Genomic DNA, 102,050 nt, shown 5'->3' with positions numbered 1-102,050 from the left:
TATTGACATAAACTTTATTGAATCTTGACATGTAGATTGGCTTTGTTTCCGTATAAACTTAATATATCTGATTTTCTAGAAATCCCATATTGACCGGTTCTTTTCAAATGATGAAACTCGAGTTTATATTTAGTGCAATCGACCAATACTTCAATCTGTTTTCTCTAATTTTTTTTCTTTTCCCTTTCCCTAATGCAATTGCCAACTTGTAGTTTTCATTTCAATGGCCTATGAGTTCGATCAATCATGATTAGTGCGGAAATGGCCAATATGTTTTTGCCCAAACCTACTCTGTGGCAACGAGGGTGGGTGCCCGCGGGCGTAGAAATGGGACAGAACGGGGGTGAAAAATCTCCCTCCTCCTTAAAACGGAGCGGGGGTGGAGCAATATACATCAGTCCCTTTCTCTTCTCCGTCCCCCTCATACAAAAAAAATTATATATATTTAAATTTATAGATGTATATATCACACATATATATACACAATATAATAAATTAGTTATAATTCAATTCCTTATATTTAATAACATAATTGTATATCTCTAATGACTAATAAGTAATAATCTATTATTTAATAAGGTAACTAAACTAATAGTACTATATTATCCTATTACATCTCAGTCGGATGTTTTAATGTCATTTTTATAGTATTGACTTGTTGCTAATCTTTTTTAGTTATTAGTATTTGCAACTCATTGAATGGTTTAAGATTAAGTACTTGAACATATTTTTATTAAATATTTTAACAGATTGTTAAATATGATAGGTTAATTTCTTTTCCTCACGATTTTTTTCCCTGTGGGAGATTGGCGAGGAAAACAAGAGAAGGGGTAAAGGGTGGGGATGGGATCAAGTACAATATTCCTTCCATCCCATATATTTAGTTATGTTCGGAGATATGTGCTTTTTATGTATAGTACACTCCGCTGAAAACTTTTTCTTTTTTTAGTACTTTTATCCTTAATCATGTATTGATCAAAGTAAAAAGTAGAGATCAATACCATCATATACTGTCTTTATACATCATTAATGAAAGGTACAAGGAAAATTTCAGATTATAAAGTAGTTAGAAATGTTAAATATGATAAATATTTTGAAATAATTAAGAGAGGAAAGTATAACATTTTTAATGGAACGAAAGGGGAGTAATAGAAATCAATTTTTGTTAGAAGTAGTTGTCTTTAATTTTTTGGGTAGAAAAAAGTTTGTATGGTTTCGGTCAAACTCCAATCTATTGCGGCCAAGATCAGATCGAGTTTGCCGGCGGACCAATGCCGTCCCATTCTTGAGTGAGCTGGAGCGCAGCCATCTTATCCACCAAACTAGCTAGAAGCCTAGAAGCTGTCGAAGCAAAACACAGCGGCATAGGAACCGCGGGACCTCCCAATAATAATAAAGGGAAAACGGAAGAAACTGAACTATCGCTCAGGGTCGAAACACTAAAAGAAAAGCAATAGGAACCATGGGACCTCATAATAATATAGGGAAAATGGAAGTGCGCTCGTGCTCATCAGAAGAAAATGAAAAAGTCATTTTCCTTTTTAAAATGCCCTTTGTCTTTGTAAAGGTTGAGTACATACGATCTTTTTGTGATGAAATGGCCGTCCTTGTCAATGGCCGTCAAAAGTTGTCGTTGGAATCTTTGTAACCATTTCGAGGTACAGTTTACGAAATTTTATGCCAAAATAAAGGTTGCATTATTGCAGAACTGCAGCCCCCCTTGCCGCCTGCATAATTGCTGCCACAAATTTCAGGACCCACGTTCAAGCTAAGTCGCCAGAAGTGGTAAATGGTCACATCGTCTCGATACTTTGCCTCCAGTCACTTGCAATAGTTTTTGTTAAGCATTTAATTCCTTTGACTATTCTCCACATCTGGTTATACTAGAATACGTGTACGTGTACGTGTCCATTGCGCACTCCAAAACGGCAATAGATTGATAATTTTATGTGTATCATAAGTTTTTGGGATAATTTCAGAAACCTCCCCTGAGGTTTCTGACATTTACACTCACCTCCCCTGTGGTTTGAACAATTACACTGACCTTCCCTGAGGTTACTAATCCTTTACAAATTCAGTCCAAATGATTAAAATATTGTTTTAGAGAGTGAAATTAGAATTTTGTACCTGATTTGCCATTTATGCTACATGTCCAATGAATGACAAAGTATTACAAATTAATTAATAATTAATAAACTTAAGGAGCGTAGTTTATAGGCAAATACGTATTACTTATTTAAAGTACCAGCTCTTTACGGATATTTTACTTTCAAACATTTACTTTATTACAAATATTTATTCTCAAATACAGATTTGTATTTACTCTCAAATATTTAATTTTCGTTAAATAAAAAACCTACCAGTTTTTCTTCCGTAGAAATATTAATATAACACTTTTTCAATTTAAAGTACCGACTCTTTACAGATATTTTATTTTCAAATATTTAATTTATGATAAATATATTAACGTTTGTAATTAAAAATTAAAAAGTGTTACAGTAATATTCTCGCAAAAAGAAAATCAGTAGGTTATCCATTTGATATAAATTAAATATTTTTTAAAAAAAGAAATCCCCCATAAAGTATTAATTTTTTATGATTTTCATCCATTACATGAGTAAAGTATTAGCTCTTTATGAGTATTTTATCCTAAATCATTTAATTTATGTTAAATACATAAATATTTATAACTAAAATTGAAAAAGTGTTATATTAATATTTCTATGGAAGAAAAACTGGTAGGTTTTGTATTTAACAAAAATTAAATATTTGAGAGTAAATACAAATCTGTATTTGAGAATAAATATTTGTAATAAAGTAAATGTTTGAAAGTAAAATACTCGTAAAGAGTTGGTACTTTAAATAAGTAATACATATTTACCTATAAACTACGCTCCTTAAAGTTTATTAATTATTAATTAATTTGTAATACTTTGTCATTCATTGGACATGTAGCACAAAGGACAAATCAGGTACAAAATTCTAATTTCACTCTCTAAAACAATATTTTAATCATTTGGACTAAATTTGTAAAGGATTAGTAACCTCAGGGGAGGTCAGTGTAATTGTTCAAACCACAGGGGAGGTTAGTGTAAATGTCAAAAACCTCAGGGGAGGTTTCTGAAATTATCCCTAAGTTTTTTTGATACGTTGTCCACAACAATTCCAAATTTATTTTCTACAGAAATATTATTATTAGTTTGGTAATCATGGGATTTCTGAACTAAACTCTTGATTTTTTCCATTCTTCTTTCCCTGTGAGATTGTAAATGAAAAAAAATGCATCTTTCCTATGAGATTCTAAATGAAAAAAGTTGCAACTTATGAGTTTTTTTTTTGGGTCAATCGTCACCATCTACTCCTACTCTAATATATTTTAAAGGGTGAGATTCTAACTGAAAAAAGTTACATCTTATGAGGTTTTTTTTTTGATCAATCATCACTAACTACTCCTATTCTAACCTATCCTAATAGGGTGATCCAATTGGGTGAAGAAGAATCGTCCACATTAGTGATAATATGATGAGAGGTAAGAGGTTTAAATCCTTAGTCTTTCACCCTACAAATATATGTGATGGCTAACTATTCTATTGGTAGTTGGTTACATCTTACAAGGTTACATTACATCAATTGTAATAATATTGGAAAGCGAACTACTGAATCGCAGCTCAAGGACAAGGAGAGGGACAACCAATTGCCATTTTGAAGTAGTTAATGCTGAAACGCTACACAACCAAAACGTAGCAAAATGAGCATTTTTGGACCAGAGTTGTCGTACTGTAATTTTTCTTGCACTCCAAGCACTTTTTCAGGTTGACACGCATGTCCTTTGACATATGGAATTGAACGTTGCTGCACACATATTCACGAGAATACAAATTTTGCAGTTGAGATCCTCAGTAATACTATTGGATGTTCATTTCAATGCCATGCCAGTCCCACTTATCGCAGCAGGAGGATAAAAGAAACTTGAGTAAAACCAAGCCAATTGAAGTTGTTAAAAAATTAAAAAGTACATGACAACTTAAATGAATAAGACACTTAATATAAATATAGAAATGACACACAGAATTATCACTGAAAGGTGGCATCGAGAATGTCATGTACAAATGCTTGTTTGGATGCAAGTTTTAATTATGAGAAGAAATCGCTTGAATTACAAACATATTTTCCGATCACAAAAAATGACAACTCAAGGACAATGAGAGAACCAATTGCCATTTCGATACAATTAATTGTCATTTTGATGTAGTTAATGCTGACACACTCCACAATCACAATACAAGGAAATGAGCATTGTTGGACCAGAGTGGCCATACTGTCATTTTCCTTGCACTCCATGCATTTTTTCAGATTGACACCTAGTTCCTTTTACATGGCCACATGGAATTGAACGTTCCTACACAGATCTTCACGAGGATACAAATGTTGGGCTTGTTTGGATACAAGTTTTACTAACACCAAAAAAAAAAAAAAAAAAACTTGCATATATAAACACATTTTCCAACCATCTTTCTATATTCCAATCATATTTTTATTTCACATACATAATATCATAAAAAAATTCTGCAATATTGCACATGTTCTTCTTTGAAATCCAAACTTTTCTAAGAGAATTTTCTGAAGCTACAGATACATAAAACCAAACTCTTATTTCAGCTACCAGAATTCGATTGATTATCTTGGTAGTTGTGAAATAATTTGCCATTTCCCTGGTCTCTATATAGTTTATAACCTCGTTTCAGCTAACTCCTTCTTGATGGCACATCCTATTAATGTTACCTCTTTAGTTCAATGCCAAGAGGCCATTTCTCATCTATCATTTTAACAAAATAAAAGATCGGAGGAAAAAGTCTCAAGGCATCACAATTTACCATAAAAAAATTTTGAATAAATAAATAGAGGCAATTTCTCAATATATTAGAAACAACTACAGAAAGATTTGTAGCAGATTGTGAAACTTAATTAGTAAATGAGGACAAGGGATCCTAAGGAAAGAATTATTCCTGCTAGCATGGTTGATAACAGAGATGCAGATTTGGGAATCCGACCATAATCCTTCCTGAAGAAGATCCCTTCTATGACAGGGTATTGCACTACTATGATGAAAAATGAGATGAAAGCCTGAATAAATATCTCACCGTAATTTCTAGTGTGGATAATCTTCACAGCTCCAATGAGCAGGGAAACAATATTTAGAATGACCAACGTACACATTGGAATGATAAACATTCCTGGTGCTCGAAAATCGAACATGCCTGATTTGTATAGCTTAGTTCGTCCTTCATCCTCCGCCTTATCTGTCGGCAAGAAACTGGCTTCTCTCATGCCAATTTTCTCCATAATCCCATTCAAACTTCCGTAGAAGTAACATGTGACTGACTTTATCATCCACATTCTCTGCTCATGCATCCACGTCCGGATGGAATGTCCAGCAGAGAGTGCCTCTTGTATGTGCTTCAAATTTGATGACAGAAACAGATAAACGAATACCATGAAAAATGGATTTGATATCTGGATGAAAACAAAGAAAAGTTTTTAGTATCATGTGATGTAAAATCATATGGATTGCACTGCCAATGCAGTGATTATCAGTTGAAAAAATTCTGTGCTAACTCTTTGTCATGTAGCAACAAGAGCTGTAAAACGTGATACAATCTAATATTGCCAAATTGTCATCTTACCACCTGAGTCGAATAATTGGACTAAATGGTTGAGACGCGCGCTGTAAAGTAGATAATTTGGCAAACATGGGATCGGATGCAGTTTTCAACTCTGACAAGATAGCTAGTAGTAAGAGGGATCCAGGGACTATGGGTTTGCAGAGAGCTTTTCATGTTCCAGATCGAACCATCTAAGTTCGATCCCATCTGGACTGTTCATTTAAGACTAAATTTCAATTATTACTATTTTACACTATTACTATTTTGCAAATATGATGTCTAAATTTGGCAAAGGCGGGCAATGTTTATTATAATTATTTTGGTAAGAGTAGAAAGTTACATGAGTTGAATGCTTACCTCTGGATAGAGTGGAATGCCTTGGGCGAGACACAGCTGGGGAATGATAGATAAACACCAAAATGGTATGAAACCGAAGGGATAATATGCGAGTTGTGCATAACACATGCAGGCGAGTATTGGCATTCTTGATGGACCATAAATAATTGGAGAATACTTTGAGATAGCCACTTCAATCAAACCAGCGGTCCATCGCGTGTTTTGAACCAACATTTCACCCAAATTTGTACTAGCTGTACCCAAGAATGGAGGTCTTTGTGGATTGTAATAGACAGAATTCCATCCCTTGCAATGCAACAAGAAACCAGTGAAGTAGTCTTCCACCACAGAAAAGTATCTGAAGCCTACCTGCACTTTGGGCCAGAGAATAAAAAGGGCTTCAATATTAGTTTGGAGAAGAAAATTATGCTTGTTTTTAGAAGTGGTACTTGCCTCTTTCCCCCATTGCGTGTCCCTTTCATAGCTAAGAGAAGCTAAACATTGGGATTCTTGCAGCAATGCACTGGAGAAACGTGCTTCATCCTTGATGATATTGGACTTAATCTTTCGATTAAGGGATTTGATGAACTCGTTAGATGGACCAAAAATTTTTCGAAGCTGACCAACATTAGTATCTGTCATATCAATGAACAAAGTCATCATATTATTCATACTTCATCCCAAACATATGTAACTGAAATGATTCCAAAAAAAAAATGCATACCCTCTTGGATGCTGCCAGAAGTTTCACAAAGTGCTTCTCTGGTTATGTAAAAACATGTGCCACAATTTATTGGTCCTGTAATTCCATCCATCCCATACCACTGGTTCTGAATCATCCCATTAAAGAGTGGAATCAATTGATTAATGGAGGAGTTAAACCGTAATTGAAAAGAATGGTTTACTAGCACTCTTTTATGCCTTTGGCATGACTAGAATATATAGTAGAATACCGAAAATTTTTTACGTACCGTAAAAAATGTTCTGAGCTGACTATCATAGATATCATTGTCGCTGATATTGTGGAAGTTATGTGGGAACTGAACGAATGCTAGCTTAGGAGATATTTCAGAGTCCAGATGAAAACACATAGCTTGCCGGGCTGAGGCTGGATCATTGCAGTACATGTCACAATCCAAAGCTAGTATGTGTGGAGAATTGCTGAGCAATCCGGAGACTCGAAGCTGCGAGTAAAATTAATCAATTGCTTTATCCTTGTAGCTATATTGCATAACGCAGGCAATTAAAGGTAGGGAATGGAAGATTACAAGCACGTTGAGGGCTCCAGCTTTGAAATTATGAGGTTGAGAAGGCCTTTTTTCACGAGATACATATACAAGAAGAGGCATTTCTGCTTTGTCTGGTTCCCTTCCATTATCAGCTGGACGCCTGATTACCTATCAAAAAATGAGTAGAAAATTTTTTTTTTGTTTTATTTTGCAATTAATGGAGATTATAGCTTCCATCAGTGATTCACTGGAATCAGTATCCTCCCTTGCTTTTGCTTTATCAAATCATTACACATGGATTAACATGGTAAAGCACTATCCTTCTTACTTTTGCGAAGAAGCAAGAATTATAGCTAAAGTTGAGAATCTATAATTAAAGAAACTAATTCCGTTTCTTAAATCTTATCCCTCTTTTATTAATAAAAGAAAAGTACTAGCAACCATAAATCAAACTTAGAACGCAGCGTACAATGCACATTAAAGTGGGGTAGAGTGCAGTTTGAAGGCTTAATGGGTGTGAGCATATAGATCTGTATAAATCTTTCTTATACTAACCGTATGTATACGGCCAGCGTTGGATGAATGACAACTATACAAAATTTGAATTTAAAATTTAATTTTTATACACATGTCATGAATCAAATGGCGATAGTATATACTACATCCGTCCTATTTTGATAGTCCTAGTTTTTTTTGCACACAGTTTAAGAAAAAGTAGTTAATTTTGTTGGAACAATCAATTTAGTTAGCTATTTTCCTAAAATACCCTCACATTAATTAGAGTACAATTTTATGAGAACCTGAAATCATATTCTTTTGTTGGAGTTTCATTAAAAAAATTGTGGGAATATGGATGGTTTTGAAAATTTTCACTCATGGTTTGTAGCCAATGATGACATTTAGTTTCCCTCCTTATATAAATAAGCTTGGAAAATCTAAATGCATTAAATGTGGTAGGTTTATAGTAACAACAACTTACATTGAATAAGGGTATTTTAGAAAAATTAAAATACAGCTATATTGTTCAATTGAAAAGTGGACTACAATTTGGGACAGACGAAAAAAGAAAACAGGACTATCAAAGTGGGACGGAGAGAGTACTATATAGGTCCATTATTTGTGAGATATCTATGCACTTTCTTCCTAAATTTTTTGGTAGCTTGGACCATGGAGCTTTTCAGAAAAGAGATACATATATATACCCTACCTCAATAATTGAAGGATGATTCTTGCTAATAATGGTAGTGGCGTTTTCTTTAATCTTGTTCACTCGTTCCTTGAAAACGTCATATTCTTCCTGCATCAAAAAATTAATGCGCCTCATATTGTGCTCCTTAGCCCATTTTGGCAAGTATTGGAAAAGATTATAAGCATTTCCAGCCACCATACACATTATTGTGTACCCAAGTCAATCGTCGTGGTACTCAATCATATTTGCCTCGTTTTGGAAAAACTTAAAAGTATTAGCGACCTTTTATCAATATCTCCATCAAAACTCTTGTACTTTTCCTTCTTTTCCGGAAACGCATTCAATGCAAACTAAAAAATAAAAGTGAATCAAATAAAAGGGAAAGAAACGTTTCTTAGTAGTATCCAAATACTAAGTCTAAAATTAAAGTTTGAAAATCGAAATCTAAATATGTTAAATTACTAAATTATTAAGTACTAAATTTGATATATTTAAGTGTATATTACGTTAAGTGATAAGTTAATAATTTATCACTTAGTTTTAAAAGTAAATTTTATGAGTAAATTTTATATACACTGACAGTATATACACCATCATCGTTAAATTCATGATTTTTATATAAAAATTAAATTTTAAATTTAAATTTTACATAATTGTCATTCATCCAACGTTGACTGTGTATACATTGTCAGTGTAGGAAAGATTAATCCTAAATAAAATTTAGTGTCATTTAATTAATTCAAACGTTCTATTTTTTTTTATTCAACGTATCTGAACATGTTAAAATTTTAACCCATTAAATTTATACACTGAGTTGGAAGCGAAAAGAAAATGAGACATCTACATTGGCCAAGATATTTCAAAACTCAATGCAACCAGAAAAGGTGGACAAAATTAGGAAACCTTAATTTTCTCCTTTTCAGCTGTGAATTCTTTGCTGCTAACATTTCCATCCCCTGCTACCGAAAAATAAGCTTCTGGGCTGCTAGTTTGGATCCCGTATTTTCTGCAAAACGGAAGCCAAAAACGTGCAAAATTCCAAGCTTCCCTCATGGCACCAAGAGTCACAGGTGACCCTCCATCATCTGAAAGATAAACATGGAGCTTATTTGCTGGATAATCCAGAGCCATTGCTGAGATGACAGTATTCATCACTTGCACGCTGGGCTCTCTAGTTGGATCCGCTGTGCATATAAACACGTCGATAGCCGGAAGCTTATCATCCTCCGGCAATCTTTCCGGGAAGACAGTTCGATAAACCGGCCTCCATAAATACGCTTGATTGAGCAGCCAAATGAAAGACAGTATCAGCTCAGAAGCAAAGACTAAAACATAAAATAGTACAAATGGCATCGATTTATTGCCAGTTTTTGTTATTTCCAGGAGGGTTGAAGTTCTGTAGAATATCAAGGCCAGTAAAGCAATGCTATGAAGAGAAGTGTACAACCGATTTATAACTAAAGAAGATTTCTTGACTTGACAGAGATTAAGAGGAAGAGAGTCCTCCATTGTTGTAGCATTGAAGTCCTCAGCTGTATGTACTGTGTATCTTGCTATTTCTGGATCTAGCCACAGAGATTCCACTGGATGAACGGTCTTTAGAAAGCCACGTTACCCTTTATAACGGGTCTAATAATGAAACTGGTTTGCTGCGGTAGGCTGAGACAAAAATTGATCACACTTTTTTAGGAAAATGGTTTTTCAGAAGATCTTTGTAGTTACATGGAGGCCAAAATCAAATTACAAAGGGTTAATTTCACTTTGTCCCCTCAAACTTTGGACGATTATCCACTTAAATCTCTAAACTTCAAAATGGGACACTTAAATCCCTAAACTTATAAATACCTCCCACTTAAGGAAAATTGTTAACAAATCCTGAATGCCGTTGGTGGTCGAAGTGTCCCATTTTATAAGGGTTTAGGGATTTAAGTGTCCCATTTTATAAGTTCAGGGACTTAAGTGGGAGGTATTTATAAGTTTAGGGACTTAAGTGTCCCATTTTGAAGTTTAGGGATTTAAGTGGATAATCGTCCAAAGTTTGGGGGGACAAAGTGGAATTAACCCAATTACAAATGTAGTAAGTTTTTACACCCCCAAAAACACTTTTTTTTTTTTTAAAGAAAAGCAGTACCTTTTTTATCTTTATGTAGTCATTTGTGTCGTATTATTTTATAGATTCAAAAGTACACTGGTGCTTTTTTTTTTCCTTTTTAAACTGAAGGATTGGGAAAGACCAAATGCACAGGGAGAATTTTTTTTATTTTTTGGTTAATCTACTTTTACTCCTACACTATTGGAGAGAGGGAGAGACTAAAGAGACTTATATGCGAGCTGGGAGGTGAGCCACCAAATCACATAAGTGCACTGCTACCCTCTCTAAATTGTTTTAAGAACAAGAAGCACTATGTTTCTTGTATTATTTCAAGAAGGAACAAAGATTCTTAAAGTACAATAAATTGATTTTATGAATTTGTTAAAAATGATTGTGTTTGGATAACATTTTTATCCTAAATAATATTTTATTTGCATTATAAACATAATTTTTAAATTTTTAATCATATTTTTATTTCACATACATCATAACTCAAAAATTACTACAGTAATTATTTTAAATAATATTCTAAATAATTTCCTATTCAAACAAATGTTCACTTCAGCTTTGTCACTAACAAAAGTTCAAATTATGAGAAGGGTAAAAGAGTAAAAAAAATCTAATAGAAATAGTTTTAGAGCTAAAAAGATAGATTTAGCACAATACTTGAGAAACAAGGTAAATAACTTTCGCTCCGTTTAGATTAGCTGTTTTTGGGGATATTTTTGAAAAATTTTGCTGTAGCAGAGTTTTTAGATTATATTTTGGGATATTTTCAGAAAATATTTTGGGATATTTAAGAGTAGAAGAGTTTCTATAATATATTTTGAGATATTTTTTAAAATTTTAAAAAAATTTAAACTAATTTTTAGATTACCTTTTAGATTACCTTTTAGAGTACTTTTTAAAATTTTTTATTGTATTTGAAAAACTGATTTTTGAAAAACACTCCCATTTTTTTTCACCACTTGATGAGCATAAATAAATACCGAAGTGACGCGTCTGCACCCTGTTATTATTATACACTTGGTTTCATTTGTTACTTCTTAACCAACTCAACTAGCTATGTTGGCCACTAGAAGAGCGACTAAGTTCCTTTTTGGTAGGGATGCAAACGAGTCGAGTCGAGATTTGATCTAATCGAGTCGAGTCTCAAGTTAATTTTATGAAACTCGAGCTCAAGCTCGAGCTCGAGTTTCGTAAAATTAACTTGAGTCGAGTTCGACGAATTCAAAATATCAAGCTCGAGCTCAAGCTCGATTCAAATTCGAGTCGAACTCGAACTTAAAAAAAATAATTATTATTTTATTTAAAAAAAATGAATAAAATAATAATTTTTAAATAAATAATAAAATATTAGAGATATATATATAATTTTACTATTAAAATAAAAAATAAAAAAAATATATAATTAAGCTCGTGAGCTGCTAGCGAGCTAACGAACTTGGTAGTTTTGAGCTCGAGTTCTTGCTGGAGTTCGACTTGATTAGCTCAAATTCGATTCGAGTTCGATATTAACCAAACTCAACTCGAGCTCGTATTCGAGTTGCTCGCGATCGGCTCGATTCGTTTGCAGCCTTACTCCCTAAGCACTAGGTTAGGGGCTGAACTCTCCTGATTGTATTTGCCCTCCAGAATTTTCTGAAGTATGGCCGAAGTTATTTAGCTTCCTTTAAATCTCTCAATAAATTAGATAGATCCACCCTCTCTCTTTTCCCCCAATACAAGATCAATTGTATCAATGCTCTTTTTCCAGATTATATAAAGTCCATCCCCTTTTCCAATATATGACCAATTGTAACAATGTTATACAAAAATGTTAAACCATTTGTATCAAAAAAGAAAAAAATTGGTACTTCTTAATCTTACAATGGTACCTCCCAAATGACAATGAGTTGTCCTTTGTGCCCTATCTAATTGATGCTTACTTCTTAGTCCGAGTCTATTTGAATTGAAGATTAATTGGAAAATCTTTTAATAGAAATATCGTAACACTTTCTATTGAATGTAATGTATGTGAAATAAAAAGATAATTAAGAAATATATTTACGATGTAATAAAAAATTTTGAAAAAAAAAATTCAATCCAAATAGACCCCAATCTTGGTCATCCTGGCTTCACGTTGAGCAGTGATTGTTCGACTCATTTGTTTCGCCTCTATGCTACGATGTCCCACGAGCTCGTGCCGTGGACCAACGTTAGGATGGCGGATATGCAAGTGCATGAGCGTGACAATAGACAAAAGTGACAAGGAGCTGTTGCACTCAACCTTATAACTGGGCTCCTCACGTGTCGGTGGAGTATGAAATGGTCAAGAAAAAAAGAACCAGGATGAGTAATTGGTATGTATCCGTACAATTTGCAGATTTTTCTTTTGTCACTTCCCAGAAGTATTTACCTCCTACTAAAGTACATGGTAACAATTTTATATTCGCGTGTTTATCTTAGATAATCACCTTGAATTTGGTAATAGCCCGAAAGTGTACTGAATTATTTTTCTTACTCTAAATCTCTTAGTATCCGGTGACTGCATTGGTTCTGATTGGGTTTTGAATTAATCAAGAATTGATTACTAACATACTCCTATTCTTTTCGGGAGTGACTCTCTCAATATTATTTTCTCCTTTCACAAAATTTGAACTTGAGACCTTGCTTAAGTAGTATCAAAGTCCTAATTGCCACTTGATAAGTTGATAAATTGGATAATGTATTAAAGGCAAGAAACTTGACATGTTGGAAGGAGGTTCAAATTGATTCACACAGTGGTAATAGAAAGCAAGATGATAATTAGGCATCTTTAGGAAGACCAATTACAACTGACCCCTAGTGTAAAATGTGCCACGTAATCAATAGTGAAAGACTCATGCTATGTAGTACTCCCTCCATTCCAATTATTTAGTCATGTTTGAGAAATTCAATTTTTTAAAAATAATGATTTGATTGTGATGTTTGTACTTCTCTTTCAATTTTATCTCCACAAATTTAAAATTTAAATTTAAATGGTAATATGCATATAATTAGAAAGAAAGATTATATTGGAAGGAGAGACTAAAAGGTACTTTGATTTTTTCAACATGACAAATGTTTTGGCACATCCCAAAATAGAAGGTATGATACTTTCAATGGGACGGATGGAGTAATAAGCAACTGGTTTCTCTTACTTACTATTTTGTAAATTCACTTAATAGAAGAAATTAAGCCGACATCTCTTATTTATTCCACAGGGTGAGTATGGTAGGTATTACATGCAGTTAAAAATTTTTCTGCTTCTTTCTCCCTTTCTTGGGTACAAGTCCTTCAAGAATGGGATAACTAAGAGCTAGAATATGGGACGAGAGAAGTAATTGTCCGAACATCTCTCCAGAATTTCCCTTCGAAATAACCCCTTTCACTCCAAAGATGAAGCAGACCACATTCAAGATGACTAGTAACGTCAGAGGAATCATGAAAAGTGTAGCGCCCTGGAAATCAAATTTGCCCTTCTCGTACTTCTCAAGCTTTTCTTGGTCGACGGCTTTGTTGGTCAACCTAAAACTGGCCTTTGCTACTCCTAGTTGTTTTAGCAATACATCCAGGCACCCAAAGAAGCAAGCTGTAACTGACTTGATCAAAAAAATTCTTTGTTCATTCCACCATGTTAAAATTGAGCCTCCAGTAGAAAGGACCTCGTATAAATGCTGAAGAAGAGAAGATGTATATACCACCGCGAAAGGTGCAAACCATTTGTTGGAGACCTGCGAAAAAATATATATATATTTCGTGAGAATGTGTCTACGGATGGAAACAAATATCATATCGAACCGAAAAGTTTGATGTATACCTCGGGGAACAAAGAAACTCCCTTTAGGAAATACAGCTGAGGAACGATGCCATACAAGATGCAGGCAATGGAGAAGAAGTGTGAAAATGTGAAGTAGGCATAGCACATGCTTTGGAGGATGGACATATTGGAGATTCCGTATGCTAAAGGGCTGTATTTTGATAATCCCACTTGAACCAATCCAGAAGCCCATTTCATGAGCTGAACCATGGCATCCTTCATGTCGATGGTGGTGCAGCCAAGAAATCCTGGCCTTTTTGGGTAAAGATAAACAGATTTCCATCCTTTGTTGTGCAAAAGGTAACCTGTAAAAGTACTCTCCAACAAACATTCGTACGAGTAGCCAATCTGTTAAACAATAACGCAAATTAATACATGATTCTAAATGCTGCATAAGTAAATAAAAGAACTCGATCAATTTGTGTGCGTGTGTGTATATATATATAACTCGTTAAAATGTTTATCATCTTTTCATTACTTGTACTAGTCTAGACATTAGCCTTCCTAATTATGTGATTATGGAAAAATTAAGTGGTGAAAGTTACATACTTGTTTTCCCCATTTCGTGTTTGCTTCAAATGTACAAGTGGCAAGGGATTTTGCCTCTTCCACGGTCGCATCGGATATGATTTCTTCCCTCCTGGACTGCCTTCCGTTCAAGCTCTTGAGTGAAGCATTGAAAACATTGGAGGAACCAAATTTTTGCTCCGGCTCAACATGCATCTCATCTGCCAATTTGAAAAAGTAATTTTTAGGTAGAATTATTTGCAGAAGAATTAAAGAAGCATATATATATATATATATAAATATGTGTGTGTAGATATATATGTGTATATATATATCATATGTATAGGGTTATGTGTGTACCCTCATGATTTGGACGACAATACAAGGCCTTTTTCTTCAAGTAGTAGCCTGTGCCGGCACATACTGATCCTCTTATTCCATCCATACCTTGATACTTAGTCTGAAAGTATAGGAGACTTCACATATTATAATCCCGACCATAAAACAGTCTTGGGAAAAAGACAAATAAGAGTACAAATGATTAGTTGAAGATTGTGTATATACCTTGTAAGCAGATCTCGCTTGACCATCATATATATCATTCTTGCTGACATTGTAGAAAATTTGAGGGAATTGCACGTAAGATAGAGAACTAGAAATCTCATGATCAAGATGGAAACACATCGCTTGTTTGGCCGAGAGGGGATCATTGCAATACATGTCGCAATCCAACACTAGAAGGTAAGGCGCATTGCTCATTATTCCAGAAACACGAAGCTGCAATATCATAATAAACTTTTGGTGTCAGAAAAAAAATTTCTTATTTATTTGGTTATAATCTTTTAAAATAAAAAGGAAACATATTGTGTGTGTGTGTGTGTTGTTTTAAGGAAAAAGATGGATTGTAAATGAATGTACAAGAGCATTGAGAGCTCCAGCTTTGAAACGATGAGGGCGTGTTGGCCTTTTCTCCCGAGACACATAAACAAGAAGTGGCATCTTACTTTCCTTGTCCAAAGTCCCATCGTCTATGTTATTATGGATCACCTGCATATGTGATTTCTCTTAGTTTCTTTTCTTTTTTTTTTTTATCTACTCTTTTTCTTGATAATTAAATTGACTTTTTATTTGATAATATCAGTAAAATGCTGGATTTCAGATAATGGATTAAAGAAAAGTTAAAACATTAGAGCATTAACGATTAACCTATTATATAAGCCAAAAAAAAAGAGAAGTATTGGTACCGTATGTACCTATCAACAAGAATACATGCATTTCATCAAATCTATATAGCTTTGTTCATTAGTTGATAGGGACTTGGGTTTTAGGCTTTTAGCATTTTGTCATATACATATGTTGTTATGTTACGTACCTCAACATGGGGAGGCCGGTCGTGCCTAGCTGAGTATTCTTCAATCGCACCTAATTTTTCGACATTTTTCTTGAATAAATCATATGCTGCCTGCAAAGAAAAACAAAACTTGAACATCAGCCGACTCCGTAAATTCCCATCAACATTCTATAATTACCAAAATTTGAGTTACAACTTATGTATACAGTTTTGCATTTCACTTCCCTCAAAAAATTAATCTACGGACCAAAACCATTAATTGATGTTTACACATAAAATGGATTAGATTTCTCTAACTAAAGGTTGTCCAGAGAAGACTAACACCATTAGGGCAAAAAAATAGTTTTCCCCACATTTAATCCATCCCTTTTTTTTTAGGGGACATGTTTCAAACTTTCCCATGCTTGATTAATTTGGATGAGAGAATCAATCATTAAGTAATTATTTGAATTTGATAAATGAGGTGGATGGTTGTAAAGCATACTATTCAATCGTTACAATTAATACGTAGTATAAAGAGAATCAGGCAAAAAGAAGATGATGCATGCTTTGTTTCAGAAACTTAAAACAACCAATTAAAGGCAGCCCGCATAAAACATTGAAGCACCAAAGAGCGGAAAGGAGGGAGCAGGAAACCATTCTTCACGCAATTTTTTCTAAAGTTGAATATAGAAATCAAATGATAATTTATTAGAAATTTTTTATAAGTCTCAAAAAAATTCATACCACCAGAAATAATAGAAGTAGGCACTCCAAAATAAATGTGAGCAATAATATTAGCACTCCAAAATAAACCTTAATTACTCCATCTTTTCTTTTACTTTAAGAGAATGAAAGAGTGCCTAAAACTTTTTTGGGAGAGTCAATATTTTTTTTTCTTGTTTCAAATTTTTTTTACGTTTATAACATTTTTAGGAACAAAACATTTTTAGATCCATTGATTGATATGTCTAAATGCAAAAACTTGAAGATTTTGGTACCTTAATTTTTTCTTCCTCTTCCTTCAACTCTTCGCTCCAATCTAAGTGTGCACCATCCCTTAACGATGAGAAATAGGCTTCGGGACTTCTGGTCTTGATACCATATTTTCTACAAAATGGAAGCCAAGACCTAGCAAAAGAACATGCCTCCTTCATAGCATACAATGTCAAGGCTGCACCGCCATCATCTGACAAATACACGGCCAGCTTTTCCGGTGGATAGTCTAATGCCATGGCGGACAACACCGTATTCATCACCTCCATCACTGGCTCCTTTGCAGGATCAGCCGTGCATATGAACACGTCCAATCCAGGCAACATCTTATCCTTCGGAAGATTCTCTAGGTTTACAGCTCGCGCCACTGGACGCCACCTGAAAGCTTGCGTTAGAACCCAAATGAAGGTGAAAAGGAGCTCGGCTGATGTCATTAAACCCCATGAAAAAATCGGTACATCACCATGGAATAGATGAGAAATTCTGTAGTAAAGAAGGGATAGTATGGCCGCGAAATGGAAGGACATGTGAAGTCTATTAATTGCTGCACGAGGCTGTTGAACGGTGCATGTATGGAGGGACTCCATGACCATGGCCGGTTACTCCTGATTTCTTTGTCCTTGTTATTTTTGAGTTTCAGAGTCCTAGCTAGCTCTCTTGTTTATATAGATGGAACCAAGATGTTAAAACTACAATAGTAAAGAACTAACGTTTTTTGTCTCAGCATAAAGACATGTAAATGTTCCAGTATTTGTTTTTTAACTCGTAGTAATGAATGATGGTTTTGGACAGGTAGGGTTAGCTTAAGCGCGATTGGTATGATTATAATACTTTTTACATATTCCTTTCTCGTTGAAAGTGTTACACTTTTCTTTTTAAACTATCCCAAATTTTTTGTCATGTTTGATTTTTTGATCTACTTTAAGTTTTGAAATCTCCTTGTATCCTTCGTTTATGATGTCATTAAGAATATGCAACTTGGTCCATAAAATGTTGAGCGGTCCTACAATCATTTCAGCAAATAAACTTGGCATATTGTTAGAGGGCATATATGGAATAAAAGCTTTTGCTTTTGAGTGGAGTCTAATGTGCATGAAAAATACAAACCCCAAAGTACGACAAAAATTATGTTACGGAGGCAGTAATTTGGTGTACGCTTGTATAAATTTTATTGTATTTCACGATGTACAATAAAAGTTATATATGTGTACATCAAATCATAAAATACAACAAAATTATTTAAGTGTATGTCAAAAATCATGAAAAGAAATACAACAATCACACCTATTGCACCTAAGGTTAATCCCCATTCCCATTCATGATTAAGCCTTAAATCGCTTTCGATTTAACTATTACGGTACTTTCACGGACTATTTGTTTGTAATCTGATGTCTTGAGAACCAGTTAAATTAACGAGAGGATAACGCGGTTGGCATAAACTAAGTTGATTAAGATTTTATTTAATGGAACTTATGTGTTTGATTACTACGTTGTTTGGAGATCACTAGATTGATGTTTAACGTTGTCCCCTTAATTTTCCTTGGTTTTATCTAAAGCCCAAATTCTGGTCCATTCTATTTCTTTGAAGTATTCTTCTGTTCCACAATTTAATGCGTTGGCTTGATTCAGTAGTATTTGAGTTAAGAGACACATATGAGTCTACTGGAAGAAGCGAATGAGAAATGAGGATGATAGTTGGGAATATTTTGCAGCAGTATCCTCTCTTGCTTTTTAAAGCAATTAAATGGAAGAAATAGTGAATATTCCGGGAAAAGTACAACAGGACAAAGGCCTATAAAGGTAAATAAATTAAAGCTTAACATAGACAATGGCTTGAGAAATTAATAGGTTGTTTGGGATACATTTTCTAGAAGAGATTTTAGGAAACTAATAACGTAAAACTTTTTGGAGTGTGACATATGTGAACGAAGAAGTTGATTAGAGGTGTTAAGTATGTATTTCCTAAGTACATAAAAAGAATTTTTCAAAAAATAACAATCCAAACTACCTATGAATCAGATTTAAGCCTATTATTGTAAAATTAATTGAAACGTATCATTTCAGTGTAGCAATTTTCGTATTCATCTTGAATACCCTAACTATAACCACCGTCCATTATCTATTTCCTATTTTATCAAAATTGAAATTTTCAACGATTCTATCTATTATTCGTTATCTCATAAATAAAGTAGTCTAATTATTTATGAATTTTTCTATGAATTTCTGAATTCTAACTATATTTGATACTAATAAAGTTGACTCAAATTCAATAGAATTAAGTCTCTTAATATTAATATTGGTTAGATTGAAATAAAATAGCTTAGTATTGCTGTCTAGAGGAGTGTACAAGGCTTGTGGACTGGAATTTACTAGCAAGCTTCAAGTTACTAGTATTTACTGAAGTTTCATTTTAAGAATTAATGCGGGTATTGTCTTCTATTTTAGGACTAAGTAAGTCACAAATTAGCATTATAGAATCTGGAAAACCAGTAAAAAAAATATTTGGTGATGATATTTGTAGTCATTTTGAGGATGACAACCTAAGCATTATAGATCTTACAAGATGAAACCGTAATACCATTGTCCCCTTTTGGAAATATTGATAATTTTTTTGGTCCCAATACACCTTTTGGAAATATATTCATCTTATATAATCTTGAAGCATACACCCCCTTTTTTTTCCTCATTTTTTTTCTGGAAGCAGCCTATTAATTCACGTGAGCCCTTTTTCTTCCCCTCATCAGAATCAAACAATACAAAAGGTCTTCAAAAAACCACAAATGAAAGAAACAAAATCTCCATATAAGCTGCAATTGAACCTTAAGGACTAACTTCACTTCGTACCTCCAAACTCATGCTACTTTTTCATTTTGTACTCTAAATTCTCAATTTTGGATATTTTGCATCCTAAGCATTTAAATTTGTCTTATTTAACTCCAATCAATGACAACTTTGTCAAAATTAACAAGATAAGAGGGGGGGGATACAAAATAATGAAAATGCATTGCTTTGTTTTAGTTGCGATCCCTTAGATCCTTTAGACTACTTTCAGTATATTGTCATGATTTGTATGATCTCAATCATTAATAATGTTTGCAAATTTAATGAGATTAAAGACAGAACAAATTAATGATATTGGTTCCTTTTGACAACTTTTAGTAAATTATCATTGATTTGTGGACATCTATGTTGATAATTTTGCTAACGTCGTATTTGATTGAATTTAAATACGAAAAACTTGAGAGTTTAAAATGTAAAGTGTTCAAATTTAAAAGTTTATTAAAGTGTTCAAAATTAAAGTTTATGATGCAAAGTAAAAATATGATACAAGTTTAGAGGTGTAGAGTGGAGTTAGTCCAATCTTTAAAGCATTTGAGTTTTGAGTCAAGAAAATACTCAAGTACACTTAGTCAAATCACTATATTATTTTTGGGTTATTTATATGCCAAGCATGTTTCCCAGCCAATCAAAACTTTTGACTTGATTGAGTAACTTCTGTTAGGCATCCATCTTGTATTCGACAAGACGCATGTACTTAATAAATGAATTTAGAAAAGTTTTAGAGGCAGAAATGAAGCTTTGTAAAATGTTCTAGGACCAAAACCAACTCAATACAAGTTCTCCAGTTACGTTAGCACATTGCCATAATGTACCCAAAAATTATAATGTGCAACCTAAACGAACAAGAGATCCATTCTTCCAGACGGGCAACAAAATTACAACTCAATTGAGAATCTTAATTATTAAATTGACCACATTAACTAAAACTTGAGAAAGTACAATTTATCCTGCAAATGAAATCAACGCATTATGTTTGGAATATTTTTGAAACTTAATGGCATGTACTGATGAGTATTTACGTTGTGGATTGATTAGTCAAATATCTCTAGAAGGCGGTCACCTTCTGTTTATACCTAAAATTTGCATTAAAACCATTATTACCAATTATCTTATAGTAGCAGATAGGGCAAACCAGCTATTCACCTAAAGGTTCGTAGTCTTCTAGAAAGGCTGTACTTTGTTAAGAGTAACGTCAAGAACATCTCCTGCCAAATGGACTTTCATAATTTTATACAACTTACATCCACTAATTTTTTTTTGGAGTTCTTAATGCAACCATTTTGCAGACGACTAATGGTAGAAGATGCTTTTCAAGTCCATAGTGACAAATACTACATTCCATATGTAGGATGCATTACTTAAAAGTGCTTCTTATGTTGAACAATCAAAGTTGAATCCAACACGGCCAAACAAAATTGAAGTGGAAGTTGATTCGTGCCTCATCTCTCATGTTCACACTAGATTTTTATGATTCTTGGCTGACTACGTTCATTTTTTTGTTAAGTAGGGAAAATACAGAAACAAAACCCCAAAAAACTTCGCCATTACTTAGCTTAAGGGCCATGAATTATAGCTAGGTCTGCCCTCGTCTGGTTACTCTATCTGATTTTAGATTTTTGATTTTACATAATCAATCGGTTTCTTGTGATGCTTTTATCTACTTCTGCATCTCAATTTTAGATTTTTGTTCATAGCCAATAATCCAAAATATACCCAAAAGTAATTTTACAATCAGCTCTTTAAAAAAATATACAGCAAACAAGCCGCATTTAGTCCAGACTCCTGTAGAGACTTTTCTTTTTCGATGTCCTTAGTTTAGTTCATTTAGTATTCACCTCAGTAATTCAGTCCTTTATTCTCACTCTAAAGAAATGTAAGCCTTCTCGATAAACTAATATCCAGGTCTGTCAAAAACTCTAAAATAACCAAGTTATCTCAAAATATAGAACACCACAAACAATTGCATGTTGGTATATTATCTAGATCAAATCCGTTCAAGGAATATAACTCTTGCCTGCTTTTTCTCTATGCCAATACTTGTGGTATATTATCATAACCTGTGGTTTTGTAGGTAAGCATCTTGGGTACTTATCAGTTGCCAATCGATTCAATTTTCCAACTTCCCAATACATAAAATATGCTATAAAACTATGTGTCTATTAATTGTCCATTTGCCAAACTCCACAAGTTTCAGGTACAAATGTACACAAAGGAGCATCAATATGTATCTACACATACAACTTTGTTTTCTCCATCGTCTCGTCTCTAAGTTTCCACTTGATCAACGCACCTAGAATCACCAATTCTTGGACCTTTTTTGCCCCCCTCGATATGGGATAGGTGCTGTCCCTTTGATACGTAACATCAAACTAGGAGGTTTTGGATGTACTTTAGTATAACATTGGTCCTAAACATATATGGGATTGGTACCAAAGATGCTTGCTTGTAGGAGTATTAGTTTGACAGCGCTTGAGTTCGTTTTTAAGTATTAGAATCAGATTACTAACTTGACTATTCGTTTGGCATTATAGGAAATTCGATGGACTAATTCCCCTTATATTTTTTTTCTTTCATATAAACCTTGCTTAAACAAATTAAAATCGCATAGACACGCACGTATGATTATCATTATATACTGGGTCTCGAAATTTTGGTTTCTAACATTTAACTCTTTTTGTCTGACCATAGCATGTTTTTTTTCCTCTTTAATTTGTTTCGTCTTTGATGCATCTAGGCCCTAATCGAGGGTCGAAATTTCTCAAAAGTTTCTAGAATTATAGAGCATCATTATGCGATACAAGTGTTAATGCAGTTATTATTTCTTCCCGAAGAATGGAACTGAAATTGTGATGGAGTCAAAAGAGTCGTTTAGCTTAATATGTCTAGAGCAGTTGATCAATGACAAACATATTCTTTTTTCTTTTATTCATAAGAAACTGATTATTCTAACTATTAAAGTCGGCATCCTTGTTTACTAGATATGATAGTGCGTGCAATCAACAATAATGTTACTCCGTAATTATCACTACAATCTCCACATCAATGTGTACATCGTTAGTAATAAAATCTCTTATCTTTGTTTGAGTAATTTGTGCTGTATGATTTCCAGCAAATTCAATAATAAAATCTTCTTCGTAGAGCACCTGGATAGAGGGTAGAAATTCATCTACATAGATGACAAGGATTTTAGCTATATTTACATGGAAGTTTTCTAAAGGATTTCACATCATCACATGCAGACAGTTAACATACCAATGCTTCAATAAATATAAGCTGACTACACAAGGTAAACAGTAATCTCACACAAAAGTGAATAGTAAGACGGAAGAGAGACTCTTCATTTTCTGAACAGAGAATTATTTACAACCGACTACATAACTTTTTTACTTGTATGATCATTTTGAGGCCTAACTTCCTAGTTTAATCAAAGCCTGTGTAGTTGCAATTCATAAGGATTCTATTCTTATACATAATCTCAGCTTCTTGTAATCGTTACTGGACCTGCAGTTAAACAAGTACCACGGCACTTTTAAGATACTAATTACACCAACCAGAATGTAGAAAAAGATACTTTTTGCACTTTCACACAACTAACTCCAACCAGCAAAACGAAGAACCATCTTTTTCCCCCATGCTTTTACCGTTCTTTCTAAAAGGAGCATAGCAGGCTCCATTGCTGCAATAATTTTCATTTGGTACTTGCAAATTGAGGCAGGAGAGCGGCGGGAACCAACACCTGAAGGAAAGAGACTTGCAACTATGGTAAACATCTAGGATGTTGATATCATCTTCGATCGTCTTCAAATGAAGGCGCTGGGAGGTTTAGTACAAAGGTTTAAAAGCAGTAAGTGGAAGCATTAAACTCAGAAAACTAAAGCTGATAACAGGAGAGATTTGACAAGCTGATGTGAAGCACAAATAACAAGCCATCAACAGGGAAACTCTGGACGCACCATTTTGCTCACTAGGAAAGGACAACGAGAGTCTGCCAACATCCTTCACAATCCTCGCAAAGCATAGGGGATGGAAAAATTGAGTAAAAGATGTTAAGAGAATACAAGAATTCTTATAGATAATAAATTAGTAAGAGTATTTTTGTAATAGTTTGTTAGGTTTGTACTCCTACAAATATTAGTTGGTCACTCATAATACGGTGACTACATGTTTTTTTCCCAAAACACATATTCTCATGGTATCAGAGTTAAAGTCCTAGCGTTAGAGTTAAACATCTAGCAAAAGTCTTGTTCACGCGACACTGTTTATCGCGTACTGTTCAAGCAACACTATTCACACGGTACTGTTCATCATGAGTTTTGACTGTTTTTTGGTTTGAAGTGTTATTCACTATGGCTGAAAGTTTATCAAAAAGTATCGCGCCGTTTACTAATATTATGCCAATGGTGATGCCTTAAATCATAAATTGAACATTGAATGATACTAATTATCAACAGTGGTCAAAAACCGTTAAGATTTATCTAACAGGTTTAAGAAAACAACAATATCTCACAGATGACTCTCCTATGGAGGACAACAAAAGACTAATATGGATTCAAGAGGATGCCCAAATTCTTGGAGCAATATGAGATTCTATGGAGCCACGAATTACTTACATGTGTTTTATTGTGAGACAACAAAAGAAGTTTGGAATTATGTTCAGTTATTATACCGCAGTAATCTTTCACGAATGTATGAAATTTCTTTGGAGTATTTACAGTTGCAACAAGATAACAAGACAATAACTGAATACTTTGCTGATCTCAAACGAATTTCAGAAGAATTAAATGTTGTAATGTCTCTCTCAAATGATATTACAGTTATGCAGAGGCAAAGAGAACAAATGCTTATGCTCAAATTCTTGGCTGGCCTTAAATCAGAATTTTAACCAATCAAATCTCAAATTTTAGGAGGTGAACAATTATCATCCTTTGCAGAGGCGTATGCTCAGGTCTTACATTCTGCATCTAAAGACAATGCATAGGATGATGGTGCTCTAATTAATAACAAGTCTGTTTTAGTTGCTAATAACGATTGGATAGAACAACTTAGCCCTGGATGTGAGCAACTTAGTTTTGGACGTGGCTCTCATGGAGGAAGAAGTAGAGGAGGTCGTGGGGGTCGTGGAGATCGAGGCACCCGTGAGTGCATTCATTGTGGTTTGAAGAATCACACTCGTGATACTTGTTGAGATTTAGTTGGAAAACCTCCTCAGTTTGCTAATGCAGTTACCACTAACCTGAATCAAGTTCTTCAGTAGAAGGGTCCCAGAAGACTTTTACCATATCCGAGAAAAATTATGTCAAATTTCTGCAGTACCAAACTGTAAATCACGCATCTTTTCCCTCTGTTTTTTTAGCAAAAAAAGGTAATGCTATGGCTTGTCTCTCCACATCCTCTAATTTTGACTCATGAATTATTGATTCCGGCGCTACTGATCATATGTCAGGTACCTCTAGAAATTTTTCTAATTTTCAAGAGTCTATCTCATTTTCTCATGTTACTTTAGCTGATGGATCTACAACTAAAGTTAAAGGACTAAGAACCATAGAAATTAACTCATCTTTTCCATTGTCTTCTATTCTTTACGTACCCAATTTGCCTTTTAATCTAACGTCCGTTAATAAGCTTACTAAATTTCTACAGTGTTCAGTTACTTTTTCTCCTGATTTTGTTGTCATTTAGGATTTGAAGACAAAGAGGACGATTGGTGGAGGGTATGAGCATAATGGTCTTTATTTTCTCAACTCCAATGATCCGATTGCGTGTCCTGCTACTATTTCTCCTCTTGAAATTCATTGTCGTTTGGGTCATCCGTCTCTACAAAATTTGAAGAAGTTGGTTCCAACCTTGAGTCAGTTGTCTTCATTTAAATGTGAGTCTTGTCAGTTAGGAAAGTATCATCGTGTTTCTTTTGTCAGTAGAGTCGATAAACGAATTTCTGAACCCTTTTTATTAGTTCATTCTGATGTTTAGGGTCCTAGTCGAGTCACTTCAAAATTAGATTTTAAATATTTTATAATCTTTACTGATGATTTTTTCAGAGTTATATGAATTTATTTAATGAAAGATCGTTCAGAACTATATTTTATTTTTTGTGCATTTGTTATAGAAATAAAAAATCAATTTGGTGTACCTATGCGTATACTTCGCAGTAATAATACGAAAGAATGTTTTTCCACTCCTATTGATACCTTTATTGTAACGCCCCCACTTCTCCCTAGGGCAAATCCAATGGTATCGACGGGACGCCTGCCTAACACTTGTCAGGACTCTGTGACGACTGAAAAATTCATTCATATTTTCTTAAAATTTCCTCTTATTTTGATTAAACTATTTTATAATATCTTTACTACTTATTTACTCCCTCAATAGTTGTAATGAATAAGAGATTTAAGAGTTTTACCCTTAATTTTATAGTTCGGGTACATTAGAGTTTTCGCGTGTTTTGGCCATGTGATCACTTGATGAGATGTGTGTACTAAATTTGGTGGTTAAAAGTGAGTTTCATATAAGAAAAAGTGTGTGATTAGAAGTGTTAATAATAAGTGAAAACACTAGTGCGCGCGAGTTAGGGAAAAACGGCTCGAACCGACGTGCACCGTTTGCTACCGATTGAGTGCACCACTTGAACACTACTTTATTACTTTAATATCCTTACTTTTATTTCAGTTAATTAACCCTAAAATATCCCTTAAACCAGCCACAGTCTTTGATCAAAGAAAAGAGAGAAAAGAAGAAAAATTTGAGATTCAATCCTAAGATGACACTTGGAAGTCATCCAACCAATTTTGACCCAACCCAAGTCCTATCTTCTTATCTTTCTTGGAGCTTCATTCCTTCCCCATTTCCTCCATGGTGGCCGAGAGTTGAAGGGAGAAAAGAGAGAAGAAACACCACACTTTCAATCTTGATTTTTGGCTTTGTTTGAGTTGAATTCAAAATCTAAACCGATTAAACTCTCACTTGGGAACTTAGGAAGTTTTGTGTGGTAAAGTTTTGGAAGGAAAGGTTCTGTTTTTTTCTTGCAAGCATCCTTGGTGAGGTATTATGATTTTCTTTTCTTGTACTTAATCTTGCTAAAGTTTGGTTAGAATATTATATTCTTGGCTTATGATGGTAAATTAGTTAGTTTTGAATAATATGGCGGAATGTTGAGCTAGGGTTGAGATTTTCAGTTGTGTTTATGGTTTGATGACCATGGATAAGGATTTGAGGTAGTGATTCAAGACATGAATGTTAATTTTTAGCATTGAATTATCAAATTTTCAACCTTAAGGATGAATCTACCCTGTTACTGACCTGTATGTTCGTCCATGCTAGAGGCCGAATCAGGCCTAAGTCAAAACATAAAAGTTGTAGGGAATGGAGTTAACTAGTTGCCTGCAAAATTTCATCTCAATCGGAGCACTGTAGCATACGAAATTACTAAAATATCCCTGACTGCCAAATGCCCTAATTCGCGGGCAGTTTTCTGTCTTCTCTGAAATTGCACATTTTGACCCTGAAAATGCACGAACTAGATGTCGATGCTTTCATAGGAAATGTAGTTCTTTGTCTTAGTTTCGAAACGCTTTAAAATTTACCCCAATCCGATAAGCGTAGATTCAGTTGTGACCGAAACGCCAAGAGACGTCAAACCGGCTGTTTAGCCATTTGTCTCTAAAACTTATTTCGGATCGCATTGTTAGACTTGTCTTATAATTGGATGATATTGAGCCTAGTTGAAGGGCTATTGTGTTAACATTGCTGATGTGTGACTTTGGACTGAATTGAGAAAAATAATGAAGCCATAAATGACTGAAAAATAGCTATATATAAAAGGGCATGCCGCCCAAATTTTCACTCGAGGGTTAGACATGCGTACTCGCGACTTGAGCGAAAATTTTAGAACGAATTGAACTTGAATTGTTTAGGGTATTCGAGTCTTCTTTCGTAGAGGTATATAAGTTAGAATTAACCGAAACTCGTACCCTTGAAAGAATGATAATAGCGACCAATAGGAATACATTTTCCTTGTCTTTTTGACTCAAATGCGAATTTCAAAGTTTTAATCGCTTTATTGCCAAAACTAAAACAAACGCGCAAACGTTTCTTTACCGTTTTTGCCACTTTGGCTATTTTAGTTTTTATTTCCATTGTGTTGGTTGTTTGACTGATAGTTGAGTATAATCTTCTATCACAGGCAGTGACGGCCCGGACGAACTCGGTGGACCCGTATAAATTATCTTGATTTGCGTGCTAGTTATTTTGGGTGAGTAATTGAATTTGTTTATGTAATAAATTATCAAAATGCTTTGTATATGTTAAATGAGTACTTAGGTAAGGGTGTGCTTTATCTCACTCGACTTAAGTCCATTTTCTGTTCTTGATTTATTATGTGAGAATACATGCCTTGTGTTGAGTATCACCCCTTGTGCTGTGTGCTGTTGGGGTGATTACAAGAATTGAGTATTTTGATGAATACTTTGTTGAGAGATATTCTTTGTTGAAACATTGGATATCTCAGGGTTTGGTTCCAACCCGATTCCAAGGATAGACAGACTATTCGAGTCGGTCGGGGATTGGTCGAATCCAGTTCAATTCCCCGAGATTAACTACCTGTTGACACTCCGTCAATCAAAATACTCATAGTCGGTAGACTTCACTTACTTTCCCCGTTCACCTTATCAACCCCGCTGGCCAGTCAACAGCACACAGCAGCTCGAGCAAAAAACAAAATCACTTTGCTTTAACAAAGAACAAAATTTCAGGAAAATAACTATATACAAAGGGCATGCCGCCCAAATTTTCAGCAATTTATTACTTCATTGTTTTTCACAATTCAGCCCAAAGTCACACATCAGCAATGTTAACACAATAACTTTTCAACTAGGCTCAATATCATCCAATTACAAGACAAGTCTAAGAATGCGACTGGAAACAAGTTTTAAAGACAAATGGCTAAACAGCCGGTTTGACGTCTCTTGGCGTTTCTGTCACAACTGAAACTACGCTTATCGGATTGGGGTAAATTTTAAAGCGTTTCGAAGCTAAGACAGAAAACTGCATTTTCTATGAAGGCATTGACATCTAATTCGTGCATTTTCAGGGTTAAAATGTGCACTCTCAGAGAAGACAGAAAACTGCCCGCGAATTAGGGCATTTGGCAGTCAAGGGTATTTTAGTAATTTCATATGATATAGTGCTCCGATTGAGCTGAAATTTTGCAAGCAACTAGTTAACTCCATTCCCTACAACTTTCATGTTTTGACCTAGACCTGATTCGGTCTCTAACATGGATGAACATACAGGTCAGTAACAGGGCAGATTCATCCTTAAGGTTGAAAATTTGATGATTCAATGCTAAAAATTAACATTCATGTCTTGAATCACTACCCCAAATCCCTATCCAAACTCATCAACATCATATGCTATATAAATAACCATAAATACAACTAAAAATTTCAAACCCTAACCAACATTCCATCATATTATTCAAAACTAACTAATTTACCATCATAAGCCAAGAATATAAGCTTCTAACCAAACTTTAACAAGATTAAGTATAAGAAAAGGAAAGGAAACCATAATACCTCACCAAAGATGCTTGCAAGAGAAAACTACAACCTTTCCTTCCAAAACTTTACCACACAAAGTTTCCTAAGTTCCCAAGTGAGAGTTTAATCGGTTTAGATTTTAGATTCAACTCAAATAAAACCAAAAATCAATATTGAAAGTGTGGTGTTTCTTCTCTCTTTTCTCCCTTCAACTCTCTGCCACCATGGAGAAAATGTGGAAGGAATGAAGCTCCAAGAAAGACAAGAAGATAGGACTTGGGTTCGGTCAAAGTTGGTTGGATGACTTTTAAGTGTCACCTTAGGATTGAATCTTAAATTTTTCTTCTTTTCTCTCGTTTCTTTGGTCAAAGATTGTGGCTGGTTTAAGGGATATTTTAGGATTAATTAGCTGAAATAAAAGTAAAGATATTAAGGTAATAAAGTAGTGTTCAAGTGGTGCACTCAATCGATAGCAAACGGTGCACGTCGGTTCAAGCCGTTTTTCCAACTCGCGCGCACTAGTGTTTGCACTTATGATTCACTCACTTATTATTAACACTTCTAATCACACATTTTTTCTTATATGAAACTCACTTTTAACCACCAAATTTAGTACACACATCTCACCAAGTGATTACGTGACTAAAATATGCGAAAATTCTAATGTACTCGAACTATAAAATTAAAGGTAAAACTCTTAAATTTCTTATTCACTACAACTATTAAGGAAGTAAATAAGTAATAAAGATATTATAAAGTAATTTAATCAAAATAAGATGAAATTTTAAGAAAACATGAACGAATTTTCCAGTTGTCACAGACTCACTACGTGACAATTCAAACTTATGGATAACAATCAACAATAAGAGTCGAAACTACAAAGAAAAGGTCGCTTCCTTAATAAATATTCAATTTTTACATTACAAGATACCAAATACATCACTTTCTCCAAAATATACAACTTTCATAAGTCATCTAATCAATTACATTCAAAACCTTGATCAAAAGTGCATCAAGTCGGCTTCTCTATAACTCTTTCCATTTCGGCTCCTGTTAAGGAAAACAAATCTAATGGGATGAGCTAATACTCAGTGAGGCCAAGAAAAACATGCAAAACAAATAGTTTACATAACAATAGCACTTATGCGAGAATTAAAACTATAACATTCAAATAGTTTCCAATTAACAGTAAAACACACTTGAGAAGGATACCGGAACTCTCAGGAGCTATATTCCACTTGCTCTGCCAATGCTCGATTCAATACCTCCACGAGCTGACACTCCGGCAATTGGGTTGGTTATAAGTCCGTAAAACCCCACTAATTTCGTACTCCCGATCACCGTTACATCCCCTGCTCTAGGCCCGCACTTTTTTTATATAAGACGATACTATTCGAATATGTCAGGCGAGATTTCTCCAATAAACTAAATTTTTAAATTTTTCTCATGGTTCACCAAGCTTCACGACCAAACCCATACCAGCTCGAGTCGCAAGGTCGGCCGATGAGTTTGAGCGTCCCCCACTATTATATCTATAAATCGATGAGATTCACTATTGCAACACTTCACTTTATTCACTTAACAATTCACTTCATGCAATTCAAATACAATTCACTTAAAAGAGAACGAGTGCGACAAAGTACACACTTGATTCAACACTTGCAAAATACTCAATTGATGAGAGCAATTAAGCACGTAGCAACACTCCATACACCTGACACTCATCAAGTCAAAAGTGGATAAGTGAGCAAATAAGTCTTCAGGCGTCCACTCCAAAATTCTCTTAAAGATCCTCTCGAGCGTCTGAAGAAATAACGATTTTCTATCATTCACAACCATACATCAACCAAGAATGAATGTACACTTGTCTAGAAGTTAAGACAATGTAATAAAAGTGAACTTTAATTGCTAAAAATTGAGATTCAATAGTGAGGATTTAAAATCTCAAGAGAAACTTGCATCTCCCGTGAAATCGGGTTTAAAACGGTCTATTGATATCAAAAGAAAATAACAAATTTTTAAAAACCCATTTTCTAAAAAATTAGGAAATTTTTGTTTTGCACGACAATTTTTGGAAAATCAAATTCTGAGTTTTGCACGTCTAAAAATGAAAAACTCTATACCGTTGAAAACAAGGTTCGGAGTACTAAATATTCCTAGAAGACATTTTTTCAAGATTCCAAACGAAAAGCACTCATTTTTCAACTCAAAGTTTCAGTTCCAATAGGACAGGTTTGAACCAATCTTGATTTTGCAGTCATCTTTGGAAACCCGGCGTAATTCACAGAAAGTGAATCAGTCCTTGAAATTCGTAGTACAATAAGATTTCCATACAAGGTTTCAAACACGACAAACGGAACTAAATTCAAAATTTTGAACGTCAAGATATGGCAATTCAAAGTCGGTTAACTTTCACTACTAGAATAGTAAATTTTCAAATTTGAAAAGCAATTTTTGGGGTATTATTTGGGCATCGAAATGGTATTAAAATTACACCAAATTTGATACACTTAAACTTCTATATGTGGACTACCTCTCCATCAAATTTCATGCATAAATTCACGTGAAAAGGCAGTTAACAAAACTATCAAAGTTCAAAATATGTTTCAAGGCCAATCTGCCCTCATGCTTTTCTTTTTTTTCCAAAAGTTTTGTACAATGAAATCAGCCCAAATTCGATCCATTTTAAAATCAAGGTCCTATAAACATTTAATAATTAATTGACAAGCAATTGACATCAAAATTTTTGAAACAAAACATCCCAAAACAACTCAAACCATTTGGCTAGCAAGAAAGGAAACACTTCCAGTTTTCCAACTTTGTCGCACTTTCAAAATCAGACCACATCCCACTCAATACAAGTTCAAATTAGAAATGGTTTACAGCGTTGCAAATTAGTAGGGGTGGCAATTTTCGACACGACCTGAAAACACGACACGAATCTAACACGAAATTAATGGGTTTGGGTTGAGCTTTCGGGAATTCGGGTCAGAATCGAGTTGGACCCGATGAACCTGAAAAGAAAACAGGTCGATTTCGGGTCAACTCGTGGTGACCTCATATGACCCGTTTACGAATTAAAAATAATTTAATAAACATAAAAATAATTTTATCTAACTAAACTACGTTATTCTTTTTTTCAAAGGCATTATAATTACTTAATCCTAAACGAATTTATTTAATTTGTGTGAAGTTGAAATTATTATATTTGGACAAATAATATATTATATTATTTTTTACTTTTATATTGTTTTAATTTATTTTATATTTTGTTTGGGATAAAACACTTTTACGGTTTTAATTTATTTTAGATTTGGTTTGGAATTATTTATTTAAATTTTTATTACTTGATTATGTAATTAATTTTGTGAAAAATTGATTTTATTAGAAATAACAGTGATAAATTAATAAATTAAAATTAAGTTTCGGGTCATTTCGGGTCGACCCGCCAACCCCTCAACCTGAAATTTTCGGATTCGGGTCAGCATGCCTGACCCGTCACGGGTTGGCGGGTCGGGTTCGGGTCAACAGATTTCTGACGGGTTGACCCGAACCCGACCCGCCAACTTGATTTGGACCCGAATTGCCACCCCTGCAAATTAGGTTCAAAACGCTACATTTCAACAGAAAGAATCGTTTCTAAAATCAATTCAAAAGTGAGAGAATAGAGCCACAAGACGCAGCTTCTCCATTCCTCCCGGACCGATAGTCACAACAGGACAGTCAACTTTGTTGAATCACTACGTTTCATTCAATTCGAACTAGCAAATGATTTTTATACCGTTAGAAAGTCATGAATGTCTAGTTTTGAATGCCGCTAAAGGCACTCAATTTCGACTTTTGTACAGCAAGTTATGTTCGAATGAAGAGGTACTGTTCGGCTACCCAGATCACCATTTTCAGATTTCTTTCAATTTCGAAAACTCTATTTTTGAGCAACCAATTGAAACGATTTTCTCAAGGCACTTTGTACACACAATATATCACATATAATCATCAATTTCATAGCCAAATAACCAACAAAAGTTCGAATTACAAGCAAGATAACAACAGGACAGTTCTGCCCAGCTTGCACTTCCATTTCTCTTTCGATTTTTCCTTCACTTTCTAATCAATACCATCTTATACAACACATAAACAACATCAATCAACCAATCACACCTCAAGCCAGCTACCTATAATCCACCTTAAAGCCGCTAACCTAAAGATTAAATCGAGAAATGAAAATTTTCAAGTGCTCTAATTTATTTCTTGCTCAGGATTTCAAACACATGCAAAACCAACCATGATTTCTTGAAGGAAATGAAAAGATTGGTAGAGTTCAAGGGTTACCTCTAACTCTAGGTGAGAAATCAGATTTTCCACCACAATTCCTCCAAAAAGCTCCACAAGGTGATGCCTTTCTCCAAGTTAGAGTGATTCTCCAAGAACTAGAAAATTGGATGAAGTTTTGCTAGCAAGATGGAAGCTTGAAATGAAGAGTTTTCTTCTTCCTTTTCTTTTGCTAGTTTCGACCGACCAAGAGAGAAAGAAAAGAGTATTTGGTAGGCATGAATCTTGTCTTGGAAGCTTTAAGAAATTGTGACCAAGAAGCTTTGCAAAAGTCAACTTCAAATAGTGTTGCGCGCAGGTTTCATACTACCGTTTTCAATCTTGTTTGTTGCACTAGTGCACTAATACTCGAATGTAATTCCTTTAACACTGTATTTATTTATTCTTAATAATCTAATATTAATTTCACAAATCTCCACTTAGCCATTTTGACCCGAAATACGTGAACTTTCGATTCGCGCGCGATAAAATAAAATATAAAAAGAATTCATGTAACGATAATATAATTAATTAATATTAGGATAAATAATTACAAAAATAATTATTTTAAGAATAAAAACATGAATCCTCACATCCTCTTTCCCTTAAGAGAATTTCGTCCACGAAATTTATACCTTGATTTGGAAATAGGTTTGGATATTTTCCTTGAATTTCCTCTTCTACTTCCCACGTTGTTTCCTGCAGTCCGTGGTTTCTCCATAGAACCTTCATCAACGAAATTCGTTTACTTTTTAATTCTTTTACTTTACGATCTAGAGGCTTTATCGATTCCTTCTCATAGGTTAGTGTCTCGTCGATTCCAATATTTTTCGAATGCAGGACATGAGATGGATTTGGATGATATTTTTTGAGTATGGACACGTAAAAAACGCTATGAATTCAAGATAAACTTGGCGGCAATTCTAATTTATAAATTATATTTCTTATATGTTGAAGAATCTTATATGATTCTACAAATTTCGGTTGTAGTTTCTTTTCTTTTCCTGCCATCAACTCGCTTTCAGAGGAATAATCATAAGAAAAACTTGATTTCCAACCGCAAATTCTAAATCCTTCCTTCGATTATCTGCATAACTCTGTTGACGACTTTGAGCAGTTTGTATTTTTTGACATATCAATTTCACCTTTTCGTACGCCTCCTCAATCGATGGCACTGTAGTTGGGTCTAAAACCTTTCCTTCACCTATTTCATTCCAACAAATTGGATATTTACACTTTCGACCATGTAGAATTTCGTATGAAGCCATTTGAATGGATGAATGGCAACTATTATTATAAATAAATTCTATTAATATCAATTACTTACTCCGACTCTCTCCAAAATCCAAAATACAGGCTCTCAACATGCTCTCGAGAGTCTGAATTGTCCTCTCAGATAGTCCATCATCTGGGGAAGGTAAGTAGTGCTAAAATTCAATTTAGTCCCTAACATTTCCCTGCATCTTCTACCAAAATCGCGAAACAAACCATGGATCTCAGTCGGACACAATACTTATTAGAATTCCATGTAGCCTTATAATTTCATCCAAATATAACTTAGTTAACTTCTCCAATGAATACTTCATACTAATCGGTAGAAAATGACCCGATTTGATCAATTTATCTACTATTACCCAAATGGCGTCGTGATGATATTTTCTTTGTGATGATCTATTGCAACCTTCAGTTAACTTCTCCAATCTTTATGTCCCAAGTAATCTAAATACAAAATTCATGATGATATTTTTTCATTTCCACTCGGGTATCACTAAAGGTTGCAATAGATCAAACGATTTCTGATGCTTGGCTTTAACCTGCTGGCAAATCAAGTAGGTCTGGACAAACAGAACAATTTTCTTTTTCATGTTTTTCCACTAGTACAAACTCTTCAAATCCTGATACATTTTATTTCCTCCATAATGTACCGTGTACTTAAATCGACGAGTTTCTTCCAAAATTTCCTTCTTAAACCCTTCGTCCTTTGGCACCACGATACGATTCCAAAATTTTTGTACAACGTTTACTCCTAACTTAAAATCCGACTTTTCTCCCTTATTCACTTTCTCCAATCACTTTTGCACTTCAAAGTCCTTCTCCTGAGTTTCCTTGATACGTTCTAATAAAGTGAATGTCACAATAATGTTTCCCAAAATCAATTTTCTCGGTTTGAGTCGGGGATTCCAACAACTAACCTATTCCAGCAAATGCAATTCTTTAATCATCAATCCTGCCACCTGCACTTGACGACTTAAAGTATCTGCCACCATATTTGCTTTTCTAGGGTGATAATTGATCATACAATCATAGTCTTCCAAAAAGTCCATCCACCTACGTTGTCTCAAATTCAACTCTTTTTGAAAAAACAAATACTTAAAACTTTTGTGGTTGGTGAAAACCTCAAACATCTCCCCCTAGAACTAATGCCTCCATTTTTTTAATGCAAATACTACAGTTGCTAATTCGAAGTTATGAGTTGGGTAGTTTCTCTCGTGAGATTTTAACTTCCTAGAGGCATACGCTATCACTTTATTATTTTGCATCAACACACATCACAAATCTTCTTTGGAAGTAGCTGTATATACCACAAAACTATCACCTCCGCTGGGTACGGCTAACACAGGTGCATCGGTTAAGCACTTTTTTCACTCTTGAAATTCTTCCTCACATTTAAAATCCCAAATAATTTACCATACTTCTTAGTCAAATTAGTTAAGAGTCTTGCAGTTTTAGAAAAGTTCTTGATAAGTCGAAGGTAATATTCGGCTAACTCTAAGAATTCTGAATTTCGATAGGATTTTCTGATCGTTTCCTCTAAAACGGCTTGTCCTTTAGCTGAATCTATAGCAACTCCTTCCTTAAATATTGTATAACCCAAAAAGGCTACTTCTCCCAATCGAACTCACAATTATTGAACTTAACGAAAGTTGGCGCTCTCTCGAGATTTGTAAAACTATTATCAGATGTCTTTCATGATCTTCTCGAACTTTAGAGTATACCGATATATCATCAATAAATGACACCATAGATTAATTCAAATACAGTTTCAACCTCTAATGCATTAGGTCCATAAATGCTGCTAGTGCATTAGTCAACCATAAGGACGTAACTGAAAATTCAATGTGCCCATATTTTGGATTGAAAGCGATCTTAAGCACATCAGTTTCTAAGATCCTCAACTGATAATAGCTCTACTTTAAATCCAATTTGGATAGTACCACGGTTTCTTAGAATTGATCGAATTCTTATCCATGTAAGGCAAAAGGATATTTGTTCTTAATGGTCACATTGTTCAACTCTCAATAATCTATGTATAGTCTCAAACTTTCATTCCAAATATTATATCTTGTCCCTTAATTATTAGACTCATTAAATCTATCAAATATTTTCTTTCACCAACTCAAATTTGACAATTTTAATATATCAAATTGGCAATCAAGCATTGGGTCCCAGTTTTAACCCTAAGTTCTCGATTTTTCGTCCACCGCCGATCCCTAGTCACCTCCAATGTGACAGCTCCACCTCACCCTAAGGCGAACCAAAGAGTTCGACGGACCGCCTGCCCAACTCTCGCCGGGACTCAGTCATACCTCCATCAAAATCAGAATAAAACTGCAAGAATCAAAACGAAATGGAAGGGCCGCCGCCATGCAGGTAACAAGTTCAGGTTGAGTTCAGGTTTAACAGGAAGGTCGTTGGATACTCTTCCAAACGACATCATAACAAGTGCAAGTAACAAGTTCAAGTACATGACAAGTACAAGTATTAGATTCAAGTTTGTTCAGTACAGGCAAGAGAACGAGTGTGATAAAATACACCCTCGTCTCATACAAGATAAACAGTTAGGAAGACATTCAACGAGCAATTTGCAAGTACAGGAAACCAGTTTAGCAATAATTCAGGGGAGTGGCACACTCACCAGTTGAAATAAGGATAACTTCAAAAGTTTCCCTTCCCAAGTGTGGCTTTAATCGACGGCACCTCCTAGAACAATCAAGGCAAACACTTAAGACTCGACTCCAAGTGAGACTCGGTTACGAGCCATATGTCTAGTTAAAAGAGCCATTAATGCAAAGCAAAGAGGTGACATCGGAGTGAAAAGATAACAATTAGTCTTAGAGGCATGAACAAACTCAAAACCCTACCTACAATGACTGACCAACTCCAAATTTGAAGTAGAAAATGAAAGTAAAGTCGATACCAGGAAAACAGATATATGAAAAATCATATCTCAAGTTTTGTAAGTCCAAAATTAATAAAAGTTATACCGTTGAAAAATACATTCAAAGGACTATACATTTCCAGAAAACACCATTGTAAGATTCAAAACACAAGGCAGTCAAATTCGAGTCTTAAGTTGCTGCTTCAACCAGTGAAAGACAGAACAGGTACAATATTTCAATCAATTTTGAAGAATCACCATAAATTGCACAGACAGAAACAGGGTCTGAAATTTACACGGTTCATAACCCTATGAATCTAGTTTAAAATGCAACAAACGGAACTCAATTCTGACATTTCTACATCAAGATATAGCAAATCTCTCGAGACTGCGCAGAAGCTCCCGCGAAAATTTTGACAGCACATCCCCTAATCTTCTTTACCGTTCCAACCAAACCTCAACACCGAATCACAAACTATTAAACACATTTAATTAGAGCCACAATACCCTTCAAAACAACCAAATGGTAGCTCAACAAAGAAACCCTAGAAAAGCCCCAATTATAAACCCTAGAACCAAAAGATAGTTTTGATGTCATTAAGCGGAACGGACACAACTGGAGCTACACTTATCGCATTGGGGTGAAATTTACACCGTTTCGAAGCTAAGACAGAGATCTATAACTTTCATGAAAATCACTCAGTCCAGTTCTCATCCTAACTAGGTCAAATTTACCAAAACAACTCCAGATTTTTCCAATTCGAAATTTACTGTGGTAGTCCTGATTCATTCAGTCATATCTCAACATATACAACTCCAATTCAAATGATTCCAAAGCCATTTAAAAGCTAAGATACAAGGCTATAAATGTTAAGAAGACATCAACAACTAAATCAGTAGTATTCCCAGTCAACCTAACCAATTACCAAAGCTGATTATCAGTTTCGGACAGAAACAGAGCAGCAGGGGTATTTCAGTCTTTTCACAGGCTACGTTGCTCCGATTGGGCTGAAATTTTGTAGGCAATTATAAAACATCATTCTCTACAGCTTTTATGTTTTAACCTTAAGCTAATTCGGCCTCTAACCTGCTCAACTAAATTCGGACAGAACAGGCCTGTTTGAAACCCTAACCTGAAAATTTTGCCCCAAACCAGAATTTTTGCACAATCAACCATATCCAACATATATCAACTCCATTTTACACAATAACTAACCAACAATTCATGACTAACCAACACTAAACATATGAAATCAGAAAAATCAAGCATAAAATAAAAATCCATCAATTTTCACCACAAGTCATGAAATCATCCAAAAAAATCACTTATTCAACTACCACAAGGCACCAATTTAGCATTATCATGAACAAGAAAGAATTTCTTGGTTACTCACCTTACCAACCCAAGAAAGGAAGCAGCTTAGCACCTCAATCTTCCAAACCACTTGATAACCAACTTTGCAACCGCTAGACTAGGAATTTTTATGGAGAGAATCCAAGTTTAATCGGTTAGATTTGAGAATTAAGCAAGATTGGAAGCCAAAGAGTTGAGAGTTTTCTTTTCTTTTCTTGTGGAGAGAGTCAGCCAAGAGAGGGAAAAATAAGAGGATTTTTGGCCAATTTTTGGTATTTATTTGGTAAAGATGATAAGATGGTCTTATGGTCAAAATTTAAGAAGTAATCAACAAGTGAAACTTGTCACTTCAATTAATACATGGTTATCCTTTTGTCTCTCCACTCTCATCCATATAACAACCTCTAATTATCTCTTAGCACATGGTAAAATAGAATTCGATACCCAAACTTAACCTAACTGACCAAATTTTTCCGAACTTTCCGCACTAGCGGATCCCATGTCCGATATATGCTCTTAATTTCTCAAAAACCAACCGATACTAGAAAAATCATCTAAAAACTATATTTACTCATAAAAATTATTTACAAAATTTTCCTAATAAAATTATTCACAATATCACTCTGTATTTTATCGATATTTTAATGCTAATAAAATTTTATTAGTTATTTATGTGGATGATATTGTGATTACAGGTGATGTTGTGGAGATTCAAAAACTTAAATCCAATCTGCAGGCAAACTTTCAGACAAAGGATTTAAGTCATCTACAATATTTTCTGGATATTCAGATAGTTCAGTTTAAATATGAAATTTATTTGTGTCAAAGAAAATATGTACTATGTGAGAACCCGTAATTTTCCCATTTTCTATGTTTTATTCGGTTTACTGGCATGTTTTCTGCATTTTCTTTATTCGAAAAGTTTCTAGATAAGTTTTATGAGTAAATATAGTTTTTAGATTATTTTTCTAGTATCGATTAATTTTTGAGAAATTAAAAGCGTATACCGGACGTGGGACCCACTAGTGCGAAAAGTTCAGAAAAAATTCGACCAGTTAGGTTAAGTTTTGGATACTGGATTTAATTTATCGGGTGTTATGAGATAATTAGAGGTTACCAAGTGAATTGGTGTGAGAGGAACAAAGAGATAGAGATGCATTAAGGAAGTGACAAGTGTCACTTGGAGATTAGTTTTACCTTTTGACTACTATTCACCGTTTTACCATTTGACCAAATAAATCAAAAATTACCAAAATTATCTTCATTTCCAAGCTCTTGTGGCCGGCCAACTCCAAGGAAGAAAGAAAGAAAAGCTCTTCAAATTCTTGATTCAATCTTGCTCAAATCCAACAAACCCACCATTTAATCTTGCTTTTACTCCATAAAAACCCTTAAGTGAGTGGTTGTGAGGTGATTAGTGGAGTTGTTTGGAGGATTAAGGTGCCAAGTTGCTCTTTTCCTTTTGTTACTAAGGTGAGTAGTGAAGGAACCCCTCTCCTCTATCTAATGATGTCTAATTAATGACTTGTGGTAGCCTAAGAGGTGATTTTGTAGATTATATCATGATTTTGGTTGAATTTGGTGAAATTTTATAATTATTCATGATTTTTCTGTTTTAGTATAATTCATATGTTGTGGCCATGGATGATGATTGAAAATGATCTTGAAAGAAGCTAGAAGGTGTAAATTGTGGTTAATTACAGAAAATTTCTGCTTTGGAAAGAAATTTTGGAAGTTAAGATTTTATTTCCTCTCATTCTGCCCGGTACTGTTCATCATAGTTAGAGGCCGAATTAGTCTTGGGTTAAAACATGAAAGTTGTAGGAAATGATATTTTAGATATGCCTGCAAAATTTTAGGCCAATCGGAGTAGCATAACTTATGAAAAGACTGAAATACCCCTGCTGCCCTGTTTCTACCCGAACTTGATAATTGCTTCTGTAATTGGTTAATTTGATTGGGAATACTTCTGATTTGGTTGTTGACGTCTTCTTAAGAAATGTAGCCTGGTGTCTTAGCTTTCGGATGACTTTGGAATCACTTGATTTGGACTTAGGTAGCCTGAATTACGATTTGTTAACCAGAATGCGGTTTGTTCACCTGTTTTTGTGATTCTGGTTTGGTATACTGAATTTTTGACCTAGTTGCACTATGAACTGGACTGAGTGACCTTCTGCAACCTTGTAGCCCTAGCTGTTAGCTTCGAAACGGTGTATCTTGCACCTCCATCCAATAATCGTAGTGCCAAAACCGCAAAATGATGTCAAAAACTGTTTTTATGGTTTAGAACTTAATTCCATTTCCGGATTTCCCTGGTTTACTCTAGTGCTCATACATTCTTATGAAGCCCTATTTTGTAGTATTTGGAATTGATTTATGACTTGTAATCGAGTCTTATTGTACTTATTTGAATGTTTTAGGACGTGACGGTGGTCCAAGACGCTCTTTGGGCGGAAGTTTATGAAATATCATTTGCTTGCTTTGTGAGTATATTACTCATTTGTTTGTTTACAATGTGGCTTTATTATATTGAATTTGATGCCTTGAAGGCTTATTTGTACTGTTGAAACTGATTAAAGTGAGGTTGTACTTGATCGCCCTCACCTTCTTTTGTATTATACACGACTGTCTACTGTTTCACTGTGGTACTTAAAATATACATGAAAAACTGGATTTGACGTCGTTTGGACGAGAATCCAACAGCTTTTACTGTTACTATTGAGCTCAACTCCATTGGTAGTCGATTGAATCGAGTCAACGAGGGCTTGGTCGTCATAGTTGACGAGTCATGGGGACTGTTTTATGGAATCTTGTAGTAGTGAGACTCTTAATTCCGATATACTCGAGTATTACCAAATTTTTATTGCTTGGAGTTCGGGCCCGATAGGGATATGTTGGGTGGAAGGAATTGACGTAAAGTGGAGCCTACAGTTGGTTACTCTTAAATATTGACGGAGGGTCAATGAGATCCGATCAAGAATGCAAGCGAGGAAAGGGGCTCTTGAGAGCCGCCCGTATCCTTTTATCAACACTATTAATGTGTGCATTTGCTTACTTTTGATGTATTGGAATGCGAAACTTGATGCTTATATGAACTTTGTTGCTTGAGTGATAATATATCACTGGACGTAAGCTCACTCTGTTCCTTTTGTTTTCCTTACAGGAAATTGATTACTTTTGGAAAGGTTGTACATGTTGGTTGCCGAATTGAGCTTATGCAAATGTATTTCTGAATAGCTCCTTTTAGGCAAAACCCTAACTGTATTTTGATCTAATTATCTCGCTTTTGTTTTGTAAATTACAAACGTATGTATATAACACTGCTTAACCCTGTTTATGGATCTTATTTGGTTTGAAAATTTTTTCCAAGTTATGTGACATGGCACCCACTACTCACCGACGATTTGATTTGCGTTTAGCTATCTTGCGATTCCGACTTGTGTGAGCACGTTTTATTTTCCCGGAATGTTTTAGATCGTTTTAAACAGTCCCGTTAGTCCTCGCGAGAGTTGGACAGGCAGTCCGCTAACCCCTTTGGTTCGCCTTAGGGGAAGGTGGGGCTGTCACATACTCGATATGCTGAGTGAAATTAAGATATTAGGTTGCCGACCTGTGGATACTCCTATGAATCCTAATGTGAAATTAGTAAGAGATCAAGGTGCATTACTAGATAATTCTAAGCAACATCGAAGACTTGCAGGTAAATTAAATCATCTCACTATAACGAGACCTGACATTTCATTTGTAGTGATTGTTATGAGTCAATTTCTTGATACCTCTCGTATTAGTCATTGGAATACTATTATACGAATTCTCAAGTATCTTAAGAGTGCTCCTGAAAAAGGGTTGCTGTATCAAAATTATGGACACACTGATATTGAAGGATATAGTGATGCAGATTGGACTGGTTCTGCCTCAGATCGAAAATCGACCACAGGATATTGTGTGTTTGTTGGTGATCATTTAGTATCGTGAAAGAGTAAAAAGTAAACAGTTATCTCCAGATCAAGTGTAGAATCTAAATACCGCGCTATGACTCGCACTGTGAGTTGGTTTGATTGAAGAGCATGTTATTTGAAATTGAATTTGAAAATAAGCAGCCTATGAATTTAGTGTGAGATAATCAGGCAGCTGTTCATATTGCGTCTAATCCAGTATTTTATGAAAGGACAAAACATATTGAAGTTGATTGTCATTTCATTCGAGAGAAATTGCTTGATAGAGTCATCAAGACATCTCATATATCGTCTACAGATCAACTGGCTGATTTGTTTACCAAAAGTTTAAGAGGCTCTAAGGTAAAATACATTTGTAACAAAATAGGTGCTTATGATATATATGCTCCAACTTGAGAGGTAGTGTTAAGAGAATATAAGTATTCTTATAGATAATAAATTATTAAGGATATTCTTGTAAATAATTTGTTAGGTTTGTACTCCTATAAATACTAGTTGTTCATTCATAATACGATGACTAGATATTTTTCTCCCAAAATACATATTCTCAAAAGAAAGGGTGAGAGAAGAAAAACACAGGTGGAAAAGCTGAGTAAAAAGACAGTGAGAAAAAAGAAAGAAACCTATTTATTTATTAGGCCATCTGCTATCCATCAACAAGGATCCTTGATGCAATCGAGCACATAAACAAGACAGACACACCACGCTTCCTGCAAGTACAGATATATTTCTTCAGCATAAAAGCTCAATTTAGGTAACGGAGAATTAACAGGAGCAAGACATTGAAAACAGAAAAGCAGCAGCAATAAGAGCAAAGAATTTTGTGCCCAATTACTTTCTCAAGTCATTTCCGGGTACAATGTATAACACTTGAATTGCTTTTAGTCATATTTTTTAGTATGCTTTAAAACCTCCATATCATGAGTAGGAAATTCTTCAACCTCATGTAGCACCCTAGTCCACACTAAAAAATAAGATTCTCCTGGAATGAGGAGCAGAACCAACAGTATCCATGTTCTCTGTTTCCTCATTTACCTACCTCTTCTACCAATGGAAATTTTTCATCATACTTTTTGCAGGTAACAAATTTCTTTAAGAAATAAACATTACAAGTCTAGCTGAAGATGTGGACACAAGCAAGGTAACAAAAATCTTTCAAACAATCCTTCCTTGGAAATCCTTCATCCTGTGGCAGATCTGGAGGGCTTGAAATGATAGAGAGTTCAATGCAAAACAAGGGAGCTCCATCAATGTCATACACAATGAAGCACAGAAGAAACGGAAATGGAAATGGAAAGAAGCACAGAAGAAACAAGGAGGCCACAAGATAACACAAAAACTTGAATCAGCAAGATCCTAGCACTGTTATAATGAAGGTGGCAGTGCTAAAACAGGCAACACCTAGGATGATGGGCATTGGAATTACTGCCACGGATACGCAGAATCAAGGTTTAGCAGCATGGTCACTTAAAGAAAGTAGTCTGGAAACAAACTGCAGGATGATGCTGAAGCAGTCAGATTATGCATTATCAAGGCAGCTGAAAAAGGATGGAGGAAAATTCAGAATGGATGCTCAAACAAAAAGGCTACTGTCCCAACTCCATTCTAAGAGACCTGCAGATAGTAGAATTGCTACAATTGTGGAGGATATCCCAAAAATGAGCCCCTGGTTTCATATGTGCTCCTTTAATAGAGTAATTCAGAATGATGATAATTTATGCTTCAGCCTTAGCAAGATTGCTTTAGACAACTTTTGTGATATGAAGCAGTCTTATACTATCTCTCTGTGATAGTGTGCACTGATGTAAAGATTGGGGCCCTTGCCCCCACACTGTAAAGTTTTTTTGACCAATATATAACAACTTATCATTTCAATAAAAATGGAAATCCTTCATGCGGTAGTATTAGGCATGATTAAGCACTTGATTCGTTATCATTTTGCCATTAATCCAAATTGCATTTAAGCTCCTCAAAGAAGATGAAATATGACATAAACATTCAGTAATTCCCAATAGGCTATTACATGGAGACAAGTTTAAACAAAATTAGTCTATAATAAGTAGAAACTCATTAACATCGCATCCCGTTCATAGAATAGGTTTGCTGGCATACTTTTTTTTTTTAAAAGCAGTATAATTCATTTAATGTCACCACCTATTAGTGACATCTTTAATCACTTGCAAGCCCACAGAACTGCAGTTCTTGTATAGAGCTTTTCACACTTGACCGAGCAGCAGATGATACAAGCTCTGATTTCTTGTTAAGCATTTACAGAGACTAGTCACGTTAAGTCAGTCCACCATCAGAATTGCAATTTTGAATGCAATATCAATTGAATTAACCATCAAAAAATAACTGCAATAGTTTTATTTCCAGATGCTTAATCTTAACCACCAAATTGTGATCTAGCTGGACAATTTCATAGACATTCGATATTTGATTAGTTGTTTTTGGAGGTGTTTTTGAAATATTTTACTGTAATAGTGTAAATAAAAAAACTTTTTACTGTAGATGTTTTTGAAGGTATTTTCGGGACACATTTTGGGGTATTTTTAAAGTTCAAAAATTTTTGTGGTATTTTTTAAAAACTACCATCACCACCCACCACCCCTTCCCTTCTTCTCCTCCCTCTTCCTCCCCTCCTCCATCTCTTTCCTCCTCCCTTCCCTTCCCCTCCCTTTCCCCTAAAAGGGAAGCGGTAGGGTGTGGCGAGAAAGGGAGGAGGGGAGAAAGAAGAGGGAGGAAGAGGAAAGAGGAGAAAGAGGGGATGGTCGCGATGGTGGGTAGGGAGAGTAAATTTTATTTTTATATATTTGGAGTTATTTTTGATATATTATATAGATATAGTGTTTTTAGAGTTATTTTTGTTTGTGTATTACTATAGTATTGTATATAAAAAACTTATTTTCAAAAAATGAGGAATCCAAATGGAGCCAACATGATGTTTGTAACATTGAGCACATTGTTGAAATATTATCCTTAGCCACACCTAAGTTAGTGATTAATAAAAATTTAATATTTTTTGACTACTACAAATTGCTCTGATTGCTACAAATTGCTAACAGAAACTGTAATAATCTCTTAGTTTCTTAACAAGTTCCAACCAGCATAGCATAGAAATGGCCACACTATAAATCCTTCAGGAGTTTACCAAATAGTACATGGCTTTGAACAGGATTGAGGCCACCAGAACCCTAACACGTTTAAATAGTTAGGGGGTGTTCGGCAAACTCCATCAAATGCTAAGAAGAAAGTCCGGCATGAAATCAACTAGTTTAAACAAAGTTCCCCTGCTACCAATAATATTAAACACCACCCAACTTGTATGCTTAAAGTGAAAAATTAGCAACTAAATGTAGTGATTTCTGGAACAAAATTAGAAACACTCTTTCACACATGCTTGCACACTCTTATCTGTCTCAAGCACAAATATATGCACACAGATTCTCGCATAAAGAAGCTTTCTTTCCCTTCTCCCTCTCTCTTCTCTGACAAAGCTCTCGCTCCCTATACTTATCCACAAAGGGGTACATTCTTCCTATAAAAATTAGAAATGACAGTTTTTAAAAATTCTAGCTCAACATTTTAAAGGAAAATAGACAACAAAATAACATTTTTTACATTTTAGTTGAATTGTAAAATATCAAATCAGAGCTCAAATAACTAATAACTTCAGCACTTAATAACTACAGTACTTAAATCTTCAGCGTTCAATTTTACTAAATGACTGCTGGAGAACATTTGAATTAATGAAAAAAGAAAGTAAAGAATGAATACAAATCGGGGGGATTAAGTACTTCATTCAGATAAATTTTGACAGGGCAGGGAAAGTGAGGTTAGAAAATGAAGCAAACAGATAGCATAATCTTTTAGAGCTGGAAAGTATCCTTCTAAACATGCATTCAAAATAAAAGATAATGAGATCACTTTGATGAATTTCTTAAGACATGAAAGATACCCAGCATTCTAAGGAATTCAAGAAATCTTCAATCTTCTTTTGTACCGCTTTCCAAACAAAAGACGCCATCAATAAGCAAATGACACCAGAATTCTACCAAGTCCAGAATCGACATTCAACATGTTAGAAAGTTAAATAATTCACAGCACCCCAAGTAGGCTATTAACAACTAGGCAAGAAAAGCTTGGCCATTGATTTAGGTGCAAAAACTTGTTGGGCTAGTGCAACACCTAGGTAGTGCCATTTAGTGTTATATAATTTACCAGTCTGATATGTGGGAATTATGTACTGTGGGTCGATGAGCACTTTCCAGTATAGACAGGAACTATCTTCGAAGCTCACAGAAGCCACTTCTTCAATTCTTCACCACCTCCAAAGGCAATCTCTTTGCAGTGGTTTACCAAGCAACGATGCTTAGGACATTCAACGGGCTTTAAATGATTGTAACACCCCAGTTTTCATATCAAATGTGAGAGAAAATTGAATTGATAACAAAAGCTCAAGCCTTAGGCTCTTAACATTTTCACTTATAACATTTAGTATAAATGGTTTAAATCCAAACATTGTTATACTACTGCATCAACTAGGTCATTACATTAGAAAAAGTAAGTCAACGGGGAGGAAATTCTTTGTCCAGGCAACTTCTAAACAATGGCATGAAAGGAGCCTAACTTTTAGTGTGTCCCAAACGTAGGTTAATTAAATCAGAAAATGCAGACATAAAGACAGCAATGAATTCCAAAATGTGATCTATGTTTCTATGTAATTTCTGCTTCAATTGGGAAGGTTGAAAACCTATGAAGCTGCTGAGGAGGCCTTGGTCTAGTGGCAAACGTTGAGGCCCCAGGACTTAGAGGCTCTAGGTTCAACTCCCCATTTTCCCTCCCTACTTCTCAAATCCCAGCCCTCCCCTACTAGAAAATTTTGTTTTCCAAAAAGAAAACCAACGTAAGCTAGCTATTTTCATATGATGCTAACTTCTATATAGTGGCATGAAAGGAGCCTAACTTTTATAGTGTCCCAAACCTAGGTGCGTTAAATTAGAAAATGCAAATATGAAAAAGGCATTTAATTCCAAAATGTGTCCTCCATTTTCTATGTAATTTGTGCTTGAATTGGGAAAGTTGAAAACCTATGTAAACTAACTTGCTATCTTCATATGATGCTATGCAATGTCCTTCAATTAATTACAAAAGTAAAAAGCAGTCTCAACCACGATCATATTGTGTTGCTTCAATCATAACATTAGAAAATCTCTAGTGACCAGGATTACCTTCAGAGATGATGTATTCAAATGCCAAGCAAAAACTACACATACACAATATTGTATGCAATATGTAATGTCGTACAAGAGAAGAGAAAGAAAGAAACATCTGGATGATACACAACCCTGACTATATGCTTCAATAGAAGCATCCATAGATGTCTCATTTTGGTCACTAAACTTTTTTCTGTTGCAAATTGGTCATTCAACTATCATAACAGTCACAAGCTGCCCATTACATCCAAATTCATCCATTAACTCCAACAAAGGGCACCATATCTGATTTAGTTATTAGTTTTACGGCATTTTTGCTATTGGCTTTGCCCAAGTACCCATTACTGAACAAAAATGTGCATATTTATTGAAACTACCATTTGGGTGAAGCAAAATGATAAAAATGCCCAGAAGTATATTGCTATTATGAGACATGTAAGCGGAGGCAGCAAGTGTCAAGAAAAAAAACAAAGGTATAGGAACTTATACCTTATCAAGAAGTCACCAAGGCATTGAAGGCACACGGTGCTCAACAAACATCCATGAAGTGTCCACAGCATTGGACAAAGGGTATCCTCTTTTTAAGATGATTTTGAGCCATTTAATTTTGTTTGCAAGCTCTTCCAAATCCAAAATTAGAGCATCTAGGGTGTCAGACCTGGCGGAGTTTAAAGGAAGCCCAATACTGTTTCTCAGCTTCTTCTGTGGAGAACTAGAATCAGACAAGTCTTCTCCAAGAGATAGACCTGCAGCTTCAGCTGAACCATCTCTAGCATGAGGATAAGTACCATCTGAACAACTTAATTTCCTAGAGCCATTATCCCCAGGTACCAAGTTCACATTTTCTTCTTGTGCGCCCACCACCTCCTTTGGAAAACTCTCAGATTCTTTCAGCATCTCACTTGCCCCACAGGTCTTCATCTTTTCTGAGGCTGGCAATGACTTTGCGGCACCATGAGAAGAAAGAGATTGAGCAGATGATAACCCACATGCAACCTCACCATCTGTTGTTCCTTCACCCTGTACAGGCATTTCAAATGCCAACCTACCATCTGCTGCATTATGTGTCAACAAAATTTATTCCCATGATACCAAGCTAAAAAGACAGGTAACTAAAAGAATCACTATTCAAGCTTGACTTCCTCATAGTACCTAGCCTACTCTATTTCAAAATCCTTCATTCCCCATCATAAAATCGGTAGCAGGTCTTGGTATATCTTGTAAAAGTATCTCCAAAAGAGAGAGATGTGGACAGAGAACTAAAATTGAAGGGACCAACAAGGGGAACAGTGTCTGCTAGAAGTCAATGAATGGTTACTAGGCAAACAAAATTAAACACAGCAAATGATTATATCAGGAAATGCAGCTTCAGCCCTGCTTCTTAGACTATTGCGAAGTATAGGTAATCATGTCTTTCAGTATAGATAAAGGAGAATAAAACTGCTAATATTTATTTTAATTCTCATGAAAAGGTTGAGACATAAAACGAATGCTATGCATTTCAACAGCACAAACTTCTTAATGCTACCATATACCACACTACATCATGACAGTGATTGTCTACTCCGGCATCATGAAATTGCAAGTTGTACTGCTAAGCTGTTAATTTGCCATAGATGAACAACTTCACTTTCCCAAGCTAATGCAACATTAGCGAACCAAAGAGAAGCTTTGGGCCTTAAATTGTCCATTTTAAAGCATAAAAGAGTTTATCTTCCCATTTCAAAGAGCCTTCTATAGTTGCATCCGACAAAAGTTTTGCCAATATCAGATGAAGGATCAAAACATCAATCACACTTCTCAATAAATAATAAACTTTTTATTGCAATTTCACTCTAATTAACAGCATTGGTTCATAAACATACTAAGATTTGCGAGTTTGTAAATATACAGCATTGACATGTACAATAGCAAACAGCTTCTTCACAGGAGAGAGAGCTGCAAAGATGTGATCAAGCATGAGGAGCATGTCAATCACGAATGTATTGGCATTTTTTTCCTCAAAAGATTGGCAATGGCATGCAAATTCTATCTTAGGTCCAAAGTAAAACCAATCATCAAACTCACGAATTGACAATGAGCTAAGCAACTAATAAGATACTGATATGATGCAGTGATATTGATCTTACACTGATTCACTGGATCAACAAGTCGTGCACATTGACGATGGTTTGCACCATCCTGCGATATAGAATTAATTCAAAAGAGTAAGGATATCTAACTGAAGTTCAAGGTGTCTCAAGCTTCAAAGAAAGTAATATTAATTGGACAAAGGACAAAAACTAAAGGCAAAAAAGAGTGTGAAAAAAACCTCCAAATAAATCAGAGACAAAAGACAGAAGTTAGCATACAAACATTCTGTACTCGAAGAAAGGGTGAGAAATTTCAGAATTTAACAGGACCACAAAAAAGGTAAATAAGGTGGATATATTTCTCAGTAAAATCAGACAGATTACACAAAACAGTAGCTGCTATCTATAAGTTATGACTATAGCATCAATAATTGGTAAGCAAATTAGTAGACAACTAGCATCAATAAGTGGTTTAGTAAGCAAATTAGAAAACAAATAGACTTGCCTAATGTAATTTAAAGAGCGATTTACTAGCTGCTATCTATAAGTTATGACTATAGCATCAATAATTGGTAAGCAAATTAGTAGACAACTAGCATCAATAATTGGTAAGCAAATTAGTAAACAACTAGCATCAATAAGTGGTTTAGTAAGCAAATTAGAAAACAAATAGACTTGCCTAATGTAATTTAAAGAGCGATTTACTCCAAGATGTGATAGGAAAGCATTGGAGAAACTGCAAGACTATCTTCTAAAAAAAAAAAAAACCCTTGATACATAACAGTTCAATACTGCAAACACAAGACAAGAGTAGCAACCTTAGGAGCAGGCAATTTCCAACCATCTTCCAGTGACCAAGCTAAAGATGGGCGTAGATCAATCAGAGACGCTTTATATGAGGAGCCTTCACCCATAGGCGGTGGGGTCAACTCGACCTACAGCAATTGAATGGTCCAAAGCCATTGAACATCATAGTTTTTCCACAAAATTATTAAATAAGTATAGGCAAAGCTGATAGCATTCCAAAAACAGTAAACAACACAGTTTTACATGGCCACTGAGAAGATGGATTTCCACTCCAAGCCTTCATTACCATAACACTTTGGTTCAGTCACTCAACCTCATTGTTCACCAGTAAGAGGAAAAGCTAAAAATATTAAAAAATCCGCTAGATTGTTGCAATGCCCAAACCTGACTTTTGTCATGATCCAATTCTAAATTTAAATCTGGGTAATCTTATGATAAATTAAGATTTAAATAGCACCAAAAAAAAGTCAAACTGGTGATGTTCCTGCCTCATGGTGAATTGAGCAAAGAAAAACAGCTCCATTGGAATGGTAACAAACTTAAGAGCTACTAAGCGGAACACCTGATTCTTCATTTCTTCAGTTCTACATGCTAATGGCAATGCATATTGTACTTTGATGCTTCGGTACTAGCTTTTCCCACCAAGAAAATAATCTTATAGAAGACACAACAAGGGTACATGAAAGAAGACATGATTGACCTTGCATTTTTTTCACAAAATTGGGACAAGTCACTCAGCTCTAGAGGCTTATAGTCTAGTTAATTCTTGGTACTAGATTTCCATAGAAGTTCAGAAGGAAATACTCTCGACAAAAGGCAAGAAAGAATCCAGATCTGCTTTTGAAATGACTTCACTCGAATAAAAAATTACTGTCTAGGTCAAGGCCAATTAATTGAGGTAAGCCCCATCCCCAACCCATCTCATGGTATGGATCAATCCATCTCATGGTATGGATCAATCAACATGGTGCACAAGGGGTAAGGTGTGCACCTTTCAACTTCAAGTCACCTTCATGAACATGTTATGCAAGCCGAGAATATATCATATTCAAATAAGAACCAAAATATCAAATGCAGAGGAAGAGAATTTGAATTGTTTACCATGGCTTCTTCATTGCCTAGTATTTGTGTAACTTTTCCAGACCAAAAACATTGATCCTTCCACCAATCGACAAGATCACCCACATTCCAAATAGCTTCAGTAATAACTATGACTTCTGAAGTTTCATTGGCAGGAGGCAATTGACCCTCATGGTAGATAGGTGGAAATGGAGGCCGCAGCATCAACTCTCTTTCAACCCCACTTCTTCTCTTATGTCCAACTGGAGGTAGTTGATATAATCTTATCGGTTTATCCTCTGCAGACATTCAACACAAAGGAAAACTGAAAAAGATGGTCCTCAATGATGAATGACAGCATAATCCAAGGAAAAGAATTGCACATTTCAGTTTGAAATACAAGCAAATGACCTAATTGACTAAATTATCTACTGCACCAATTTCAAGAAGCAAAAGCAATCTTTTCTTTTGCTTTTTAACCACACGCGACTACCCTAGGGAACTGAGAAGGAAAAGGATAGGCAGTACAAACACCAGGGATGAGTTACCAAATGCCTTCATGTTCTAGATATGGTTATCCAAAGAACTGATAATGTCCAGAACCAAAACAAGGAAACCATCCCCATGTCTCAAAATGCAGTATAGCTAAAATGCAAAACCCGACTAGAATACAACCATGCTTCATGTCAACAAAGAGACATAATAAATAAAGATAAGAATCTGAGATGCATTACAAAGAACACTAAGAGTTCACAATGATGGGCAACTAGCATTCACCAATATCAGCAGATGGGTGTCTATATCATTAGTCAGTACTTGCAGGTCTCTTGTCTACTATGTTGCCGACAACTCACAGCCACTCCAGAAACAAAGTATATTTGCCATACAAACTGTACAAGTACATATCATTAATCAATACATGGGTTTTATCGCATTAGTAATCAACATAATCTTCATATGTACAGTTGCAGAAGAGATTCACTCAAAATATCACAAGTTACTTCTGGAAATCATCAATTAAAAGAGATTCACCAATAAGCTCCAAGGCTTTCTACAACTAGCCAATTAAGTTGCAAGTCAGATACAAAGTCAATGCGAAAATAAAACTACACAAAACAGTGCTGGAATTGACAAGGGGCATTGCCAGTCTTCCAGTTCCACTAAAAACCTGGATGTGTGACTTTCATAAATATTAGTTTAGGATGATTCTAAAGTCTATGACATGAATAACAAAACTCTAAAATAGGTTATCAAATCCCAATTTATTAAAACCTAAATTGGTGCATTGCAGGAAACTCCACTCGCCATCTATTTACAAAAGATTACTACCTACCTTCCCTCTGAATGGAGAAAGTTTGTACTAACTAGCATGGATAATCAAGTATGAGAGTCACTTGGTGATCATCCTACAATGAGTCTTGACCATGCTTAAGAGTGTCAACCACGCAAAACTAGAATTAAAAATAGCATATTAAACAGTGATCCTCGGGTAGCAGCTCTTGAACAAAAACCTTAAGCTCCATTTTTTAGGGTGTTTTTGAAATATTTTACTATAGCAGTGTATACGAAAGACTTTTTACCATAGATTTTTTCCTAATGTTTTTGGAGGTGTTTTTGTGATATATTTTGAGGTATTTTTAAAGTTTAAAAATGGGTATTTTTCAAAAATTAATACCACCACCCCCTCCCTTCTCCTCCCTCTCTTTCAACCTCCTCCACCCTTCTCCCCATCCCCCTTCCTCCTCCTCCCCTCTTCCTCCTCCCTTACTTCCTCCCCTCCTCCCTTCCCCTTCCCCCCTTCCGGATCTGACTGAGACCAGATCGAGGTCTCTGGTTACGACATCGCAGCTAGATCGCGGTCCTTCCGGTTATGATCTGGTCAAGGCCAGACTTGTTGGGGGGGGGGGGGGAAGGGGAGGGGTGGGGTGTGGCAGGAAAGGGGAGGGGAAGGAGAAGGGAGGAGGAAGAGGGAGGGAGAGGAAAGAGGAGAAAGGAGGGGATGGGTGACGGTGGTGGGTAAGGGTGGTGATGATAGATAGAAGAAAAAAATGGTGTAGATTTTTTTTTTATCTATATTTGGAGTTATTTTTGATATATTGTATGGATGTGGTGTTTTTTAAGTTATTTTTGTTTGTGTATTACTGTAGTATTGTATACGAAAAACTTGTTTTTAAAAAAAAAAGAAATCCAAACAGAGCCTTAGTCAACTAAGATCTAGCATTTACATTAAAGTCTTGAACAAGTTCATCAAGTTGATTTCACAAGTCTTGCACACTAAAACACTCGAATCAATTTGAACATTAAACATAGACTGAGTAGACACTTATCAAATAGAAACAGAATAGCAAATGCAAGAGAGTTATCTATCTGGAAGTGGGAACTCCATACTTTTTGAAGTAAATAACGAGTTTGTCACTTTGGACAGTTACTAGTCATTCAAGGAGTTTTTTTTTTGGGAAAAAAAACCCTAGTAAACTACAAAGGCCACACTATCACATTCATCAACTAGACACCTGTTTTCATCCACAATCCTTGATGTGTGATTTAAAACTTTTATAACCTTCAAACTTAAGAAGAAAAATGTCAAAAAGCCGGGAGGCTCTCCCTATATTGATTTTGACATTTCTAGTTATCTAAATTTTAAGTAGTTGCCCCTTCATTAGAAAAATAAGAGCATTCACTTTTATATAATAACAACAGCAATGAAAAGCAAAAATACAAGATTCACAAAGTGAAAAAGTAAAACAATGATAAAAAATGGCTTACTTTCATCTGGAAAATCAAGATAACGCAATCCATAATTGATGTGCCCATCTCTCCTTTTTGTATCTACTATCTAACACAAGATATACGAGAACTGTAAGTCAAAATGTTCTTGCCCTATAACAAGTCAAAGTCGACAAATATTAAGAAACCCATGCTCTTCTATGTTGAAAAAGGATTACATGATTTATTAATTGATAGCATGAATAGGAAAACAGAGAACTTATGCTGAATCACTACCCCGAAATTGAAACTACTCGCATTTTATTGGTGTAAAGAACATATGCTAGCTGTTGAAAAGGACAAACCCCTCCCACATAGAAGCCTAGAGCATGAAAGCAAGAAATCTTTTCAAGGCAATACATAGCCTCACACATCGAATAATTGGTTCTGTTTCGGTGGTTAGCTCCATTCATATTGAAGATAATTTGAAACATCAAGTACTATAGGATTTGTTGCAGAAGGAAACTATCAGACAATAAATTTGCATCCAAAACACGTTTTTGCAATCACATTTTAATTTTTTTAACCAAGTTTTCACCAAACATATGCCAGATTACAAACAAGTGCAACATTAGTATTAACAGGTTTTTTCAAATAATCTTCAGCACAAACAAATCTAAATTTCCAAATAGAGCTGCCTTTTTGGGGTGCTTTAACAAAATTTTTACTTTAGCCACTTTATTGGAGAGAGTTGTATGAAATGTGAAGGTGGTACGAGAATGTTTTAGACAGAGAGATTTTTAGAAACAACCCATCCAAACAAAGAGATTCCTGTAGATCTGTCTAGTTCATTAATAGAACTTAATTTTCATCATTAGGCAAGGAGATTGCCTTCATAATATCAAAACCATGCACACACACTAGATTATTACAACAATAGAAAACCCATTATCCCACATAATGCTCCAAAAAGGGAAAATTGAAGATCGCTTTTACACAGGAAATAATCCTAGTTTCACAACCCATGATTCTAATAATCAATGTACACTGGTTGAAGTTAGGAAACCATCGACTTGACATGAAAAATTATGACTTCCATCTTTTAGAAGGTGACCACAAAATAAACCATTAAATTAGACAAGAAAAATCCAGAAATTTAGAGCAAATAACCCCAGCCATGTTTCATTATGCTCCCAAAGCAAATACCCAAACTACCAAGTAAAAACAATAATAAGGAAGAGAATTAAGGGAGCAATTCATTCAATACATACTATCAAAATCTCTTCATAGTAAGGGTTTAACACTTCATTTTTATTGTCTAATGGCATATGCACATCTTTGAAATGAAAATAGAAAAGAAAAAGGAATGGACCACACACAACTATTCAAATATACCAACTATTAGTAGACACGCAAGGAGAATAATTTAAATAGTGAGGAAGTAATTTTTGCCCCCAAAGTCACTACATCTCCAATAGCTCTGAAGATATTAGTTCAAAAGGAGATGATTACTATGCTTCTTGTTCCATATTTTCAACAAAAAAGTTGAAAGTAACAATCTAACGTACCTTTTGAATTGAGGCAACACTAGGGAAAAGAAAGGAGATAAATCAAAGGAATTTAGTTTTTCTTGTTTGGATTAAATTTTGAGAAGAGAAAGCGATAAAGAAAGAACGGCATTATGCTTCGTATGTATTCCATCCAAAGTGGGCAGATAAGGACGGAGAAGAAGCCTATTAAATGAACTAATATAGAGTACATATGAATTCCGATTTTTTCCGAGAACGTCTATTTCAAATACACACCTACAACAACACTTGCCAACCTTTCCCAGGAACGCCCCAAAACACCTTAAAAACACAGACATAAACAACCCCTTAACTATCAACTCACCTCCTCTGTCCTGTCCCGCATCCCGCCTCCCTCCCCATGCAAAAGTGCACAGAAAAGGAGAGAAGAAACCAAATTTAATGAATTCCGCATTCTGATTCTTTACAAAAAAGTGAGGTCTGTTTAGCACCCAAGTTTTTGCATGTTTGGTTTAAACAATAAGTGTGTTTGGATAGCCTTTATTTGCACAAAAATTATTTACTTACATCACACACACATTTTTCAACACAACTTTTTATCTACCTAATCACCTTTAAATATCACATATATCATATTACAAAAAATGTTACAATAATTATTTCAAATAATATCTCAAATAAACTCCTATCGAAAAACACTTACTAATGTTTTTTCGACTTTCGGTACAAAAACTTGTTAAAACACCCTAAGTTTTATTGTAAAAAAAACCCCAAAATACCAAAAGAGACACCCATTTCCCTCTTCAATCACCAATCTCCCTGACCATTTTACTCTCACTGCCTCTGCCTCTGCCTCCGCCACCTACAACAACCACTGCCCCACCCCTCCTCCTTCCCCTTTCCTTTGTCCCCCTCCTCACCCGCCATCCCGTCTCCTCTGTCTTCTGCAACTCCTTCCCTCTCTCCCATCTAAGAGTCATCCCCTCATCTAGTCAGTCACCGACCAATTTGACACAAATCCAATCGCACAAGCAAAGCTATGTTGCATGGAGAGGGAGGGAGAACAGGGGAAGAGAACGGAGAGGGTGGTGATGAGGAAAGAAAGAAAAGGAGGAGATGGAAAGAAGAAGAGGGAAAGGAGGAGAAATGGTAGGCCATAGTGGTGTGGTGAGAGGAAGGACCAAAGGAAAAAAAGAGGGAGGGGGTAGGGTGGCTGTTGGTAGCAGCGAGTAGGGAAGGGAGAGGTGGTAGCAACGGAGAGAAAAGGAGAAAAGGGAAGGGGGTGGCAAGTAGGGATGGAGGACAAGTGGCAAGCAAGGAGAGGTGGCAGTTATTGCCGGAGAGTGTGATGGCCAGGGTGGGTAGACCATAGAACGTGTCGAAATTTATAACTATCCTTTAAATGCTTCTAAATACATAAAAGTTTTGTAAAGACTTTGAATTACAGCAAAATTTTACACAAACTGACAAAAACCAAGCCAACCAAACGGACCCATATATCTCAAATACACATCTATAGTAACACTTCCCAACCTTTCCTATAAACACTCCCAAAACACCTTAAAAGCCACTCAAAACAATCCTATAATCCCCAATCAACTTACCTCTTCCTCTCTACTATCCTCCACCCTTGTCCCCGTGCTCACAAGCCCTAAAACCCAGCCCACCTCCCACGGTTCCACCACCTCCCCTTTCCCCTTCTTGCATCGCCCTCCTTTCCCTGCCATTTCCCCTTTCCCCATCTTCCTCCTTTTCTCTCTATTCTCCCCCACCACCATCCCCTCTATTTTGCCCCTCCCTCACCACCTCTTTCCTTTCTTCTCTTCTCCTCATCTTACCCTTTATTTTCCCCCTACCCCTATCCCCACCCCCTTCCTTCTCACGGCCTCTCCTGGCCTCTCCTTTTGCTTTTCCCCTTCCAACATGAAGAGAAAAAAGGAACGCAATGACAATAGAAGGGAAAATAGAAGTGGTTATGTGAGAGGCGAGGAAGGAGAAGAGATTACAAGAGGAAGGGGAAAGAGGAGCTGGCAAGGGGATGGGAAGAAAAGCTATGAATAGGGGAAGGCGGTGAAAGATGGGGAAGAGAGTGGTGGTGGGTGGCCTTGGAATACAAAGACTTTGGTTACTGAAAATTAACACAACCCAAAAACCATAAAAAAAAAACAGAACTATAGGTGAATTTTTTTACTATATACAACTAATGTAGAGTTTTTTACACGCATTTGATAACATCTACTCTATACGTAGCTGTATATATTTTTTTAAAATCATTGTTCTTCTTCCTTTGTAGTTAAAAAAACAGTTGCTATTCTCATTTCCTTTTTTTCCTTCCTTAATTCAAAGCAAAACATGCAATACTGTTTAAATTATAATGGGTTTGTTTGGATACTAAAATTATCTCAAATAATATTTCGCTTGCATCATAAACACATTTTCCAACCCACCTTTTTACATTCCCAATCACCTTTTTATCTCACATACATCACATCACAAAAAGTGCTACAGTAATTATTTCAAATAATATTTCAAATAATACCCTATCCAAACTAATCCAATTTTTTGGGGGTTTTAAGTAAAAAATTCATTGGAACACTTTTTTAATATGTGATGCATATAAGATAATAAAGTGGCCTCAATATTCACTTTCTTTTCCTATCATATTTAATCCAAGCAAGAGTAATAAAAACAGCTTTCAATTGCTTATCTTCCATTTCTTTTCCTTGGAGTCCATTCCTTTCCTTTCCCTTCCTTTCATCTCATCCAAATAGTGCCTAAGGACCACGTGCTTCAAAAACTTAGGTCCAAGTAACATGGATTACCAAGTGGTAACCAAGGAATAAGTGCTTCAATAGCATGAGATCCAATGTTACTATTCCCATCAAGATTAGACTTTTGTTTCTACAAGCACATGTCAGGTTAGCTAAGGGCTCAGTGATAGATTATCAAATCTACCACTCTATTATTAGCAAAAATTAAACATTGTGCCATTCCATCACTAGAAAAAGTAAAATACATATATATATATATATAGCTAAAAGCACTTAATGTTTGGAAATGTGATGACTTGTTAAAAAAAGTACCCCACTTTATAGTGTCTTGGTAAAAGTATAATAAATGCTTAATTGTACTTTTTGAATTCATATCTATATAAATAATTTTCGTGTTTGATAATATATATTATTTGAACTTTTGATATGCATCAATTTGTATCCTAAGCTCAAACTATGACAAAATTGTCAAATTGTATTTTTTTTAAAACAAAAAGTTCATTCCAAATACCACCAATTTTTACCTTGTGCTGAAACTGTTTTGAGGTCAAAAGCTCTAATCTTAAATTCATATAACAACACCTAACAAACATTTTAAATATACTTGTACCCAAGAAAAAACTTCTTCAGCAAAAGCACCACAGCCCCAAACAGGCTCTTAAACCAACTAAAAAGCTAGATTAGACTCCCAAATGTAGCATGTTGTACAATTGATTATAAGACAAATTAAATGAGATACCAGTACAAGCACACTTTTAGTATATATGTTGTGTAGATACCTTGCAACGAAACCACGCGCCTCGATAACCCTTCATGAAGGATCTTGCCTCAACCAGTTGCCCAACTTTAAAAGGTTGGTCATTGTACTTCTCCATGATGATAGCAAACAATCTACATATATGTATTACAGATGCATCAAACTTTAGACAACATGTCAAAATAGATGTTGCCAGACAGTATGCTATAATTACAAGCTCTTCACTAATGGACGATTTCAAGTTAAACCTCTCCAATTGCATAGACCATTAATTTGTTATTATGATCTTTCTCGAAAGATTTATTTGTTGCATAACAAACCCGCTTCTAAAGCTAAAGGCCATTATGGTTGATTAATAATGCTCTTAACACTAGCAAAAAAAATTCCACATCAAATTTAATAATTTCAACCCTATGCTTTTTATTCGCATTAATACTGGGAACATAAGAAAACTACACACTATGATTTTGAAAATTACATACAATTGTCAACCATCTCTTTTTCCAAATTTATGGCTGTTTTATTTCCCTTTTATAAAAAAAAAAACAAAAACAAAAACAAAAAAACTTTCTCCCAAATTTATGGCTAATTTATTTCCCTTTCATCCCAAAAACTTTGGTGTATCCACCGCAACTCTTTAAACAATTTTATAGAATAAGAATTTAAACATATATATAATAAAAATATTAAGAATTAATCTTATATTAACTAACAATGTAAACACTATCACAGTTAGATACTTGACACATGTGCAAAATTTGCATTTCAAATTTAAATTCAAATTATGCATCATATATTCAATGGTAAAAATGTATACACTATTAGTATTCAGTATATAGAAAATAAATCTTAATAATAATAATAGTAACAATTTAGACAAAGTTGCTTAAAATTGAATATCAATGAGTGTGTTTGGATTGGAATGATTTGAAAAAAAATAATTTGCTTCACAAATCCTGATCACCTTTTTATCTTCTGAATCACCTTTTTACCTCACATACATCACATCACAAAAAGTGCTACAATAATTATCTCAAATAAATCATCCAAATAAACTCCTATCCAAACAAACTCATTGTCTTGTTGATGCTACAAGATTCGAATATAACAATCATGATCAAGTGGATATAAGGCCTAAATCGATAAAAGAGATGCAAATCCAATCCAATCTAAAATTTAGGTTGCAATAATACTGCTCAAAAATGTCTCCATAACCATAGGAGCGACCAAAATAAACTAAGAATAACCATCTTTTGATAATCAATCCATGAGTTCATTTGGATTGAATTATTTTTAAAGAAGATACCTTTTATCATTCACCAAGAACATATTTTTTAATTATATTTTTTATCAAGCATTCGTCACATTCAAAAAAGTGTTATAATAAATAATACTAAAATATTTTTTAAAACAACCATAAATCCAAACAAGTTCCTCACCTTTACAGTCATCATTTTTTATGTCTAATTCCTATTTCTTTCCTTAACCTTAACCATTAATGAGTAATCAATTCAACAATTACAAAGTTGATATTCTTCCTTTACATCCTTCTAGATCTACTAGTCTGACAGTAAATCTAATGGAACTTAACATAAATCAATCAAAAAGTTAAAGACCCCATGATATATTTTACCTTTGTCCCAACAATTAAAAAACCTTAATATACTTCAAAAAATCTACTCAATAATCCAAAGAACTAAGAGGTTCAAACTTAGATCTACACCTAAGCAACTTTGAATATTGCATAAACTTACCAAAAAAGTTAACAATCTTTAAGCAACTTATCACAGAAATTTTCCACTTCAGATCTATCCATCAAAAAGCAAAAAGGAACCAGAGCGACTTTAACCGAAGGCCAAGAAAACAAGAGCTAAAAAGAGCCAAAAGGAACAAGAGCGAAAAGAAGCAAAAGCAAGAGGCGAGATGGGAATAAAGAAAAAAGGAAGCGGCGATGGAAACCTAGAGAAACCAACCCCATTAAATAGAGAGCTAAACTGCCAGCAAATTTCCAAAATACCCTGTACTATGTCAGAAATCCCAAGAGTACCATGCGTCCCGCCTAAACACGTAACCTTTCAATATTTACGGGGAGGATAAGATTCCACCGACAAAAACAAATCTATTAATAAATATCGCATGCCACAGACGCAATCGATTTGTTTGGATAAAATATTATTTAAAATAAATGTTATAACACTTTTTTATAATATAATGTATGTAAAATAAAATAATAATTAAAAAAATAAAAAAATAAATTAAAAATATATTTATAATGTAAATAAAATATTATTTAAAAAATAAAATATTATTTAAAAAATTTGATATCCAAACAAAGTTGCGACAATCAAGAGACCTCATATGAAAGAACAAACTCTGGGACAGAAGAGTCGGTAATGAATTGCGTAGGTATAATACCACAAAAATTGGAGAGGGAATGGGCAGCCAGCCCAAAGACAAAAACGTGGAGATTTGACAGGAGCACTAACTTGTCGTTGATTCAATAATAGTTTGGTCCCCGTCGTCGTGGTTCAATTGAGCCCTCCCTTCAGTGTACGAGTAAAGTAATAGAAATAGCGTAGAGGATCTGATGGAAAAACAGGAAGCGTCGGTCAAACAAGCAGCTCTTGCTTTCTTTGACGCAACGCGACCCTTCATACCTGACGATTCCGGCGAGGCCTTGCAAATTGATGGATGTGCGCCAGAAGTTTGTTTGGGAAGCTTATACGATGGAGAACTTTTAAGACTTAGTATCACAGTACTCTCGGAACTCTGTGATGCCGGTCAAGAATTTTCAAGCACCACCGTAATTCAGCTGGCTATCATGGGCGGGTTTGTCACCGGAGGCAATGGAAACGGTTTTAGTTCCGCTTAGGTTGTGGTAATTAATACAACTTTTAATAAAAATATTTATTAATGTTTAAATATTTTTAAATATATTATTTGTAAACTTAAGTACTTAAGTATTTTAGTTTTTATTTGGTTCATAATGTAGGATAAAATGGTTAAATTTGATGTTTTATTTTTTAAAATCACAAAATCTACTCCAAAACATCAAATTTAATTTTTTATTAAAAGTACTTTTAACATTAAAAATTTTATTTCTAATTTATAACACTTTAAAAGTACTATCAGCACATAAAAGTGCTTTTTTTATCAAAAATATCACAATTTAAAACGAGACCTTAGTGGATTTAGTGGGGCCTTTAGAGCCGTATAAACAATATAGAAGATTGGTTTGATTCAAAATAGATTGGATTGAACTTGGCTTGTTTGGATTATGAACGTTTGGATTAGCAATTTTTAAATATTCATGTTTTTCAAATACAATAAATCTTAAAATATTTAAAATAATCTTCAAAGATCCTCAATTTGCCCTTATTAAGATTTATCCTTCAAAATCTTTTGACATAATTGTGTATATTAGTGGGTTTGGATAGGAGATTATTTGGGATAATTCTTTTAAAAAATACTATAGCATTTTTTGATGTAATATATGTAAGATAAAAAGATAATTGAAAAATGTGTTGATAATGTAAATAAGTCAGTTTGTGTAAATAAGGTGTAATCCAAACACAATATTTCTTATATATACATATATATATATGTATTAAGCATTGGTATTATATATTTAGATATATAATTATATTTCATATATATATGCATGTATCAATTATTGGTATTATATATTTAGATATATAATTATATTTCATATATATATATATATATATATATATATATGTATCATGTGAGGACTCGTAATTTTCTTAATTTATAGGTTTTATTTTCTTTTAATTGCATGTTTTTCCACATTTTCTTTATTCAAAAAATTTTAAAAATAATTTTTATGAGTAAATATAGTTTTTAAATGATTGTTCTAGTATCGGTTAGTTTTTGAGAAATTAAGAGCGTATACTGGACGTGAGACCTGTTAGTACAGAAAGTTCGGTAAAATTCGACCAATTAGGTTAAGTGTTGGATACCGGGTTTATTTTAGTAGGTGTTAAGAGATAATTAGAGGATACCCAATGGATGAGAGTTTGAGAGACAAAAGGATAGCTATGCATTAATGGTAGTGACAAGTGTCACTTGATGGTTGATTCTTGACTTTGACCACTATTCACTACTTTGCCAATTAAATCAAAAATTACCCAAAAATCATCTTCATTTGCAAGCTTCTTGGGCGGCTATCTTCAAGGGGAAAAGAAGAGAAAACTTCCAACTTTCTTGCTTCTAATCTTGCTCAATCCTCAAGTTCAACCGATTAAACTTAGATTTCCTCCATAAAACCTCTTAGTTTAGTGGTATTAAGGTTGGTTGTGAAGTGGTTTGGGAGACCAAGGTGCTAAGTGCTTCCTTTCTTGAGTTGGTAAGGTGAGTAGCTAAGGAACCTTTCTTTTCTTCTCAATAATGTGTAATTAGTGGCTTATGTGAGTTAAAGAGATGGTTTGAGGTGTTATTTCTTAACTTTTTGTAGAAATTGGTGAATTTTATATTTATCCATGATTTTTTTCTGTTTTTATATGTTTAGTATTGGTTGGTCATGGATGATCGTTGGAAATAGTTTAGAATGAAACTATAGTACGTAAATTGTGGCTATTTGCGAAAAATTTTCGCTTTGAAAGGAAATTTCGGAATTAGGGTTTCAATTAACCCCATTCTGCCCGATACTGTTTCTCCTAGTTAGAGGCCGAATTAGCCTTGGGTTAAAACATAAAAGTTGTAGAGAATGATGTTTTATAGTTGTCTGCAAAATTTCAGCCCAATCGGAGCAACGTAACCTATGAAAAGACCGAAATACCCCTGCTGCCCTGTTTCTGTCCGAAACTGTTAATCAGCTTCTGTAATTGGTTAGTTTGACCAGGAATACTACTGATTTGATTGTCGATGTTTTCTTAAGAATTATAGCCTTGTATCTTATCTTTCAAATGATTTTGGAATTACCTAAATCGGAGTTGTGTGTACTGAGATATGATTGAATGAAACATGACTGCTAGTTGAACTTCGAACTGAAAAATTTGGGATTATTTTGATAAATTTGACCTAGTTAGGGTGAGAGTTGGACTAAGTAGTCTTCATCAAAGTTATAGCCCTCTGCCTTAGTTTCGAAACGGCATAACTTGCACTTTAATCCAATAAACGTAGTTTTGGTTAGGTTCCGATACGCTAAATAGCGGTGAATCTGCCTTTTTGGTTCCTTAGTTTAAAACTCATTTCCGGTCATTTTTCTAGCTAAATCTTGTACTTGAATGACTTTGAGCCTATTGAACGGCTGTTGTGATGAATTTATATTGCGTATGACTTTGGGATTGATTGAGAAAAATAATGAAGTCATAAGTGGTTGGGAAAATAGGTAAATACAGAGGGCATGTTGCCCAAAATTTTAGGATTACGTGATTCCTTCAATTGAGTTGATCTTAGTACAAATGAAGCGTTTTGGGGTTGTTTGTAACCCTAGAACCAACTGTTATCTTTTTGCTCAATACTCATATGTTATTCTTTTGTACTAGTACTTAATCTGGAAAGGCGTACAACATGTAGTCGAATCTCACTTGTGCATTCCGTTTACTCGATTTTGGATGTGAAACCTTCAATTGTTTTACTTTGATGATTTTAGGGTTTCTTGGTGATTAAAGCCAGTTTGAAGTGAAAACTTTTGAAGTATCTGTACTTGAACTGATGAGTGTACCACTCCCCTCATTTGCTGCTTAACTTGGTTTCTGCCCTTACAATCTGCGATTTAAATGACTGCACTATCTGTTTGTTCTGTTTGAGACGAGAGTGTACTTTATCACACTCGTTCTCTTGTCTGTCCATATGCCTATTTACTGTGTATAATCTGTTAACTGTATCTGAGTCTGTTCGGACGTCGTTTGGAGGCTGGTATTCAACGACCTTTCTGTGACCTCTGAGCTCAACACCTGTAGCTAATTACTCAAGTCGGGCAGGCAAGGGCCTGGTCAATTAGATAATGAACCACGGTAGTCTGTTTTGGGAATCTTTGGATATTGAGACTCAAGATTCTGGTATACTCGAGTATTACCATTACTGTTCCTGTATGGAGTTCGGGTCCGGTAGGGATATATTTGGTGGACGAAAATTGGTGTAAAGTGGGGTCTACGGATATGTTAGTTCTATGTACGTTGACGGAGAGTCAACGGGTTCGGATCAAATACTGCAAATGGAAATCTGGCTCCTGAGAGCCACCTGTATCCTTTCCCTTTGAATCACTATGTTTAACTACTTTCCTTTATATCTGGTATATGTATCTGACTGGTTAACGTGAAAGGCCATGATTTTACCCTTATATGATTGGTACCTCATTGAGCGTAAACTCACCCCTTTCTGTTACCTTTGTTTTTCTTACAGGGAACCACTTTTGGGGACTATGATGTTTTGAAGCACGAGTTGAGTTAGTTTTAATATATTTTGTAAAGCTCCTCGATAGTTGAAAAAACCCTAAATGTATTTTGATCCAATTATCTTTCTTTTGTTTTGTAAATTACAAACGTATGTGTATAACCCTGTTTAACCTTGTTTATGTGTCCTTCCGAGTTATATGACATGGCACCCACTATTCATCGACGATTTTGATTTTCGTTTGGCTATTTTGCGATTTTGACTTGTTTGAGCGCTTTTATTTTTTCGGAACGTTTTAAATCGTATTTAACTGCACCGTTAGTCCTGGCGAGAGTTGGGCAGGCAGTCCGCTAAGCTCTTTGGTTCGCCTTAGGAGAAGGTGGGGCTGTCACATATCAAGTATTGGTATTATATATTTAGATATATAATTATATATAGCAAGATATGAATATTTTTATACACACACAGAGATTAAAGGGTCAAGTATATATCGGATTTAAATCTAATAAGATTTAAAATTGACTCACATTTAATTTGAATTTAATATTTAGGCCCAATTTCAATGAAAGGTTGGACTCATCAGATTTTTTCTCGAATCGAACGGACAAAGTTTGAGTTGACTTGCCCTATTAACAGGTCTAATAATAGCTCTAACAACAACTACAAAAGTATAAACGATTTCAAATATAATTTACAAAAATAAAAATAACAAAAAACTACCCAATTCTAAAACATTTTTTCCACCAACTACCACCACACCACCACCCACCTCCGCCATCACATCTCCCCTCCTTCCTCATTCTTCTCCATCCCTACCTCTACCTAAGGGTGCTAGCAAGCTCGCGAGCAGCTTGATCAAAAGCTTGAATCGAGTTCAGTAAAATTGAGCTCGAGTTCGAGCTCGAACTACTCGTTAAATTTAACGAGTCGAGTTCGAACTCAAGAAATAAGTACTCGAGTGCTCGCCGAGTTTAATCGAGTTTTCATATTTTATTTATATTATATATTTATATTATATTATATATTATATATTTTTTAAAAAAATTATAGATTTATTTCAAAACTCGAGTTTGGGCTTGATATTTACTCGAGCTTACTCGAGTTCAAACGAGTCGAGTTCGAGTTTAGTTTTATTTCATCAAGTCGAGCTCGAGTCCAAATTTTTTTACTCGATCGAGTTTGAGCTCGAGCTCGAGTAGTACAAATTTTGATCGAACTCGAACTCGAGTATAGTGCTACTCGAGCTCGACTCGGCTCGATAGCACCTCTACCTCTACCAACACCATCACCCCCCTCCTCTCCCCTCTCCCCTCTCCCCTCTCTTCCTCATTCCTCTTCCTTTTCCTCTCTCTCCTTCCTCTCCCTCCCATCTCCTACAGCCCTTCCCCTTCCTTCCCTACTTTCCGATTTGGTTGCATTTTGAGTTAAAAACAATTACCTACGAACACCAAGTGCTTCAATTGGATGCAACAACAAACTAGCAAAAAAATGTTTTACACTGCATCAACTATTTGAGATTGTTCAAGACAAATTGCACTTCTTTCAGGTGAGGGAAATATGATTTGCTTGACTCTAGAATGCAGCTCTAAAATTTTTACCTGATATCTTTCTTGATAAGCTCAATCCCATGAAACAAATTAGCAAGCACTTTTGAGTCAATTCTTAATCTCTTTTATCATCTCTGGACTTGAAAATTAGGTTCTCCATCTCCATAAATGCAACTTCGGTTGCTAGAAGAAGAGTTGGATTAAAGGAAAAGAACCACATTATAGGACCAAGGAACCATAACTCCTAGATGAGGATTTCAATATGATCCTTCTCAGCAACAATTAAACCGCCATTCTTACCGAACAAATAACGGATAAAATAGTCAATTATGGAATCAATTATGTGCTAAGTATATTCATCCATATTTGTTAGCATTTGGAGATTTAACATCAAATTCACGGGTCCTCTTAGATAGTTATCCTTCAAGAAATGCTACAAAGTAAAGAAGGAGGGAGAGGAAAAGGTGGTGATGGTGGTGGAGGAGGAATGAGGGGAGGAGTGATGGGAGGGTGGTAGGTTTTTTAAAAATTTAAAATATACTACATTAAAATTTTAAATTCTAAAAATACCTCAAAATACATTCTCAAAAAACACATAACTATTTACAGTAAAAGTTTTTCACATATATTGCTATAGTAAATTTTTTTGAAAAATACCTGTCAAAGCACCTAATCCATACGAAACTAGAGTTTATTTGGATAGATGTGTTTTTAGGTGTTTGTATAAAATTTTATTGTAAAACTTCTAAACAAAAACTTTTATGGAGAATTTAAAAAAAATTTCTTTTATTTTTTTCTTTCTTTTATTTTTTCCTTTCGTTTCTTCTTTTCATCATCACTGCTCCAATGATTGCATTTGGGATCCTTGGTAACATTTTTTTAGTGCCAACCCAATGTCACCACTAAAATTGCGCCAAGTGTCTTGTTGTCATTAGCACTTCAGTTTTTTATTAACTCAAATTGGTTCAAAGTTAACACAAGTTTTTTATTCTCTAAAACTCTGAACCAAAAGGCACCCGGCCGGTCTAACTCCTGCATCAATAATTTTGTACGGCTGTTGCTTTGGGGAAAAAGCCTTCAAACTCTTTCGTGCTTAATTGCTTTTAAAAAAGCCAAACCCTCTGTTTCCGCCAAACTTGTGTTGACGATGTCCTTCTCTTGCCGACGTCCTGAATGTATGAAGCTTGCCCTTATTCTCCTTGGTCAGATGTATCCTATTTTTCCTTTATCCTCTCCTTTTATTTTTAGATTTTTTCCCAGTATTCATTGTTTACTTTGTTTATTAACCCAATTTGTGTGGGATTTCTATAATTTATTGTGTGTAAAAATGACTTTGTAAAGAGTTCTGTTCAGTATAGTTTATAAGTTTTTTGTATTGATTTTGTCTTATTCTCCCGTGGATAACTAAATGAACTTGGTAGAGTTAAATTCAATAGGAGATTGTGGGTGCCCAATCCTGGGAATCTTGAAGTTGGATTTTTATGGTTTCCCTACAACCTATAAATTAATAGAATAGTGATTTTATATTAATTTGGACTAGTGCTCTTGTTACTTCTGTTAAAAATTTTCCCGAGAGCGGGGAATCATGATTGGCCTATTGAAAAGGTTTCACTGGACTCAGTGGAGCTATCTTGACACAAATATACTTGGCTGTTTATGCGAATGATTCCAAGTCTCTTATTCTTCTTATTGCTTCGCTTCCAGCTGCTTTAGCACGAAAGAAACAGCCAAGTATATTTGTGTCAAGATAGCTCCACTGAGTCCAGTGAAACCTTTTCAATAGGGCAATCATGATTCCCCTGCTCTCGAGGAAATTTTTAACAGAAGTAACAAGAACACTAGTCCAAATTAATATAAAACCACTATCTATTAATTTATAGGTTGTGGGGAAACCATAAAAATCCAACTTTCAAGATTCCCAGGATTGGGCACCCACAATCTCCTATTGAATTTAACTCTACCAAGTTCATTTAGTTATCCACGGGAGAATAAGACAAAATCAATAGAAAAAGCTTATAAACTATACTAAACAGAAATCTTTACAAAGTCATTTTTACACACAATAAATTATAGAAATCCCGCACAAATTGGGTTAATAAACAAAGTAAACAATGAATATTGGGAAAAAATCTAAAAATAAAAGGAGAGGATAAAGGAAAAATAGGATACATTTGACCAAGGAAAATAAGGGCAAGCTTCATACATTCAGGACGTCGGCAAGAGAAGGATGTCGTCAACACAAGTTTGGCGGAAACAGAGGGTTTGGCTTTTTTAAAAGCAATCAAGCACGAAAGAGTTTGAAGGCTTTTTCCCCAAAGCAGCAGCCGTACAAAATTATTGATGCAGGAGTTAGACCGGCCGGGTACCTTTTGGTTCAGAGTTTTAGAGAATAAAAAACTTGTGTTAACTTTGAACCAATTTGAGTTAATAAAAAATTGAAGTGCTAATGACAACAAGACACCTGGCGCAATTCTAGTGTTGGCATTAAAAAAATGTTACCGAGGATGCCAACACCAAGTGTAATGACTGTCACCTTTCATCGCCGTTAACACCTCTACCACCTCTCCTTCCCTCTCTCCTTCCCCCTTCTCCTCTCGTTTTCCTTTCCTCTCTCTCCTTCTCCTCCTTCTTTTCCCTTTTTCCACCACCGTGGTAGGAGAAGGAATAGTGAGGGAAAAAGAGAAGGGAGAAGAGGTGTGAGGAAAAAAAAAAGATGGGAGGCAGCGGCGACAGTGGTGGATTGAGATAGAAAGGTGGTGATAGAAGAGAGAAATGAACAATTTTTTTTTTAATGTTTTAAGCTGTGTATTTTAAAAATTTTATGGTGCTTTTAGAGATCGCTATAGACAAAGTTAGAGAAAGACTTTATCTATTAAAAATATAAAATAAAAAATTAGCCTTTCAAACTGACTCATATTTTTGAAAAATTATATTGTAGCATGAAGATCCGTATTTCTGAAAACTATTTTGTAGCATTGTATGGTAGATGAGTGGTATTTTTAAATATACCTTAAGGTATTTTTAAAATTTAAAATTTTGTTGAGATATTTCAAAAATTTATTAATTTTTGTCGCAGTTTATGTAATTCACATGCATGCCTAAACTTTTGACTTGTGGAAATGCTTAGACATCAATTCCATTGAATTCTAATTTCTATACCATCCAATGAATGAACCTTTCTATGCTGATCAAACTGCATAATGGAGAACAGTAATAGATCAAAACCGCTATTGTTGATTACTTGGGGTTCCTCATGTTGTGCATGCTCTTTCAGTCATCACTCATCAGCAGTTGGTGTTACCAACGTTGTCCTTTTGTGGATTTGAAGGATCATCCCTCAGATTGGGTTGTAAGCAGAAGAGTGAAATCCATGACTTGCTCTTCGGTCCCACACCCAAGTCATGGTTGAAATCCAAGTTTTTATCTTGTTTGCTTTATCTATTCAGCTGATATGGCTTCTTATGCAAAGTGCAACATGTGGCTGGCTCTAAATTGTTGTTGGTTGCATGAGTGGAAAAATAGGAAATGGATACTTCCTCCATCCCACTCTTTATGAATTTGTTTTGCTCTGAAGTACTTTCGATCTTGAAAAGTTTTGATTGATGAGTAACTTCAGTATCTTTGACAAGAGTCACAAATACAAAGGCAATAAATGAGCTCGTCCAAAGAATATGGTACAGACGTGCTAAATAATGGAAATTATGCCTGGATTGGTCTGTTAGTTGTAAGCTGTCTATCTTGTTAGAATACGCATATCTTGCATCATGGATGCAGAAATTGAGCTCTTATTTTCGACATTATATATTTTCGTCCCCTATTATCCGCCAGTTTTAACATATACTATTGTTATCTAGGGGAAGACTTGATCGTCCTTTTCCCTGCCTTGACTCTCAATATTGAGCAGAGCTTGTCCTTGTATATTCCCCGAACATTGAACACTTTCCAAAAACCCAGGCAGGGGAAGTTTATACAGGAAAAAACTCAATGGTTAAGGTAGGCTTCCAATATCTGCTGCTTGTTGGGTTCATTATGTAGTATAACAAAGAATCTGAGAAAACCTTAAGTTGTAACTCATGGTCATTATGGGCCATGGCATCTGGACGTGTGCAAGCGACTTATTTTGTACGGATAGTATGTATATCGGCAATTACTCGTGTTGTTGAAGGATGACTAGATAATGGGGTTAGGTGCAGTCTTGGCAATTGCATTATCTATGTTCGTCAGAGACCTAGCAGACAAGATGCAGTTCTCTGCGCCATATCTTTGGCCTTTCTACAGAAAAATAAGTCTTAGAAATAGGAGCAAGACAGCGACGACGACAACAACAACAAAAAAAAGAAAAGAAAAAAGGAGACTAGATTGATATTAGGTTACTTTTCGGCTTCTTAGAACAATGGTTTGCTTCTATTTTCTCCAGTTGATTGGAAATAAAAGGAAAGGGGTTTGGGAAGGAGATCAACTTAATTACCAAACTAGAATAGGATATAAACCAAGTTTGGAATCAATATAAGAGAGTAAAAATTTAACCTTCTATTAAAACGGATAAAAATGTTGTTTCAATTCGTCTTTTTGCTATTACTTTCGTTTTTTTTCCTATTATTTGTAGCCTGATAAATTATAATTTCCCAGTTTCTCATTCTTTTTGGCAGCTTCCAAGCTTTTTGGCTGGGTATGGACCAAAACGCCAGGCACTGCATGTCTCAGGAAAAAACAGATTCTATATTGAGGGTACCTTATAGAACGGGAAGTTACTTCATCTTTGGTGATGGATGCTTTATATGGAGGATTGAAGACTCTCGAGGGCTGGACAATGGGTAGGAAATACAATGAGAAAAATCTAGATGCAGAAGAACGGCCGGATCCCATCGTAAGAATAGATAAGCATGCTGTATCTCTGGTGGATGACATATTGCTACTGCTTTAGAGAGCTGTTACAGAACCATTTGCCACTACGGTTGAGAAATGTCCTCAACATCGTGTGCAGGGGTGCAGGAACAGGTTTTTCTCCGAGAGCTTAACTCTGGGTGCTTACTCCAGTTCTCATTGGTATATGGGTTTGCCAAATGTTTAAGACTCAGAGTTTTGAAGATGAATCAAATGGTAACTTGAGTTGCCTTCTAGTTTAAGTCCTAAACCTATACGTGTATAGGCAGATACTAATCTGTTGACTCTGAATATCTTCTATACCAGGATGGGCGTTCTGGAGAGGACTCTAATAACTATTGTATGGGGTATGAAGAGAGGCGTCTTACTCATCTTGGTTGACGAACTACTGAAATTCTTTCCCTAGCTCATATCGTCGGGTAATCCACTAATTAGATTTCTACCTCTTCAGTTTACTTCTGTTTTGCTCAAAATGCTACTATCAGTTCTTTTTTATTTTTGATTTTTTTAAATCTCTCTCTCTCTCTCTTTCTGGACTTTTGCTTGAAAATCTCCCTTACTTTGCTTGTTTATTTCTTTCTGGATTAATCATCCAAGCCATGCAGATACTCTACTCTCCTATTTTGCAGAAGAACCATTTTAGCATGAAGGAAACTTTGGTGTGGCTTTCTATTGCAGTCTTTTTCTGCATGTTTTTTTAGGCTATATCCATCTTTGAAGCATTTGTTGCTCGTATGTTTGGTTTCTATGCAAATGGGTATTTGAGCAATATTTCTGGAAAGTTGGTAGCTATAATTAGCAGTGTGTATTGAATTTTCAGTAACAACAATCACTTAAACGGCGAGGACTTGTTTTTTATAGATCTTACGCTTTAGTCTCTCATCTGGATGAGGGGTACTTCCAGCAGCGGAATAGCAAGTTTGTGGCTCTTGATGCTACATTAATACATGAAAAAACATGATGGGATGGATCAAAGCCTTTCTTATTCCAAGCAACCTCGCCTGGACTCATTAGGAGTTCGACCACTGGTTCCCAGGGGTTGTGTGTGAATAAGATCTAACCATAATGTGCAGGAGAAAATCAGAACAAAGAACGATTCCATGGTGTACCAAGGTTTTCTTTTTCATTTCCAATTTTCTTATTCGAACTTGTAATCCTTTGGTAAAAAACTGGGAAAAAGATACCAGAAACATAAACTTATACAAGGAGCTCGATCGGGAACACATGCAAGACCGTATAACGAGGTCCAATTATCTAATTGAAGATGAACTGAGAAAATGGTTTTTAAGCAAACGAAATTTCAGCTTTGACAAGCCTCAATTCTCACTCTGGCATATGTATTTCTTTTGCATTACAAAGCGTTGAGCATAGATTTGTAGAAAAGGGAGAAAGAGACTAAAACAAAGATATGCAGGCAGCCATTCGGGGATTGAAACCAATAAGACAAAAGCAGAAGATTCAGAACTAAAAGTAGCTTGAGATTGACATTCCTCAATCAGCCTTGGGCTTTTGTGGTTTGAGTCATGGTTCAAAGTCACGGTCGCGGTCGCGATCGCGGCCCGAAACGTTCCACATCGGTCTCGACATATCGGTCGCGGTCTCGGTGAGATGCAAATTTTAAAGTATTTAATATTGTAAAAATTGTTAATAATATAAAAAAGTATGCTAAATAAAAATAATTAAAAAATAGTAAAAGAAACGGCCAAGTCAATCCGTCGCGGTGTGACTAGGCTGATTTCTCGTCTTGACTCGAGATAACTAGGAGAGACTCGGTGTGACTCGGCCGAATCAATCCGTCGCGGTGACGACTCGGCCGAGTTTTCGGCGAGTCAAGTATTTCGGTATCGTTTCGTCACGGTATCGTATTGGTAAAGGTCGAGACGGTGACGACTCGGTCGAGTCGTCTCGGTCTCGACCGAGACTTCGAACCATGGGTTTGACAGACATGCCAGAGATTTGGTAAAAACTTCTGATTCAAGCTTCACGAGAGGGAACTTAGGCGATCTGTTAGAGCTGCAGATGATGTTTAAGAAGCCTTCAGTATGCACAGTGCCTGCAGCAGCAGCAGCTAGGAGCTTTGAAAACACTGAACAAAGTCATTACTCATTAGGATGGCATGCCTCGCATCCATTACAGTTCTTGTTTATAATGTTAACAAGAATTGATAAACTAATTAGACATCCTTAAGATTAATTGACAGTCGACGCTTTTTGAGTATCCAGAATAATTTTGTAAAAACCCTTTGATTTCTATTATGTCAGCAAGTAACTTTTGCAAATCGAAGTAGGAATCACCTCTGCCTCACTGACCAGTACAACTCGCTCCTCAATATCAGAAACAGGCACATTGAGCTCTTTCAGGAAGCCAATAGATGATTCAGAGGACAAAGTCAAATTGTCTAATCTCTGATGCTACAAGCAAGGAAAGTTTCTTGAAAATCTAGATTTCTAGAGTCAAAAAATAACTCATCCTTATGACACTGAATTTTCAGTGGCTGTTTCCAGCAGCATTATCTTTTCTTGACTCCAGCTTCAAGTAATTTGTCCGGCTCAATAGCAAGCCATTCAGAGCCCAGGCACTTCACATTTCCAGACAAGTTATCTGCATATCCCAACCCTGAGAAGCTGCATCACTGATCCCAGAGGAAACTTGAAGAAGCTAAATAGGAAATCAACAAAATCACTAAGACAACGAACACTTCAAATACTACTACTGTTATGAGAAACATATACCGGCATTGTTTTCGGCATGGTAGATTGGACCTACTCTGTCCTAGTGCCCAGCCGACGTAACTATGCAGATTAATGCATCTTTGGACAAACCCACATCACAATTTGAACCACATCCACAAGGGATCCAGAATAACAACCACATCCACAAGGGATCCAGAATAACCCAAGCCCAACCAACTTGCTGAAAGGTAGCCGTGCATCTTCAATGCCACTCTTCTCCATCTTTGATTGGTTTTGCTACTTTGCCTTGCTTCTATTGTGATTGACTGCCATGCGTTCTCAATTCGTGCTTGACAAATCGTTTAAAGGATTGACGAAAGGACAATGGAACAAAAACTAGCAAGTAACTACACCCTAGATTATGGGATTGTTCTCGATTAATTATTTTAATTGATTATAATTTCTGATTTTAAATTATCAATTTTTATTTTTGTGAAGCCCTCGATTGCTTTTGTATCATGATTATTATAGATATTTTAATGACCAAAAAGGTTAAAATTCATAATCATTCAAAGAGTAATTTTTGCTGATTCTATTTATTCTTCATAATCAGTTTTATAGTCCGATCTTGCAAAATCTAAAACAACCAGAGAACAAGGTCTATGTTCTCTCGTAAATGCATCTAAAATCACATGTAACCCAAAATTTCATATTTGTTAATTTTTTTCCTTTTCGTTTTCAGTAAATTCCCAAATCAACGTCCAATCTTTACTTTTCATTGGCCATAATACGTGAGAAATTTTGCTATTAAAATGACAATAGTACTCATCTAATTTGCTTCGATCAAAAAGTCAAAATATGAAAAATTCTCCCCAAACCTTCCAAATTTGTGGTAAGCCACGGCCACATACACATCTATCTACTTCTAACGCTAGACAAACTTGAGATTTGTAAAACCTCAAACATGTTGAGAAAGCAGCAAAGGCAATTATCAATTTTGTTATTGTTATATACAAGTTTCAATAAAAATGGTAAAGAAAGTGTTGAAGCAAATTCACTTTGCTAGATGCTAAAAAAGTTCAGCTTTAAAAAGAAATACTCAAAACTAAAGTGGTCAAAATTGAACATCACATCTGATTAACCCCACACGGGAGATCCAAAAAATAAATAAATAAATAAAAAACCCTAGCCCAACTTGCTAAAAAGTAGGATATATCTTGAATGCTACCTTTTCCAAACTCGATATATAGTATTTTTGTTAAATAGCATGTGTTATTAGTCGACAAGATTTATTAAGGAGCAGAAGAATCCTAGCCCAAACCAAATTCTTAAACCTAAAAACCTTTTACTCAAATAACGGAATCTAAAATTCTTTTGTATCACTCCTCACAAGGTCCCCCACTTTAATATCTTTTTTAGATAGGCCCAAAACAAGGTTGAAGCCTTTCTATTCTATTCATTTTCTACCTAATGATAAAGAAGAATATTGCCAAAAACCAGTGATAAATCTTTCACTTTGCACCCACCCAAAAAGTCAAATTATAATAAACTCCCCCAAGCCTCCCAATTCTATTATAATAGTCCCCACAGGCCCACACAGTCACAGGCTCACCGCCACCTTTAAGGCTTTTAATATTACACTCCTTTTTCTTTTTCTGTGTTAATATAATATAATACTAGTACTACTTATCACCTTACCCGTAATTATATTAATTATTTTTTACAAATGCCAATACAACTTGTATTCCTAATTCTCTTCTATTTATAATATTCATCTCTTTTACTAAGTCCATTTTTTTAATTTATTCATGTCATTAATATGACAAAGAGAATAACAGTCATCAGGTCAAACAGTTCATATCAAGTTAAACATAGTTCATATCAAGTTAAACACTTTGCTAGGGTTAAAATTTTAAAATTTGTAACTAATTGTACTTATTTTTAGGAATTTAAAATTTCAATCAGATATAAATATGTAATAAAAATACTTCTAAAACTATAACGTGACCATCAATATTTACATAAATTGAGGATAAATAGAATCTACATACCCTTTTCTACATTGTGGAAAACTTTTAACTAATGTTTAATTATAATTAATTATATACCTATGCTTAGTCAGCCTTATGCCTATGTTGGTAAATAGTAATTAATTATATACCTATTGTTTGTTTTCGCTTCTCCCGTATCCCTCTTCTTCTTATAGTTATAGGGGGTTTCCTCTCGCTATCGAAAAATAGAAAATAAAAAGAACCCAAGACAAAGTGTACAAAATCCATTTCTCCAAAAAAAAGAAAAAGTATACAATATCCAACAATAAATTATTATTATCTTTTCCGGGCACATACGTATATATAAAATTGATAAATCCCACAATTTTGATAGGAAATAAATTACTAGTAGTAATATTTTTATTTCCGCCTCTGCTCTGCTGCTCCTTCGACCTCTCAAATCTCTTGTTCTCTCTCTGCAGCTTCCATTCGCCTCATTGACAAAACAAAGGCCTTTCTTCTTTGTTTCAGGTCTGTGCTTTTGTCCCTTGATCTATCCCCCCGATTTTCTTGATTCCAAACAATCCCGATATGGGTCTTTCTTGATTTTCTTATTTAGGGTTCTTTTTTTTTTTTTCAAACGAGAGTTGGTTAGGAATTTCATATTTGATTACTTTCTTTTTAGGGTTTTTGAATTTGTTTGTATGGTGTTAAATCAATTCAATTGGGTTCGTTGATGATTTTATTGACTGTCTATGTTTCATACTTTTAGATGGATTCCCAGATTTTTTAAAATTGGCTAGGTGATTGATTGATGATTGTGTTAAATTATTTGTAATTTCAATTTTTATTTTTTTGGGATTTTCGGGAATCTGGGACTAGGGTTTATTGAAATTTGTTTCTCTTTAATGTGGGTTTTTGGGCATGAGGAGCTTCTGGGATGGTTTTTTTGTATCGAGTTCATGGATTGAATTATTGGGTTTTTCTTTTTTCAAATCAGTTCATTGGGAGGGTTGGGCATTTTTTTAGGTTGAGGGCGTTTTTTTTAATTAGAACAGAAAAGCTTAAATTTTGGAGCTAAAGTGACTAATTTGAGAATGTTGCGTTATTCCAGCGAACATCATCTAATACTTCATTTTATATTATTGGCTTTGGCTAGGCAATTATTGTGCAATATATCAAAATATTTGTTTGTAAGGCTTCTCTAGTTTTACTGAGTATGGGTATAAGTTTTTATACTGTGGCCGTAGGCGTAGGTGAAGTTGGTGGAGTGTGGTGGGAGTTGTGGAGTCTACAATGGCTGGGATTGCGGTTGACGATTCTGGGGTGGGAAGATCTTTGGAGGGGGTTTCAGGTGGGCAGCAGAGGTGCCATTCAGGTGAAGCATTGGCAGAATGGAGGTCTTGTGAGCAGGTGGAAAATGGAATGCCATCGACATCGCCTCCTTACTGGGACACCGACGATGATGAGGATGGTGGTATGCACTTTGTTTATTTTTATTTTTGACCTTCTCTTCAAGTATGTCATTATTCAGATTGTGATGAATCCTAGGCAGTTTCCTTGTCTCAGGACCTTTTAGTTAATTTTTTATTGGTAGCCTGCTAGTTAATCATTCCCAGTTGCATGAAAACTGAACTACATTCAAGTTTGCTGGAGTGGAATTTCATCAATTTGAAGTGATGTAAAGCTGCTGATTAGTTCATTATTTTACTATGCAGCAACAATATGTGCAGTGTTATTTCTAAAACATGGCTGACTTGTGACTGTCTTTTACACCCCAAAAAGCATTAAATGCATTTTAACAATCTGATCTCAAAAATAAATTGTACTTGGCCTGCACATTCAGTGTCCTTTGTTCCTCTCTCTCTCTCTCTCTCACATACACACACACTTCCTCTACCTTTTGGTTTGATCTGATTTCTAGTTATCTCTTTATAGTCTTCTTCCTTAGGAAATGGATAAAATGCATGCTAGATGCTGAATCTCTTCCTTAGAGCGACTATAGACTATTGGATTAGAATAAATCTGTATATGTGAATGCTTTTATGCCACTCTTGCCTGGCATTGGGAGACAATGTACCTTGATAATCATTTTCTGCCCAACTGCTGTAGTAGAAGGTTGGAACCACAATTTTGGTTATTCCATGTGAAGTGTATGATTCAAAAGTTTTAACTTGTACCTCTTTCTGTTCAGACGTTCTTGCTCTCCATTCTTTTCCTTGCCTAGGTTAACTGTCTCTCTCTCTCTCTCTCTCTCTCTGTCATATCGTTTTTTTATGAACTCATTGGTTGAACCGGGTAAAAAAGAGGAAAAAGCAAAAGAACTTGAAATGGAAGTCTTGGAAGCATATTTCAGAAAAATCTATTTCCTCTCAGATGTATAACTTGTGTAAGGATCCATTTTTTATGACCTTAAACACTAAATCATATACTGATGCCAGGATCAAAAAAGCTTATTCTGGCTGGTTTTTTATTTGTTTTGCTCATCTACAGTATCCAAATATCTCCATATCTTGTTTTGGCCCCAAAAGCTTGCTGAGGTTGCTATCTAACTTATACACATCTGAAGCTTTCCATATATAGAAGATGATCACTTCACACTTTTTGCGAACTCTGGTTCTGCTCCCGTCCATTGTTTTTCCTTTTTTACCAATAAACTAAATTACAATATACGATTCAATTGCATATTATTTTGATATGAGGGGGTTGACCTCCTAAATGACATATTATTAATTATGGAAAATGAGGACTTTGGTGATCCTTGGTATGCAAGCTGTTGTGCACCTGTGTATTCATGCAAGTATGCGATAGGTACTCAAAATTGGTTCATATAAATACTTAACATACTTAATTTTGCCTTTCTGAATTGAAGCATGTGTAAATAAAGCATCTGGTAACATGCATCTCAAGATAGTATACGTTTAGACTAGTATTAAGTGGGCAGCTGCACTTTCCCTGGTGGATGGTTGTTTTCTGATTCTTATAGGCCTAACTGCAGGCATTTATTTGTAGCATGTTGAATTCTGGATATGTTTTCATTTATTTATTTACTTTTTTTTTTACAACTTTGTAGGACCGAAACCTTCTGAGTTATATGGAAAGTATACATGGAAGATTGATAAGTTTTCACAAATAAACAAGAGAGAGCTTCGGAGTAATGCTTTTGAGGTTGGAGGCTATAAATGGTACGGCATTTGTGATGAATTTGTGCAAATTTTTCTGATAATCAGGAGCTCGATATATACACGATGTTCTGTTCTATCCATGACTGTAAACATATTCTTGGTGTGTCTAGATATGCATCAAGTTGATAACATTCACTTGTGGGACGTGCATTCTTGTCTTATGCACATTTTGAAAGTTTCTCCTCTGGAGACTTGATTAGTGGTTAGCTTTTCTCATTAGCTTTGAATTGTGCTAATTATTTTGGCATATGCAGTTTTAATCTAGCCAAAATAGGAAATGTACTTTTATTTGAGTGATTACCTAGTAAGCTGTCAAGTTGGAGGTGGTGTTCAATAGTATATTTTACTTGAAAATCAGTCTTGATTACTTGTCATTTTGGTTGCCAGCTTATATTCGACTAATCACTTTTCTCTTGTGATGCATGAAAGACTTTTAGCTAGGGCATATTCTTTGCCTCTGAGGTAATGATTGCTACAGTGGAATCATCTTACTTGTTTGTTTCTTGGAAAAATTGTCCTCCTATTCATGACCTTCTACATTGTTTGTTTGATAATCTTTAGAGATTCATTATATAAAATCAGGTGTATAGAATTCATAGCACAAAGGAGAACCTCTCATTTCATAGCTTTCCCTATGGTGGTGGTGTTGTGAGATCATAAGATTTTATCCGACATTGCAACTTAGTCTTGCTGGGGCTCTGAGCTTCTTTCTTCGTTACGTGGCTTTCGCTTGTCTTTATCTTTGTTTCACTTGTACCAGGGCTAGTTGCTCTTTTAGGGACATTTACCTGGGCTAAGCTGCCTTAATAGTCCTAGTTAGCTTATTTGCATGATTTTCTAGGTATCATGTCCATTATTTTGGTGCAAATTTATTTTGTGCCAAATGTGGCAGCTATTCTAGTGCCATAATTCCTATAGTTTTATTCTGATTCAATGTTTCTTGTCAGGTATATTTTGATCTACCCACAAGGTTGTGATGTCTGCAATCATTTGTCTTTGTTTCTTTGTGTTGCTAATCATGACAAGCTTCTTCCAGGTATGAAGGAAGTCCTAATAAAAGTTTAACTGGCAATGTCCTATTCTGACATTGTCTCATGTGTTTTGTGAATTTTTTTCTTTTTTTTTGTTTCTTGTGATACACAGGATGGAGTCATTTTGCTCAGTTCACTATAGCTGTTGTGAATAAAGATCCCAAAAAGTCCAAGTATTCGGGTAGGATAATTAGATATTGTATACTTGTATTATTGAAACTTCTGCATTTGTCATTTATCTGTTTATGATGCAGATACATTGCACCGATTCTGGAAGAAAGAACATGATTGGGGATGGAAAAAATTTATGGAGCTATCTAAAGTGTTAGACGGTTTTATTGACGCTGACACCCTAATAATAAAAGCTCAAGTTCAAGTTATCAGGTGCTTATAAGTCTATCATATTTTTCGGATTGAATTTGGTTTCTGTTGAATGGACTATTGAGATATTCTTCTTTATCACATTGACTAGGTATCGGAGTTATGATCCAAACTGATTTTTAAAATGCAGTGTTTAGCAATAACAACGTAGTCCTTTTTTTCGTGTTTTTGTTTTACAATTTAAATCCGTGGAGTATTCAAGTTCTGCCTGACCTTCTAGTGAGTTACTTTTCTGAATTTAGGTAATATTTGTCTAGTAATTCAAGATTCTCCCCAGTAACTTACCAATTATCTCTTATCTGGTAAACTTGTCTGTTATTAAGAGATTGTTGCACTTCATTACTGTACATGGATATCTGGATATTGATTGGTCTACACAGTCAGTTAAATTTGCATCGTTTTCTTATGAAGATTCTTCATCATATACCCAAAGATTAATGCAATGTTATTGATGTGCAGGGAAAGAGCAAATCGCCCATTCCGCTGTCTAGACTGTCAATACCGTAGAGAACTTGTCAGGGTTTATTTAACAAATGTTGAACAGATATGCCGACGCTTTGTGGAAGAACGACGAGGCAAGCTTGGGAAGTTGATAGAGGATAAAGCTCGTTGGTCAAGGTAGGGTAGGGGTTGCAAGTTTTTTAATTGTTGGTTCTCATTCTGGACTTGGGTAATGTAATCTGAATCTGATGATATCTTTACAAGTTTTAGCCAGAATGAATGTTTAGCTCCTTTAGGAGTGTTCCTCTGCATGTTATTTATTTGCTTTGACTTGAACCCCTAATGGTATGTTTAGCTCCTCATTTAAAATTTCTGCCTTAAATGGAGCACTTTCCCCATGAAAATTATGTTACCCATATTGGGTGGCTTTGCATTATTAATATTTGGTTCACTTACTGGTGCTTCATGGAAGTCCATTGGTGGTTTGTTGCTCCAAAACCTAAGCCAGCTGTGCATAATTCATGGTGATATTTTCCTTTGAAGATGAGTTCAGCTCTGCATAATTCATAGTGATATCTTCCTTAGAATATGAGTTGATAATGGATAGAAAAAAAGAAATATCTTTTGTGCTTGAGATTTTGCCACAGTCGTCGAAGCATATATTTATCTCATATGGTAACCATGCTTTGTGAATTGTGTCCCTTATAGCAGCTTGGGAAGCTTGCCTAGATGGATTGAGATTTTTAGGTCAAACTTTTTAATAATTTTCTAACTTTTATAAAGATATTTGAGATCACAAATAAAAGCAAGGCAGGACAACAGGTTGCCCCTATTTGAGCTTATATTTTCAGATGTGTTATGAGTACTTCTTTTGGTGTTTCAGCATATCGGATAATGGAGATCTGGCGATGCTCACAAACCCACTTTAGAAATTATTCAATTCATAATTGAGTAAATGTCAGGACATGCATATACGGTGTCCTTGCTGTGTATCATTGTGTTTCTTTCCTTTTTAGAAATCCTACAAAATTACAAATTTGCAGCTTCATTTTTATGCTAACTCTCATAGTTGTGATGTATTTAGCTTGCGCTCTTTCTGGAATGGAATGGAGCAAAGCTCCAGGCGCCGCATGACCCGTGAAAGGACAGATTCAATACTAAAAGTTGTTGTGAAACACTTCTTCATTGAAAAAGAAGTTACATCTACTCTGGTGATGGATTCATTGTACAGTGGGTTGAAGGCTTTAGAAGGCCAAACAAAGGGAAAGAAAACTAAGGGAAAATACATGGATTCAGAAGAGTTGCCGGTTCCAATTGTTCGCATGGAGAAAGACATGTTTGTTTTGGTGGATGATGTATTGTCACTAGTTGAGAGAGCTGCTTTGGAACCTTTGCCTCCAAAGGATGAGAAAGGTCCTCAAAATCGAACGAAGGTGAGCAGCTATAATGTTTTATGTTTGAATTCTCTTGAAGGGGAGTTTAAATTCAGTTGTGAAGTCTTGGCAAGTTCAGTTACCTGGATGATTGGTAATTAGTTGAGTAATCTGAATTTTTTGAGCAGTCCTGACTTTCATATTATCTTTTATATTCTTGGTTTAGTGCATAGCATCTGAGTTTTTTTTCTTTTTTAAAAATAATTTATAACCAGTGTTAGTTCTTTTTTGGCATTGTGGAATTGCTCTGGGGTGCTGGGATGTGTTCAAAAAGGGTGTTGCTTCATACAGTCACTCGTATGATGTCTAGTTTTCAGACATCTTTAAGGGATTTTGTGTTATACAGATGCATGTCATTTGCTGATTCTTGAATACTTTACTATCAGGATGGATGTTCTGGAGAGGACTTCAACAAAGATTCAATTGAACGTGATGAAAGGCGTCTTACTGAACTTGGTCGTCGAACAATTGAAATATTTGTCCTGGCCCATATCTTCAGGTTCTGCATTTGTTTAATTTCTCATTTTTAATATTTTTTTTAACATGCAGTTCTAGATCTGTTCCTTTCTTTATAGTAAAAATCGAACTCTGAAGATTCTCTTGTCGCCAATTTATAAGTTTCTGTTTGCTTAAGTATCCAAGCTTTGTACTATCTGAGATAACAACTTTGCTTTTGGTCATCAATGTTAACTTTTGTTAAGATTCTTTGGTACCCCTTTTAATGGTTATCTCTCCCATCTATATTGAAGTCAATGACATTCTTGAAAGCCTGCCTTGCTCATAAGTTTGTCACTTTCAAAAGTTGAAATGGATTTATTCTTGTAGAGAAGTAACTTTTACATTCTCAATTTCTTTCAGTAGGCGGTTGTACATGTATAATAATGATAATGGAAAGAGAAGTTCATTGCAACTTATGCATGTTGAGTTGGACATGCTTGTTGGCAAACAGCTGGGTCAACATTTAGTTGGCTTGTGGTAGTAAATATAAATGTGAATTTGCTCTCATGATCCTAAAGATTATGTTGGGCTTTTCAACTTCATCTGGTGAATAAGAGTACTCTAAAATTTTTGAGCATTTTTCTATCTAGTTCATTGACTATTCTTTTGATGTTCAAAGTGGAGATGCTATTTATTATTATCTGTTTAATGAGTGATCCAGCCATGGGATGTGTATAGCGAATTGGTTTGGACATGGGCACATTGCATATGCGCATATGTCATGATTTTGACAATATTAAGGAAACCTATGTGCTTTTGAAAAGGTTGTTTTGTAACTTCATTGGTTGCAAATGAGCAAATGTTGGATGTTATAAATGGTTTAGCACCATGACACAGGATTGTACAAGAGTTTAATTCTCTTGCTGCAGTGCTACTGGTGTTAGGGAACAATATTTAAATCAAAGTTGGAGTTTTGGTTTTTTTAAGTCACTAAATTAAACTAAAGCTCTAAAATGGACTTTCTGACAAGAATTGCAAGCTTGTCAAGATTTGAGTGCTTCTTAATGATGTAATGTCCTTCAAGTAAGCTGATGATTGTTTGTTTAATGAACAGTTTAGTTCTGTTGTGGAGTATCTATATTTCCTTCCACATTTTTGGAGTTTAATCTGCCATATTTTTGTTATGAAATCAAATTTGGTTGGGGCTCTTGGATAAGGCGAGGATATTTTAATATGCATTGATCGTCATATTTTTTCCTCTTCAAGTTTGTGAAACAAGATCAGGTTTCTTGAACATGTAATTCATTGTGGTATAGTTTTTCCCGTTTTACTTTCACTGAGGTGCAGAACCTGATAGACATTTGTTGGTAGTTGATTTTTGAGCTGGTTGATTATTATATTTCTTTAACCAATACATGGTTGTTCTTTCATCTGATTTGGTTGTTCACTTATGTTGCATCAGTAAGATTGAAGTTGCATATCAGGAAGCTGTTGCCTTGAAGCGGCAAGAGGAACTCATTCGTGAAGAGGAGGCAGCCTGGCTGGCTGAAAGCGAGCACAAATCTAAACGTGGAGGTGATAAAGAAAAGAAGTCGAAGAAAAAGCAGGTTAGTGGTTTTTGAATAGAAAGCACGTCACACAACTTATATTTTCTTTTGAGAAGATGATAGTTGTTCAATATACCAGACTAATGAAATTTGCAAAGAAAGAATAAAATGTTCATTTTTTAGAACTAAATTGGCTGCTCACCCATTCTACTTTTATTGGTTAATTTATAAATCTATCTTTTTTGCTTTTAGTATCCCAGATTCTTCCTTGTTTTATCTCATAAATTGACGTTGAAAGAAGTTTTCTTTTTTACTTTTACCTTTTCAATTTTGTTGCTGTTTTTGTGGGTTTATTTTCCTTTTCCTTCTCCTTTTTTTTTTTGGTTTTTGGAAAGAGAAGGGGGGGGGGGGGGGTTGGGATGGAATTTTGTTGCTGTGATTCTAATACCTTCATCATTATTTCTGTGTTTCAGGGCAAGCAAAAACGAAATAACCGCAAAGTAAAGGATAAAATGAGGGATGAGAAATCAAGTATGTTGGTGCAGGACAAAGCTGAAGAAGATATCCTTACTGATGAGAGGAAAGGTTACACGACTGAGGAGCCTGAAATGGTGCTTGAAAAGCCTGATGGAATTGAGGATGTTTCGGATGTGTCTGATTCTGCAGATTGTGCCCCGGAAACACTGCAGCCTGATTCAGAAGACAGAGACACTAGTCCTGTCAATTGGGATACTGACACATCAGAAGTACATCCTCCCACTGAAGCCCCTTGTCTTTTGGCTGTCCAGAATGGAATGGGAGAAAGGAGAGGTACATCTGTAATGGACGATAGCTCTTCAACGTGCTCTACAGACTCCGCACCTTCAGTTATCGCGAATGGGTCATATAAAGGGAATCCTTCTTCCAGTAATTATCAGAAATCGCCTAGCAGGTACATTGATGTCTAATTATTTGTTTTTTTTACTAATCTATGGATGGTGTTTTTACAATGGTCATATTATACAGGCGGAATGAGCGAAGCAAGGCAACCCTTGAAGCAGCTGATCGGTCTCAAGAGACTTCTAGTCATCGTTCTGATGGTGTGTCAGATGTGGCGCTGCTGAATGATGCATCTAGAAGTTGCAAAGCTGTTGAATCTGGGTCTCAAGCTGCAGTTTACTCACAGGATCAGATGAAATGGTCTAAGCAGCACGAGTTAAAAAAGGTTTGTTTTCTCATACTTTTAAGGAGGCTAAAAGGTGGTTATGCTGTTTGTTTTGGGCCAGTGCTGTGCACCTACTATTTTGAACATTTGGACATTCGTCTTAAATATTTGAATTTGTCCAAAATCTGCAAAATAAAAGTAAAATTTTGGGCACATTTTGCGGTCAATATCTGAACATTTGTTTGAAACTTGCACAATACATGTAAAAAGTTCATTAGATAATCAATACTTGAGTACAGTTGAAGTCTGAATTCAATCAGCTTATGGGATGAGGAAAAGCATGGTTAAGCATTTTTGGACGATTCATGTATAGGTAGTATTAGGTATTGCTCAAGAGTCAGGATGTTATCAAGTTTATGAAGGAAAGCTTTGCCAATGTTCAAGTTTTCTGGAGGATATTCACAGTTAAAATCCTCTAATTAGCAAGTGCTCCTTGATGGGTTGTGGTCTCTATAGGGATGTTTTTAAACAAGTATATGATTGTTTCTTATGCTTAAATAGCATATGGATGTGACACTGTTGTTCAACATGTATACTGGTGTGTTCTGTGGGGCAAATCTGAGTATTTTCCTGAAGATCTTCTTTTGTACAACTTGGTATCCGTAGATGCAGTGTAAAGTATCATTAGTCGGGACCATGTTTTATTGATTCAGTGTTACACTTAGTATGCTGTACAAACTCCAAAGGGAAAAGAACTTGGGAAGGAAACAATAAGTGTGAAGATTTTCCTATTAATAGTGTCACCCTTATTTAACGCATTGGACCTGTGAAAAATGGAATTTGTTTTTTCTTTCCTGGATATTACTTATAGACAATTTTGTTCACTGTAGAAGATGCAGGTCCACATTTTAGAGCAGTTATGTTAATTTGGAGCTTGTCGTTTTATCAAATTAAATATTTAGTTACTTGTTCTCTTTTTGACCTGCTGCTGTGTTCATGATAGGATGAAGAAGTATCTTCACATAGAAAACCTGGGGCAAAAGATGAGACCGATGCACAAGGATCCTCCCCAGAGAAGAAAACGAGTGTGCGGTCCCCACCCAGGAGCCCTCCCAAGCATATGTCATCTGTGGTTGATCTCAGGTCAGAGTCAAAGATCAACACATCTGTTGAGCTTACAGTTCAAAAGAAGCCTTCAGACAGCCTGAAACTCGCTGATGAATCAGTCAGGGTAATGCATCCAGCTGAAGTTGCTGTCACTTCGCAACCCGGTGTCCATAAGACTGTACCTCCAAATGCCTCTGAAATGAAGCTCTCTTCTCAACATGTGCCTGTGGGAAGTGAGAAGCCGTTGACACCACAAATGCCTGTGATGTCCAGACCATTGAGTGCTCCTCTCATTCCTGGTCCTAGGCCTGCTTCCCCAGTTGTTTCCATGGTTCAAACCCCACCTTCGTTGTCACGTTCAGTGAGTGCTGTAGGTCGATTAGGTCCTGAGTCGTCGACAACATCCCATAACTATGTGCCCCAGTCTTATCGAAATGTGATGATGGGTGGCCAGGTTCCTGGTAGTGCCGTTGGCTTTACACAACCTCATTCTCCCACTTCAGGGATCAACCATTCACATTCATACTCCCAGTCTGCGACCCTCTTATCAAAGCCTTTGTTTTTACCGCATAGCTCCGAAAGGATGGAACCAAATATTAACAAATCGAGCTTCTCCTTCGGAATGGTAAATCATGACATAATGCAGAATGGACAGCAGTGGATGGAAGGCCCTCCGAGGGATGTAAATGCTGGCGTATCTTCTGATCATTTGATGTTAAATGACATCCGGAACTTTGAGTTGTACAAGCCTCTTCACAGCCGGTCTCAGGATCACCTTCCATCTGAAGTTCCACCCTGCACATCAGGGCGGCAGACCCATGGGGTGTTGGCAGACGAATTCCCGCACCTTGATATCATCAATGATTTGCTTGACGATGAGCAAGCTATTGGGAAGACGGCCGCAGCAAGTTCTAGTTTTCATACTTTCAGCAATGGGCCTCACCATCTGAATCGCCAGTTCTCGTTCCCTGGTGATATTGGCATGTCCAATGATATGGGCCCATCGACGAGCTCTTGTAGATTTGAGAGGACGCGAAGTTATCATGATGATACCTTCCATCGCGGTTATGGCTCTTCTGGGGGACCTTATGATACACTCAGGGATATGGTTCCTACGTCTAACTTACGACCTTATGTTAATGGGCACATTGATGGTCTAATTCCTAACCAGTGGCAGATGGCTGGTTCTGATAGATGCTATATGAATATGGGGAATATGGAGGGTGATGGTTATCCATATCACATGCCGGATTACTCAAATCTCGCATCCGGTGTCAATAATTATACTGTTTTCCGTCCCTCAAATGGACTTTGAAATGGCAACTGCAACAGAAGTGGCCGGAGAATTTCAGGGCTATTTCTGTTGTAATAATGTATCTGAGGAAAGTGTTGGATTAGATTTGGAGTGAGTTGTAACTCTTTGCTAAGAAACATTTTGTAAAGAGTGATTTTCCTTTCATTTGTTTCAAATCCTTATGCAAATTTGCTTTTTCTCTTTGGGATTGAGTTCTGGAAGTTTTCTTTGTCGGCCATGAGTTCTTACTGGGAACGAACAACCTTCTAGGGCTTAGATCTGGAGATAGTGTGATTACACTTTACCATGACTTGTCGCTGGTATTCTTCTGGTTGAGTGCTTTGCATCTTGAGCTTTCACATCTCAAACAACCGCTTAGCTTGTCAAAAATAGTTCATCATAGTCACACAAGACAATCGTGGTTGGATTTAGGTAGGCTAAAGCTTTTCTCCATCTCAAAATTCTTGGCTTTAACCTGTTGCATGTGAATCCTACGCACTATTTTCTTATAATGGTTTTGACCTGAAGAAATTCACGAGCTGGGATCCTATTTTTAACAGGTAATGTATAGAACTATACATACTAATCAGGTATTTGAAATGGTCTCAATTCAGATCTCAATGCGTTCCTTTTTTTCATTCATATGATAGCAACTGAACATGGTGCCATCCCAAGCAAGCAACATCAGACTAACGTGGCCGAAGCTTGTAATTATTTGGTTTATGGTGGTGGGTGATTTTGACTGAAGTTCCTAGGTTTGGGTGATTGGTCAACTACGTTGAAGGGTGATTGATGCCTGCTAGCTTCTGATCTTCCCATCTTCTCTGAAAAAAAAAAAAAAAGAAGAAGAAGAAAAGTGAACTTTTAATGTTTTTCTTTTTGTTGCCCTGTTGCACATTGACAAAATCTTTTCGAGGACTCGTCGTGTTTCATGTAGAAAGTTAGTTTTCTTTTGAAGGTGTTTTCAAGTCAAAAATTGGACATTAAGAGGCACTTGATTCTCAGCGACGTATTCATGTGAAAAATTCAGCTTTGACTTTCCACTTTTTGGAAACAAGTGGCCAAATATATATGTAAGTCGTGTTTTCTGCTATCTTTTCTTGTCAAAGCACCCACAATTTGTCTGATGATAGCCATCCCCAGAAACATGTGTCTCTAATGGCTATGACAACCTTGGAAGATTCCACGCAATTCCTCCAGTGCTTCATTCCCGAATTAAAGCCCTGATATTCTAATTAATTGAGTGTGATCCATGCAATGATTTCATGCATTTCCACTCAAAAATCTCGGTAACGTACATATCAAAATAAAAAGGACATATATATGCATTTCCACCTAACTCTTATATAGTTTTCTCTTATCCTTTAAAATTGTGGATATGCCCAAATTCACTGTTTGTAAACTGGATACAAAATCTGTCTCAGAAAAGCCATCAACTTAATGTGTTGAAATTTCCATAGAGGCCCAGAAGATAGAATTGTAGAACGGATAAGAATTCCAAATGGACTTTGACTAGGAAGAGACATAGAATTTACATTTCGGAAGAATGTATTTGCTAGTAAAAAATATATACATATGTGATGCTATTAAGTCAAGATATGTTGGAGGTCTCATACGCCCGTTGTGCTTTTTAGACCCTCCATTATGCTGAAAAAAAAATTATATATATATACATATATATATGATCCTATATAAACATAGTACAATGTCATAGCCAAAGTTTAAAAGCACAACTTACATTAATTAGAGAAAAAAAAAAGAGTAAATCTTGCTTTCGCCGTTGATTTTCACCGACGTTTTACTATATTGCGCTACCTCATGAATGGAAGTTGGTAACCCTTATAGCTAGTTAGCTATCTTATCAAAATTACTTAATTTTGAATAAAGTAATCCTTAAGAGTAATGTAAAATTCCATGATCTCTGGAACGATTTCTTCTCCTCCTTCACTTTCCTGCCATTTCACTACTACTTTTGCTCTTCCCAAATCCCCAGTAGGTCTCAAGCAATGTTTTTTTGCAATCAAAATACGCCCAATAAAACCTTCCATGACATATGGACGAAATTAAAGTTTTGAATTGGATGTAAAAAAAGAAAAATTTGTTGATTCATGTAGGCATGGATTTGAGGTTTGGGTTGGGAAAAGTGATTTTGTTTGTTTTCAAGCTATGTAAAATATATCAGGATGAAGTTGGGTGTAGGGCGCAAAAATCAAGAGTGAAATCCTGAGGTTCCTGAAATTCTTCCCAATTGACAATCCATCCCTACTGATGTAAAGAAATTGGATAGGTGTACCAATCAGGTCAATATACATCCACCTATGTAAACAGCCATTTCTGATTCATTTAGCAGAGTTAACTTGCCCCTTATTTTTAAGAAATTTGGAGGAGTTTAAGGTTTTATAATTGGATGTGAAAAAAGAAAAAAATTTGGTGGTTGACATTGGGTTCAGATTGATAGAAGTGGTTTAGTTTTCAAGCAAAAAAAAAGAGAATAACAAAATTAGAGAGAGTTGGAGGTCCTTTTGGATTACCCAATCTCATTAATGAGATGATGTAATACAGTGAGCCATCACTATAACATTACTTTGACACTGACGGTAAGAGAAGCTTTTCCAAAATCTCAATTTTGTACTGAAAAGATGTAGTTCAACCCTGTAAGAAAAGAATACATGTTACAAATTCAAACTATACTTATCCCTCTCCACTCAACAATCAAACCTGGGAATTCAAATACACGTAAGCGAGGATGATTTTAGCACGGAATCATGGAAACCGTGGGATTCAAGTTGAAAACAAACTCTCATTAGTTGGCAATTCACACATAATCAAAGGAGAGATTATGTAAGGTCAAATTAGAAAATCGACTCATTCAATATTCAGAAGTTTACTAATGACAAAAATATTTTATAAGCACCAGTCAAATTCCATGATCTTTAAATAAACAAACACCTAGTATATAAATCCCTCAAGGTCCAACAATAACAACAGACAAACACTATCTTCATTAAACCATCAAAATGGGACGTCTTAGCTTTGTATTCTTGGTAGTAACATTTGTTCTTCTTGTCCATCTCCAGCTAGGCCAATCAAGTAGGGTTTTGCATGTCCAACAAAAGGAGTTGATGGAGAGAGCTCATATGCTATTTCAGTTACTTCCAAAGGGTCCAGTGACTCCCTCTGATCCCTCCGGTTGCACCAACATCCCCGGAAGTGGAGGATCAGGCTGCCCGATTAGAGAAATGAACTTCGCCGGTAGCGCCTTGCCGCGTGGTAGAGCACATCCAGAGCCCGCCGTTCGCTTTGGTGTTGCTTCTAATCAGCAATGAAGTTCATCCTTCAAGTTGACTTGTTTGAGAGATGGGTTTTACATATCAGACTGAATTTTCCATGTCTGAGGTGATTTTTAGGAGCAAAGGCTATCTTTCCATAAGGGGAATATGGCGCATTCTCCTTTGGTATTTTTTTTTAATTACTTTTTCTATTGATTTTTACAGGATGTTCTTTTCTTTTCTTTTCTTTCGTTCTTTGATCTCTTAATTTGTAGACTCATGTTGTATATATATCAGCTTGTTATTCTTTTGAAATGAAAAAATATATATATACATATATATTCAATTATCTCTTTGCTGGTTGATCTTTGCAATTCTTAGTTTTACAATCCACGGACAAACGAATGTTTCATAAAAGCAAGCTGTATTCTCCGGGACTTGCTTCAAGTCCATCATTTGAACATGAGATATTGAAGTAGCTTCGTAACCATAGATTCACTTTATCCTAATATACTAAATCATATATGTTTTTGTCTATCTTTTTGATCTTCTATTTTATTTTATTTTTTTCTATTTCGCCATTTGTTCTTCTCGGAGGCTACAAGAAAAGATGAAAAATTTTCTGGGTTGTTCGGGCGAAAACTGTTTGTATACTGCTGTCCGGTGACACAACTGCTAGATATTGGCGCCACCAGTTGACCATTTGCATTCATGAGAACTGAAAAATACATGCTGACTAAAAAGTAAATCCCAAATGGGCACGGCACCATATATTTAGTGCACATCAGCTAGCTGCGCACTTGTTCTTGATCTCCATGAATAAATTAAAGAAGATGGAGCAAGCATAGTGATGATGATCATTTTGGACATATGCTTGTTCATCCATGGGAAAACCATCTTCTTCTTTTTCTTTTTTCTTTTTTTTTATCTCCCAAGCAAAATTCCAAGCAATCATGAGATGCGATGAATCTAGCTTGTTTCAGAAAGAGGTAGTGTCAAATGTTGTTTCATTTTCATTTCTTGAGTTGGGAACTTTTGGGATTGGAATGAGATGATTAATCTCAAATAAAAGATGCAGTCTTTTAGTGGAGAATGACTAATAAGTAGGCCACAGATGACTTTTAAACAATTACATAGCGTATGCGTGCAATTAATAAATTCTTGGATGACTGAATGTTTAAAACAGGCAGAAAATGCCGAGTTTAGTTGGTAGACCAACCAAGTAAATTTTTTTTTTTTTTTTTTTTAACTTCTGGTCAGAAATGCTTGCCAATATGAAGGAGTCTTTCTATGAATATTATTGCAGCAACTGGTCAAATCTGGCATCCTTGTTTTATCTTTTATGCTTAATGCGATTCTGGTAAATGAGGAATGATATGCTGACTAATCTACGGAGCGTTTTAACCAATTAAACTGTGAGGTTTCCAGACATCGTGGAAACTGCTTTGGCTATTTTTGATTATAGTCTTCACTCCATGAAAGAGCTCTTTAAACAGTTAATTAATACCCTAACTTATACCAAAGTCAAGCATCACGAATGAAAAGGTCGCCTCATAGTTTCACAATTTTTTTTTAAAACTCAGTAATATCAAATTTTGGTATGTAATTAGCAATCCTTAGATGTTATCAACGAGCCTCGATCTAGTGGGAAAAAAAAGTTGTATGCAATATGTCAATTAAATTTTACCTAACAAGGGTGAGAGATTGGTTGGATGGTACGGAAGAAAGGAGTATAAGTGAAAGATCACGGGTTCAAAACTTTCTATTTATATATAAAAAAAAATCACTTGGTATATTTCTCAAGTTTCACAGATAAAAAAAATTGCGTGATTTGAAATTTTTGGTGAAGGATATTGAACCTAATAAACTTGCTTCCTTTTCATGTTGGTTTTTTTTTTCTTACTCTCTTCAAAGGTATATATGGACTCACAATGGGGAAAATGTTCACAAGATATTGGACGGCACTGATAGATAGATAAAAATGAAAGGTTGTATATAATGGATTCTAGATATCAATAGAGATTATGCACATATATCCATCTCTTCAGTTGGCAATTATTCTCGGAAAATTGTACTTCCCCTATCTCTTCAGTTGGTATTAGGAGCTACGTTGGAGTAAATACCAGTTCTAAGCCACCGACTTGGTAGATTTAATTAAAAATAAGTAACATCTGGTTTGGCGTACAAGGCAAGAGAATAGTCCAAAATGGATGAAATTTCAACAGTTCAGATTCAAGAGAGAATATACCCCTTGAGTCCAAAAGTCCATGTTCGACTGCTTCATCCAATAATATATGCATGAAAAAATTTTGAGAGCTGCCCTGACCAGATTACCTTTCTATTTAATTTATTCTTGAGTTGAAATTCAAGATTGCCTTTGAGCACGAAACTTGATTTGATATTGACCAAAAAATTTAAAAAAAAACACACACACACACACACAAAGAAAGAAAAACGCCGCAGAAATTGTTTTTTAACACCTAGGTTTCATAACCTTTCAAGCGAAGATCAGTCTCTAACTACTCTATTATAACAAAATAATAATTATTATTATAATAACGTTCGCAAGATCAAAAATTTTGGTATAGGTAATAATCTATAACTTAAAAAGGAATAGGTTAGACTAGTGCACACATGACTTACGGATTAAAAATTGTGGGGTGTTTTCTCTGTTGCAAGTTTCTCAGATTAAGGAATAATTTAACAAAAAAAAATCAAGGAATCATAATTCCTTGTACTTGGCCACTGTATTGCAATTCATATCATACCATGCTTCATTGGATATGAAAAAAAAGGGGGAAGAAGAACTCTTGTAAGAAATACTTCTACAAGTGCATAAAAAAAGAATGTGCTGATTCCCTTGCTATTAATTGTTAAACTCCCATGTCATATTTGTCCTTGGATATGGTTTTTTTTTTTTTTATAGGTTAATGTATTGGCTACTACAAAATTCATCTGGATAGGATATTATTTGAAATATTATTTGGAATAATTACTGTAGCACTTTTTGTGATGTGATGTATATGAGATAAAAAAGGTGATTGAAAAGATAAAAAAAAATGTATTGAAAACTGTGTTTGTAGTACAAACAAATAATTTAGAACCAAATATTGACTATCCAAACATACTCATTGCCACCAAAGGGGCTGTTTCAGACAGCCACCGTCCGACCGGCCATACCGGTACCACGGCCAGCGAAGTTCATACTGCCTTGCAAACGGCGGCATATGCCTGAATTGCCCGGAGTAGGAATGTAAGTGCAAGGAGATGGACCAGAAGGTGGCACGGGACCTTTAGGAAGAGCTTCGATTGCTAATGTTGTTGTACCTTCTCCTTTGCTTAGCTGTTGAACCACAATATTGAAGGGCCTAATTGCTTCTGCTGGGTTTACACTTGTCGAGGTGAAGGAGATTATGCACAAAATCAACATTAATCTGAGGATTAATTTCCTTGAGAGAGACATGTTCTTGTGATGCCTGAATGAGGGCTTTAATGAGGGATATGAGGACAAAGGAAATTGAGAATATGGGTTCTGGGGAGAAACAGGATTTGAGAATGGGGGATGTTGGATTATGAAATATGAATTTATATTTATAGTAACTAAGTGTAAGTTTAATTATGTGTTTTATTCTAGGAGGGAGGAAGGAGGCTATGTGTTTCTTTGACTTTAGCCCAGAATTGATTTTTTTGCTGTTGACTTGGCCAAGATCACGAGTTTGAATAGGAACATGTTAATTTCTACATGAAGACGCAGATTTTTCAATCCAATGAGTGATAGATAGTTTGAGTTTAAGCTGGCGGATGAAGAAAACTTGAGAATGAATATATGATTGTCACAATACAAATTAATTAGGGAAAATGCTAAATTGTATTCTTCGATCTCTTTGTTATAACTGGCCTTTCAAACTCAAATTTATTGACCATATATATATATATATATATATATACCAAATTTGCTCGATCAACATGAATGGTTACTCCCACAAGATGAGGGGTCCGTCCAACTACAAATTACAATGGGTACTTTCATTCTCTTTTGCCCCTTAGACATGCAAATGCGCCCATCAAGTTAGACTTAGACAGACAAATCATTAATTTTCTTGATCTAGCCCCAACAAATTCGAAGTACTAGTTTATTCAAATATTGCTACTAAACCATCAATCACACTTTGATGACTTTACATCTTAACTACGCATTAAGCGAAATTAATTTAATTTTTATTCATAAAGATCAATTGCACCATAACTAAATTGACTTCCATATATATAATAACCACACATATCACAAGTACGTGAATAACATGAAAGAAAACATCAAACGAGGACGCATGCGTGAATGAAGCCATGCATGACTTCGCACTTCGAAAATTCAGAAATTGAAATATTGTAAGGTAAAAAAGCCAAGGCCCAAATATGGAAACTTTGTGCCACTTTTGGTTAATTAACCAATTTTGGGAACCACAGAAACTTTGCCTTCTTTATTTACGAAGACCCAAACTCTGGCACAACGAAAATCGGTGGTGACAATTGCACTTTCATCCACAACGATGGCCTTTTTCACTCTCTGGTTTTCTTGCTCAATCTTCGCCGCGGCTATGTCTCCATCTTCCCCTACTAGCTCAGGCCAAGAGTTTTTGCCTTCACAGAGGATAAGAAAGTAGTACTAGAATTATTTTCTAATTTAGCACAAGGATAGGTACGGTTCCAAATGTAATATAATTTCCATACCATTAACTATATGGATTTCTTTCTTTTTTCTTTAAATCGTACGCCATGGCACGAAATATAATACAAAAAAAAAGATTTTTGACTTAAAAAAAAACTCTAAAATACCCGTTCCTCCCTTGGGTTGTGTATGATTTTTTTTTTTCTTTTTGGAAAAAGTTAATACATTTATGAAAAAAGTGACATGCATGTAATCCACATTTCACATCTTGTGCCTTAAGGCATCGAGTAGACTTCATCTATATGTGATATGAGTTATTTTTGCCACTATATAAAAATGAGTAGGATAAAAGAATGAGGGGTTCTTAATTCAAGAATTCATGACTATAAACAGTCTTATTACTCTATTCTTGTTGTCAAGACTGACGAAAGCTTACCTGCAGGGCACTCAGACATTGTTGATGCTTCTTTGAGTGCTAGTTTCTTCTTGACCTTCCTTTTGATGTTTCACGAGTGCTTGTGGCTTCAACAAGGGCTTGGGTATTCTATTTATAGCCGGAAAAAGATGAATTCGAGCATCCAAAAGAAAAAAAAAAGAAGAAATTGTATCCTAATTAGTACAATTAGAATTGGATGGCCAGCAAATTTTGTAGCATTCGATAGTAAGTTTGTAACGTTAAGACAGAGGAAGGCATCAAGGCAATAATGCATATCTCGTACGTCGTACCTATTTTAATTACTTGGTGAAATGATGCTGAGCGAAGCCCATTGGACGGATTTGATTGTCAGTTTTAGGCCATGAAAGCATCAATTGCAGACAAGATAAAAGCAATTTTACACGTCGAAGATGTTTGTCGGATGGCCAGAGAAAATGTATATATGGAAACTTTGATTGACATGGTCCTCCGGAAAAAACAAGAGATTGCTTGCCGAAAAAGAGGGAAAAAAAATAACAAGAGAGCAGACAAATGGTGGAAGGGTCAAAGAGTAGCTGGAAATGCTGATTCGTTGTAATCTTTCTTTCAATTTCCAGTTTCTGATTGCATTAGATTTCATGATACTTTGTGTACATTTATATGTGATAAGAAGTTTTTTGAACATTAAGAGAGTGGGTCAATTTAGCAACCAAGATTGTTGTTAAGTTTAGTAGTGCTTTTTTTATTTTTAATAAAAATAAAGGTATAATAGTACTTAAATAGGTTTTTGTTTCGCAATCACACAGTGTTATCTTTAGAATTAATGTTGTATACATTAGCACTCTCAAATATATGCCACTTAATCTTAAATTGAATCTGAATTTTATTTTATTTTTTATATACATACCTTGCGTTAAAGATGTTAGTGTGTATAGTACTAGGATATGCATGATTAATTCTTATCTTTATCATAATTATAGGTGCATTTTTTTACTATAACAATATTTATGAAGACAATGAAATATCAATTTAACTCATATGGTGACCGGCTGAATACCTGGGTAATGTTTGCAATATATATATGTATATGTATTGTTAATCTTCATTTTTTTTTTTATCATATAGTTTCGTCTGGACAGAAACGACTATGATTTTGATGGTTTAATTTTCTCTCTTGCCTTTTAGTTATAGCTAACTTTGGATCCATCGACACCTGGACCCACTTATGTATAAAGAAAATGAATAAGAGCTATATTTGTTTCGTCATTATTACTATAGTTAAAAATGAAAAACGAGAAATGAATCGGGTTGTCGTCTTAGGCTCCGTTTAATAATTCAATTTAACATTTAAATTTAATAAATTCAGATTTTAACATATTCAGACACGATGCGTTTGATAACCAAAACTTAATGTGATATACACTCAAATGTATCAATTTAATACTTAATAATTCACTAATTTTTTATATTTCAGATTTCAATTTTTAAACATCAATTTTATCAAACGCATCTTTAGTTTCGTTCACTCGAGTCGAGTTGGAAAAATTCTATCAGTTGAGGTTCAAAATTCAAATCTGCCGGAGTCAATTAGTCCAATTATTTTTTTGGGCTTCAGACCTCGAAAAGTATTCATGCCGGCCCAAGATTTCCACCCTGTAAGCCACCCTTGACCTTGACTCTTGGTACCGTTAACTAAAAAGCTTGTTCTTGAGGTTGGCATTTAATTTAGGGGACAAATGTCTGCGAATTTTGAATTGACGGCTCAACATCGACACCGTATTCCAAAGAGAATAGTATGGACGTTAGGATTATGAGTGTTAGGATTAACTTGACAGCTAATCCTTATTTTTCCTGTCTTTCTCAGATGAAGTGGAGCATTATTCTCTTTATTTTTATCACTTAATTCGTTTAGTCGTAATTGTATTTTACACGTTCGAATAAATGGCATAAGATGGACAATATTATACATAATATATTAAAATATCTAAATTCTGCAATAACAATTTCTTGCGTTAACAACTCTGAAACCGAAAGCAATATTTAATACATGATTTTTTTTTTGGGGGGTAAGAACGTCATGGCCATATTATACTACACCTTCTACCATTTTTGGTGAGTACAGCCTACACTATTTTATACTTTGTCCTTCAAATTTAGGCAATAAAGAATGGCAGTCGAATCTGGGCCTATAGCCTCTAATTGAGCCAAGAAGTTAGCCTCTAATTGTCTCAGTATATACCTTGATTTAATAACAAGGCAGAATCCGACCACCCTTAGATATACCACATAAAAGATTATCCTAAAGGCATGTAAAATTGAGTACAAAACCGAGAACCAATTTATATATAGACTGGCTCATGCATGAAATGGCAATAAGAAGCGTTGAAAATAAAGCTAATCTGAGTCTAAGTGTCTAACCATGAAAGGGATGTATTTCCACTCAGAGAAATGGCCAAAGTCTTTTGGACCTTAGACAGCAGGCCAAATAGCTAGTTAATTTAAGGAAAAATGAATTTTAATTTTAGTGGCTCTCACCTAAGGCAAAAGTTAAGATATATAGTCAAATATCATCAATCACAGCAGTGATTGAACCCCGTCACTGAAAATTTAAGATTACATACAGATGAACCTTGTGGAACGGAACAATCACAGCAGTGACAAGAGGATTTTGCTTCTCAATCAGTACTGCTTTTGCATAATCACCATCCACTCCAAGAAGCTCAGGCCATGAATTCTTACATACAAAAACAGAAAAGGAATAAAAGAATGCACAGATTAAGCACAAAGAACGAAAAGAGGATAAAAAACTGTATATTGCAATAATATTTTTTTTGCAATATATTGCTCATAAGTTCCTCAGTGTGGCCTGAAAGTCAGCATGCCTTTTGGGTTGGGCTGTGGGTTTCGCTTATGGGATGGGTGTGTGTGTTATTTGCGGTTGTTGAGGTGGATATGGAAAATTAAGGAGTGGTAAAAGCCATTGGTGAGCCTTTAACAATAGTTTTGGTGTTTCCCCTCCTCCGTTCCCTCTATCCCACATCGATTGTGTGTGGTGTGTGTGCGTAGCTCATAAGTTCTTCAGTGTGGCCTGAAAGTCAGCATGCTTTTTGGGTTGGACTATGGGTTTCGCTTATGGGCTGGGTGTGTGTGTTATTTGCGGTTGTTGAGGGGGGGGGGGAATAATATTTTTTTTGCCATATTTGTGTTGTTAAAATCTATTGTCTTCCCTGTATAACCTTGACTCTCCAAAACTGATTAAAGCAACAATTTTTCTAACACTTTTTTGCCCCCTAAAGCATTGATGTGCTGTTACACACATTTGGTAAAGTGGACTTATGATTGTTAATTCCATTTCACTTGTTGGACAAACTAAAACAAAAATCATAGTCTAGCATTTAAAATGCTAGACTCCATTGTTTTGACAAGAAGAAGATCAATCCTCCTAAGTGGAGAATCAAGTTTTGGAAAGGAAATGTGCAACAATTTCAACCAAATCGACCTTAAGCTAATAAATGACAAGCCAGCTGCTTGTGCAAAACTTGTAGGCCAAACTATTGTCGCAATGCTCAATCATCCAAACCTTGTTATCTCAGGTATAGCTCATGCTCATTGTAATTTATACATTACACGTTTCAAACATCCTCAACCTCAAAATCCTACAGCTTTGTTGCGTTTATGTAATGGGATGCTGCCATAAAATACTGATTTACTTCTTTCGTGATCACAACTAAAATGACACTTCTATCACTTAATCTTTCTTCCGCTGAACTACTTGATGGTTCCTTTTCTGGTCCTGTCAAGTTTGCAAAATACAAAATTCAATGGATGGGTTCTCTAGAATTCTTTGGTTTCTTAAAATTTTGCCCTCAGAAAGTCTATCTATTAACTTTATGTTACTCTACTTGAACGAAAAATTAAGTAATTGAAAACTCAAAATGGATCAGTCCGGAGGACCGAAGTTTCTCGGCAGTTTTGCCTCTCTCCCATTACTACAACTTTATAATGCACCTTCTGA

The 102,050-nt window shown here is 35.3% G+C and overlaps 4 protein-coding genes and 2 long non-coding RNA genes across 18 annotated transcripts; 2 read left to right on the top strand and 4 right to left on the bottom strand.

The window, feature by feature from the left end:
- Positions 1–4,941: 4,941 nt before the first annotated feature.
- Positions 4,942–10,025, bottom strand: LOC113734240 (cellulose synthase-like protein G1). 2 transcript variants are annotated; one of them, XM_072084471.1, is made up of 8 exons: positions 9,321–10,024; positions 8,436–8,525; positions 7,268–7,396; positions 6,971–7,183; positions 6,724–6,829; positions 6,449–6,634; positions 6,021–6,364; positions 4,942–5,514 (listed from the first exon to the last, which is right to left on the bottom strand). In XM_072084471.1, the coding sequence occupies exons 1-8, from the start codon at positions 9,924–9,926 to the stop codon at positions 4,966–4,968; spliced, it is 2,223 nt and encodes a 740-aa protein (XP_071940572.1). In that variant the 5' UTR covers positions 9,927–10,024; the 3' UTR covers positions 4,942–4,965. The 2 variants fall into 2 exon arrangements, with proteins under 2 accessions (XP_071940572.1, XP_071940573.1); XM_072084472.1 differs by lacking the exon at positions 8,436–8,525 and having other exon boundaries at positions 9,321–10,025.
- A 3,665-nt stretch (positions 10,026–13,690) lies between these two features.
- On the bottom strand, positions 13,691–17,796 carry LOC113735294 (cellulose synthase-like protein G1). Its single transcript, XM_027262317.2, has 8 exons — positions 17,168–17,796; positions 16,209–16,298; positions 15,755–15,883; positions 15,401–15,613; positions 15,197–15,296; positions 14,879–15,057; positions 14,330–14,677; positions 13,691–14,243 (listed from the first exon to the last, which is right to left on the bottom strand). Exons 1-8 carry the CDS (start codon positions 17,753–17,755, stop codon positions 13,761–13,763), a joined length of 2,130 nt encoding a protein of 709 aa, XP_027118118.1. The 5' UTR covers positions 17,756–17,796; the 3' UTR covers positions 13,691–13,760.
- A 5,519-nt stretch (positions 17,797–23,315) lies between these two features.
- Positions 23,316–63,096, bottom strand: LOC140003821 (uncharacterized). 11 transcript variants are annotated; one of them, XR_011842404.1, is made up of 10 exons: positions 62,891–63,096; positions 60,256–60,367; positions 55,237–55,306; positions 52,513–52,769; positions 51,423–51,539; positions 50,662–50,713; positions 49,022–49,587; positions 39,401–44,026; positions 37,764–37,828; positions 30,413–30,586 (listed from the first exon to the last, which is right to left on the bottom strand). XR_011842404.1 is itself a non-coding variant. In XM_072084469.1 (8 exons), exons 1-7 carry the CDS (start codon positions 62,209–62,211, stop codon positions 49,034–49,036), a joined length of 1,167 nt encoding a protein of 388 aa, XP_071940570.1. In that variant the 5' UTR covers positions 62,212–62,337; the 3' UTR covers positions 46,578–46,854; positions 49,022–49,033. The 11 variants fall into 11 exon arrangements, 2 of the variants coding, with proteins under 2 accessions (XP_071940570.1, XP_071940571.1); XR_011842402.1 differs by lacking the exon at positions 62,891–63,096 and adding an exon at positions 62,207–62,338 and having other exon boundaries at positions 49,022–49,584; XR_011842397.1 differs by lacking the exon at positions 62,891–63,096 and adding an exon at positions 62,207–62,336.
- Positions 63,097–71,730: 8,634 nt separating this feature from the next.
- On the top strand, positions 71,731–72,996 carry LOC140038604 (uncharacterized). Its single transcript, XR_011842184.1, has 3 exons — positions 71,731–71,861; positions 71,992–72,130; positions 72,787–72,996. It is a non-coding gene; the product is annotated as an uncharacterized lncRNA (long non-coding RNA).
- Positions 72,997–78,076: 5,080 nt separating this feature from the next.
- Positions 78,077–89,888, top strand: LOC113734235 (TNF receptor-associated factor homolog 1a). 2 transcript variants are annotated; one of them, XM_027260646.2, is made up of 13 exons: positions 78,077–78,215; positions 78,935–79,161; positions 80,758–80,869; positions 81,817–81,905; positions 82,013–82,081; positions 82,155–82,284; positions 82,741–82,899; positions 83,807–84,155; positions 84,542–84,654; positions 86,056–86,200; positions 86,614–87,071; positions 87,146–87,344; positions 88,288–89,888. In XM_027260646.2, the coding sequence occupies exons 2-13, from the start codon at positions 78,981–78,983 to the stop codon at positions 89,704–89,706; spliced, it is 3,423 nt and encodes a 1,140-aa protein (XP_027116447.2). In that variant the 5' UTR covers positions 78,077–78,215; positions 78,935–78,980; the 3' UTR covers positions 89,707–89,888. The 2 variants fall into 2 exon arrangements, with proteins under 2 accessions (XP_027116447.2, XP_071940569.1); XM_072084468.1 differs by having other exon boundaries at positions 78,086–78,215; positions 78,915–79,161.
- A 7,478-nt stretch (positions 89,889–97,366) lies between these two features.
- Positions 97,367–98,184, bottom strand: LOC113735437 (uncharacterized). The gene is made up of 2 exons (XR_003459571.2): positions 98,057–98,184; positions 97,367–97,592 (listed from the first exon to the last, which is right to left on the bottom strand). It is a non-coding gene; the product is annotated as an uncharacterized lncRNA (long non-coding RNA).
- Positions 98,185–102,050: the final 3,866 nt, after the last annotated feature.

The sequence above is a fragment of the Coffea arabica genome, chromosome 3e (genome assembly GCF_036785885.1).
Source record: "Coffea arabica cultivar ET-39 chromosome 3e, Coffea Arabica ET-39 HiFi, whole genome shotgun sequence".
Taxonomy (NCBI): Eukaryota; Viridiplantae; Streptophyta; class Magnoliopsida; order Gentianales; family Rubiaceae; genus Coffea; species Coffea arabica.
The sequence above is the reverse complement of the archived record's forward strand: the minus strand, read 5'-3'. Positions and strand labels throughout refer to the sequence as shown.

Bases quoted from the DNA above. Each gene is read 5' to 3' on its own strand.
- LOC113735294 (XM_027262317.2), bottom strand. From the start codon at position 17,755: ATGGTCATGGAGTCCCTCCATACATGCACCGTTCAACAGCCTCGTGCA. The intron at 15,884-16,208 runs GTACGTAACATA...TCACATATGCAG, and splicing joins ACCGGCCTCCCCATGTTGAG to GTGATCCATAATAACATAGA. The intron at 15,614-15,754 runs GTACATTCATTT...ATGATATTGCAG, and splicing joins CTGGAGCTCTCAATGCTCTT to CTTCGTGTTTCTGGAATAAT.
- LOC113734235 (XM_027260646.2), top strand. From the start codon at position 78,981: ATGGCTGGGATTGCGGTTGACGATTCTGGGGTGGGAAGATCTTTGGAG. The intron at 79,162-80,757 runs GTATGCACTTTG...ACAACTTTGTAG, and splicing joins CGACGATGATGAGGATGGTG to GACCGAAACCTTCTGAGTTA. The intron at 82,285-82,740 runs GTGCTTATAAGT...ATTGATGTGCAG, and splicing joins GCTCAAGTTCAAGTTATCAG to GGAAAGAGCAAATCGCCCAT.
- LOC113734240 (XM_072084471.1), bottom strand. From the start codon at position 9,926: ATGGAGGACTCTCTTCCTCTTAATCTCTGTCAAGTCAAGAAATCTTCT. The intron at 6,635-6,723 runs GTATGCATTTTT...TTGATATGACAG, and splicing joins TTCTGGCAGCATCCAAGAGG to ATACTAATGTTGGTCAGCTT. The intron at 5,515-6,020 runs GTAAGCATTCAA...GTTTTCATCCAG, and splicing joins GCATTCCACTCTATCCAGAG to ATATCAAATCCATTTTTCAT.
- LOC140003821 (XM_072084469.1), bottom strand. The intron at 52,770-55,236 runs GTAAGCCATTTT...GAATGTCTGCAG, and splicing joins TCTTGATTTTCCAGATGAAA to AGGATAAACCGATAAGATTA. The intron at 50,714-51,422 runs GTTGCTACTCTT...TCTATATCGCAG, and splicing joins GGAAATTGCCTGCTCCTAAG to GATGGTGCAAACCATCGTCA.